This window comes from Eulemur rufifrons, chromosome 7 (genome assembly GCF_041146395.1).
Source record: "Eulemur rufifrons isolate Redbay chromosome 7, OSU_ERuf_1, whole genome shotgun sequence".
In the NCBI taxonomy this organism is placed as follows: domain Eukaryota; kingdom Metazoa; phylum Chordata; class Mammalia; order Primates; family Lemuridae; genus Eulemur; species Eulemur rufifrons.
In genome coordinates, this window is record NC_090989.1 from 152,018,766 (window position 1) to 152,159,538 (window position 140,773).

The following is a 140,773-nucleotide window of genomic DNA, read 5'->3' on the forward strand; positions in this document are numbered from 1 at the left end:
TTGTGGGCAAAGCAGGGAAACTGTGAGTAAGAACTGAGGTTGGACAGAGAGCACTGACCGCCCAGCCTTCTTGGACTTCAACAAATAAAAACAGCAACTGCTCCGGTTTGACACTCCTTTCAAGCCTGCCGCTCCCCTCTGCACAGCCTTTTCTAAGCCTGTCGCTTTTGCTCAATAAACTTGCCACAGTCACTGGGTTGTGTGCGTGTCCTGAAATTCCTTTCTGAGACATTAGCAAGAACCTTTACACCAGTGACACTTGTACAAAATAGGTTCTCTTTTCTTTCTTTCTTTCTTTCTTTCTTTCTTTTTTAATAGTAGAGACGGGGGACTCACTCTTTTTATTTTTAATTTTTTTTTTTCGTTTGTTTGTTTGAGACAGTCTCACTCTGTTGCTCAGGCTAGAGTGCTGTGGTATCAGCCTAGCTCACAGCAACCTCAAACACCTGGGCTCAAGCAATCCTTCTGCCTCAGCCTCCTGAGTAGCTGGGACTACAGGCATGTGCCACCATGCCCGGCTAATTTTTTCTGTATATATTTTCAGTTGTCCATATAATTTCTTTCTATTTTTAGTAGTCTCGCTCTTGCTCAGGCTTGTCTCGAACTCCTGACCTCAAGCAATCCTCCTGTCTCGGCCTCCCAGACTGCTAGGATTATAGGTGTGAGCCACTGCCCCTAGCTCAAAATAGGTTCTCAACAAATGTCATATTTTATTCTCTTTCTACCTGTATATTTAGTACAGAGGGTTTAAAAACATTTTGGGGGCAGAAATAGAAATTTTTTTAAAAAAACAAAAGTATTGTTTGAGAGCATTGAAAGAAAGCTTCTCATTTGCATGGAAATAATTCATAGCCACACTATGGGTGAGGCGAGGACAAGGTTTTCCAAACTTGGGCATCCCCATATCACCTCAGTGATTTGGGCCACATCATCTGTACTTACTTTTTGTTGTTTTTATTTTTATTCTTTGTAGCATAATAAGGTATCAAGCAATGTAGTTAATTTTTTTCTTTATATCAATTCGCTTTTTATTGTGGTAAAATAATACATAACAAAATGTACCATTTTAATCATTTATTACATTTCAGCAGCATTAAATACATTTACATTGTTGTGCAACCATCATTCCTATCTATTTTGAAAACTTTTACACGATCCTAAAGGGAAACACTGTGCCCAATAAACATAAACTACCCATTCACCCTCTCCCCAGCTCCTGGCAACCTCTCTTCTACTTTCTGTCTCTGGATTTGACTATTCCAGATACCACAAATAAGTGGAGTCATACAATATTTGTCCTCTTGTGTCTGGCTTATCTCACTTAGCATAATGTCTCCAAGTCTCATCCATCTTGAAGCATGTGCCAAACCATTTTTTAAGACCGAATATACTCCATTGTATGTATGTACTGGATTTTGTTATCCATTCATCCATTGATAGATATACGAGTTCTGTCAGCCTTTTGACTACAGTGGATCATGCTGCTGTGAACATTGGGCTATGAATAGCTGTTTGAGTCCCTTGTTTCAATTCTCTTATGTATGTACTCAGAGTGGAATTGCTGGATCATACGGTAATACTATGTATTAATTTTGCAAGGAGCCACCATACTGTTTTCCAGGGCAGCTTCACCATTTTACGATCCCACCAGCAATGCACACAGGTTCCCATTTCTTCACACCCTTGCCAATGCTTACTTTCTGTTTTGTGTTTTTCACACCATCCTATGGGCATGCAGTGGTATCTCATTATGGTTTAGATTTGTATTTCCCTAATGATTAGTGATGAGAATCTTTTCACATGCCTCAGGGCTAGCAACTCATTTTTTAAAATGCTTATCACTTGTCCAAAGCAATAGCATTTGTGAAGCCCAGGATAATATACACAAGTCTTGAAATTAAAAAATAATGTTCACCTGTAAGCCATCTAAAATCATGAACCAGAGGTACATTTTGAGAAATGGTGCTCTAGGGATACACGAGACTCTAGATTCTACCCTCAAAAGGTTCACAGGCTTCTCAAAACCCTGGTCCCATATGGGACCAATAAAGACATGCCTGGGTCCACACTCTGGAGTGGAAAGCATTCTGCTCTTTGACCCCATCATTCTTGGGGGTGGACTTGCCCTGGCTCATTCAAAACCCTGTTGCTGGCTTAAAGGCTTGGCACCTGGGAATGGTTTACTGCATTAGGGCTCAGCCTCAACCTTGGAATATTACACCACCTTTAAAACATCTTTGGAAAGAATTTTTAATGACATGGTGAAATGCTTAAGATACAATGTCAGGTGTTAAAGGCAGAATACAGTACAGTCCGAGCTGGAATTCTTATAAGGTAGGAAACATAAAAATATTAAAGTGCTCATTTCTGAGTAGAGGAATTATGTAATTTTAACTCGTTTTTTCTGAACTATCTACAATAGCATATACTTTATAATTGAGAAGTGAAGATTTTTGTAAAGAAAGGCAAGATTTATTTTGTATCTGTGAGATTACAAATAATCCTAGTGAAGTTCATGGATGCTTATATGGGAAAAGGAGTAACTGGGAACAACTATGAAATGAAGGGAAAAGAAAACCTTCAAGATGAGTAGCTAGATGTAGAATAGATGTTTCAGTTTCAGTGAAAATTGTGACAGGGTTATACTATGATGACATTAGTAAATAGAAAATCCAAGGGAAACCCGACACCATGGTAAAAAGGGTTGCTTTGGAAGTGTCTGAGGTGAGGTTCGCGGCTGACTGGACACTGTGGACAGCTCTGTGGAACAACACTGCAGGCAAGGGGGAAGTGTCTGCAACGTGGCAGACACCTCACCTGCAATGCTGGGGTGGGCGGTGGCATGGGGAGCTCTGGGTGGCCCTTCTGAGTTGTCCCCAAGTGAGGCAAGGAGCCGGGCCCTGGTACTCCCACACCAGCAAGTCATTGAGCACAAGCTGCCCGGGGAGGGGGTGTGGCCTTAGGCAAGTGCACTGGCTTGAGAGGAGGATGGTTCACAGCCTCAGAGCCAACACCCCTGGTCTCTGGGGGGATCCGGGTGTCTGTCACCCCTGTTGATCCCACTTCCTCCAGGGTTCTGACTGGTCGATTTTCCCTGGTAAGCTTCCTAAGAGGAGGATTTATGGGACAGACTGCAGTCCCCTCTGTTGCAGCTGATCTCAGAGCACAGCTGACAACTGATATTCATCTTCCTCCTCTGCCCATTCCACATCCCCTCACCTGGGCTAGTGTCTCTGCTGCTTTATGTGGCTTACCTGGGGGGCGGGGGTGACGAGACGCTCATCCCTGGGGGTCTGTGCCCCCATCACCACGCCCCTCTCAGGTTGTGGCTGCAGTATTTGTCCATTGACCTTCAAACTGGGCAGGGAGCACAAAAAGATGCCCCAGTGGGTCAACTGGGCTGAACCTTTAAACCCCTGCAGCAACCAGTCATTAGGGCCTATCTCTGGGGAGGAAGCATCTCCTTGGCCTAGGCGGCTTCCTTGGGCCAAGGGCAATTGCCATGGAGACCAGCCCCCTCCCCCATCATCCCCCAGGGAGTCGTCCTGGCCAGTGGGCCCCACGGCCACTGCCTTCTCACACCCACACTGCCCAGCTCCTCCTGCTTCAACAATGATGAATCCTTGGCTGCTCTGCTCAGCTCCAGTGGTCCACAGTTACTTACCCTCCTACCCTACAGTTGACCCTTGAACAACACAGGGGTTAGGGGCCCGACCCTGCACGTAGTCAAAAGTCCACTTATAACTTTTGATGCCCCCAAAACTTAACTACCAATAGCCTTCTGTTGACCAGAAGCCTCGCCGATAACAGTCAATTAACACATATTTTGTATCTTGTGTGTATCATATACTGGATTCTCACAATAAAGTAAGCTAGAGAAAAGGAAATGTTATTAAGAAAATCATAAGGGGCCAGGCGCGGTGGCTCACGCCTGTAATCCTAGCACTCTGGGAGGCCGAGGCAGGTGGATCGTTCAAGGTCAGGAGTTCGAGACCAGCCTGAGCAAGAGCGAGACCCCGTCTCTACTAAAAATAGAAAGAAATTACATGGACAACTAAAAATATATATATAGAAAAATTAGCCGGGCATAGTGGCGCATGCCTGTAGTCCCAGCTACTCGGGAGGCTGAGGCAGGAGGATCGCTTGAGTCCAGGAGTTTGAGGTTGCTGTGAGCTAGGCTGACGCCACAGCACTCACTCTAGTCTGGGCAACAAAGTGAGACTATGTCTCAAAAAAAAAAAAAAAAGAAAATCATAAGGAAGAGAAAATAAATTTACTGCTCATTAAGTGGAAGTGGATCTTTACATGCCTACTGCATTATTTTTCTGCTTCCCTGCTTTTTTTAAAGTTATAAAAGTAATTTGTGTCTGCCCAAAACTATGTGAAGTAAAGTGTGAGGCCGAGTGTGAGGCCCCACGTTGGGAGGCTTCCCTGGGGCTGGCGGACACCACCTCGCTGCCACAGATGCTGCGGCAGGACAGTCGGAGGAAGGCGGGAGAAACCAGACAGTGACGCTCCTGCTTCAGCGAGGTTCAAGCTTGGTTTGTTGGTTTGTTCCTGCACCACAGGGGCCTCTGCAGCTCTGCAGGTTGGCAGTTTCCAGAGCTGGGTTGAACCCCCTCCCCAGGCCTGAGTCTCCCCCAATCCAATCCCCAAACATGGCCCCAGATGGCCGGCATGGACTCCATATTGGGTGGCCCCCGCCCATTCTCTGCATGGGGTGCTGGGAGGGTGCAGGGAGGGACGCAGAGGCAGCAGGGCTCTGTGAAGCTGAGCACGTGGAGTGTGCGGCATGTCAGCTTTAAACACATCCTCCCCACGCTGAAGCTCTCCCGACCTATCTAATCAGGCCACATAAAGCTAATCCCATCACCACAGTGACCAGACAGAAAATCCTTCCATCCCTGGGGGAGGGAGAACAGGTACCTCCCCGACCTGGAGTCTGTGAATCTCTGGGTACCATGGCTGGGGACACTATTTGTGAACCTGCCACCATCTTCGCAGATTTACAAAACAGACATGAAAAACACACTGGGTAACTTTCTCTCCCCATCTCATTGTCTTATTTGTTTGGGAAATGCTTTTCTTCCTGAACTTAAAAGGTAGTAGCTGGAAGAAGCCCAAGGGCTTTAGAAGTGACAGCTCAGTCTCACTTCATTTACAATGACAGCAGCACAAAGTCTTGGAGACAAAACTGCCCAGATACTATGAAGAAAGAGAAATAAATTTTCTTTGATCTTTGTACGTTTTCTCAACTTTGGACTCTGAAATGATGCTGATTCATTCATCCAATCTACACTTCAAGTGGCTTCCAAGTGCCTGCACGTTGCTGGCATTTATGGGTGTGCAAGTGGAAAGCCCTAAATCTTCTTGAGGGGCCTTAGAAATCTGCCAGGAGAACAAGGGGGGTCCAGGTCACCCCCTCTCTGGGCAATAGGAGGCCTCCTGGGCCTGGGCCATCTCAAGGACCACCCACTTTCCACTCATTCAACACCCACCGAGCCCCTTCTCATGGAGCTGACCAGTAGTCATTTCGCCTGCTCAACCCAGAACATGTAGAAGCACATTTTTCAGAGCAATAGTTATGTAGCACAAAGATAGGATTTTTTTTTTTTTTTTTTTTTTTTTTTTGAGACAGAATTTCACTCTGTCGCCCTGGCTGGAGTGCGGTGGTGTCAGCCTAGCTCACAGCAACCTCAAACTCCTGGGCCCAAGCGATCCTCCTACCTCAGCCTTCTGAGTAGCTGGGACTATACGTGCGTGCCACCACGCCCGGTTATTTTTTTCTATTTTTAGTAGAGATGGGGTCTTGCTCTTGTTCAGGCTGGTCTCAAACTCCTGAGCTCAAGTGATCCTCCCGCCTCGGCCTCCGAGAGTGCTAGGATTACAGAAGTGAGCCACTCTGCCGGGCCCAAGATAGAATTTAAATGTAACACAGAGACATAAACGCCTCTGGCTAGGGACGAGGATCCCGTGTCAGCTGCATCATGGTTTCCAGGAAAAGGCAACCTTCAGCATGTAATTTGAATATGATGTTTGGGTGGTTTCCCTGCTTCCCACAAAATAATGCCAGTGTGCTCTTGGCAGTCTCATTCCAATGTTTGCTCTCTTCTCACAGACAATCCCACAGTTTTTAATGAACACACATAGGAAAAGTGGTATTATGACATCTGGTACCATTGTGCATACAGAAACTCTCCAAGTATGTATGTTGTTGCCCGAATCCAAAGAACTCAGTAAAGTCATGTGGCACCAGTTTTGCCTAAAGACCCCTTGTCTCCAGAATACATATATAAAAACACAAAGTTAAGACAGGCCGTCATGCTTGACTATAATGAAGCAATTTTTCCATGTTGGGTCTTCTACAGAAAAACATTTTATAAGTAGTTAGTTGTCTCTTATGTTTCTTTTATCCTTCTATTCACTTCTTTTAATAGATATATGTTTGGGTACAACAGACCATATGCTAATATATTGTTACTGCAGAAAAACTAATTTGCCAATGCAAGACCTGGGACTGTCTTTAACCATATTTATGGAGAATGGTAACATTAATTTTCACAGGACATTGTTGGACAATTACAGGAATCTGCAAAAATAGTAATTAGCTGAGATCAGTTACCTACTGTGAAACAAAAATTATGTGAAACTCATACTATTAGTGCACCAATTGTCCCACAGCTATTGAGATTTTATTAGTAATGACTTAAACAATTATTGATTTATTGCAATTGATTCATTACCATTAAATTAATGACTTAAATCAGTACTAATGATTTTATTAATGATTGGATCAACATTGTGGTGATTTAAATTGGAACAGAAATTCAACCTTAAAGCACCTCATTAGGAGTGAATTAATAAAATGTGGTATATGTATATCACGGAGTTCTACTCAGCCACAAAAAACAATGGTGATATAGCACCTCTTGTATTATCCTGGATAGAGCTGGAACCAATTCTACTAAGTGAAGTATCCGAAGAATGAAAAAACAAGCACCACATGTACTCACCATCAAATTGGTTTTAACCGATCAACACTTAAGTGCACATATAGCAATAGCATTCACTGGGTGTCGGGCAGGTGGGAGGGGGAGGAGAGGATGGGTGTATACACACATAATGAGTGCGGTGCGCACTGTCTGGGGGATGGACACACTTGAAGCTCTGACTCAGGTGGGGCAAGGGCAATATACATAACCTAAACATTTGTACCCCCTTAATATGCTGAAATAAAAAAGAAAAAAATAAATTTAGCTATATAACTTAAAAAAAAAACCTCACTAACCTGTATAACATCATTGTAGGTAAAAAGAGAGGGTTTTTTTCAGGTATTAGAAAAAAGAATGGAAAGACCATTCCTTACCCAATGTAGTGTAGCAATTAAGAGCTTGGGCTACAGAGCCCAAATGCCCACTGTGTGACCTTGGGCAAATTACTTACCCTCTCTGTGTCCCTGAAGGCTGATGTGAAGACCAGATGTGAGTTAATTGATTTAAAGAGTGAGAATGGTGCTTTACCCTATAATATTAATACATGTCTTATAAGCATCATTGTCTCTGAGCCGTGTGAGGATTTAAGGAAGCTATGGGCCCTCTTTCCAGAAAGAAATGCATATGTGAACGTACAGACAAGGGCGTGTGTACTCTCAGAGGGTTCATGGGTCCCTTGAAACCCATTCATGGTTCGTGGACCCTGGGTTAAGAACCCTCCCTGAAACCATTGTGTGTTCAAGCTGGAGATGACCTTAAAACCTCTCACTTCAAAGATAAACTTAGAATAATAGGAGGATTTAGAATGATAAGTGAGTTTCCAAGGCCACAAGCCCCAACAGAGCCCACTCTTATCTTGGCCTCTGGACTCTCCCAGCCCCCAGGCTGTCCCCCAGGAACACCTTGATCCTCAGGAGATAAAAGGCCTTAATGACACCCTGAAGGGCCTTAACTGACAGGCAGGGAATTGGGCCCCAGCACGTGCAGCCAGGAGGAGACTATAGCGAATGGTCATGGTAGAACATGGAAGCCCTCACGTCTGACTGCTGGCATTCCCGTCGTCCAGCAGCAGCCCTGGCTCTGTGCCATGGTCACTCACAGACCACTGGCTGCACACCAGACCCAGGACAACAGCCCAGGACATGACCTGAACACGTGTTTGCTCACCCACCCCTGGGTAGAGGAACGGAGGAGGAGTCCCATCCCGCTGCCCCTTCAGCCCGACCCCTTCTCCATGAAGGCAGCCTCGGAGCTGGCCGGAGAGCTGCCCTGTGGCCACTTCCGCCCTTCCCGAGCTGTATCTCTTTGAAGCCTGAGGACATGCCTGGGCAGACATGACTGGACTCAGCAGCCTCACCCTGAATGTCTGGAAGGACCCCAGCAAGTCCCTTGCCCAGAATAGTCTCCCCACCAGTACCACTGCTGGAGAATCTTCCCTGCTCTCATTTTTCTTCAGAGAATGACGTGGAAGACCGGTGAAAATGCTAGTGTGATCCAGGGCGGCTTACTAACTGGTGTCCACCTCGCCAGCCAAGCAGGAACTGCTTATCTGAAAGTAATGGAATATGGATCAGATTTATAAAGGAGTTAGAAAATGTCAAGTCAAGGGACACAGGAGCCCAGGCCATGTCAATTTCACAACTCTTATCCTTTGCAACAGCACCATTTTAAATGAGGTCCTTGAAGATACATTGCCAGAGGGACAGGCTCCAATGCCTCCTTGTTGGTGCATCACAAAGGGGTCCAGTGTGCCCAGACCACCCGAAGGCATGCAAAGCCTTGGAGCAAGACTTCTGGCAGAGTTAGCACAGGATGCTCCTCAGAGAAGGTCCACTTCCTGGCACTGTACCAGGTGGGGTCTGTGGTCGGCCAGGGGACATGGGGCTTGTGGGTCATCAATTCTGCCTGCCTCTGCCCAGGTCGCCCAGCTCCCACGGCCTGCTCACCTGCAGGCCTCCTCCTTCACTCCGGTCACGCACGCCATCTATAGCAGGAGCAGCATTGTTTGGGGAACGCGCCATGTTTGTCTCATGTCTTCTGTTATATTTGTTGCACTGCTTGTCGCTTTTCTTAATCCTCCTTGATAACGCATTAAATTAGATAATGTAATTGAAAGCCCTTTGTAAACTAAAAAGTGTCCTACAAAATCTATATTAAATTTTTATGGTTGCAGGACCCCCAGTCATGACTCAGGGCTCTTAACCTCTCCACTAGGTCAAGAGGACCCTGGAAGTTGGGAGTCAAGCCTGGTAAAGGGCTTGCTGAGAGAAGACGGAGGGAGACGAAAGATGCTCCACTGCTTCCTACTTAACAGTCTGCTGTGACCCTAGCAGAGGGGGCTGAGTGTGTCCAAGATTAAAGCTGCCCAGAGACGCCCAAGTAAGAGGCACAGCCCCTCCGTGGGCTACGCCTGTAACTTCCAGACTTCCCTTGCATTTGGCCTAGCCATCCAGAGACCTCTTTATTTATGGGACCATCTTTTACAAAAAAAAAAAAAAAAGAGAGAGAGAGAGGTATTATGATCTTCAAGGGCAGCATCCTTAAGGGATAATAGGTTCAATATTTGCAGTCAGATCTGTCCTCAAAATATTGGGTGGAAAGGTTACCACACCTTTTTAAACTTGGTCGTGTGTACCTCCTGTGTGTACTCAGTGATGTGGTATTGGAGGCTGTACACTCATGAGGGTTTCTCGTCTGCCAGTCAGTCCTGGGCCACTTCATAATTGAGGTTAAACACTTGCCCTGCAATTCACAGCTAATGAAGCTGAGCTGTCAGGAGTCACAAGGAGTAAATTGGGTTCCAGAACCCACAGTAGTAGACTCCAAGCCCTAACTCTCTATTGAACAAACCCCAACTGCCCCATTTTAGTTGGTCATTTATTTGGTCATCTGTTTTTTAATTGACCACAGTGGCTAATAGTTGTTTTCTATTTAAGTATCAAAGATTTAACTTTGAATTCTCTACTTCTTCCCTATTAAATGATGATCAGACATGTTGACATGTTTTAGTCACGTGGATCACACTACACAATGTTACTCATGTTTTATGTGGATATTTACAAGTTATATTTAACGTGCCTAATATATGGGCCAATGTCAACCAGATGCAAACGTAGCAGCTTCCAGAGCACCTGCATGTTTTGAGATCAGACAGGTTTGAGGCCCAGCTCTGCCATTTACAGCTATGGGATCATGTGCGTGTTATTCAGTCTTTCTTGCCTCAGTTTTTATGTCTAAAACAGGAAAGATAACCTCACATGAGGATTTTCAGTGAGGACCACAATATAACATAAAATGCTTCATAATATAACATATATATTAGTTTCATCTTCCAGTTTTCTCCTTCTTGGAGAAAATTAGTCTCCTATGCTTAAATTTAAACATTCTATCTTTTTACTATTTTTACACTCCTTCTGACCATGAAGTGACAGGACAACTAATACGTCATGTGAAATGCACTTCAGGGGATCCTGAAGGGGGTGGAGCTCGCCCTGTGGGGCTTACATAAGAAAGACCATCATGACGTTAACGGGAAGCCCCACCACGTCACCAGCCCTAGGAAGGCCTTTCCTGGCCCCGTCAGCCTAGCCCGGAAAAGCAGCCAAGTAAAGGATGTAAACACCATGTGACCCACATAGATACTCCAGGTGTCACAAAACCGACATTACTAAAAGGTTGGGATCAGTTGAAGAAATGTTTTTGTTGCCCCCGCCCCCACTCCCGCTGATTTTTGCCTTACGGACCTTGAACTTGCCTGTAAAAGGTCTAAACACTGTTGAGGGGCAGCCTTTGCATCTCAGCAGTGAATGAACGCGTCTTCCCCTGACAAGGGGCTTCTCAGAGCCCCAAAGGACAGAGACAGCCCTTCCTGGGGGCTCTGCCATACCTGCAGGTGTGTTTCCTGCCATCCTTTTCTGACCAGTGACTCATACCTTCCACTTCCGCTCACTCCCTACGCTCAGGACAGCAGCCCCCTTCTTTATAAATGGGTTGTCTCTCAAAGTCTCACTTGTGAGTCTGTCAGTGGACCAGGTTCCCACTTTCCTGGAGCCAAATCAGCTCTTGATAGTTAGGATTCCTGGTTCGCAGGCCTGTTTGCAGGCTGGGTTTTCCTTGGCCAGACAGGTGGAGGGTTTTTTAACTTGGGCTGTTACCTTCCACAGGACAGCCCTCTTTTCATGCTATTTATTCCATTCTCTCCTAACCCCTCCCACCACCACTTCTAATAAGTCAGCTCTCAGGGCAAAGAACATGCTGCGCTGAACGTAATGTCTCAAAATCCAACTGGGCCTTGGCCACCCCTGGAATTTTCTTCCATCATTTGGGGACAGCCCATGGTCAAAAACTGAAGCAGCATAGATCCCCTATTTCCAAGAAAAGAGAAAGAAGAAAGGCCCTGTGAGATGACAAAGTAATAGTTATAGAAGCGATGTCTCCATCTACCAAGATCTCCTCTGGGACAGGAGCTGTGGCGGGGAGCAGGGGACAGTGGGGAAGGTAGCTTTATATTCCGAATGCTCTGCCTGGTGCACGTTTCATGAGACTTCTCCTCACCTGTGGCCCCTGCTTCTCTGCTGTCCTCCAAGGACTGCTTCAGCCATACAGCTCTTGCTCCTGCCCTACTTGGCCAGACAGAGCCCAAAAAGAAAGTCAGTGGAGCCCTCAACCCAGAAAATGCCCCATGTCCACCTTATTGGGCTTTCTCAGGAGTAAATGTGACTAGAAACCCACCAAGCAGCACTAGGCTCTGCAGCAGCCCCAAGGCTCACTTCAGAAAGCCCCAGACCCAGGTGCTGAGAGGGCTTAGAGGCTATGGCGCCTCCACCGTGCAGGCATGCCCAGAACCAGGTCTTGGCTTGTCAATACCTTTCCCTTCTAAAAGGAGCCAGGGCTCCTTGGAGAAGTGACTGATTCCAGGGCTGCGACGGGGAGAGTACAAGATGAGACTGGAGCATCTTGTGCCAAAAGTGAAAAAGAGCTCAAAGGATGATGGAGACACATCAAAGGGACACCGAAGACAGCTTGAAGGGGTTTCTATTGGCCAAATCTGGGACACATTGAGAATCAAAATTAAAAATGATAATGGATTATAATCCATTGAATAAAATAATGATTTATGAGTCCATACTGATAATAAAATAGATATTTAGGTAAATAGATCAGCAGGCTCATAGTTGAGAAGAAGAAACTCTTTTCTACTGTAGGATGTCAACTAATAAATATAGAAGGAAAAATGGTGTTAGAAAATTACATTTGCAACCGTCATAAAAATTGTTGCAGGCAAGAATTATCAGTGTATGCTAAAACTAGAGGCTGAAGGTTTAATGAGCAGCAAGATATTTGCATAATCTCACAGCATCTCCCTACAAAGTACTTACTCATTTTAAAGGGAAAAATAGTAACTTTAGAGTGGAGAAAACTGGCAGTACCACATTAATCAAGTGATAAAGGTTGACACCACTAATATTGGAATAAATGGCCATGTTGTGCTTCCTGCTAGGATACCACAGCAGGAAACAACACCATTTCTGTCGCACTCATGCCAGAATCCACAAACTGAATCTAATGATGGTGAACTATCAAGAAAAACTAAATTGAGAGACATTCTACAAAAGACTGGTCTGTGTCTTCAAAAATCAGTGTCGTGAAAGGCAAAAAGAAAAAAAAAGTGGGGGTGGTGCTGAGGAATTGTTCTAGGTTAAAAGTGGCTAAAGAGACACAAGTGAATGTAGTGTGTGATATGGGATTGGATGCCAGGAAAAAAATTTGCTATAAGTTGTACTGAGAAAATCTGTAAAACATTTGTATATTAGGTAATAACTGTTAAATTTCCTAATTTTGATCAATGTATGGTGGTTATACAAGGTAATGTCCTTAGGAAATACACAGTGAAGTATTTAGGGGGTAAAAGGGCATAATGTTTGCAACTTACCTTCAAATAGTTCAAAAATGAAATAGATGGATAGGTAGATGAGATACACACACACACACACACACACACACACAAACAGAAGTAGGAAATGCTACAGTAAATCTTGGTGAAAGGTATGGGAATTCTTTGTACTATTCTTACAAGTTTTCTGTTAAATGTGAAATTATTTTAAAATAAGAAGTTTTTTGAAAAGCAAAGCAAAACATGATAAATGAAAAGAAAGATGCTACATTGCATATATGCAAGGTAGGGATGTAAAATGGCATCGCCATTCTGGAACATAGTTTGGCAGTTTCCTCAAACACTAACATGTGCTTACCATATGACCCAGCAACCAAGCTCTTGAGTGTTGATCACAAAGAAGTGAAAACTTATGTTTACACCAAAGCCTGTACACAAATGTTCACAGTAGCTTTATTGGTAATAGCTCCAAACTGGAAACAACCAAAACATCCTTCAGCAGGTGACTGGTTAAGCAAACTGGTGTGCTGACACCATGGAATACTACTCAGCAATAACAAGCAAAAAACTATTGATACACACAACAGTTTTGATGGATCACCAGGAAATGATGCTGAGTGCAAAAAGCCAACCTCAAAAAATCACATATTGTGTGATTCCATCTATATAACACTCTTGAAATGACAAAATCATGAGAACAGATTAGTGGTTTCCAGAGCATGTGGGGAGTTGGAACAAGGGAAGTGGCTGTGACTATACAAGGGCCATCAGAGGGATCCTTGTGATGGAACAGGTCTGTGTCTTGACTGTAGTGGTGATACACAAATATACATATATGATAAAATTGCATAGAGCTACACACGCACACACACACATTGCAGGTGAGACTGGGAAAACCTGAAGAAACCCTGTGATAGTACCAACGTCAGTTTCCTGGTTTTGATATGGTGCTGTAGTTATGCAAGGGCTTAGCACTGGGGGAAACTGGGTGGATGGTGCACAGGACCTCCCTGTACATTTTTTGCAACTTCCTGTGAATCTATAATTATTCCAAAATAAAAAGTTGAAACCAAAAAAAGAAAGAAAGAAAAGAAACAAGCCCAAGACATGGCGTGCGTGTGCTGCTCTGCTATGACCACTAGTGACCCTGCTCCCAAGAGACATCCTGTAGGGAGGCTAGCCTGCACGCTGTTGTCTCTTTTTTATTTTGCCTGATAACCCCTGTCTTAGCCCATTGTGTGTTGCTGTAAAGGAATGCCTGAGGCTGGGTAATTTATAATGAAAAGAGGTTTATTTGGCTTACAGTTCTGCAGGCTGTGCAAGAAGCATGGCCTCAGCATCTGCTTCTGGTGAGGGCCTCAGGCTGCTTCCACTCATGGTGGACAGCAAAGGGGAGCATGTGCAGAGATCACCGGGCAAGAGAGGAAGCATTAGAGAGAGAGAGGGAAGGTGCTAGACTCTTTTTAACAACCAGCTTTCATGGGAATTCACGGAGTGGGAACTCACTCCCCCATCCAGGGAGGGCATCAATCTATTCACGAGGGATCTTCCCCCATGACCCAAACACCTCCCATTAGGCCCCACCTGCAACATTGGGGATCAGATTTCAATATGAGATTGGAGGGGTCAAATATCTAAACTTTAGCAACCTCCAAAACATTTTATGTAGCCTTAACCCCCTTCTTTATGTATCTCATCAGTAGGGAACGGAGAGTGGAAGTACAAGGGAGAGACACACAGAAGTCTGGGTGTGGCATTTAAGCAACGAGTCAACTCTACGTCCTGGAGCTTACACTGGATTAAGGGCTTTGAAGTCATTCGTGCCACTGGATTCACAAACCAACTTGCCACTTACTATTAACAAGATCTAAAATAAGGTGCTCACCCTTTTGTGCTTTAGTTTTCTCATCCATGAAATGATATCATAATAGTACCCACATCATAGGATTGCTGCGTGTGAGTGTGTATAGCTTAGAACAGTACCAGACACCTAGAATGAGTTAATGAATGTTAGTTGTTATTTATAATACTAATAAAAACAATTGCTTAATATTATTATGTCTCTTTACAGGTTTTATCATTCTTATTTTACAACGAAGAAGCTGAGACTTAGCAAAACTAATTAACTAGCATGAGTCACCTAGTGACAGGACAAAGTTCTTGCCCTTTCCAATATGCCTATTTGAGTAAGGGTGTATAGAAACCCTACCAGAACAAGGAGAGGGAAAAAGCTCAGAAAGCAGAGAAAAGGAAAAAGAATAGATTCTATTCCAGGAGGAAAATATGCACAGTTGACCCATGAAAAATGAAAGGGTTAGGGTGCCCATGGCCCACGCAGTTGAAAGTCCACATACAAATTTTGAGTCACCCCAAACTTAACTATGAATAGATTCCCGTTGACTGCAAACCTTACTGATAACATAAACAGTTGATAAACACATATTCATATGTTATATATGTATTATATGCTGTATTTTACAATAAGGAAGCTAGAGAAAAGAAATGTTAAGAAAATCATAAGGAAGAAAAAATAAATTTACTATTTATTAAGTGAAAGTGGATCATCTTCACAATAAGTAGGAGGAGGAGGAGGAGGAGGAGGAGGAGGAGGAAGGGGAGGAGTTGGTTGGTCTTGCTCTTTTAGGGGTGGCAGAGGCAGAAGACAATCCACCTGTAAGTGGACCTGTGCAGTTTAAACACATGCTGTTCAAGTGCCAACTGTAAAAGAACATCTCAGCTGACTTAAACCATAAAGGAAAATAATTTTCACCCTTAACATGAATTTCTAAGGCTGGGAGCATCTGGGATTGGTGAATTCAGCGGCTCAGCAATGTCATCAGTAACGTGGGTCTTTCTGTCTTTCTATTATGCCAATTTTAGTGATGGTTTAGCTGCTGTTATGGTCCCAACACTACTACACCATTTCAAGGGTCATAGGAAGACACAACAAAATCCAAGGGAAAAGACTACTCCCAACATGTATTTTTTAAGAAAAGGAAATCTCAACCGGGATCCCCACCCCAGGAGATGCCATCTTTCAGCACATGGACTAGAGTTGTGTTATGTGCCCAGGGACTGTCACGAATGGCTCAGAGAAGCACGCAGCTGGGTGGAGACGGGGGGTGGGGGTTACCCAAGCAAAACTGAGGTTTGGTTACAAGGGAGAAATGGACATGGCGCTTGGGTTGTAGTCAATATCCTTCTGTCACCAAGGAAATCACCCTTCTCCTTTGACACTCCCTTATCAACAGGCAAAGTAACAGTTTCAGGACTAAGCAACAACACAAATCGTACAAGGTTCAGCCAGAGCAGACCTTGTTTTTGACAATCATATTTGATATATGTATGTATCAGTCAAAGAGTCTAGGTCATGATGCCATAATAAGGCAACACCCACATTTCTGAAACAACTGCAGCAGTTTATTATTTTGTTTCAAAAACCTCCCCTGGTTGCAGGCAACTTTCCAGGGCCGTCAAGGTCTCACTCAACATCCCAGGCTTACACAGTCTTGCAGCATCTCCATCTCAACCTGAGGCTTCAGGGTGCACAGCGTAGGAACATGGAAAAACCTCACACCAGCTCGTAAGTGCTTTGGCCTGGAAGCGGCACGTGTTACCCCATATCCCAGCACTTTGCTAGAACTAGTCCCATGGCTCTGGTCAGCTGCAGGGAAGCCTGGTAATGCAGTCATCCGTGCATCCAGAAAACAAAGGAGAGCCAGAAAACAGAGGAGAGCCAGAAACATCCACGAGTAGTAGTAATAAAGTCAACTGCAGCTCCAGTCCAGGAAGCAAGCCAGGACGGGGCCCCTGCTCCAGATGAGCTGAGGCACCACAGAAGAAACCTTGACACAGCCAGGACCAGGCTGGAGCAAAGAGCCCGTGCACTTTCTTTATCACAGCTCTCTCCTCTGGCAGGACCTTTGTCATTCAGTAGTAGTAGCTTGGTTTCCAGTGGGGAATAGCTTGAGCTAATCAGAACAATTTGAAATTAACCCATACAGTGAAAAATGCCAAACTGCACAAATCGAAACCACAAACATAAGTGGAAGCATGTTAACTTGGCAAATCGTTGGGCCAGGCCCCTCCTAAGCTGTGACATTTGTTAAATACAATTTTGAGTGTTTCCTAACCTATAGTGTGAACAACACTGATTCAGAGCAGAAAGACCTTGTCCTAAACATCTCTCCCCTCGTCCCCACGCAGCCGTAAACCCTGAACTGTAAGTGAGCACCTTGGGAACAGGGCCAAGTGAGTGACTTTGGCTAGGGAGGCACAGAATCAGCTACACTCACCACACCCACCCCCAAAGAGAAATTTTATTCTGTCTCTAGAGTCTTCTTAAACTTCTCAGAGAAAGTCCGTAGCTAACATGGATTAAGGGCACACCCTCGTCAGTAAGACACTTGGCTGCATTGCACTTGGCAGTCACTGGTCTGTTTGAGAAGACCCTTGCAGGGATCTATCCATTAAATAAAGTATAAACACAGAATTAAAATTTGGAAACTCAAAAGGTTGTTGATTTCAAATTCTGCTGAACTGGGAAACTTGTAAACGGTTGTCCTTTAAAGTAAACAAATTATAAGGCAATAACATTCCTGCTAGTGGATTGGGTAGGCTTTTTCAGATCACTTGTGAGCCCAAGGGGAGCAGCAACACTTAATTTTATAAGCTTTTTCTTGGAGTACTTGCTAATGGATTCAATAAAATTTGAGGAATCTAATGTAACCACAAAGGCTTTTCCAGCATTTAGCGTGCCAATGAAAAAACAAAAGCAAAAACAGCCCAATCTTTCAAGATCATCTTCCACCTATTAAATATTCAGTCTCACTGTGGATTTTCTAACAAGGAAATGGGTATTTAAACGTGCAGTAGAAATAGAAATATTTTACTACCATTTTTATCCTATCTTCTCTGTGTATAACATCTGTCAGCAGGAAAACACTAAAAGGAAAATGAATATTTTTTGCCTTTAAATATATTAATACTTCAGTGATATCAGCTACAGCCCCCACACTCACCCCCAAAGAGAAATTTTATTCTGTCTCTAGAGTCTTCTTAAACTTCTCAGAGAAAGTCCATAGCTAACGTGGACTAAGGGCACACCCTCGTTGTCAGTAAGACACTTGGCTGCAGTGCACGTGGCAATCGTTGGTCTGACTGAGAAGACCCTTGCAGGAGTCTATCCATTAAATAAAGCGTTGCCCTTAGCATCAACACTGCGAGTTGTGTAACCTAAGTCATAACCAGGCTCGTTGGTGGCAAAGCAGGGTTTGACGACGACCTGGACTGGCTGTTCTCAGACAAGGGTCCATTCCTGAAGTTTAATGTAAGAATACACCGTGCCCCTTGAAATGCCATAAAGGGCACTATCAGCTGAGAAGCCCTTCTTGGTTTGATGCCTTTTACTGGAAAACAGTCACTGTTTCTGACCCCTCTGGGGGAGGACTGAGCAGATTGCAAAATGTCGTCACCCAGCTCTACCCATGGATTAGCGGCTCCAAAGAGCTACATGCCTCTCTAAGTCATCCTGTAAGGTGACCCCAAAGTGTGACTTGTCACACCATCCCAGGCTCCTTCATCCCCTGAGGAGTCGAGGGGAGCTTTGCCCCGTGCACCGAGGATTCATGTTCACAGATAATCCAGAGCATGTTCTAAACATTAACTCTGTTTCCAGCCAAGTCATGGCCCCTGCAGGACCTGCCAGAGCAGAAGCTCACCAGCCCCCGGGGTGGGCATGGGAGCAGGGAAGGGCACTATTTTCACCAGGAACAAGGCCACCATGTCCCTGGAATGAGATCTCTATAATTCTGCTACTAATTTGGTGCCTGTAACCTTGACAGGCTAAGGCATTTCTGTAACTCCTCCACTCCGCATATAAAAGATTGAGGCTCTGAGGTTTCAGGACCAGGCTGTGGCCTTTGTGAACCCCAGACCTGAGGAAACAAGCGCTGCAACACTTGCCTTCCTTTACACCACACCAAGACAGCAGCAGACTCATCTCAACGGTAAAGGATGTTGAACCTGAGTGTGCCTGGGGTGGAGGTTTAGCTTACACTTCTGGGGGGAAGGGAAGTCATCTTTCCCTCTGAGCCCGCTTGCTTGCACCTGCTTGGGAATGACTTAGGAATCATAATGGGGCTTTTCCATACACACTTACTATGATATAATCATGCATTCAAAACAAGTCAAACTCCATGAGAAAGCCAGAAATCAGCATCCAGTGTTCACTTTACAAGGCTCTAATAAGACGAAATACAGTGAAGAAAAAATAGCACATATTGGCTGAGAGATGCTGAAACACCAAAGGGACAGACGCCCTCCAGGAAGGTTCAGATAGAGACGTTTTCCAGCACAGTGGGCTTCTCAGAAGACCAACACTTAAGAGGACGCGCCTTAGTGTCGGTCTCCGTGATTTTGAAGCAGTGCTTCTTAAACTGTAATGTGCAAGGATCATCTGGGGATCAGGTTAAAATGCAGATTTTGGTCTTGATAAATTCTGCATTTGACCAACTCCTAGGTGCGGCCAGTGCTGCTGGTGCCTGGGACAATGGGGTAGCAGGGCTCAGTGGTGTTTCAGTGACAGTAAACACTCTTTGAGACTTTTCAATGCCTGAATCTCATCAAATCAGCAAAATGTCAAAATACATTTTACTAAAAATGTTATCCATTCTGTTTTTTAAATTTTTATTTTTATATTAACACACAGTGAAAAAATAATTCTTTTGTGCCTGCTCAGTTCTGTGAATTTTAACACACATACAGCTTCATGTAACCACCACCACAATCAGGATACAGAGCAATTCTATCGCACCCCCCACCCCCAAATTCCCTTGTGCTATGCCTTTGCGGTCATACCCTCCCCCATCTCCAACTCCAGGCAGTCATTATAGTTTTGTCTTTTCAAGAATGTCATATAAATGGAATCACAGAGAATATATAAGCCTTTTGAGATCGGCTTCTTCCATGCAGCATGATGCCTTTGAGATTCATCCAAGTTATTGCGTGTGTGGACAGTTTGTTCCTTTTAACTGCTGCGCAGTATTCCGTCCTATGGATGTTTGACAGATTTTTTTCCATTCACCCATTGAAGGACAGATTTTTATCCATTCACCCATCTTTGGCAATCACTAATCGAGCTGCGTAGAGATGTGCAGGTCTTTGCTTGAACATAAGTTTACATTTCTCTCTGCTAAATACCTAGGAGTGGAATTGCTGTGTCAAATGGTGGGTATACATTTAACATTATAAGAAAGTGCCAAACTGTTTTCCAGAATAATACCTGTGCCATTTTGCATTCCTTCCACCAATGTATGAAAGTTTCAGTTGCTCCACACCCATCCTCTCTAGCACCTGTCAATATTTTTTGTTTTGGCCTTTTTTATAGGAATGTAGTGATATTGCTACATGGTTTTAATTTGCACTTCCCTAATGGCTAATGATGTTCAACATCTTTTGATGTATTTTATTTGATATCTGTGTATCCTCTTTGGTGAAGTGTCTATTTAAATGCTTCGCCCATCTTTCAATTAGATTGTTTGTTTTCTTACTGATGAGTTTTGAGAGTTCTTTATACATTCTGGATGAAAGTCCTTTGTCATATATGTGATTTGCAAATTTTTTCCCTTCACTTTGTACCTTATCTTTTCATTCCCTTAACAGTGTCTTTTGCAGAGCATAAGTTTTTAATTTTGATCAAGGCCAATTTAGTAATTGCTCTCTTTCCATTTCACTTGAAGAGTGTTTGCTTTACTTCTTGGAGCATTTTTACAATAGCTGTTTTAGCTCCGTTAGATTATCACATCTGTGTGATTTCTGCTGGCATCTGTTGATTTTCTTTCCTCGTGCTAGTTGAGATTTTTCTGGTTCTTTGCTGAGTAATTGTGAGTTTTAGCCTGGACATTTTGAATATTATGTTCTTACACTTTCGGTCTTATCTCCGTCCTTTGGAGAATATTGATTTGTTTGTTTGTTTTAGCAGACAATCCATGTGGTTGGGTTCAGGCCTCAAGTTCCAGCCAGCCTTCTGTGAGTTGTGGTTTCAAAGTCAGTTGCCTTTGGAATTCTTCGCAGTGCCATAGGCCCCGTGGGCCTGCCCCTTAACTGGAAAAGTCTGGTGTGCTGGCTGGGATCACAGCCACGCATGCGCGGCTCGGAGGCAGCCGCCCCCAGGCGCTCTGGCACAACCTTCGAGGGGTCTCTTTCCTGAGGTCCGCCCACCTCCGAGGTATCCCTGGTACTTTGCAATTCTCTGGGCTCCCCTTTTTCAGTCCTTTGGCCAGGAACGTGGGACTTTAGTTACCCAGTTCCGCAGTGCACTCTCTGCAACTGCACTCACGTCTGGGCCAAGTACCAAGGAGACCGAGAGAGAAAATAAGCCGGCAAGGGTCAGCTCCACCCTGTTAGGGCCAGCGCCCTCCCTCAGAGGGCAAGACTTTCTGCCCTCAGGGTCTCGAGTCTCTGCAGATCAGGCTGCCATTCAGTTCTGTCCACGCCTCCCTCCCCTTGGAGGTTCCTGGAGAGTCAAGTGTTTTCCCCTATTCTCTGAGCATTAGGAGCCCCTTTCTCCCTAGACTCAGAGGATTCCTTGGAGCTCTATCTGCCCGTGTTCCCACTTACCGGTTTCTGGTTGCCTTGAGCCTACACTGGGGATACCAGAGTAAAAGTGGAAAATTTAGCGCCAACCAATGGCAACTGGAATTCCGGTTTTCTCCTCCAAGCTACCTGCTACTGTTTACTTCGCGGAGACTTCAAACAGCTCACCTTCCGTCCTGAGCTGCGCTCTTTGGAGGGACAGGTTAGCGCTCCCTCCATCTTACCTGGAACTGGAGCCCTCCTGTTCTGTTTCAAGCCTTGATCATAAAGAAAAATTTTGAAAGTCATTAAACATGCTTTTTGCAATGTGAAAAATAATCACAGAATAGTTGCTTTTATGAGGTATTGGGTATGCAAGAAGTATACGGGTATTATGCACAATCGGCCGGTATGTAATGAGCCGCTCTAGCCAAGAGTCATAAGAACGATCAGTATAAGCCAAAACTCTTTTCTATAAAAACAACTCTCAGATTTCTCCACTTGGGTTTAATACTCTGCGCAACCCGAGACTTGGGAAATTAAATTGTTGGCACGGTGTCAGGGCTCCGGAGGGACAATGCTCCTGTGTTTCAGTGGGCGCGCTGACCGCTAGGGGGCTCCCGGGGCAGCACCGGGGCCTCACGGATGGCAAAAGGGCAACAGATTTTGCTCTACTGAATGGATGTCTTCACGTCACTTCACGCTGTGGCTCTCTTTAAACATTAATTAACTTTGTGAAGCAAAATTCATAACTGTCATTGAGGTTATTGTGGCTTTTCCAAGTTGGCGGTGATTGACTGGAAGCCGTGGTCCTAATTCTCTCAAACAGCAGATTGGGTGGTGTTTTTGGCTGAGGTGATGCAGAAGACTGGAGCTATTTATTTATCAAGGACAATCCCCTGTGTTTCCTAAGGACTTTCCAGGTGTTGATAATCTCACCATGCTTCTGCAAGGAGAAGCTGTTGTCCTCACTTCAGATGCCAGGAAACCAAAACATAAGTACTCACAGAAACACGGTACCTATGAAGGAATGTGCTTTACCTGTGAAGGAATGCGCTTTACCTGTGAAGGAATGTGCTTTACCTGTGAAGGAATGCGCGAAAGGATAAGTCACTACCAGGGTCCCCCAGCAGGTTAGAGCCAGGGAACTGGGATGAATTTTTAGTCGAAAGACAAGAGAAGAAACTTTCCCGCTACGTTTATTGAGGTATAACTTATGTATGCTACAGTTCCCCCATTTTGAATGTAGAGTCCGATAAGTTTTAGCAATTGTACACTGCTTTATAGTCACCACTATAACAAGATACAGAACATTTCTGTTACCATAAAAAGTGCACCATGTCCCTTTGCTGTCAGTCTCCTCCCCACCCCGACCTCACAAAAGCCCCAATTTGCTTCTGTGGCTCTGGCTCCGCAGGGCTGTCATCAGCACAGCCGCTCACGCTGCATGTCCCTTCCCTTAGGAAACACCCCAAGCCCCAGAGGTCAGGGGACTCTCCTTGTGCCCCCATTCCAGCGCCTGTTACATGAAGTGCCCATGACGAGTCTGTACTCACCTCACTCTCTGTTTCACCTGGAGTCACCTCTGGAGGGACCCTGTCTTATCCCATCGTCAACCCTTAGAAGTGAAGAGGGACAGATACCCTTAATTCCCTCTTTCTGCCTTATCTTTAGATTTTCCTAAAAGTGTATTTCTGAAGTTGTCATTAATTTTGTTTTGTTGAGGCCACAAAATTGGTGACAGCAGCTGCTACAATTCTGCTCCTAGTGAGGACAATCACTAAAATAAGATAGTCTGTCTAAAAGTGAAATACATTTTTAAAAAATGTTGTACTTGTTTTCAGTATTGTGTCTCCGGCATCTTCCAGCAAAACAGCTGGTTAGTCTGTAAAATAACATGGTGAAGATGGAGGTGGACGTGGACGTCGATCTTCAGCCGAGAGGGAACTCGGCTATTCCTTGGCAAACATGTATCTTCCTTCTTACACGTGGGACCCTCCCAGTGAGTGGTGCAGTGAGGCCCCTGTGATGGATCAGAGGGGAATGGACGTAGGACAAAAGCTCTTACTGAATGCTCCCCTGGGCAGGTCCTATGTGGGACGCTGTTTCACTGTTTGGCCTAAGAAGGGACCCCTTCCTGATCTAAGCGTTCTTAAATGGTGGCCAACAGACCAGGGGCAGAGATAAATGAATCTCAGTCACATTCCCAAGAAGCCAAACACTTAATGTTATGTAAACAAAGGAGATTACACTTATTTGGGGTTGTCGATGACATTCAATTAGCTTGGGCTGGTGATGTCCCTGTGTCAGATGGCAGCCAGAAAATCAGAGGCCAGGACCAAGCTCATCATTATATTTATTCAGAACATTATAAATTGCCAAACACTTCCACATTTTGATCGAATTTGATCTTCAGAGAATTTATAATGATGAGGAAATAGAGGCTGTGAGAATGTATGTGACAAACAGAAGGTACGTCAGGGGCGTGGAAACACAGGTCTGGAGTCAACGTCTGTCTTCAGGCATATCTCCTCCTCCCGCCCCACTGTCCCCATCCCTCTATGAGAGAGCTGTGGCCCGGACCTTCATGCTGAGTTCCAGGCACACGTGTCAGGTGCCCCTTCAGTGCTCCCCCTGGGTGTCGGCACCCAGGCAACTCAAACCCCATCCTTCTGGCGCTACTCAAGGTCACTCCCCCCCAGCCCTCCACAGCCCCCCACAGCCGGCACAGCCAGGGGAGTCTCCACCGGCACCCCCTCTCCTTCACTTCCCACATGGATTATGGAGAGAGACCTCCAGATCCCTTGGGAGCCCAACCCACTCTTGGTCATCTCACCCCTCCCACCCTGGTCACAGCTTCTCCCTGGGCTCCTCCCCTGCACCCACCCTTCCCCCTCCCGTCTCATCCCCCAGGACATCTTGTAGAATGCAGGTCTGGACGCACCACTCCCCCACTGACAGCCCTTCCTGGGATGAGGTCCGATCTCTCTTTGGGGGAAGCCAAGCCAACTCCCCCAGGCTCACGTGTCCCGACACCCCTCTGCAGGGCCCCACCCACAGACAGGAGCATCTGCAGTCTCTGCTTGGCCCACTCAGGTCTGGGAGCTGAGCAGAGTTTCTTCATGGAAAAAAGTGGGCATTCGGAATGTCACATGTCAAATGACAAGTGTCATTCCACGCACACACACATGCATGTACCTCAAAGCAGCTTGCTCTGGGTGTGTCAGGCACTGGAACCATTTTCTATGACAAGCTCCTTTAGTAAAGAGCTCGGAAACTTTCAGAAGTATGAAGCCTGCTCTTGCCAGTTATTGTTGGGGGACCGCAGGCAAGTTCTGGAACTCCTCAGAAGTCTCAGCTATAAAATGACGAAGGTAACGCCCATCTCATGCAGATGTTGTGATAACTGAATGCACGGAGGTGGACAAAATGCCTGGCGCACATTCCCTGCTGAGAAAATGTTGAGAAACGATTCTTCTGTGAGGAGGAAGGAAGGGCAGAGGCGTTTGCCAGGTGCCTGGCTGTGGGCAGCGTGCTCAGGCACTGAGCGCTCCAGGTGGGCCACTTCTGGGTGCACATCTCTGTGTCCTGAGGACCAGCAGCAGGTCCTGGGGCCACGCGTGCCCTCCCATGCACACAGGTTCTGTGGCTGGACAGGGTCCCCTCCTGTCACAGCAGGGTCTTGATCCAAACAGATGGCTGTACCCTGCAGAGTCCGAGGGGTGGTGTTTTACAGGGGATCGGCTGCTCTTTTCTTTTCCAGGGGATGAACAATCAGTACGCCCGCCGGGAGGTCTTCTGCCGGAACACCTGTCACGAGCTCAAGCGCTTCTGGGAAAGGGAAATTGGCAAACAGACTTGCTACCGAGAGTCGGAGGAGCATCGTCTGGGAAGAAGTGCGCTGAGGAGGTATGTAGCTGTTTGTCTGCTCTTAAAATTAACTAATTTTTTAAAAATAGGCCGGGCGCGGTGGCTCACGCCTGTAATCCTAGCACTCTGGGAGGCCGAGGTGGGCGGATCGTTTGAGCTCAGGAGTTCGAGACCAGCCTGAGCAAGAGCGAGACCCCATCTCTACTAAAAATAGAAAGAAATTATATGGACAGCTAAAAATATATATCGAAAAAATTAGCCGGGCATAGTGGCGCATGCCTGTAGTCCCAGCTACTCGGGAGGCTGAGACAGGAGGATCACCTGAGCTCAGGAGTTTGAGGTTGCTGTGAGCTAGGCTGACGCCACGGCACTCACTCTAGCCTGGGCAACAGAGTGAGACTCTGTCTCAAAAAAAAAATAGGTGTCATTTTTTAGGGCAGTTTTAGGTTCATAGCAAAATTGAGCAGAAGGTACAAAGAGTTCCCATTTGCCCTCTGCCCCCACACATACACAACTGCCCACTGCCAACATCTGCACCACAGCGGTACATTTGTGACAATCTGTGAACCTTCAATGACACATCATTATCACCGGGTTTATTTTGTAAAAGCAAATTTGATTTCCCCAGAAGAATGCCAGATGGATAGCTTAGAGCAACAGTCCCCAACCTTCTTGGCAACAGGGGCGGGACCAGGGCAGGAGGATGGTTTCAGGATGATTCAAGCGCATTACATTTATTGTGCAGTCAAACCTCTCTGCTAATGATAATCTGTATTTGCAGCCACTCCCCAGCGCATCACCACCTCAGCTCCACCTCTGATCATCAGGCATTAGATTCTCATAAGAAGCACCCAACCTAGATCCCTTGCAGAGTTTACAGTAAGGTTCGGCTCCTATGAGAATCTAATGCCACCACTGATCTGCCCGGAGGCGGAGCTCAGGCAGTGATGTGAGTGATGGGGAGCGGCTGTAAACACAGATGCAGCTTGGCTCACCCACCGCTCACCTCCTGCTGTGCCACCCAATTCCTAACAGGCCACGGACTGGTATTAGTCCACAGCCTGGGGAATGGGGACCGCAGTCTTACAGGGTGTAATTATTTTAACATTCTATACTCACAGTCCGTTAATTCTTATCGTTATAAACTGAAAAAAAATCTCTTCTTTCTTTCACCATATAGCCTTTCTAGCACACAAGGGTTACCCTAAATGGGGGGAACAAATGTGCCTGCGAAAAGCAATCAAGCAAAGGAGACAGTGACCAGTTCTCAGTGCTCGTTTGGGTGAAGACACAGGATGCCCCGCGTGGTCCCTGGGGGAGGCTGGCAGGGATCTCTCCCTCTGTCGTGCGTCCTTGTTCTTGCTGAGTGAGTCCAAACAGTGGAGAGCAGTTACTCCCGTGTGCAGAGGAGGGTCACCGTCACCGTGGAAACGGCGCCAGCTGACTACCCTCATACACACGCTGTGGGAAGCCACCACGGGTGGCAGTGAGGGACAGCCTGTCTGGGTTTTCTCTCCCCTCCAAAGGAGCAGCTCAGCTGGCTGGCTGTTTGCTGAGGCCACAGCTTGTGTGTGGTAAGGGACAGTGTGTGCTGACCAGAGAGCAGGGCCCATGACTCATGGCTGCTGGGCTGAGAACATGCCCTAATTCACAGTGTTAAAATCACTGTTCCCTTCCCCAACCCCCTCCTGAGCTCTGGAGCAGAACCCAGCATCTTCCACTTATAGGGACCTGCTCAGCCCTCTTCCCAGCCACTGTCCTACCCGCTGAAGTGTAGCGTTAGGGCGTCACATCTGGGCGTTCCCAGAGAAGTTGAGTTGAGTGGTCAGTCATTTCTTTGATCCCCACCGTCTTCCTTGCCCCAGGCCAGGCCACTCAGAGTCCTGTACCCTGTGTGTCCTCCAGGGAATTTGCAAAAGGCCTCATGTGGAGTGCAACTGGCTGAGGAAGAGGCAGAGACAGAGGCTCCCAGAGAGGCACAAGCCAAGGGGTGAACAAAATAGGCTCTGAACCAAATTGTGCCGTTTGTTAAAACATTTATATATACATATATACAGTGTCTATCTATGCATATAACAAAAGCCTGCAAGGAAATAGACTTTCTGGTTGCTGGGATGGCAGAAGACCCTAACTTATTTATCCTCCTCTCCCTCTTCTGATTTGAACCGAGTTGCCCAGCTCCAGGGGGCCTCCACTCTGGTCACCACTCTAGGTTGTCCCTTCACAAAGTGGAAAAGATGGCCCCAGATCGCGACGCTGTTAGGAGGCTTGAAAATGAAAATGTACCTAAAGCACCCAGTGAGGGGCCTGGCCCAAGGTCAGGGCTCAGGAATAGCAGCTCCCCTCCCTCCTCTCCTCTCCCGTGTAATCCGGGATCTGATACAGTAGCAGCAAAGTAGCAAAGGAAGACATCTCTTGGAGGAGAAAAACAAGACTAAGAGGCAGTGGCAAGAGTGGACAGGGGCGAGAATGAGCTCAGAGCCACGCTGAGGAGCAGACCCCTGCTGCAGCCGGGCTGTGTGGTCCACCCCTCTGGGTCTCTGGGGTGAGCTCCCAGATCTCCCTGGGCCACAGTCTCCTCGTCGTTATTTTTATCATAGAGAAACAGACACTAAGAGAAGTAAGAGAGGTGTTGCAGAGTCACTTGTCCTTTGAGCGTGGGCAGAAGGAGTGTGCCCTTCCTCTTCTTTCATTGCAGATGAAGCATCTCAGCTGCCGATATGCACAGGGGTGTGCACAAAGTTCTCCCGTTTTGGAATCGGTCAGGGAGCCGACACAAATGCTGCCATCTCTCATCTGCCCATTGCAGCGTCTGAGTGCTCCTTTCTGTGGTCCCACGGGGCTCCCGGCTTCAGCTGATTCACTTGGCCCCTTGGGGCGCAGCTGCTTGTAGAGCTGGTGCGAGGCGTGTTGGCACACTGCAGTTGCCAGCCCATGCCCCAGGTCTGGCTGCCCTGTCCCCCATGACATCTTTCAGGGAAAGGAGAGTCAGGCAAAATGGAGAGAATGGAGAAGAGCATTCTAGGGGGAAGAAATGACATGTGCACATGGCCTGAGGCAAGAGAAGAGCTTGTCACATTTGTGGAACAGAGAAATAGCCATTTTTACATATTTCTTCTGTATTCTCCAAAGTGCCTAGTGCAGTGCTGAGCATACACTAGTTGCTCGTGACTGGCTCTATCTATTCAGGACCGTGGACTGGGCTCACTCTGAGCCAGGACTCTCCTCATTCCCTGCCAGGCTGGGTTATCTCCTCTGCCCCCACCCCAGCAACCCTCCTCCCTCAACAGACCCCTTCTCCCATGCCGGCCCTTGGGTCCCCTTGTCCTTTGGCCTCTGGCTGGGTTCTGTCGACAGGTGGTGAGAGGACCGGAGGATAAATCCACTTGTGTCTTCCCCGCACCCTCCCTGCTCGGGGTCCTGTTCTAGCAGTGACTTCAGTCCTCCTGGACTATAGCTCATGCCAGCGGCACCTCCTCCATTACTGCAGGCTCCAAACACAAATGAAAGCGGACAGACAGAAATAAACTACCGTTGTTTGGCGACGTCTAATGAAAGTAAATTGGATCTAAGCAAGGATCATCAGTGTCTGCTAACATCAAAAAAAAAAAAAAAAAAAAAGAGATACAGCCAGACAGATATGATGGCCATCCATCCTCTCACCCGTGAAGTAGTCTTTCCAAAGGAAAATGAACCTGAATCTAATCAAGCCTCTAGTTTTACCCTCCCATTAACAGAACATACAGGCGACAGAGGAATAGGTTAACACACAGGAATACAGTCAGCAAAATCCAGACTGCACAAGCTCTCAGAAGGATCGGGTTTCCAACAAATTGCAAGGGAAGGGGAAAGATGAGGGAGAACTTAAGGATTTAAAGAAATTTAAAAGATACAGCAACAAACAAAAATGTATGTGCTTTATTTGGATTCTGTTTCAACCAAACTGTTAAAAACTACAAGACAATCAGGGCATTGTGACCTGACTGAGTATTTGATGAGATCAAGTACCTCCGCTTAATTTTTTAAGGGTGATGATGGCAAGGTAGTTTCTTTTTAAAAAAAGTTCTTATCTTTTAAAGATAAAATAGCTAAATCTAGTTATTCCGTTTAAAATGTAGGGGCAGGGTGATGTGGGAAACAAGATTAGCCACGAGTTGCTGAAGCTGGGGGTGGGTAGGTGGGGGTTCTAATCTTCTATAATAAAGGTTATTTTAGAAATTTTATCTTGAAAAAAAAGAGCACTATTTTCCTTCCTCCTCAACACCTCTTCATAATCCACGTAGTCCCATTAATTTTCTCTGTATATATTTTGAGGCTCTTAGCTGCATACATGTTGAAAAGTGTAATATTTTTTCATGGTGAAGTGAAACTTTTATCATTAGGCAGTGACTTTCTTTATCCCTTTGTTTGAAAGTCTTTTTATTTGGCTATTAATATAACCATACAAACTTTGTTTTTATTAATATTTGCCTTATATATCTTTTTTCCCTCTTCTAATTTTCAACTTATCTTTGTCCTGATCATTTAGGTGTGTCTTTTCTAAACAGCACATAGTTGGATTAGATGTTTTTCCAATCAGACATAATTTAGTCATTAATTGCTGAGTTTAGTCTTTTTACATTTATTATAATATAATTGACTTGTTTCTACCATCTTAGTTACTTAAAGTGTGCTATTTCCCCTTTACTCTGTTCTTTTTTATTCTTTTCTTATTTTTTGAATTGATATCCATACCCCCTTAATGAGACAGGAACTATTCATATTTCACTAGTTTCTTCTTTTCTCTTCATCATTGCCTTCTTCTTACTTTCTTCGGGTTCATTCTTTTGCAGTAAAGTTCCCAATTTTGATCAAGTCTAATTTATCAAAAAAATTTTTTATGAATTTTGCTTTAGGTATTATATATAAGAAATCTTTGCCTATTTCAGGGTTGCAAAGATTATCTTCTATGTTTTATTTCTAGCAGTCTTATGGTTTTAAGTTTTATATTTACATTAATAATTAATTTTGACTTAATCCTCTAATAAAATGTGAGGTATGGATTATCCAGTGGTCCCAGCACCATCTGTTGAAAAGACTGTCCTTTCTCCACTGTATCACCTTTGCACTTTTGTTGAAAATCAATTACTCATACATGTGTAGGTCTGTTTGGGGGCTCTCTTTCTGTTCCTTTGATTTATTTGACCATTGGCACCAACGACACACTGTTTTGGTTGCTTAGCTTTATAATAATTCTTGAAGTCAGGTAGTGTAAGTCTTACAACCTTTTCTTCTTTTTCCAGGTTGTTTTGATTATTCTATTAATAGGTCCTTTGCATTTCCATATGAATTTTGGAATCAGCTTGCTGATTTCTATTATTTAAGAAAGCATACCGGGTTTGAACAGAATTGAATCTATTGATCAATTTGAGGACAGTTGGCATTCTAGAGTCTCTGATATATGAACACAATATATTTCTCCCTTTGTTTAGGTCTACTTTAATTTCTTTCAACAATGGTTTGCAGTTTTCAGTATACAGGTCACATATATCTTTTGTCAGATTTATCCCTATTTCATATTTTTGATGTCATTATAATTGATTTTTTAAATTTTAATTTCTGATGTTTCTTGAATTTATGGGTTATTGAGAATTGTGTCATTTAGTTTCAAAATATTTAGGAGGTATTCTATATAGCTTTCTGTTATTGATTCTAACTTAATTATTATAGTCAGAGAATATACTTTGTATAAATTCAATCCCTTTAAATGTATTGAGACTTGTTTTATAGCCCAGAGTATTTTCTATCTTGGTAAATATTCCATGTACATTTGAAAAGAATGTGTGTTCTGCTGCTGTTGTTGGGGGTAATGTTCTATAAATGTCAATTTTGTCAAGTTGGTTGATAATGTTGTTCAAGTGTTTTATATCCTTATTGATTTTTTGCATACTTATTTCTTGATTATTGAAAGATGGGTATTGAAATATCTGACTATAATTGCAGATTTGTCTATTTCTCCTTGCCATTCTATCACGTTTTGATTCATGATTTTGAAGCTCTGTTATTAGGTTCATAAATGTTTAAGATTGTTATATCCTCCTGATGAATTGATCCCTTTATTACAAAATGACCCTATTTTTCTTTGGTAAAATTTTTTACTATGAAATCTACTTTGTTTGATATTAATATAATCACTCCAGCTTTCTTTGAATACGGCTAACATGGAATTTTTTTATCCTTTTACTTTTAAACTATTTGTGTCTTCATATTTAAAGTGGATTTCTTGTAGGCAGCATATATTTTTATGCTGCCTTTTTAAATCCAATTTTACAGTCTTTGCATTTTAATTAGATTGTTTACACACCATTAATATTGATTGGTATGATTTGGTTTAATTCTACCATCTTGCTATTGGTCTCCTGTTTCTCTCATCTGTTCTTTATTTCCTTTCTCTTTTTTTAATTAATTTATTTTTCTGAGTCTGTTGCATGGGCTAGAGTGCAGTGGCACCATCATAGCTCACTGCCTCACTGCAAAATCAAATTCCTGGGCTCAAGTGATCCTCCTGCCTCAGCCTCCCAAAGTGCTAGGATTACAGGGATGAGCCACCACATTCAGGCTCCTTTCTCTTTTTCTGCCTTCTTTTGGATCAACTGAGTATTTTTTATGATTCTATTTTGTCTCCTGTGTTGGCTTTTTAAATATACCTCTTTGTGTTATTTTAGTTATTGCTTTAGGATTTATAGTATACATCCTTAAATTATCACAGTCCACCTTCAGGTGATATTTTGTCATTTCCTGTGTAGTGTAAGAACCTTACCATGGTAAAATTCCCATTTCTCCTGGCCTTTGTGTTATGGGACAAAATACAGTTTTACTTCCACATATGTTATAAATGCCACAATACGCCACTAAGAGCTTTGCTCTCAATAGTTGATTATTTTTTAAAGAGATTTAAATAGTAAGAAAACAATTATTAATATACACTCCTGTAGTTGCTTCTCAGGTGCTCTTCATTCCATTGTGTAGGTCCAGATTTCCTTCTTGTGTCATTTCCTTCTGCTCGAAGGATTTCCTTTAACGTGTCACGTAGAGACAGTCTGATGGTGATGATTTCTTTCAGTTTTTGTATGTCTAAAAAATCTTCATTTGATCTGTTTTTTCTTTTTTTATTTCAAAATTTTAAGGGGGTATAGATGTTTTTGTTCCATGGATAGCTTTTATAATGCTTAAGTCAGGGCTATTGATGTGCCCATCACCTGAATAGTATTTATTGTACCTGTTAGGTAGGTTTTTACCCGTCCCCACCTCCCACCTCCACATCCCACCTTCTTAATTTCCAGTGACTTTTACTTCTCTCTGTGCTCAACAATTAGTTCCAAATTATTAGAGAGTACATGTGGTGTTAGTTTTTCCATTCTTGAGCTACTTCACTTAGAATAATTGTCTCCAGTTCCATCCAAATTGCTGCAAAAAACATTGACTTATTTCTTTTTGTGCTGAGTAGTACTCCATGGTACGCATATACCACATTTTGCTAATCCACTCATGTATGATGGGCACTTAGGTTGATTCCACATCTTTGCCATTGTGAATTGTGCTGCAGTAAACATTCGAGTGCAGGTGTCTTTTTGATAAAATGACTTTTTTTCACCTCTGTTTTTGAAAGACAGTTTTGGTGTATAAAGAATTCTTGATTTACAGGTTTATTCTCCGTGACTTTAAAGATAATTCACTTTCAGAGGAAAATTCAGAGGACTAAGATTAGAATAGTTTTAACAGACCTGGCAGTCTGTTCACTCTCACTTATATAAATGAATAAATAAATAAATATAATATATGTATTTAAACTTATAAGTCCTCTGCCTATTTTTTAAATCCTGAACACACACACACACACACACACACACCCCTTCAGGGAAAAAAACAAGAAAAGGAAGGAAGCGTCCCTGAAGCAGCAGCCATGGAGATGAATGCTCCATCTGTATGTGCTTTGTGTCTATTTTCAGGCTCCGAGAAGAATGGAAGCAGAGGCTAGAAACAAAGCTGAGGCTGCGGAACAATCCAGATGACACTGAAAAGCGGGCAAATGTTGGCTGAGAGCTTCCTGCTTCGTTGACACAAGAGGATGCAAAACGCTGAGGTCACGCTGCTAGGAGAAGTCAATGCAAATCCCTGAGTCCCCTTGCTGTCCCAGACTGATCTCACACTATTGTTTCCCCTGCAAGTCCTTCCCCAGTGCTTGATGGGAGTCCTCTCTGCATGGGAGCCAGGTTATCATCTCAAATGTCTCTAAAGACAAGTATATTTTGTATCAAAGCTCCATGCAGCATACTTTATTTCCATATAATTATCTTCTGATTTCGAAATTCAAATATTTTAATTTCTAAGCAAACTGGGGGATTCCTGATCTTGATGGTCATACTTTAAATATTGCACTGTAGTTTTGCCACGCCATTTTACCTAGGAAACATAGTTTTATGTAATCTTTTCTCTTGTTTTCCTATTATGAGAAGAGAAATACACCTATCTGCAGAAATAAAACTATTGTAGTCATTAAAATCAGATATGAAAATAAATTGATCTAGTATTCTTTTTTCGTCATATAAATTTAATTGGCTTTTTAAAAAACATGTTTGCCAAGAGCAGTAATATCAGGATAATTTGAATAAAACTTGTCTTGCCATGACTGTGCATGTGCTGTTCATTTTATTGCTATATTTTTGGGCTCCACATGTTTGCACTAGTCAGCTCTCTGTCAGCCCAGCCAAAGCATATCTGGCCACCCCAACAGAGTGTTTAGCACACAGATTCTGGACTTTGAAATGTCACAGTCACTCCCTCGCCATCTCTCAGCACCAGGGGTTTGTGCTTCTGAGAGTGCAAACTGTAACTGGGCTGGGGCAACAATTTCTAACAACGGGAAGGGAGTTTTTTATAAGTTAAAAAAAATTTTGTTTTTTACTTTTAAATTTTTTTGTTAAACACTGAGACACACACACATTAGCTTAGGCCTACACAGAGTCAGGATCACCAATATCACTGCCTGGGCATTGTAGAACACTATCTCCCTAGAACACGCTTTAGATAGTATGGAAATTGACATCTCAGGGCCTGTATGGCCTTCTAGATGGGGATAGAGACTTGGCAGAAATCTTGGCTGGTTCCACACTGATCTCCATGGCGAAGTATATGAGCCATCAGGGTCAGCTCAGACGATGAACTTGTGGCCAAAGAGGTGGTGGGAGGGAAGATGAGGTTTTGGATTTGGAAAGCCCACTTCCATGGGGAAAAGTTTGATTACTGGTGTGCTGACAAGTGAAATGGTTTATGACTATCCTGTCCCTGAGAATTAAAAAGGGCGTCTGCTGGGAGCAGTGGTTCACACCTGTAATCCCAGTTACTCGGGAGGCCGAGGCTGGAGGATCACTTGAGGCCAGAAGTTCAAGACCAGCCTGAGCAACATAGCAATAACTTGTCTCTACAAAAATAAATAAATAAAATAAAAATAGAATAGAAAGAAAAATAAAATAAAAAGAGTGTCTATCCTTTGAAATACTTAAGCACTGCTGACTTCTTGGGGCTCTATCCTGCTTCAGGCCAAATCTGCATTAAAGAGATTTTTACTGATATGTTGGGTTACAAATGTTTTAGGTGCTTTCTTGTAAAATACATATATACAAATAGAATGAAATTACTCTTTAAGGACTGATACATAAAGTCAAATTTTTGTGTTTACCTATGTGGATGCAACTCATCATTTTTAAAGCTCCGGTAGTTTTCTCTTCTAGGAAAAACAAGTTCTGTGGAATCTGGTAGACGCAAAACATAGGGTTAGTTTGTTCAAGGTCTAAACAGAGACCTGGAGGGTGAGTGAGACCTTGAAGCCCTGCCCTCAGTCTGCTCTGCCTCACCGGCGCAGTGACCTCTCAGAGAGATGAATAGTCCTCGCTGCTGCTCCTCGGAAACCTGGTCTCCCCGGAGATGAGCAGACACTGCTTCCTTTTCTCTGATCTGTGGAAGGCTCACCAGGTTAGAGCCCCTGGTGGGTGTGGGGCCAGCTTTGGGGGAGCCTGAGAAATGCAATGGGAGCAGGCTATGGGAGGGAGTTTTGGCAGCAAGGTCAGGCTTGGGGAAAGGGCAGGGCCATAGGGGCAGGAAGACCCAGGACCCACCTCAGGGGCCCCCGAGGCAGAACATCAGCTGCCTTGGCATCTGGTGCAGCCCTAGGGATGGGAACAAGGGTCATATGTTGAGAGACACAAAACATATCTGTTGGGTGAATGAATGGAGTGTTTGCATATAGCACAAGCACATTGTTTTGTGAGAAACTTTTAAATAATAACCCCATTCAAAGCAGGGCTGAGAGGACTAAATAGATGCTGCTCAAGGCTATTTCCTGTCACTTTTAGCAGAGAGCTGGCTTAGCTTTCTGAGTTAGTCAACATAGAACACACTGATAGCAGTTGCTAAGCCATCAGCTAAGCCTCAGGGACATCTCTTCTTACAAGGCCACTTCCTAGCCAGGAAGCTGTCAGTATTTCATAATTGCACAAATGTTTCCATTTGGTCCAAAGAATGAGGGACTTTACAGTGGGGTGGTGCTTCTGGAACTTTTCCACGATGTGCCCAGTCTAGCCGTGGCAGGCCTAAGCCTAACTATGGGGTGTGCTTCTCTGCTCACAGTTTCCCCCAGTAAACATAATTTCACCTGATGTCCTGTGGTGTCTTTAGTGACAGGTGGTCCGAGCCCCGTGTTCTTGACAGTGGCTTCATTCGGGCGCTCCCAGACCCAGAAGGCTGACTTGGAAGATGGTTCCCAAGTGCACAGGGGACGCGAGACAAGCAGAGGGAAGGGTGTAAAGCAGGCAGGGAGCAAACTGAGGGACAGGGGGAGAGACAGCACAGCTTTCTGGGAAGACTCTTGCACGGGGCTTAGAAGCATTCACTCTTGAACATGGCTGTTTCTATCAGGAACCAGTCAGGAAGAAGGAGGAGGAGGGGGAGGAGGAGGAAGAGAGGGAGGGGGCGAGGGGGGCAGTGCAGCAGAGCACATGTATCAATCCTACAGAGGTCTGGTTACAAAGGTGCTGGAATAGCTGAGACGCCAGGAGGGACGTGAGGCATCCATCCTCTGTCTCCTTATTCTCAAATGGAATATTCCTGCATCCTGCATTCCTGTTCTTTTACCCATCTCTCTCTCATACTATATATCCCATTTTTCTTAATAATTTGCTATAATATGGAGAGGGCAGGTTTTGCGTATCTATGTATTTGTGCACACCAAGTGTGTGATTTGAAACCCTTCCCTTACGAAGGCAGTAGGATCTGAGGGTTAAATGATGAGGATCCTGTTATTGGGCCTAGTGGGAGGTGAGGAAGGGTATTCTTGTCTGTCACATATATTCGCACGCCAGGCAGAGTGGCAAAGGGCAAACGCGTCACCAGCCCAAAGCACAACCTGAAAGGCCAAATGTTTGCTCTGTGTCTCCAAAGTAAGTGGCTAGGACAGATGGCTGTGCCCAAAAGGACACAATTCTTCCTATAGGATGTTCTCAGCCAAACCCTAGAACATAGATGCGTTCATTTATATAAAATAGAATCCTACTCTACCTGTTTTTGTCATCAAGCAATTTATCCTAAGCAAATGCCCATTTAATGTACAAATACATTATCATGTTAATGACCTCAAGATAGTATAAATCAGTGAACTATGATTTATTGACCAGTACTCAAGTATAGAAATGTAACTCTAAATATTCATAGTATGAACGAGCATCCTTGTCTATTTTCCTTTGCATGTTTCTCTAATGAAAAATCATTCCTAGAACGCAAATGCTAGGCCAAAGCATCTGGACATCATTAGAGGTTTTGAAACTATTGAAAAGTGCCCAGCAAAAGTGAACCAATTTGCCTTTCCAGAGCCCTACATGAGGTGGGTGTACAGTCCACGCGCATTTCCAGAGCTGTGTGTTAGCATTATTTGTAACCTTAGTAAATGTGATAAGTGAACAGTTATACTGGATGGTTCAAATGTTGATTTCCTTACATAACTGTAACAATGCCCCCATTTCCTTTGTCATCCACTTTTATACACACTATTGTCATTGCTTGTAGTGCTCATTTGTCTCCTTTCCTATGGTGAAAATTTTTGCCTTTGAGATATGATAGCTTTCTAAAATACTAATTACATTCATATTTTATCTGTAATATTGTCAAAAATGTTTCCTAATGATTTTTCAATTTTAATTTAATTCATGAGAATTTTGCTCTGAAATTATCTCTTTTTATGTTGTCAAATCTTTAATTTTGTCATTCTTTTACTTATATTTTCTGAGTTTGATGTCATGACTCCAACACTCTAGGTTTACAGAAATATTTATTGATATATTTTAATATCTTTTGTTGTAGTTTTGTTATGTTGAATGCATTAATATTTTGAGGTTACTTTGGGAATGTACAATATACAAATAATAAGTTGAATTTTAATTGCCAAATAATTAACTAGCATCAACTTGTGAATTAACCATTCTTTTCTTATTGCATCAAAATCCCACACATTACCATATCACACCAAGAATATAATAAAATACTCTCAGATATTTTTCTAGACTTTATATTTCATTTCAACAATGTATCTCTCTCTTTAATGCTGGTAAATGCCATTTTATTTTACCTTATTAATTATTGTAATTCATGCACTTACCCAGATAAGTCCCTTCATAGTCCATGTTTACAATAATTACCCAGCTATTTTAGCACATTTGTTCTCTCATGTTTACTTTTTATTTACTTTAGTTTGATGTAAAAAAAGGACCTAGCAACAATTTGCTTGGAAATTCCTTGTATGTTATAATTGGTCTTAGATAAACCAGACATCTTTATCACATGTAATCTTCACGTCCAATAAAGTGGATTGTATTTCCAAGTTTTTGAGGCTTCTTTTATATTCATCAATAAAAATGAGAAATTTCCATCATATATATCCTGCACATTTTGTTACATTTACTTCCAAGACATTTCAGATACTTTGCTAATGTATCTGCATAATTAAGTAGTTATTTAATAGGAAACAGCTAACTGAACTCTGTGATTAGTTCTAATAATTTTTCTCATATTTTACCTTTGTGTCTATAACAATAATATTTACTTTCTCCATTACTTTCTTTTTATTCTGTCATGCTATCCCAGGTTAAAATGGTGTTAAACAACTAGAATGAAAATAGATTTATTTCATTCCTTGTTCTGATGGATTTCCTCTTGTTCAGTGGTTCTTAAACTTTTTCAGCTCTAACTTCCTTCTGAGAATAGTAAGCTGGACTGGCTTTTTATAGTATCTGAATATAAACAGAGGAATTTTTATCACATAAAAGTGAATAAAAATCTGTGTCCCTTGTCCAATATTTATCTAAGGGCAGGGAAAGGACTGCTACACAGAGAGAACTTAATGGGGGTGGAGAAAAATAGAAGTTATTTCAGTTTTACATAAATGAGTTCATTGTATTCAATAAATTAGCTTCTTGTTTCATAATAAAACAGTCAGTGTTGCCAAATGGCCAAGATTATAATTCCTGTAGAAAGACAACTTGACTTTAGCTCCATGACTGCAAGCTAACCGTCTAAGTCAATTCATGATTTGTATGGGGATAGTATTAATCCCCAAGGGGCAGGATATTGTGACGATGAAATTAAATGAGACAATTCTCATAAAGCCCTAAATTCAATTCCTGGCACTTAGTAAGCTCTTAATGAAGCCTTGTTATTGCTGCTGTCGTCACTCTCATTAGTAGCATCATCATCACAGTAACAGAATTAGAACATGTGCATCTCTCAATAAAGTCTGGGGCATTTTATATTGTACAAGAATTAGCTGAAATTTGTCTATAAAATCATGTGGAGCTAAGATTTAAAATTTAGTTTCTTGAAAACCCCCTTGATTTCTTCAGTGGCTACTAAATTTTTTATTTATTTTTATTTTTTACATTTTTTTCTTTTCTTTTATTTATTTATTTAATTAATTAATTTATTTATTTTAAGACAGAGTCTCACTCTGCTGCCCAGGCTAGAGTGCCGTGGCGTCTGCCTAGCTAACAGAAACCTCAAACTCCTGGGCTCAAGCAATCCTACTGCCTCAGCCTCCTGAATAGCTGAGACTACAGGCATGCACCACCATGCCCGGCTAATTTTTTCTCTCTATATATATTTTTAGCTGTCCAAATCATTTCTTTCTATTTTTAGTAGAGACGGGGTCTCGCTCTTGCTCAGGCTGGTCTCGAACTCCTGACCTCGAACGATCCTCCCGCCTCGGCCTCCCAGAGTGCTAGGATTACAGGCGTGAGCCACCGTGCCCAGCCTAAATTTTTTAATTATCTTCTTTGTCCATGGGTTGCTAGCCTTTCTAATTGAATAGTGAAATTACCGTCGTTATTAATTCATGGCTTTCCCACTGAATTTGACTCTTTAGCATTAGCTTTTTCTCTTTGGCATACTCACACCAACCTCTTGTCAATATTTCAGCTGTTTCACAAACTAAAGATCAATTTTAGCAATTTTAAAAAGCAATTTAGGATGCTTTGACATACTGAGATTTAAAGGCCCATCATTAAGTCAAACCCGAGAGTGGACCACTAGATGCTGTGCTTCCTTCCTGTGGTAGGAGATGCACGATTTCCCAGCATTCCCAGACCATGGGACACCAAAAACCTTCACTGAAGTGGCAGGTCTCTGAATACCCATAGGGTTTATCCTTCACACTCTAGAACGAATGTGTCTTAACAAGGTGTCCAGCACACGAGCCCTCTTTTGTTTGTTCTGTCTGATCAGCATGATGTCATCACTGTAATGAATTTAATGAGATGCTCAGTGGGATGCCTGGACAATCCAGATCTCTTCACACTATATCATGACAAAATGCAGAAGAGTGAACATAGCTGTGAGGCAAAATCACAAGTGAATATTATTGTCTTGTCTACATAAATGCAAACTGTTTTTTGATGCTTTTTATAATTGGAATGAAAAAGAATAAATTTGCCAAATTAATAACCATATATACCACAGACATGAAGTAATCTGCTCTAGCAATGGTTTCACAGCTGTGATCAGAGCTACTAGTTGATTGAGTTTGTAGTAGTCCAAGTCTTCAAGATTCATTCAGTTTCTGCAGGGTCCAGACTGGTGAATCAAACGGAGATAAGATAGGGAATACCATCCAGCAATCCTTGAGGTCTTTAGTGGTGGCACCAGTTGGTGTTGACTTAAGGATGCAATTTTTTCTTATTTTCTATCTTAGCTGGGGCTACAGTTTTAGAGGTTTCCATTCGGCCTTTCCCACGATGATAGCTCTTACCCCACAGGCCAAGCACCTGATGTGGTAATTATTCCAACTGTAAAGTAGACCAATTCCAATTATATCCTCATGAACTGTAGAAATGACCACTGGCTGGGTCTCCAGAACTGATAGACCTACAATAAACTGGACTTCATTTACCAAAGCCAGGACTTCATTTCTTACCTAGACCTCATAAGTCTCCACTCTATCAGAAAGACCATAATGATACTTTGAGTCTTTGGGTGTTAATGTCAACTGAGACTCTGTGTTCAGTAGCCCCCAAGATGTCTGGAGACTCCCTTTTCTTCTGGAGCCACCCATGGCTATATGTCCCTTTGAGAAAAACTGGGGCAATCACGTGCTTGCTGCAGTATACATGATCCTTCCTCTAGGGATTCAGCCACCTCTTCAGTCTATGGGATCTGGATCTGAAAATTAGCTATTTTTTCATGCCTCTAAAAACTTCCCTAGTCATGAATTTGGCCTATCCCCTGGGATCTTTTCCAGAGTGGTAAATCTCCTGTTTCAAGATAGTTCTTCCAAGTCAATGAATTCTTTCTTATTCAGTCTACATTCCAAGCTTCCTGATCAAGCACACTCAAAATCCAATATCAACGATAATCCCCTGGTGCCAGCCAGTGCATGCTAACTAATTCTTTCAACTACTTAGTGTATAATTTCTTTCCTCCCTTATCAAAGACCCACTACATCTCCAGTCAGGTTATTCTAGGATTTAACACTAGTCATTGGACTGACAACCAGGAGAGAAAGTAGAATAGATAAATAGGAAGACACCTATTGTCTTGTTGGGAAGATCTTTATAATCTTCCCACATAAGGGGAAGTGGGAAGTGCTACCTCTTACTAGCACCACCTCTGCAAGCTCTAACTGTTCGGGCACAGGGGTGGGATGGGGCAGGTAGCCTTCAGGACTAGCATCCTCAAGGTACATTCATCCAGGTACAACCATTCCATATTTCAAAGTCCCAGGATTTCCTAGCCAAAGTCCTGATCTTACCATAAGAGAGCTGCTTTTGCAGTCAAACATTTCTAGATATCTACGGCTCTAAACTATCAGATTCCTGGTCTGCCACTTAACTGTGTCTGGTGTTCCACTGCAGGAGATAAGGCCTCTTTGTCAGCTGCTAAACATGTCCCCTAACTCTGACATTAAGCCTTTAACTGCGGGTGAAACTGCTGCTGAATGGCACTTGGTTTCTCATTATCCCTGTATGCGGTATCAACACAACACAGCGGTAACTAAACAATGCCTGTCTTTGTAGGCATTTTTCCCCATATACATCAACCTGAAAGACTCCCTTTAGTATTTCTTGTAAGGCAAGTCTACTAGCAATGTACTCTCTCAGTCCTTTTTTTTTTTTTTTTTTTTTTTTGAGACAGAGTCTCGGTCTGTCACCTTGGCTAGAGGGCAGTGGCATTATCATAACTCCATGCAACCTCAACCTCCTGAGCTCAAGCGATCCTCCTGCCTCAGCCTCCTAAGTAGCTGAGATGACAGGCTCTCGCCACTGCACCTGGCTAATTTTTCTATTTTTAGTAGAGATGTGGTCTTGCTCTTGCTTAGACTGGTCTTGAACTCCTGACTCAAGCGACCCTCCTGCCTTGGCCTCCTAGAGTGCTACGATTATAGGCATGAACCATCATGTACAGCCTCTCAGCTTTTGTTTATCTGGAAATATCTTAATTTCGCCTTCATTTTTGAAAGATAGTTTTGCCAGATATAGAATTCTTGACTCATAGGGCTTTTTTGCCTTTTAATCCTTTAAATATGTCATCCCACTACCTTCTGGTTGCCATGGTTTCTGATGAGAAATTCACTGTTAATCTCATTGAGGATCTCTTGTGTGCAACAAGTCACTTGTCTCTTACTGCTTTCAACATTCTCTCTTTGGCTTTGGCTTTAGTCAGTTTGATTATACTGTATCTCAGCATGGATCTCTTTGAGTGTACATGACTTGGAGTTCATTGAGCATCATGGATTTGTAAATTTATGTCTTTCATCGTATTTAGGAAATTTTGATCAATTATTTTTTCAAATATTCTTCCTTCCCCTTTCTTTCTTTTCTTTCTGGGACTCTCATAATGTATATGTTGGCATGCTTGATTGTGTCCCATGAGTCCTTTAGGCTCTGCTCATTTTTCTTCATTATTTTTTCTTTTTGCTTCTCAAACTGGATAATTTCATTTGTCTCATATTCAAGATCACTGATTCTTTCTTCTACCTCCTCAAATCTGCTGTTGAAACCCTCCAGCAAATTTTTCAATTCAGCTATTGCACTTTTCAGCTCCAGAATTTGTATTTGGTTTCTTTTTATTATTTCTGTCTTTTTAGTGATATTCTTTATTTGCTCATATACCATCTCCTGGTTTTCTTTAGCACTTTGAGCATATTTAAGACAATTGATTTAAAGCCCAATGTTTGGTCTTCCTCAGGGACAGGTTCTATTTCTTTTTTTTCCTGTAAATGGACCACACTTTCCTGCTCTTTGTGTGCCTTGTAATTTTTTGTCAAAAACTGAGCATTTTGAATATTATAAGGTAGCAACTCTGAAAATCATGTTCTCCCCATCCCCAGAGCTTCATGGTGTTGATGGACGAGGGCTGTGTCATCTGTTTGTTTAGTTACTTTGCCAAACTAGTTTTTAAGGACTGGATTTCTTGTCATGTGTGATCACTGAAATCTCTGTTTCATTATCTCAGTAGTCAGCCATTGACTTAATACAGATTTCCTTAAATGCCTGGAGCCAAGACACTTATAAAAATCTCTCTCAGTCTTTGCAGAATGGCTTTGAGATGGGCCAGTCCTTCAACGGTAAGCCAGGATTCTTACAACGCTGCCTTTGTCTCCATCTTCTGCTTACATAGAGGCCAAAGGTGTGATTTAGGAGTTAGTATCCTCTCAGGTCTTTCCTAGGCATGCATCTGACCCTGGTCATGCTCATTCCACCCTGGATTCCCCAGCACACTGGATAATCCTTCAAACCTCTGATCACCCAAGAACCTTCCCTGTGAAGCTCCTCCTTGCAAGACTCTACAGTCTACCTCTCTTTGCCCCATGTGCCACTCCCTGTCCTATGGATAATACATGTCTGTGGGTAATATGTGTCTTTAAATGCTTTTGGCAGACAGATACCTGGAAAGCCTGCCTGAGGGGAGTAAAACAAAGGTCAGCCTCTGTATGAATCCCTCAGGAAACTGCCAGATAAGTCAAAATCACAACCACAGTTTGTTAACAAGATCTGTATGGCCACCCACTCCAGAGCCAGGAGGCTGCAGCAGGAATGTGCGCCACTATTTCCATGGCTGCTGCTGAGCTGGGGGGTGGGAAATAGCTGGCACTTAAGTAAAAATGCCACAACACTCTGTGACAAAAATTCAGCAGCTTCTTTCTTCGTGAAGCACTCTTCTGGGTGTTGTAAGTTTTTGATTAGGCTCCAGAGTTCAGAAAAGTTGGTACTGACAATTTTTGCCAGCTTAATAGTTGCTGCAATGAACAGACCAATTCTTGGAGCTCCCTATTCCACCATTTTCATGTCATTTCCCTCACATATTTCAAATTCCTGAGCCATCACAGTGTTCCGTTCCACCAGGACGTCCTGTCCAATCACCACCAGTGAAATCTTTAGCAGTTGGGCTGCTACCTTTTCCCAGGCATTACCTGTGCCCCTCTTACCACTGCGAATGGCATCCTCCCTGCCTACCAGAGGGTGAGTGTGCCAGTCCCAAATCCCCACCTTACTATCTGCTTTCTAGACATTAATTGGGGCCCACCAAGAAGCAGACGTTAAGGTGGGATTAAACACAAACAAAATTTTGGGAGGCAAAGGAGGAGAAGAAGGTGGTTTTAGATCACATGGGACCACATCGGACCACAATGAAAATCTAAAACCCATGGGACAGGAGAGAGGAGGAAAGAAACTGCTTTTTCTGCAGCACAGTTGCAAGAAGCATTCACTCAGAGCAATGGGAAGTCCTCAAGCCACAGTCACCCACTGCATGAGTCCTGTGTCACCAGCATGGGCCTGGCTTACCACCCCTGCCAAGCCCATTGATCACCTGGAAGCAGCCCACATGAAGCATGACCTCAGTAGGACTGGAGGGGTGGATTCAGGGGGCCAGCAGTGACAATACCATGCCTACAGCCAGAGATGCCTCCCTGGGACCATCTGACAGACAGATGGAAACTGACTTTTTTCACTCAGAAGAAGATCAAAAGGACCACATGTAATCTCAATGTGACAGGAAAGCAAGAGCCATTTTTTGAGTAGTAAAAATAATTCAGTGGAGAACAATGTGAAATTTACATCATAAACATCCAAATTTCCATTGCCAGGGGAAAACCCACAATGGATATTCAGCATTTTTAATTAAAACAAGAAGAATAGGATGAAGAAGATGTTTTTCCATTCCACATTTTATTTTTCATCAACCTTCTAAAAGACCTCCGTAAAGCAAGTTTTTAGAAGCATAATTTTCAGAAATGCCTGAGGCTTAATTCATCTAGTTTGTGCCTTCATCCCAAAGCTCAACACTTTACTTCTCTGTACTTCAAAAACTATCCACCAGACCAAGCCAGCTGTGCAATTTAGTTGTCATCAGCCTCATAGACCTACTGGCAACTGTAACTATTGTTTATGGTGACACCAGCTCACTAAAAAGCCTTGGTTTTGCTAGAAATGTAGTTTTAACCACGAGGAAGGTGTGGATCACAACCTCACAGTGGGGTTTCACCAGCGATGGGAAACCAACCTGACTTGACGCTTTCTATAGGAGTTTTGCTTTTTCATACAAGAAACATGAAATTCCTTGTTTCAAACAATTTCTATAAACAGTTAACTTTTTAAATTACCCAGATGATATTTTCCTTAGTAAAATAAGGAGCAGTTTTTAAAAAATTATATATTTTCTGAATATGACTGTGAAAATTGGGGGGAATGCCCACCAAATGCTTCTGTGGAGTTTATGCCTCTGAATGTTCTTGACATGACCGCGTCTGACTCCAGTAACTTTGTGCACAGTGCTGTATGTGCTACAGCCCACACCACCCATGAGACCCCGTGCACAGTGAGAGAAATGGAGTTCACAGTTAATGCAGAAAGTCTGATGTTTCTCCCCTGCCAGGGAAAGTTTTTTCTAAATTGTTTGACTTCCGTGTTTGCCTTGTTGGCCAGAGAGCCTGCAGTTTATTAAATGACATGGTGATTTCTAATACTTTTTCAGAGCTTAAAAGGAGATCAGATGAAAGGGATGGATTTCCTTTTTTCATAGTTAAAGGAGAATCCGCACTTGTTTCACTTTTTAGATGGCCTCTAGAACTATGCCAACGTGGCAGCCATGAGCCACATGCAGCTCCCTAAATTTAAGTTTAAATTAAATAAAAAGTTGAGCTCCTGTGTCACACTTGCCATATTTCAAGTGCTCAGTAGCCAAAGGTAGCTATTGGCTGGCACTGTGGACAGCACAGATATAGGACATTTCCGTCTTCGCAGACAGTTCTGCTGGACAGTGTGGTTCTAGAACATGAGTGACCTCAACATGAACACTTTAGGTGGAAACGTTTGTCAAATACAAGATGTCTCTGTGTGAAAAACTATTCTGAAGACAGAGTCGAAGGCCATCTCTGCAGCACACAGCGTCCTCACGACTGGCCAGCACTGCGCTCTTCAGGGCAGAATGTTTCTGACCTCACCCGTGAGGTCTTTAGTGACTGAGTTGGAGGTATAAGTTCTTTAAGCTTCTCGTTTGTGCAAGACGTTCCTTTTAGTAGTTTCCAAAATGTATCTCCATTAATCCTATACCATATTAGGAGGTAGTTCTCATTCTCATTTGACTGTTAAACCATCTGACTCTGCTAGAATTTGTGTCAACTATGGAAGTTGCAGACCGAGGTCAATAGTTAGCCTTAATTTTAATCTTGATGTTTATGATACAAACTGCCTGCCTAGGGTGCCTAGGGTTACTGGTGCTAAATAATGAAGATGCAACTGACATTTAAATGAACATTTATATAAATATGAATATGTGTGTGTATATGAACATGTAAGGTTTTAGTTGATTATTTCAGACATGACATTTTCCCTCTGCCCCCTCCCCACAAATTGTGGCACAATGTAAATACAAATTTCTTTTCTACATTTAGGACTGAGGGAAGCAGTGATTTTCCATGGCTCTAGAGAGTAAAATACTCAAAACTGGGAACGAGTCTTGGGTTTTTGTTCTCTAAGTAGATTGACTTTCCATTACACTCTGTCTCGTTCAGCTTCATCCGTACGTGAGGAGCAGCCACTTTAGCAATAGTGTCGGTCAGCAGGTTCACTCAGATGAGACAAAAAAAATCCGATATGCTAAACTACATGAACTTTCCTGCGAGACGGTCATAGCCAGTGGAAGTGGGACAGCTTGTCATCCCCTCCCCAGACTCCACGTGGCCAAGACTCTATCAGTCAGGAGGAGCTGATAGAGTGGGCAGTCGGGTGTGCTGAGGTTAGACACTGATTTCAGAGCTGGCCGGACACCTCGGATTACCAGAGCAGAGCTTTATGATAAGAATCAATACATCCACCTTTATTACATTCAAAGATCTATATGTACTAATTTAATAACACAACTGCCCAGTTCTATAAATTTCCTACTGCATATTGCATGCCAAGTGGCTAGAGAAAGGATAGATTTGCCCAAATATGTGTTTTATGAGTTTAATATAAGGGGACCAGGAGTTCCTATTGAAGAAACAGATTGATTTCTTAAACAAAACTGTATAAATGACAAGAACCCTGCAAAAAATGCTGTGTTCGCTGAAGGTTAGAGAATTTAGCATGATGAATGAGCCATTCATTACAGAATTCAATCCTGCCAGCATATTTTATCCTTTTTAGTAAAATATCTGACAACAATAGGGCCATTTGTCCTTCACTCAGCCCTGAGATTTATGATTATTGTGAATGCCCCCATTTCTTAGACATTTACTATATAAATGATATTGAGATAGGGACCCAGCAGGCCCTGCTCCATCAGGAGTCGTAAGTCCCAAACCGTGGTCTCTGATCAAACGGGAGGTGGTAGAGAAGACAAACCAGCTAGGACTAAGATGGCCACAAAAAAATGACCTCAAGTTTCCCTCACTGTGTATTATACCCTGCTTATAATGTATTAGCATACTAAAAGAAACTCCCACCGGCACCATGACAGTTTACAAATGCCATGGCAACTCCCAGAAGTTACCCTATATGGTTTAAAAAGAGGAGGAACCCTCAGTAAATCTAACAAAACATGTACAAGATCTATATGAGAAAAACTATAAAAGTCTAATAAGATGAGGTGCAGTGGCTCATGCCTGCAATCCTAGCATTTTGGGAGGCCAAGGTGGGAGGATTGTTTGAGGCCAAGAGTTTGAGACCAGCCTGAGTGGGAGCGAGACCTTTGCTTAGTAAAATTAGCCAGGCGTGTTGGCATGTGCCTATAGTCCCAGTTACTAGGGAGGCCGAGGCAGGAGGATCACTTGAGCCCAGAAGTCTGAGGTTACAGTGAGCTATGATGATGCCACTGCACTCTAGCCTGGGTGACAGAGAAAAACTCTGTCTCAAAAAAAATGTCTAATGAAAGAAATAGAAGAACCAAACAAATGGACAGGTATTTATTCCATGTTTATGGATAGGAAGACTCAGTATGTGGGTCTTAGGACCGACAGATGTGCTGAAGGGACAGAGGTGGGGACGGACAGGGAGGAATCACAATCTCCCAGGATCGCAAGGCGCACTCTCTGGGTCTGATCAGGGGTGAAGAGAAGCCTAATTCTGAAGGTGCAATGGGAGGGATGTCAGAGCTCTGTTTGGGAACAGGGAGTGGAGAATGGGCTATGGCTCCTCAAGACACCCTGGGGACCTTGCACATCTTCACAGAGGCCACGTAGGCAAGGCTTGACTGCAGTGCGACCTGTGTCTTGGCTGAACGTCCTACAACTCATCCTGGAGTGAGGGGAAACAAGCCTGGTGAGCAGCCGCTTTCTCATCCCTCTTCCTAGTTTCAGTTGGGGGCCGGACTTTCCAACACACACACATGCCCACACCCACACCCACACACACATCACACACACACACACACACACACCCCACTCACAACACACACCACACACACGCCACTTAGGCTACAGCTGCAGGCTACAGAATTGCTTGGCTGTCAGCTGGATGCAGCCCCGCACTGGCTGAGCCACCCACTGCTGGTGCTGCCTGTCATCCGGCCCCTCTGGTTCAGTGTCAGACTGTGGGACCAGGGTCTCAGGAGGTGACATGCTCACCTTGCTTCTGCTGTCTTTGTAAATAATTCACGTGGGCTCACTGCTGCGTTACTGGCTGCACCTATGGAAGTGTACCAAGTCTACCAGCCGCTACAGTAGTGTAGCCACCACGCTGTCACTTGGGGACTGCTTCACTGCTTAACAAATTGGCCCCCCTGCGGGCCAGTAAGGTTGCAGTGCCTTTCTGAGGAACAGACAGAAGAGGCCCACAGCCGGCCAAGCAGAGGGATGTGAAAGACTCCCCAGGAACCCCTAGGCAGGCTGTCACCCAAGGGTGCCCCATGCTACCTACTGTGGGGGCTGAGTAGCAAGAGGCAGAATTGAAGCCAGCCACTGAATGCTGCCACCCCTGACGTCCAGAGAGGTCTTGGGCTCAGAGGGATTTTTTCTTAAAGCAGCTGAGGGCAGAACAGAGCGGGAGGCTGGGTCAGGGCCCAGGAAGGAGAGAGCAGCTCTGCACTTCAGCCCACTCTGTGACTCCTAAAGTCAGGCAGCCGCAGCCCTCCACTGTAAGGGATGCCCCCAACGGAGAAGGCCTCAGTGGCAGTGGGACAAGTGCACAGCTGGGAGGACCCCAGGCTCCCCAGCCCAGCCACAGGGAGCAGTAAAGCAGTGTGGAATACAGGGAGGGCCGGTGGGGGATCCCGGCCCAGCCAGAGCAGGCAGAGACCGAGTGCCTCAGGAAGCATCCAGCGGGCTGTGCAGACCGCCCTCCCACTCGGGCCAGGTGACCCACAGTGATGCCACTGGAGCCCGTCACGGAAGGACGCTGGCGCCCTGCAAAGGCACCCCCTGGAGTTCTGAGTGCAGCAACCGCCCACAGACACCGGCCAGCACACCCCACTGGCGTGGCAATTACTGCCGGGAACTGGCATAGGTGGGCACTGAGAGACTAGCTCCCGCCTGGGGTCTGCCCCGGGCATCCCCAGGAAGGGATGGGTCTGGAGGGAAGACTCCAATAAAGTGGGCACTGCCAGCGCATATTTTTCATCAAATGACAATGGGACATCCAGGGAATAGGCCAGGCATCAGTGGCCTCACCCACTGCAGGAAAAGGCGGCCAGTCTCCCCCAGGTGCAGCTATGCCAGACGCGGGGTCAGCGGCAGCACCTCGGGCACCTGTGGACTTCAGGATAGCCAGGTCCTCAGGTCACCAGGGCCTCATTCACAGGCAGATCAGCTAAGTTAAAGCGCCCACACAAAAAACTTTTCAAACTGTGTGTGAAGAAAAAGTCCGCTCCATGGGCAGAGGTGCAGACTGTGTGCTTTTCCTAGAAACTGTCCCCCGCTACATTTTCACTGACTGGTAGCCAGTCGCCAGTGGGCTGGCAATGTGGTCTGGCACCTGACGAGGGGACAACTGGATGTCAAGCCCCAGCCCCTGCAGGGACAAACATTATGGCAGCAGACTGCACAGGCCCACGCCCTCTGTTCATGACCGGGATGCCCACGGCAATGAACATCAGTGTGACTGACAAGCCGATCCACATGGCCCAGGTAAGGACCAAAGCCACCTGGGTACGTAATCACACAGGGCATGGCAATCTACCTACAGCTCAAGGCCGGGTCCAGATGGAAGCCTAGTGAGGCCAGCACACAGGCCAAGCCAGCCCGCAAACATGCTGACTCCACAGCTGGGGACACGGGCCCTCCAGGGCGCACAGTCCGGCACACTGGACCTGGCCCGTCCTGGCAAACAGACTCTACAGACCCCTCCCCTCCTCCCAGGGGTGCCACTGGGCACTGACTACAGCAGATGGCTTTGTGGGGATGACACAACAACTTGTTTGCAGAGGAGTGTGGGCCACACCACTTAAGGACTCCTAAGTGTACTGCCACATATTTGAACTCCCGGAACACACCCGGTCAGACGACGGTGCCGCCTTCATAGTTAAGAGTGCCAGCCGTGGGCAGCTATCCGAGGCATTTGTGGGACATTTCTTCCCCCCATCCCCCACAGGCAGTAGGTGCCATTAAAAGATGAAATGGATTAAAATTTAAAAACAAAAAAACCTGAAAAAAGAAGGGGTCTCTAATTGTGGCAATTCTCCAGAAAAGTACCACTCATTTAAACAAAATGCTTAATGACAAGTCAGGGACGGCAAACGAGAAAGGCCCACACTAGCTGTGCCAGACCCTCCCCGCATGGCCAGGCTGTCTCCCTTTTCCCTCCCTCCTCCATGCCCACCTTCGGGAAACCAGGCTACGGGGACCTTGGGGCAGCAGGCAGAGCTGGGGCGTGGGAGTCACCAACCTGGTGCTTCTCTTAACTCCCGGCTGCACTTGCTGGGTCCGGGTAGGAGTGGATATTGATAATAACGATCACAAATGTGACAACTCCTAAGAGTCCTGCTGGTGTGGCCCACACGTTAGGATGGTACGTAGTAATCACCTGCTATGACATGGGGCCGCTGGGTCTCTGCCCAGGCTGGTCTCAAACTCCTGGGTCAGGGATCCTCCCACCTCAGCCTCCCGAGTAACTGGGACTAGAGGAAAAGCCACCACGCCCAGGCAGGGGCGAGGATCTTGAAGAGGAGAGCAACTCCACGGGTGGGGAAGGAATGTCTTAGACCTCAGGAGGGCAGATTTGGGGCCTGGACCATTAGCGCCTTGTGGCTCTCACCTGCAGGACCCCTGGCCCAGCCTGTCGTCTCAGAATGCAGGGGTCACCTTGTCCCAGACAATCACCACTGCCCTCACAGGAGACCTTCAACTGAGGACCGTTGCGTTTGGAGGTGGAACAGCCCCCGCCAGAGCAAAAGGACAAGGTTAATTTCTAGACATGCTGAGATCTCCCTCAGCTTTGTCTTGTTATTGCTGGCACCCTGTGCTCTTCCTCTGCTGCCAAAAAAAAAATTTAAAAACTCCAAACAAAACAAACACTCTCTTATGTGCTTTTCTCAGACCATAGCTACTGCTCATCTGGTCACTGCACCTGCCAGCCCCCACCTGACCCCGAGGAATGGACCATACTGCCCCCACCCCACCTCTTCCCCCCGCCCCCCGCCCCGTGGACCTGGGGGCCAGGCCTCAGCCAGGGCACACGTGAAGACTTACTGGTCTGAAGGCAACTTCTGTGTGGGTGTGGGGGACAGGGACAGGCGGCCAGACACCTGGGCTCCAGGCTCAGCACCCAGGTGGCACCTGGGCTCTGGAGTGAGACCGTGCAGGTCCGGTGTCCACCAAGCTACTCAGCCCACTGCTGATCCAAGGGAAGAACCCGTGCTCCTCCTTCCCCCCAGGGCCTCGGCTTCCCGGGTTGTGATCCCTGGGGCTTCAGTCAGGAAATGGAGATAAGGGGTCCATAGGGCTCGGCCCAAGCCTGGCACCCTCTTCAAAGTGTCCAGACCCGGGCTGCACCTCTTGGCTGCCTTTCACAGCACAGGATGCTCCTGATGGCGGAACAGTGGTGCCAGTGCATCTCTTTACAGACCCAGTTAGGGGAAGAACTTGGCCAAGGTCACAGAGAGCCCAAGGTCACAGAGGGACCAAGGCCCTGGCAGCCTGGCCCCCGTTCCAGGTTCTTGCCCACAGGAAGAGTAAATGCCAGGTTATGTGTCTGTACAACCCTTGACAAAGCCACCCAGGAGAGCCCCGACCTAATGTGAACTCGATCGCACTCTCACCCTCACTCTAATTCCACGCCTAACCCCTAAATCTAACCTGCCCCTGTCTCTGACCTTAACCCTAATCCCTAACTCTATCCCTCACACTGACTTTGACCCAAACTCTAACCTTTCCCTTCCCCGGTGCCCACGGGAGGGCAGCCCCTGCCCCGGCAACCCCTGTGCTCAGCTGTCCCTCTGGGAGAACCCACGGCTGGGGCCACGGGCCTCCTTAGGGCCTGCTCAGCGAGCGTGTCCTGCATTCAGGCAGTGGTGCGAAGGGCCTCTCCAGCAGCCTCTGGTCACACTCTGGCCCCAGCACCCCCACCCCTTCCAGCCCTCTCTGGCACCGCAGTGCGCAAGGGGCCACACACAGCAGGTGGCCTGGCTGTGCACTGGCTCCAGCACCCTCGGGTTATCTGAGTAAACAGAGGCATGGTCAGCACTCGGCTCCCTCTGGACGTCTGCCAGCTCCCACTGCGGATGAGCTGCGGACCCAGTCTCTCCCAGCCTCCCTTCTCCCTGCCTGGCAAGTGCAGGTAGTCTGTTAGCGCCTTTTCTGGGAGAGGAGAGCCAGCCCTTCTCTGGCTGCGTTCCAGATGGTGCCCCAGACAGGGGACAAGGCTGGCACCAGGGCCCCAGTGAGGCTCGCTGACAGGGAGGGCGGCAGTCCCTCCAGGGGACTTCATGTGGCCACCTGTGCCCTGGTCCCTTTCAGGACAGTATCTCCATGAACCATGAGTGGGACAGCAGCTGTGACGTGGCCACCACGTGGCATTTCTGCAGCTGGAGCTCAATGCGGGGCAGCAGAGCGGCGCATGGAGGTGTCCTGTTAGACTCGTATCACGTGCCACGTGTGGACAGGACCCTGGTCTGGGAGGCCAGGCCTGAGCCTCTGGTGCTCAGACAACGCTGATGCCCTGGAGCTAGGCAGAGAGCGTGCCCATCTTTTCTTCTCCTCTCCTAAGGCTTCGGCGTCAGCTTCCTTTCTGCTCCTGGCTCGAGCTTGGCCAGGCCTCCATTTCCCTGCGGCCCCCGTCTGTCCCGGCCACACCTGAGGGGCTGTTTGCACGGAGGCTTCCCCAGTCTCAGATGCGGACCTGCCCAGGGGTTCTGCCCTCCACAGTCTGACCTGTCCCGCATCAAGCCATGCTTCTGCCCTCGTGTCCCACTGCTGTGGCACACGGCTCCGGTGAGGGAGGGCTGCATGCCTGGGGGACGGAGGGGAGGCAGGCGCCCACAGGTCATTCACCAGGAACAGGGTGGGGTCTGGGAAGGGGCCTGGGAAGGGGCTGAAGGGAGGGCACGAGGGCTTCATGTGAGCTGGGCCTGCACGGACGGGTCAGCCTGGGTCCTAGGGGATGGAGGGCATTTCTGGGGGCAGAGCAGTGAGCCAGGGGAACAGATGGGTCTGGCTGGAGAGGGGACGTAGCAGGCGCAGGGGAAACAAGGTGCAGAGTGGTGTGAGAGACTACACACGGGCCAGGGCCGCAGCCAGGGCCAGGGCGGCCCCCAGAGTGACAGCCTGGGACTCAGCCCTAAGCTGTCAGAAATCACCTGGAGGCTGTATTTGAGCAGCGTCTCCCTTGGCTTCTCTCTTCTCTGCTCCAGGTGACTGTGAAGTCCTGTCTGGGATCTGCCATGGAGGATTTTACCACTTCCTCGAGATCATCGCTGAGAGGAGAATCCCTGCCCTGGAGACGGAGGTGGGAGCTGGGAAGGTGGAGGGCAGCGAGGGCTGGGCCTGGGACCTGCTGGGGTGCTCTTGTCATTGGTGGGATCACCAGGGCCCCGGTGTCCCTGCCTGCCAACGCCAATGTCCAGAGAGAGGACACCGGTGTGCTCTCGGGGCAGCCCAAGGGGTTCCTGCAGCAGCTGGGAGGGGATGTCGCTGGGCGTGGACAGGCCTGCCTGCAGGTGACCTGTCTCCATCAGCTGCCCTGAGGCCCCAGTTGGCTGCAGCTGTCCCTTCTGTCAGTGAAGCGCTCACCGTAGCTGTCAATCTCCTCACACTCTGACGCCAAGGACCCCTGACTGCCGTGCGGGTTTTGTTGTAAGGATCTGACACAGCCCCGGCTGCCCTGGGACTCACCCAGGACCCTTTTAAAACATTGCAGCCCCCACAGCCCTGTCCAGAGGCTCCAGTCGGTCGGTGTTGAGAGGGTGGGCGGCAGGGTCTTGTTAAATCTGAACTCCAGCAAGGGCTCGCTGAGCCCAGAGGAAGCCAGGAAGTGTGCTGGGGTCTCTGCAGCACTGCCTGGGCCCAGGGCTGCCTGTGAAGTGGGTGGTCAGGCTGTCCTCCCTTGTCAAGGGACAAGAACCAGCTGGTAACAGTTGGACGGGATAGCAAGCTGCCGCAGTGCAGGTAAGTGTGAATACTCATGGCACCCTGGTCATCCTCCCTCTTCTTCAGTTCCTCCCCCTTCCAGGGACCTTCCTAGGGACACCACAGGCTCCTGGCAGAACCAGAGCTGAGGCCATTCATTCAGGCTGAGCCAGAGAAAGGCTCTCCCTGCTTCCTCAGGGACGGGAGGCACCTTTCTTGGAGCCTCCCTCGGCCCTTCGCCCACAGGTTGGCGGTGGTACTTGGTGTGCAGGAGGCAGCCCTGCAGCCGGGAGCAGAGTCGGACCTGCTAGAACACAGGGCCTGGCAGCCGGAGCGGAGCGAGCCCAGCAGCCGGCCCAGCCTGTTCTCCCGGGGCGCTCCCTGCACTGATCCACCCTCTCCCCAGGCTTCACCCCGGATCCCTTTGGGACCCAGCCCCACCGCCCATGGCTACGCATCTCCTGTTAGGGCAGGGGACATCCTGCAGGTCACTCGGCCCAGGCCCCTCGTTGTGGAGAAGAGAAACTGAGGCCCAGCAGGGTTGGAGCTGGCCTAAGACCCAGCCCTTGTATCTCTTGGGCCCATGCTAGAACCACTATTTAAAGTCTTCCCTCCCAAAGGTGCCCTGCAGGGTCCTAAGCCCAAGGTGCTTATTGGTCCAGATTTAGGAAGGCCTCGGGTACCTCTGCTGTCCTCCCCCAGGCAGGCCCACAGAGGTCACCAGTGTGTCCTCATGGCCACTTGGAGCCTGCTGGCAGTGAGGGTTTACTCTGCCACCCCCAGCTTGCTCCAGCCCTGCCACTTACGCTGTGGATAAGTGGACTGCAGCTGGTGGAGCCCAAGCCCACCCTGTTGACTACACACCCGGTGAGGGTTAGGGCCTGCCAGAGGTCACCCAGCAGGCTGGGGTGGAGCAGGGGCTCTCCTGCCTCAGCCTGGGGCAGAGCTAGGAAGGAGGCAGGTCCCCAGGAGGCCATTCTCATGGGAAAAGGGCCCGTTAAACAGACTGGTCACTAGCGGTTCGGAGCCTTCTGACCAGGAGTGAAGAAACAGGTAAGAGACCAACAGTGACTTGGGAATTTCAGTTACAGCCCAACAGACTACAGTCAGACTTCCAAAGGACTCCGGAATTCAGCAGCGTGGATGGAAGGTCCTCTACAGACCACCCACTGCACCATTTTACAGATGGCAACACTGAGGCCCAGAGGGCTCAACAACTTGGGAGCAAGGCCCAGGCTAAGAGAAGCCTAGGGCTCCTCACCCCCAGACTGTGATCTGCCACAGGTTAAGGGGGTCATCGGAGACTGGCCTAGTGGCCAAGGGAAAACCACCAGCTCCAGGGGCATGCCCGACACCCCTCACCCTCACCCCAGTCAGGGCAGCAGCAGATCTCCCAGTGCGAAACAAAATGCCCCTCTCCTCCGGGGCCCGTCCTGCCCTTTGCCTTGGGCGATGAGGGACAGGCTGGGCGGTGCTTGGTCCCAGGTGAGGTGCACAGCGGCCCCTCTCAGCCCAGCACTCTGTCCAGGAGAGGCCAAGCTACCAGAGCTCCCTGGAGTCCCAGTGGCCGGGAAAGCGGTGCAGCCTCATGTCTTCCTTCTGGATGTGCTCGTAACAGGACTGGCGGGAGAGAGGCGAGGCTGCGGCCAGCTGGCCTAGCTGCTCCCAGACACATGCACGGGATCTAAGGCCCAACAGGCGGGCGCACCCCCCTCCCCGGTGGTGTCTCCAGCTCAGCCCTCAGCCACAGTCTGAAAGGGAGATGGGGCCTTCCCTCTCCCACTGTGCTCGGGGATGCAGCCCGCGGCAGTCATGACCCCAGGGTCCCCAGGGCTGGGAGCAGGACCCCTACTCAAGCCCTTTTAACAAGGGCAGGACCAGGGGCGCTGTGAAAACCCTTCCCATGGAGACGCATGTGAGCAGTGAATTTCAGCTCATCCCCACAGTGGTGTCCAGGGAAGGAAGGGGTCTACCCCGTGGCCTACAGCCTCTGTCCCTCACCTCCAGGGCTGTGAGCAGGAAGTCATACAGGCCTCCTGTGTGGATGGGGTCCATCATGTCACGGATCAGGTGGATCTCGGCTCCCAGGTGCTGGATTCTGGAGAACAACCCCTCACCAAGAGAGCAAGGGAGAGGAGCGGGGTGTCACAGACAGGCGCCATGCAGCCGGGGGAGGAGCCCTGACCCAGACGGCTAGACACCTGGTGTGTGGCCCTGGCTCTGCCTCTGGCACCTACAGGACCCTGGCTAGGACCCTCCCCTTTCTGGGCCTCAGGTCCCCCTCTGTACTGAGAAAAGCTGCATCCGTAAACCCTGATGTTCAGAGACTCAGAGAGTGTCTTGGTTGGGGGCACGGCAGGGTGGGCACGGATCCTGCTGCAACCCGTCCCCAGCTCCTGGCCTGGCCGGGCTCACCGGGCACGTGACACCACGTAGATGAGCAGAGGCAGCAGGTCATCCATGGGCAGCTTGTGCTCCCGGCCCAGCACCCGCGACACAGTGGCCTCAATTTCCCCGTATGTCCTCTCCAGCACCTCCAGCTTCTCCCGGGGGTCCACCGTGGTCCTGCAGCGAGTAGCTGGCTCCAGGTCGAGGCCCTCGGGCTCAGTCCCAACTGGGAGCCCCCGACCCTCCCCAAGGCGTGGACTCACATGATCTTCTGCAAGCACTCGGTGGCTGACAGGAAGCACTTGTCCCTGACCAGGGAGTACCTCTGCGTGGTGGGGGTGGCTGGATGAGGCTCTGACACCGGCTTCTTCCCAGGGCCTGAGCAGGCCCTGAGCCTCTGGCCACCCACCCTTCCCCACCGCTGGCTTCAGCACAGCCCTGCCTGGAGGGCTGAGCGACCCAGGGCAAGCCGCAGCTCCACTGTGGGCCTCAGTTCATACAATTGTAAAATGGGGTAAGTAGTTTCCGGGAAGTTGGGAGGATCGAAAAGGAGAAAGAAGATAATAATCATAACAGGCAATGGCCACTGGGAGCCACGCAGTTCTGAGTGCCCACATCAGTGGCTCCCAGGCCCAGGGGCTTGCTGAAGCCCGGGCTCCTGGTCCACCCCTCGAGTTTCTGACTCAGCAGGCGGGTCCAAGAATCTGCTCTCCTAACAGGTTCCCGGTGACCCCGATGCTTCTGCTCTGGCAAGCACATTTTGAGAACAACCGCCTCGTGTGCCCACTTCACCCTCGCAACGATCCTGTGAGGTAGTCCCAGTGCTGGCTCCCTTTTACAGTTGGGGAAACTGAGGCACAGAGCACAAGTATCTTGCCCATGGTCACACAGCCAGTGACGGGCAGAGCCTGTGTTGAGCCTGGTCACTGTGGGCCGGCAGCCGCACCCTCACCCACACAGGGAGGTCAGAACAACACAGGACACCGCCCCCTTCTCTGCCCCTCCCCCGCTCCTCTGAAGCCCCCACCCAGCGACTGATTGATCTGAGGATCACTCAGGGTTTGGGCCTCCCTCTTACCTGATTGGTCGTCAGCGTGAGGTCCTTGAGGGGCCACAGGTGCCTGTAATTGAAAAAGTGAGCCAGGAGGCTTTGCCAGGACAAAGGGGTAGGGTCTGAGGTCAGAGGGCAAATTCAAGGTGCCACTGCATCCCCCAGCAGGGCTGAACACAGGAAAGGGGAAGGAAATGAGCCTGAGGCAAGGGGAGAGCAGAGGGGAGGGCTCCTAGAGAAGGCAGCGCTCTGGGCCCCGCACTTGGGTGGGAGAGGAGGGTGAGGGCGGCCCTGCTGGCCAGAGGCCTGCACGGGTAAGATCGTGGTGGCCGGGCAGACGGTGAGAGCTGAGAGGTCTGGACTTTGCTCCCAAGGCCTTGGAGGGCCCGCGCAGGGCGGTGAGCAGGAAGAATGAAGCCCTTGTGGGACTGAGAAAGAGCGCAGTGGCAGGGACTGTGGAGACAGCGGAGCCTGAGGCCCGTGCGGAGGAAGGGGCACGGAGGGGAGGGAGGGCCTCTGGGCTAGTGACTGGTCAGATGCAGGAAACATTCGCTGAGATGGCAGGGATGGGAGGAAGCACTGTCCCTGTGTGACAAAGGAGACCTCGGCATGGGAGGGGAGAGAGTGCCCACGCCCTCCCTTGGGGACGGGGTCACTCACAGCATCAATGGATCAATGGGTGCTGAGGAGAAAGGGTGTTTGGGGGACTGGCGCTAGAAGGGAGGCCCTGGGGTATGGTAAACACCTGCCTGATCTCCAGAGCAGCCCTCAGTTTCCCCCAGGGACCTCCCCTCCGCACTCTCAGTTCAAGTACTCAGAGCAGGTGACCTTGCCTTAGTGGGGGATATTGAGGCAGGCCTGGTCAAGAACAGCCAGCATTCGGGGTGGACTCAAGACCCAAGCCAGGCCGGTGCGGGGCTCTGGGCGCTCTGCTGGAGAAAGTGCCAGCTCCCTGTGGGGACTGAGCTGGGAGGGTATAAGCCTCGAGGGGCTGATGCCATGTTTGTCACCACAAGGGGGAGCCAGAGAAAGACCAACAGAGAGAGAAAGGGAAGGCACCTCCCATTTGTCATCCGGTTGAGCACCTAGATCCAGCCACACCTGAACGCATAACTCTAGAACTTCACGGTATGTGAGTCAACGAACTCTACCTCCCTTGTGTGCTGAAGACAGTCTTGTACGGAGTGTGTATTGTCTGCCACGCTAGAGCCCTGGCTGACATGCCATGGGGGGAAGGCTTACTTCTGCACCTCCAGGAACTCCAGCAGCTTGGTGTCAGGGAAGAGGCTCAGACTGGTGATGCCCTGGCTGTAGAGGCTGTCCTCCCGCTCGTGAAGCAGCAGGTAGAGCGTGAAGAGCTCTGAGTAGAAGCTGGGCAGCACGAGGGGCAGCACCAATCCGTGTACACGGAGGTCTCTGAGGGAGACACGGGGACGGGGGCAGGGTCACTGCTGGGGCCGCCCCTCAAAGAGCCCATAGAGCTCCTAGTCCCACAACAACCAGTGTCCCAGCCTCCAGCCTCCCCGTCCCTAGAAAACCCTTTCCAAGCCTGTTCTCATCTCATTCAATTGATAGCCGTGGCTGCCTCATTCCCGCATTTGACTTTGAGACCTAATGTGGCAGATGGGGTAGGACTGCGATCCCATCAGATTGAAAGGAAATCCCAGGGCCCCGGATGGACAAGCAACTTGCAGCAAAGCTCTGGACAGCCATTCCGGGCTAGTCCAGTTCTGCCTCCTGGTTTGCTGTGCTTCCTAGGACTCCAGGGAAAGTTCTCCCTAACATCTAACCCCATTGCAATGCAACGCAATGACAGAAAGGCCTCTCTGGTCAGGAACTTCTCCAGGCCTGGAATCTGAAGGCAAATTGTAAGCTTTGCTCCAGATACTGGGGAAGACAGATTTAATGACCCACCTAACTCCAGTATGACCTCAGGCTCATCCTCCCTCACCCCCAGGCCTCGATTTCCCTATCTGTATGCAGAGGAAGGAGGGTCCTCGGGAGCTGCTCGCCCTCTGCACACTGAAAGATGAGGTTGGGATCACATGTTTAGAACAAAGATGCATTTAATACATTGTAGCAGTGCCCTCTTCCTGGTTGCTCATAGGACAGAGGTCATGGGTCATTCTGATCCACAAATGATCAATGAACAATGCTTGTTCAATAGTGTGAATGCCCAACACTTTCCCCAGAAGTACCCCTTTCCCCTGAGGGAGGACCCAGAAGCAGAACCCGTAGAGGTGTGGGCCAGTCACCTTGTCTCTGCGTCTTCCTCCTCCTCCTCCTCCTCCTCCTCCTCATCCAGGGCCTGGCCCTTATGCTGTAAGGCAACACGCAGCAGACCCCTGCAAAGCCGTGAGAGAGGAATGGTGTGGCTGCCTCCTCCCACAGAACCAGAGCTCCACCTCTCAGTCACCACAGACGACAGCAGGTAGCCTCTGACTCTCAGGGCCGTGGCACGGGGCCCCTCAAACCACAGCAGCTAGAAGGCCGGAGCTACAGGAGGTCAGCTGGAGAATCCTGGAACCCCAGCGACATGAGGAACTACAGCATCTTAGGCTTCTATTTGTAATGTTTGATGGGGAGAGGGGGTCTGAGTCGAGGCTCAGGCTCAGTCTACAGTGGGGTTAGGTGCTGCTGGGGCCTGGTTGGGGCTTGGACTGTGGCTGAGGGCTGCAGCTGGGCCCTTGCTATCACCCCCCACCCTCTGACCCCTTTGCTCCCCAGCTGCTCACCGACCAACCCTCTGGTTCTTCGTTGAGTCAGACATGAGGCAGAGGCACCAATCCTACCAGGATGCCAGGCAGAGCTGACGCTTGGAAAGGGCAGCACCGCCCCACCTGAAGTCCCAGGTCAGTGACTGTTCCCATGTGCCACCGAGCTCACCTGTAGGTGGCCCAGAGTTCCTGGGCGTGCTGCTTCACCTCCTCCTGGGCCAGGCCCTGCAGGTGCTTGTTGGCCCCAACTCCCGCGTACGTAGCCTGGAAGGTCAGCATCAGCCTCTGCAGCAGCTTCCCCAGGGGGTGCAGCGAGTTGCTCAGAGCCTGGGCCGGTGCGTAGACAGCAAAGAGGTACTCAACCCCAGGGTCTGGAGCACAGCATGCCCAGCAAAGACCCCCAAGACTGCTCCCATTTCACAGATGGGAACACTGAGGCCCTCTGAGGACAAGGGGCCCACAGGCCTGTCCCCTCCAGTCGGCCCCTGCTATGAGAAATGGGAAGCCTTCCCCACCGTCACCCCCCTCGGCCGCCCCCCCCCAGGGCCCTCACCTTCCTGAGGTACTGCTGCAGGGCCTTGGGCTCCCGGTGCTGCAGCAGCTCCTCCAGGCTGTCCTTGATTCTGCCCGCACTGTCCTCGGGCTGGGTCCTGGGGCACCACACACAGCGTCCCTCACCCACGCTAGACCCAGGCCCGTCTCCCCACTCTGACCTGTGGGTGCACACACACCCACACACACCCGGGCCTCACCTGTCGCAGCACAGGTAATCCTGGGACTTGCGTAGCTCCCTCGAGCTCTGCACGTGGAAGCCCAGCAGGGCCTCCTGCAGGTCCCCAGGGCAGCCAGCAGACACAAAGTCCCGGAAGGGGCCATAGACTCCTTGCCAACGGTTCTCCACGGGGAAGGCGCCCAGCCCCAGCTGCCTGCAGTGGAGGAGGGGGTGATGGGGGCAAGGAGAGAGATGAAGCTGTGGTGGGCAGGACCCTGTCTAGGCCCTTGGAGGGGTGGGGGTACCAGCCTGGCCCAGGTTCAGGCCCCAGGAACGGTGGATGGATCAGAGCATGCAAATGGGGCTGACCTCCATGGCTCCAGGAGAAAAAGGCAGAGAGAGGGACAGAGAGGATTTACCCTGCCATGGAGAAGAGAGACAGAGGCACGCGAAGTCCTGAAAAGATGGAGACAGAAGGTGGGCAGATCTGGAGAGCTGGAGGCCAAGTCCAGAGAGTGGGTCTTGGCCCAAGAGAGACTGGTGCCCAGAGTCTGGGATTCTCCTGCCATGATACCCCGCTCTGCCTGCCCCCATAGCCAGCTCCTTCCTGCGGTTGATCCCACTTTGGCCAACAGGCTGGGCCTGGCTGTATGTCAGGACACTGTCTGGACTGTGTGTACATCAGTGTACGTCTGGACACTGTCTAATGAACCCTGCCCTCCCAAGTCATGCTCGTAGGTTACCCTACACCTGCACCCCACCTGGGCTAGGGCCTGCCCCTAGGGATTGCTGTCCACTCCCAAATCCTGCTGCCTGGGACCACTCCCCATTAGAACTACCACCCACAGAGATTCCTTCTGTGCAACAGCAAGTCTTTCTCAACAGATATGGCAAGAGTCACCACCTGAACTATAGTTTTCCAAGGAAGAACTCTGTCCTCATGGGAAAAGAAATCTATCCCCCTCTCACATACCCTTTGATAGCAAAAGCGATGCCACTTAGCAAGTTTCCTTCTTCACCTTGGCTGCCAGCAAACTCAGGGCCAGGCTAATGCTAAATCACAATCCTTGTAGGGCCTATCTGCACATCCCTTTCTTTTAAGATCAATTCATGCTTTTATTTTCTATTTTTTTCTTGTATGTTTGGTTTGTAAACTGTCTTGTACCCTTTCTAGAAAAACAAAAAAAGCAGGGTCTAAGCAAAGCCTACAAATAATATTTTTCTCCGGTTTAGTGGTATAGGGAGTTACCTCCATGTAGCCCTTGAGTCCAAGAGTCTCTGACTGGAGGGTTATGTGCCTTGGGCTCTCTGAACTCTCTGAGGTGCTAAGAGGAGGTATAGACAGGCCCCTCTGATGAGCCCTGAGTCCTTGGGGTGGAAACAAAGATACACCCCCAGACAAGCTCCAAAACGTCCAGGCAGATGGACCAGGTTCTTACCTCTTGCAGATGCTGCTCAGGTCCGGTGGGAGGGCAGACGTGTCCAGCACACCCTGTGTGTGCAGTCCTCTCCCTGCCCCACTGCCAAACGAGCCCTCCAGGGTGAAGCCATTGGGGAAGGTGACCTTGCCCTGGAGCCAGGAGAGGGAGGCAGGGATGTCTGTCTGTCCAGCTGCCCTTCCATCCAATCACGACAGGCCTCATGCCTATCTATGTGGGCCAGAGAGGATGGGTGGGCTTCCCACCATCCGTTCAATGTTCCCCACCCCAAGGGCTCATAAGAGGTGGGCACACCCCACCCCCACCAACAGCTATGCCCGCCTGTCAGGGGCTCACCTCTGAGGCAGGAGAGGGGAAAGAGGGGGAAAGGACACGCAGGGAAGAGTGGGGAGAGCCACCGCTGCGGGGCTGGGCTGGGGGTAAGGCCAGAGGCAGGCAGAGGCCTGGGGAGGGCAACTCCTCGCTGCATGGGGCTGTCCCATTCGCAGCACCTCAGCTCCCCATCCAGTCACTATGAAACCAAAACAGCCCTCACACTTCCAAAGGCCCCAGCAGGACACTGAAAAACGGTGACTCCAGGGACAGCTGCCCAAGGCACTGGCGGTGGAGGAGGGAGGGCATTCTGAACTAGGGGGGTTCAGCCGGGAGACCACCAGTACCCTTCGGACGCAGGGAAAGTCCACTGGGCTGGTCCCCTCTCAGCTTGCTCCAGAATCCATCACAGGTCCGTGGCAGGGAGCAGTCGCTGTGCCCAGCCTTGGAGGTGATGGAGGTGGGAGAGGCCCTCCCCTACCTGCCACCCTCTGCCTGCACCGCCTACAGAAGATTACAGACCCCAGCCAAGCCTTTGGCAGGGTGTGGAGTGGGGTCTCAGTGGCCCTTACCTTCCCCATGAGGGTCAGGTCCTTGGTGAAGGTGCCCTCGTACAGCGAGTCGTCCTCAGAGAGAAGGATGCCTGGGCCCTTGGGAAGGAAGCCGGGGAGGGTAGGAACTGTGGGTAAGAAAGCATCAGGAAACCGGGGGTGGGGAGAGGACGGCAAAAGAGGGAAGGTGGATACTGATCCATGGGGAGAAGGGTCCTGAGCCCTGTCACACCCCCAGGGCTGTATCTAAGTGGGACCCTAGTCCTTGGCCTATGCAACACCAGCCCCATGGACCTCATCCCTGGGTGTCCCTAAACAACACCCCAGACCTGGCTCCGCACCCCCAGCAGCCTCTTCAGGAAGCCCCACAAGCTCAGGAGGTGCCGGGCTTTTCCTGAACCGTCCCTGCTTCCTGCTTGGCCCTGGCCCTGGGGACGGTGGAGCAGATCAGGTTCCCTTGCCACGTTGGCTGCCAGGAAGCTCAGAGCCAAATGGGATACAATTTGTGTTCAACTTATTTCTGAATCTATTTTGTGTGCTTATTCTTGCCTTTTCTTCCTCTTCCCTCGTAGGCCTCCTTCAATCTCTTCCAGAACAAAGCAGAGTGTAAACAAACAAATCGTAGTAAGGGTCACAGCCATCAGGCCAGAGCCCCATGAGCACCAAGCGCTGGCGGGCGTGGTGAGGTGAAAGGGGAGGGCTCTGGGGGGGCCTCTGCTCTGCCACTCCATAGGCGTGACACTGGGCAGCTTCTCTGGCCCCTCTGAGCCTCTCATTTGTCATCTGTACGCTACGAATGATAATGACATCAACCAGCAGGGCCCTGGGAGGATCCTATGAGATCCTGGCAAGAGGCTTAGCAGAGCCAGGCATCGAGGTAGGGGTCCACGAATGTCGGTCACTGAGGCTACTGGCAGCATTACCACGCGTGGCATTCTTGTTATTTCACTGAGTCTGGAATAAGAACTATTAACCTGATTTGCTGATGGGAAAACCGAGGCTGGGTGGGCATGGATTTGGCCAAGGCCAGGGTGGGTGACAGAGCTGGGGTCCTGCCCACGTTCCAGCTCCCTCCGGCACCCAGGAACACAGCCCCCTTCTTCATCTACCCCTGAATAGCCTCACAGCTTCAGGGCCCCCAGAGCAGACGGGGTGCAGGGAGAGGGGTAGCTTGGGACGCACACAGGTTTCCCCACTCACCACCATCTTGTCTGCATGGAAGGTGCCCTGGTAGCAGACGCCCGCCTGGGTGACCACGACCCCCGGGCCATGGCGCTGGTCCGCCTGCCACATGCCAATATAGCGCTCGCCCCTGGGGCAAGAGGGGTGTGGCCAGAGCGGGATCAGAATCATTCCCATGCACCTTCTGGGTGCTCTGCTGCCATGGGGTTGGTGTGGGGATAGGAGCAGGGACATCACTGAATCCACTCAACTCAGACACAGGGCAGGTGAGGTCAGGACCCCCAAGAGGAACAGAGGGTGGAGGAGGGAGGGAGGCTGCCTGGAGAGGCCATCCTGGGAGGCTGCCCAGTGGACACACTCCTGTGTGTACAAAGCCATGCGGGCAGGAGCATATGACAGATATGTGGGGACATTCGGGGGTCCAGAAAGGCTGGCGGGGTGCACGGCAAGGCTGTGAAGGCCAGGCCAAAGACCTGGGGCTCTGTCCCATGGCCTGGAGAGCCTGACAGAGCTGCAGTCCTTAGATGGCAGCAGATCAGGGGTCAGAAACTCCTCTCCGACACCATGAGGAGGGGGCCGGGGACGGGGTGTGGCCCTGCAGTCAGGCAGCTCAGGGCTCCCTCATTCCGAGCCTCAGCAACAACCCAGCAGGCAGAGAGGAAGGGAGGGACTCAAGAGAGACCCTGTGAGGACAAGCAGGAGCCTGTGCCCTGAGTCAATCTGGTCTATGAGGGTCCTCCTGGCCCCTGATGCTGGGGGTGGTGGCTGAGGAGCACTCACCTGTCACTGTCATCCTGGATGCCATAGCCGCTCCGCTGGCCCTTCTCCCAGTGGCCCGTGTACCTGAAGGGTTGGGTGGCCTGCGGGGCGCTCTCAAAGACCCCAAAGCCATGCCGCAGGCCCTCCTGGAAGTAGCCCTTATACACCTCTTCAGTGCCGTATCTGGGGAGAGTCACAAAGAGCTGGCCCAGCCTCACAGAGTTCTGCCCAGAGGACGTGCCATCCCCCGCCGCCTCCCACCCCCACCTCCCGCCAGCTGAGGGTCACTTACGAGGGTCACTTACTCACAGATGCCATAGCCACTCATTCTGCCCTCCCTCCAGTGGCACTTGTAACAGTCGAACCTGTCCTCGGAGGCCTGGGGCAGCAGGCGGATGCCAAAGCTGACAGCGCAGTAGGGCAGGTGGGGACTCAGTACCAGGGCCACCTCCCTGTGCACCCCTCACCTGAGACACCTGTCACATCCCCTCCCTGCCACCCAGGAGTGTCCCTGCCCCCAGCGAGCTTTCCAGACCATAGGGAGAGTCTCAAAGGTACTCAGATCTCTCTTCTACCAAGGGCCCCCTCAGGACACCTCTCTCTCCGCCTGCCCCTGTGCACCGGGAGCACCTTCTGGCCCCGTGCCACTCCCTCCGTGACCTGGAGCTGGGACCAACCTGCTATTCAGGGCCTCAGGTCCCCTTTTGTACAGTGAGGGAGGCTGGACCAGATGGCCTCTAAGTCCTGCCTGAGGTTTGGGAATTTAGGATGGGGCCAGACTGGTGACAGCAGCAGGGAGGAAAGCGCTCCCCTGCCCCCCACACATGCCAGCCTCAGCCCCGGGCAGCCTTACCCATGCTCCAGGCCCTGGTGGAAATCCCCCACGTGATTCTGCCCGTCCGGCCACTTCAGGGTTCCCCTGGAACACAGTCAAGGTCCAGGGCCTCAGGCCCACCACACTCATCCCTCAACAGCCTCAGCTGCAGACTTTCTCAGTCCTCCCTTCCCCCTTAGACTGGACTCTTTGTCCCCAACCAGCCTTTTTGCCTGAGCGCTAAGGCCCCCAAAGAAAGCCCTGTTAGCCCTTCTCTGTTCCTGGCACAATTGCGCCAATAGCCTCATGGGATACACTCACCATATTCTATAAGGAAAGCCCAGGAAACATCTAGGTTCCCTTTTCCCCTTGACCAACAGGAAGCTCAGAGCTAAACTTCATACTCAAGTTAAATGCTAGTCAGTGGGGTTTCTAGCATTCTCCTCCCATCTTCTGATATGGCATTGTTTTTTTTTCTGTCTTTTTTTCCATAAGCCTCTTTAAGCCCTTTCTGGAAGTAGGCAGGGCATTAGAAACTAACGGATGTGCTTGCGAGTCCCTCCTGCTCTCTGGGCTTCAGTGTTCCCAGCTGTAGCATGGGGGGAAGGGTTTTCCGCTTGTGGCTGAGGCCAGGCCCACCCTATCACCTACCCTGAGGCCCTGGGCAAGTCATGCCAGACACGGTGCCGTGGTGTCTGCACCTATGACATGGGTAAAAAACACTCCCTAGAAGGTTCTTGTGAGGACGGATAGAGAAAGAATGTGTGCGAACCATTCGCCACCACCAGACAAGGCGGGAAGATTCTTCTTCCACCCTCCTAAGAATGGAATGGCGCGACTGCAGGCCCCGCAGGCCCGTCACCTGATGGCTACCCCTTGCTCTCTAGGTGTCACCACCAAGACGATATTTGACACAGACCTACTCTGGGCCAGGCCCTGTCCAAGAGGACTTAAGAGAGACTCTGAGGGACAAAGAGAATCAGCCACTGACAGTAACAGCCCTGAAGGAATGAGGTCCACGCGGTGCCATCTGCCCCTCAGACCCCCGGGGGAGCCCCGCCTTGCCGGCCCAGAGCTCCAGTCACTCACTTGCCGTGGGGCCTGCCCCGGCACCACTCGCCCTCGTAGGTGGCCTGGCAGAACCGGCCCTCCGAACGGAAGGTGTGAGCGGCACAGCGGCAGGCAGGGGGCTCAGAGGGCTCCAGGCCCGTCCCCAGCAGGGGGAAATCCTTCTTCCCACGCAGGGCCTGGCATACGGCCCGGGCCACCTTCCACTGCCAGACTGCCTGGTGGGGACAGGGAAACATAGGACAAGTCACCACTGCTGGAGGCCTCCCCTTCAAGAAGCCTCCTGGGGCAGCTCCAGGTGCCACCCCCTCCTTTACCCCCAGCCCGCTCTGTCACTTGGGAGAACATCCGACTGCTCCTCGCTGCTCCTAGGGCCCCCACGCAGGCTGAGATCCCTGTCTGCCGTTTCAGGGTCTGCCCAGAGGAGCCGAACAAGACCACAGGGCAGGCATCAGCACAGGCCCCAATTCTGGCTTCAGAGAGAAAAATACTCTGTTCTCTTTGGCATTCTGGTGCCCGACCCCAGGCTGACCCCTGACTTCTTCTGACTCTGGCCCCAGAGGCCTGCCAGCCCCTCGCCAGGGCAGTGCTGCGCACTTCTACTCTGCTGTCCCCTGTCCCCCGAACCCACTCCCCCAATTCACAGCTCACCCACACTCACATGGCCCTGGGGGTCCTTGGCACGAAAGGAGAACTCTTCTTCAGGTGTAACGAGGTGAAATGTACACCTAAACAAATGGAGGTGGTGAGTAGGCCCTAGCTCTGTCCAGGAGGGTGTGGGAGAGGGCCTGAGTCGGAGCCCTGGGGTGTGGGCAGGTGCCATGGGGGTGCATGGAGGGAAGGCCCAGGGTGTCAGCAGAGGGGGTCGCTCACCCGTCCTGCCCAGGATCCACCCACACCAGCTTCAGATCAAAGGTGTGGACATTGTGGCCCTGGAAGAAGATGGACACAGGCGTCATCCAGAACCCAGACCAGAGGCTCAGCTGCCCTCTGGCCCATGCTTTCCCCAAGCACCATCCTGGTGGCCCTGAGACTGCTCTGTCTGGTGTTCCCAGTACAGAGTCCCTCACCACTCTGGCCTGATTCTCATCCTAGGGGCAGCTTCCCCATGTCCTTTCCACCCCAGAGCCTGGCCAGGGACCCAGGACCAGCCTCTGGTCCCCTGTGGCCACAAGAGTGGTCTTCGGGAAATGCAGCTCAGATCCTGTCCCCCCGCTACTGGAAACCTCTCTAAGGCTCTCATGCCCTGGGGGCTGGGACCACTGCTGAGCCTAACATTGGAGACCCCACAGACCACTCCAGGCTCGTGTGTTCCTAGCTCTCACCCTCTCCAGCCACTCCACACTGCACCTTCTGGGTTTACCACAAATTCTCTCACTCTGGACTTCTGCTCATGCTGTTCCCTCTACCTGGAACGCCGTCCTGCTCTGAGAGCCAGACAGAAGGTCGCTTCCTCTGGGAAGATGTTGGCCTAGGCAGGCCAAGTGCTGCTCCATGGCCAGAGGAGGAGGAGGCGTGAGGCCCAGACACAGGCCAGAGACAAGAGAGGGCTCAATAGAGACAACAGCATGTGCAAAGGTCCAGAGGTGGGAAAGGACACTAGCACATTAAGGGACAGTATCTCGTAAGTGTACCTGGAGCACAGTGTGAAGTCGGGAGTGGAGGGAACTCAAACTAAATCGGAACCAACCCCAAACCGGGCTTCAGGAGACATGGACACGTAGCATCCCTCCCGGGCCTCAGCCTCCCTGTCTGCAAGGGGCTTTCAGGCCAACATTCTAAGGGGCAGAGAGGACAGCGCTGTGGACCTCACAAGGGCAACAGGAGTTCGGGGGGGCTCAGCACAGTCAAGAGGCTCTGGCCGAGTAACAGTTCCCAGCCCCCAGGTCTGCCTCCCTCCTGACGTCTGTACTGCTCCTATGGGCACTTCCCCCGGGGGCCTTCTCGTCCGCCTCCCTAGTCACCACAGGCCACCCCAACTTCCCTTCTGGGGTTCCTCTGTTATCTGAGCACAAAGGAACTAAGAGTTGTCGGGAACCTGACGTAGGTCAAACTCTCTCACGGTGCTCCCCACTTTCCAGATGAGGAAACCAAGGTGAAGACATCTGACCAAGGACAGCGGCTGGGAGGGCTGAAGCCAGGATGCACCTTGGCCGCCTTTCCCCTCAGCCCACGCCGTTTGGGGACGGCTCCATTGACGGCCCCACCCCAACACTCTCCTTTCTGTCCCCACCCACCTCCCCAAGCCCAAGTCCTCAGTCCCAGCAGGTTGTTCCTTTCCTGCTCCTTTTTCAACCAGACCCCAGAACCCTGCTGTGGCCCCAAGACCCCAGGTCAGCCCCACCCCAACCTGCAGCAGGACGAGGGCATCATCAAAGAGCAACACGCGCTCAGCCCGCAGCGGGGTGACCGTCACGGGTACGTCCTGGCTGTCTTGCAAGAGTCGGCGAGCAGGGGTGCAGAGCACATCCTGGTGGGGCAAGGAGGGAGGCGCAAGGCTCAGGCACCCCTGTGCTAGAAGCTGCCAGCCACTCTGCTTCCTCTCCCTCCACCCCAGACTCCTCCCAGAGGCCTCCTCCAATAGACCCAGCTTGACCCCCAGGTCAGTGACAGGCACTGGGGCTCCAAGATATGGGGGTCATTTCTGGCCTTTCCCTGTGGGGTGGCACTTCTCTCTAGAGGCTTCACTGTGTCCTCTCCCACACCCCACCCCCGTGCCGTGGCCCCAGCCATGCCCCCTCAACCCTCATCCGGGGTCCTGCAATCCCTGCCTCCCTTGTCTCTTCTACCTGTTCTAATTCTTCACACTGGCCGAAGCCTGTCACACCCTCATAGGGCACAGAGGACTCCCTCCCTGCAAGGGCAGTGCATGCCATGGTAGGCAGTGATGCAGGGGTGTGACTGGTGACATCCCCAGGGGGAGAGTCAGTTCTGCTGGGGAAGAAGACTGCTTCTTCCCCAGAGCCAGTCAGGGCCTGGCCCAGGAGGGCTCAGCAGATGGATGAGGGTGTCTAGACAGAAGGCCCTTGCAGCCACCAGCCCCCTTCCAGATGGGGAAACCAAGGCATGGAGAACACAGAAAGCAGCTGAAGCCACCCAGCAGCCCCATGCCCAACGTGGAACCACTTTCTGACTGCCCCACACTCACCCTCTGCCGGCTGCTCAGAGTGTGCCAGAGGGCCTGTGTGGCCACCGCCTGGTCCAACGCCTGCCTCATAAAGGACTGCAGGTTCCCAAAGAGGGTGGCCGCGTTCACCACCAGCTCCCGGGCAGGGTGGCGCTGCAGGGGGACAGGGCAGCCAGTGACGGTGGGCAGAACTTTCCTCCACCCTGGGATGGTTGCCCTGGCTCTGTCCTGGCCCCAGCTGGTCAGGAGGCCTGAATCTAGACCAGCTCCTCTTCTCTTGTAGGGGAGAGGGTATGAAGGTGATTCCAGAGGAGTCTGGACCATTCCATGACTCCCCAAGCTGGGCCCTGGGGCCCTGTGTCCTCACACCCAGTAGACAGTTCTACATCTGCTCTCTGGTCTCTGCTGGCTCCACCGGGGCAGGCTCATGTACCTCAGACACCCCAGGGCAGGGCCTGACCAACTAAGATTCCCCAGGGCAGGACCATGTCCTCTCGACACCCCAGGGCAGGGCTGTGACCCCCTCAAGCCCCACAGGCACGGCCAGGTCCTTCTTGAACTAGGGTTCCTGAGTACCAGCTGGGCCCCCTGAGCCTGGGCCTATGTCCCCCTTCCCTCACTTCCCCACAGGCTGCTGTCCCTGTGCCCACCTCCGGGACGGTGTCCGCGAGGCTCAGCAGGAGGAGCACATACTGCTGCACGTGGTGGGTGAGCGGCTGGCGGAGGGCCTGGATCAGCGCTGTGCCCACCGAGCCCTTTGAGCCCACGCCCGACAGGAGCTGCCGCAGCGCCTTCAGCTGGCCCCGCCAGAACTCACTGTGCGTAGGGAGGGCCACACACCCCTTCACCCTCCTTCCTCCGCTCACACCCACCGCCATGGCCTCCCTGCCCCGGCCCCAGGGCCAGCCCCAGCCCCGGAACTTCTACCCTGTCAGACCAACGACTCAGGATGGGAGCTGCCCTTGCCGGAGGTTTAGTAGCACTATCTCAGAGTTTGAAGGGACCGTGGATGACAACCAACCAGCCTGACTGGGAATGCCCCTCCTGCCCTGCCCCAGGCCTGGCAGTGGCTGTCTGGATCTGCTCCTGGCCTCACCAGGCCTTCCTCCCTCTCTTCCAGTGTGGATCAGCGTAGACTTCTTAGAGCCAGGAGTCCTCCAGGATGCATCATAGGCTGTGACACCTGCTGCTGTGGGGATGGGGCTTCCCTGCCCTTGTCCAGACACCCCCACCCAGCCAGGGGCCCACTGAGGCAGCCCCACGCTCACCTCCTCCTCTTTGCTGCCTTCTGAAAGGCCTGCACCACTATGCAGCTCGTGTAGGACTCAATGTACCTGCAGGCAGCACAGGGGACACCTGCAAGCCCAGCCCCAGCGCCAGACCCAAGTCCCTGGCCTCTAGGGTCCCCAGATCTCACCCACTAAGCAGTTACAGCCCAGAGAGCCCAGACAGTGGCCTGACGCTGAGTACTGGTGACCTCAAGGCCTGACCAGACAAGACAGTTCTAACTTACAGTCTTTCTCCCCTGGGAGGCCCCAACGCTCAGGTCTGGAGTGTCTGAGCTTGCTGCCAGGCTAACACCCAAGCCCAGGTGAGGCTAAACTCAGGGGAGTCCCACTCCAGGTGAGCACCAACCTCGGGCTGAACCCAAACCTTTGCCTAAGCCCTGACCCAGGTGAGCCTTCAGGCCAGGCGACACTCTGAATCCAAGGCCAGGCCCCAGCCCCGCCTCGGTGGTCTTACTCTATGTAGACCTGCAGGACGTGGTCAGCACCTCGCAGCAGCAGCAGGGATTCCAGGCCAGTGGAGTCGGGGTGACGCAGCCTCTCCCGCAGCGAGTGCAGGCTTTCCTCCGTCACCTCCCAGAGCTGCTGGGAGCTCCTGTGCAGCTGCTGTAGGAGCCGCAGGCACTCTCTACTCTGGGGCTCCGAAGGCTCTCGGGCTGGGGCGGGAGCACAGCCACACTGTGAGTGGGGGACATGGCCACTCCATCCCCCAGGGAGCACAGCAGTCCCGTGTGTTCATACGAGGGCCAGCAGAACCCCATAGCCCTGTGGCTGCAGCGGGGTCCCGCATCCCTGGGGACAGGGTTGGTGTGCCCTAGAGCCCAGCAGGGGAAGAGCAGGCTGGAGCAGTGGCCAGCACCCCTGAGGAGTACACAGGCACACGCCCACCTCCTCACAAACAGGGATAACCCAGTAACCTCAGGCAACTGAGCGCACACACTGATCCCCCTCTGTCTCTGGCTTTCCCGCCCTCCACTCCTCAGATCCAGGATGTGGAGTCCACAGGGTCACACCGTCAGTCCTCTGCCATTTCTCACATGCACAGAGTCCCCCAGAGGAAGAGACCTGTCCAAGGGCACTCCACAGGTGAGACTCAAGTGGGAAGTAAAACCTAGGTCCCCCGCCTTCTAGTCGGGCTTTTCCCAGCACCCCCAGGTGGCCAGGGTGGGAGTGAGAGGAGAATTCAGGCCGAGGGCTGTCTCCAGGCCCGTGCCCTGGGAGAGGGGAATTTCATCTCTGTGCAGAGCCAGGTTTGGGCGACAGTGCAGGTTCATGGCCTGGCCCCTCAGGGTCCCTTTAAGAAAGGAGCAGCCAGCAGCTGGAGGCCAGGGCCCCAGTTCCACCAGGAGATGCTGATACCAAGCGTCACCCTCCCGTTTAAGGGTGACTAAAGCTGTGGCTCATACGGTCCAGCAAGGTAGGACTCCTGTCCCTAGGATCATTCCTATGTCCCCGCCCTCCCCGCTGGAGGGCCTAGACTCACTCACCTGCAGACAGCAGGGGCTGGAGAACAAGGCTGTTGACACGGGCGAGGGTGGCTGAGAAGACTTCCTCTAGCCGCAGCAGGGCTGCCTCCTCAGGGCTGCACATGGCCAGGGTGCCCCACTCAGGGCTTCCTAGGGGGACATAGGTCATGGTCAGATAGCACTGGCAGGAGCAGGGTCAGTGCCCATCCTCTCAGGCTGGGTGCCCACCCATATCAGAACTGAGCAGTGGACACAGGTCACCTCAAAGGGGAGTTCCTGGACTGGCCACTGACTCCTGCCCTGGCCTACCTGGGCCAAATTGAGGGGGGCCTGAAAGAGTGGGAGAGAGGGCTCAGAACTTCCAAGGGAAGCAACTCTTTTTACCCAAAAGGGTAGATGCTCTTCAAGCCCAGTTCTGGCCTGCTCATTCCCCTGCTCAAACACCCACCATGGATCCCAAGTGCCCATATCTAGTGGCGCTCTGACCTTAGCCCCCTTTTTATTGAGTCTCTGCTCAGGGACTCTGCAGTCTCTGGTAACAGGGACATGCTGTCAGAAGAGCCCAGCCTTGTCTCTGAGACCATGGCTCAGGGCTCCCTTTACCCAACAAGACTGAGTAGGCAAGAAGAGGTCTGGGGCTATGGAGGGAGTCTGGAGGCTTCCTGCCAGAGCCATGAAGGATAGGCAAGAATGAAGAGGAAGGGGGACATGGCATGCAGGAGGGGGAACCGTGAGATCGAAGGCTCATAGGTATGAGCCCAGCCTCTGAGGGTAGCCCACCAAGCACACCCTAACTGGCCAACAGAGGAGCTAGACTTTGCCTGAGTCGACCATGGAGAGTCATGGAGGATGTCAGAGCGAGGTAATGGTGGGGTCCAAAGTCAGATCTGGGGAAAAGAACTTGGTAGCAGTTGCAGAGGAGATGGTGCCGGGCAGTGAGAGAGGAGTCAGTGTGGATGGGAGCCTGGAACCCCCCCAACCAGGCTGAGCCTGCTGGATGAGACCCACTCAAGAGGTGGGGGCTGCTGGGGTGGACAGGTGGGCTTGAGCCCTGGGATTTCCTGCCCTGGAGTGAGGGACCTCCCAATCAGGCAGGGATCACCTGTGAATGCAGTATCCTGCCTGGAGGGGCCTGGGCTCAAGCCCACCACCCAACCCCAGCCAGGCAGTAGCCTCTACTCAGTCAAAGCCCTCCCACCAGACTCTGGGGCTGTCACTTAGCAAAGGAGTTCATCTGAGGGCGGAGAGTTGCAAGGTGCCTCTCCCTGGTCTGACACTCTGAGGCTTTGGAGTTAGCCAACCTGGGTGAGGCAGGGGACATAATCAGGACAGCCTATGATGGGCAAGTGACATAGGCAGACCCAAAAGGGCAAACAGGAAGGGGTCTCAGCCCTCCCATACCCACCCCAAAGATGCCATGGAGCATCCCAGGCCCCTGGCAGAGCCTACAACTCCCAGGGAATTGGCTCTGGAGCAGAGTTAGGCAGGCGCTTCAGAATTCTGGCCAAGGGCCCGGGCCCAGGCATTCCTGCCCCACCTTTCCTGCCGCTGCTGCTTCGTGAGGGTGAGGCTGCTGGAGGGAGAGGCAGGAAAGAGAAGCCGCTGGACGCCCAGCTGCAGCCATCTTCTCTCTCTGCTGGCCCCTGCAGCAGCCCCAGGCCCCCCGGGACACAGAGGCTCCAGGTCAGCTCAGGCAGACCAGGAGAGAATAGCAAAGGGATTAGGGGTGTGGAAAGTGTGGTCTGGGCCTACCTAACCCTCACCCATGTCTCCAGAAACTGATAGAATGGAAAGACCCTTTGGGGTGACATTTCCATCTCAGCTGGAAGTCAACTGGAGTCTGAGCTGAGAGGCGAGGACACCCAGGGTTGGTTGAGTGGGTGGGGAGGAGGATGAGGCCAGGATGAGAGGTGCAGACTGGAAACCACATCAGGGCAAATTAGAAAGACACTGCCATCAGTAACTCACTGCTGGGAGGCCTTGAACACCAGCATCCCCCACACTCACCTGGGGACCAGGCATCCCTACCCCAGCCAGTGCCAAACCCTAGACGGAGCGCTCTGTCCCTAGAAAGAGCCTCAGGCTTCTTCCCCCTCTCCCTCCCTGCCCAGTGTGTCCCCAGGACCCATGGCCCATGCCTCAGCTGCTCCCCCAGGAGAGGCTTCTGACCCCCTACCCGGCTGTTCAGCCCTGGCCATGCCCCAGCTTACCCACAGCCCTGCTCCTCTCTGGGCCTCAGTCACCCTGCTATGAAATCAGGGTACCACCAGATCAGAGCTTTTCAAACTATTTTAGTTGTTCCTCCAAAGGACAAACTGACAGAGGGGAGCTTCTCTGGGTGCGAGGACCTCAGACTCCCCTATCCACAAAAGCAGCCTGGGACCACTGGGCGTTGGTCGCAAACACTAACTCTAGGGGCCTTTCCACATCTGTGTCCCCAAAAGGATCCCTAAGCCTGGTAAACTGAGTCACTTTGCCCAGAGGAAAGAGCAGAAGTTAAGCATGGCTGGTGAGGCTGTGGGTGGGGGGAAGGCTGCAGCTGGGGTGGGTAGTCTGGTCTGGTGGCCCCTAGGAGCCCTGCTCCCAGGCTAGGGAGTTTTGGGCTTCATGCTGGAAGTGACAAGGAGAGTGTAAGTGCAAGGCTGAGGCCAGGCATGAAAGTGCATGAGTGTGCACGGTTGCAGGGAAGGAGGAAGACGTGCTAAACCTTACAGTAATACTCCCCTCCCCAACCCCAATCCCACCCCCATCCCACTCCCCTTGGGTCATGGGCATGGCCTCCTCACCCACTCCCTCCCTCCAGTTCAAAGGCTCCTCAGTGGGGAAAATGAGGACAGGGAAGAATGGGAGGGCCCAGAGACACTATCTGTAGAGCATGTGCAAGGCTCGGACCCAGGCCTCTGGCTCCCAGCCCGGCCAGGCTTACCTGAACTAGGTGGCTCAGAGAGATTGGGCTACTCACCTGAGGCACAGGGCGAGTTTCTGGCAGGGCCCAGCCCCACAGCTGTCCCCAGGCAGCCCTGATACTCACCATGGGGTAGGGCAGGGTGAGGACAGAACTGGCCAGTCCCAGCGTGCCCAGGTGAGTCAGCTACTGTCCCTGTGGTGATCTAACCAGTAGCCAGACCCACTCTCTCTTCTGCATTCCTAGCCTCTGTCCACACTAAGTCCCTCCCAGGCAGGGTCACTGGAGCCTCCCCTGCCCTCTCCCAGGCCTGGCCCCTCAGGCCCCTCAGCCGCACCCTATCATGGCACTCACTCTGGTATTTCCTGGTCTGGACAGGCAAGGAAGCTCTGCTTGCTGTGGAGGCTTTTCCCTGGACTGCCCTGGAGGCCCCTTAATCAACTGACATGTCCAGTGGTGGACAGTGGGTAGAGGGACTGCCCAAGGGACGGGGAGCTGAACTGTCGCACCTGATGCCTCAGTCTCCTCCTCCCCCCACACCCTTCCTCTGCCCCTCCATGACTCCAAGCTCCTTGCCCTACGGGCCCCCAACCCCTCTCCAGTCGCACACGTCCCAGCTTCCCTTCCTCTCCCTGCCCAGGCACGTTCAGTCACTGGAGTTTCCCGAACACTCGATCCCGGTGCAGCCGCCAGGCATTTGCCTGTGCTGTTCCCATGCGGGCAACGCCAGCTTCCCAGCTTCCGCCCCAACCAGCCGGCGTCACCTCCTCCTGGCAGTCTCTCCTCCTGGGTGAGCCCTGGGCCCGCGGCTCAGGCCAGGTCCCTGAGCACTGCGCGCTCGTGCCCGGGGTGCCGGCCCTGCGCTGCCCCTAAACCCGAGCGGGGTGACCACGGGGCAGGGACGACGACGCAAAGAACCTCGCAGGGACCGAGGAGTCTTCTGACAAACTCAGTCGGCCCGGGTGTGAGTGCCACCGGGGACCGAAGAGTGGTGGAGGGACCGCGACGCGGTGGCCCGAAGGAGTGCGGCGGCAAGAGCCCCCACCTAGACCAGGAGAGCTTGGAGCGCAGGGCCCCGCCCACAGACGCGCGACCTCTGTCGCGCCCTTACCTGTGAGGTGCGGGCTCCCAGCGCTCGGAGTGCCCGCGCGGCTCCTCAGGCCACCGCCCCGCCCCCGCCGGCCCCTATGCCCGCCCCGTCCCGCCCCGTCCGGGGGCCCCGCCTCGGGTGTCGCTCAGGGGTGGCGGCCCGCCGGGGGAGGGGGCGGCGCGCGGCGTCCGCCTGCCCCGTTCCCCGAGGTCTCTCCCGAGTTCTCCTTCTGGCGTCCTCGGGGCTCGGGAGGCTCCTGGGGCCCAGCGCGGGACTGAGATGGGGAAGGTGGGGCTCGGCCCCTCCGCCCCACCCACACTCCCACGCCCGCACCCCCGCTCGCCTCTCCCGCCTCGCTTCCCCTGCAGGCTCCGAGGGCGGAGGGGCAGAGTCCCGGAGGCAGCCTCGGCTTACTCGTCCTGGAGGATGCCCGCTGCTACTGACGCTCTGCGGGCCTAGGGTGCAGCCCGGTGACCTGCACGGTCCGCTCTGAGTCACAGAGGCCGGCCCAAGCGGAGCGCTGTGTGGGTTCGTCAAACAGAGGGGTAAACTGAGGCGGCCCTGCAGCCCCCTGGGCTGGGCGCCCACAGTACCACGCCGCTCCGTAGGCGTGACCTTGAGAAAGTCCCTGTGCCCCCATTCCCGGGTCTCCACATGGCCTGTAGAGCGTGAAGCCGGCCCGTACTCTTCCGCGCCAAGGCCTGTGACCTTGGCAAGGTGGCCGAAGTTTAGTCCCAGACTGACCTCCCGGGAGGGGGAGGGACCATAGTTCAAACTGTAACAAAGAAGCCAGCTGTATGCAGCCTGCAGCCGGGCCGGCACCCATCCACTGACCAGCCTCACTAAGCGCTTCTGCCCCTTTAGGCTGTGGAAGAGCAGAAAGGGCGGCCCAGCAGCCTCCACTCAGGTCTGAGGCAGAGGGAGGTAGCCCCTGTCCTGCCAGGCGGGAGAGAGACCCCCGGCTGAGGTGATGGGGGCCTGGGACCTGCCAACCTCAACCCCCTGCAACCTGGGTTGTCTGTTGCCAGGTGGGAGCTTGAGGTCTGCCCGCTGCCCCTTACCCCCAGGCTTGAGGGTTTTCAACCCTGCACCTCTCCCCTGTGTGAGCGCAGGCCCCCAGTGACCTCACCCTCTTGCCCCACATTGCTCCGCTCCCAGGTCCTCACCCTGAAGAACCCTGCCCCCCCCCTTCTCTGTCCCTCCCCACACTGCCGAGGCCCCTGCCCTAGCTCTGGCCTCCCCCTTTCCAGCCCTGGAGGGCTCCCATCGGCTAAAGGCCCTGCTCCTCTGGCCCCTGCCTGTCAGAGGTATTGCTGGGGGTAGGGAGTGAGCGGCCTGCATCAAAGGAGGCAGGACTTGGTGTCAGCCCTGGCTCCTGACGTCTCCCTCTGGCCCTCTGGGAGAGCCTCCCCACACCCTCCACCCTCAGGCTGGGGACAATGACCCCCCAGCCCCGTTCACAGCCCTGATGGCCTGTCTGCAGGGACACTTGTAGACCTCGTGAGTCTACAGCACAGCCAACCAGAGCCACTGTCTCAATAGGTGGAATGGAACTGAGGCTTCAAGTTCTAAATAGGCCCCAAGGTCTTCCCTGTGGGGATCCTGTGTGCCTGTAGGGCAGTGGGAGATAGCAGAACATTCTGGAAAGAGGTGTGGGCCTTGCGCTGCCTTCCTCTTGCCACGTGAGCATGGGTAATGGGTGGCCTATCTGTGCCTTAGTGCTCATGCTGGTGGAATGGTCTTTCCTGTACCTCTTTCACGCTATGTGAGACTCTGGGAGGAGGGGCATGGTGGGTTTGAGGGGCTCCTTCAAGAACGAGCAGGGTTTTAGTGGATCTGTGGGTCCCCGGAACATGGGTATGGGCAGGCAGGGGTCCCTGGAGCTTGGGAGGGAGGGCAAGGGCTGGAGAGTGGCCCTGGCCTGAGGAAGAGTGCACTTGTGACAAACAGGGGCAGGCAGGGCAGGGCCCTGAGCAGGACACATCTGGACTTGTGCTAAGTGTCCCTGGGCCAGCCCCTCTCCTCTCTGGGGCTCAGTTTCAGCATCTGCACATGTACGGAGGGGAGGCCGTGCTGCCTGGCTCCAGCAGGAAGGGAAGGGCTCCCTCTGCTTCCTCCCCAGAGCCCAGGGTTCCTCCCCAGAGCCCAGACTTCCTGTTCAGCCACATCTAGGGGAACTGGGCGGCTGACTGAGCCCCGGGCGGGGGACCAGTCTTCCCCCACTCACTGGGAGACCTCACAGGATTGCGAGCCCAGTTTTACTATCTGCCAAGTGGGGTAAGACTTGCTCAGCCTCTTTTTCAACTCATCTGTGGCTTGAGGCAAGGTAGGGCCTCTGCACCTGCCCTCAGTCCCCTGAAACACAGCCAAGGGCCCCTTCCCAGTCCCACCACAGATGTGTACACACCTATCTGACCACTCCCACACCCACTCCACACACACACAATCCCACAGTCAGGGAATGTGGTGGTGTGTACCCACACCTGTGCCACATGGACCCATCTACTATGGGACTCTTTGGCAGGGCTTCCGTGTTGCACAACTCTATTGGTGGCCCGTTCATGGGCACACATGTACAGATCATGTGCCATCCACAGGGACACAGACTTACATACTGCTCCAGAGAACACGCTCATCTATGTCAATGGTGCTTGTGCTGCTGGAGACACCGAGACTCGCACCCAGACACACACAAAGCCACGTGCAGAATGCACACGCACTCCATTTACGCCACTGCCTTAGCACACAAGCACATGCTCATGCACAGAGCTATTTTGGGCAGGGCCTGGGGCCAACAGGGTCAGGGACAGCCAGTTCCCAGCAGGCCCCAGCCTGTCCAGCTCCCACCCCCACCTCAGGCTGAGTCCCTAATGCCCTGGATCTCAGCCTAGCTTTGTGCCTGGCAGATCCCCACTCCTTACCCCCAGCTTTCCCAGAGCTAAACCTTGAGCCTCAGGGTTTCAGGCTCTAGGAGGGAGCTGTCCATAGGGTCCCCTGGCCACTGGCCACTGCCTTGCCCATAGCTTCCAATCCAGGGCCCCTGGAGGTTGGACTGGCCGTAGTCCCTACAGGAAACCCACAGGAGCTAAAAATAGTACAGGAGGGACAAGCAGGGTTCTGCAGGCCAGCATTCATGCCACCATGCATCCAGTGGACACTGTCTTCCAGGGAGCCAGGCTGGGGAGCCGGTGGGTCCTGAGCTGCCCCACCACAGACCTGTACGCCCTTCACGGGGCTATGTGAGACTCTGGGAGGAGCGATGTGGCCAACTGCAGGTGAGGTGCAGGGGCATGTGGAGGCCTCCTAAGATGCAGAAACAGTACTGGACAGTGGGCAGTGCCCTGGGTTACAGGCAGAAGGCTGAGTTGGAAGCCCCATTTCCTGTGTGACCTTAGGCAGTGCACAACCCCTCTCTGGGCTTCGAGTCCTCATGAGTAAACAGAGGAGAGGAAAAGTCACACTAAATGCCAAAAAACTCTCAAAGATGGAAAAGACCTTAGCTTTCAGTTTGTTCGTCTCAACATGCTGTCTAGTTTTGGAGAAGTGGGAACACCCCAAATGTTCAACAAGAGGGCAGTGATTGAACATGGTATTGTTAGGTTTTTATACAGTGTAATATCTTGCAGCCTATAACAACAACGACAACAATAATCATCCCGACTAGCATTTAATGAAGGCTTGTAATGTGCAAGGGTATGACACTGTGCTATATCTATTTGATAGATGAGGGATTGAAGCTCAGAGAGGTTAAGTAGCCTGCCTGAGGGTTCACAGCCGCCAGTATAATCATGTCCCAGAAGTCTTAGTGTAGTTTTAAGCTTTAGTAACTTCACAAGTTATGAAGTATAAAGCTACAAATTTATAAGAAACATAATTTGAAGTTTAATTATTTAAATTTTCTTGATGCTCATTTAGTTTTGTGAATTTTGAATGACTTTTAAATTCTTTTCAGTCAACGTTTGCCCTCTTCAGGTGGCAAAAAAGGAAATTTAAATGAACTTTCAAGTGGTATTTCTTATAAATTTGTAGCTTTATACTTCTGAGGCTATTAAGGCTTAAAACAGCACTAAGACTTTCAGGACAACCTGTTATTTTAAGTCTGAGTCAGTTTGACTTCAAAGCCTGTGTGGTAACATTTGACATGGACGGGGGAGCTGGGAGGGGTGAATTGATGGTGCTTGTTTTGGGTGAAAAGCTGTGGATACAAAGGCATATGGGAAATGGTATACGGTGAGATCTCAGCTGTGTTTAAGAGTCTGCAAAGTAGAACCCACATAGAGCAGTGACCATCTCAGGGGACAATGGAGACACACCTGACTGTATTTCCCTTCAGATTTCTTCTCTAGGCTTTCCCTACCTCTTGATGGATGGAAAAGACGATGAACTTTACAGGAAATAATGACCCCCCCTCTCCTGGGCTGAGCAGAAAGTGAGAGCCCTGTGAGCAGCAGAGGGCTGCTTGTCCCACTCAGACGAGCCAGTGCCCCACATTCATGTCACCCTCACATCAGTCTGCTGGGAGACCTACCTTCCCCGTGCTATAGATCAAGGAACAAAGAGAGGAGTAATGGTTTGCCCAGCGCTCCTGGCAGGCTCTTTAATCTCCACCCTGTCCAGCCTCTCTGACCCCATGTCCTGAGGGTGACCTCCCTGGCTGGTCAGTGTGGCTTTGCCTAGCCTGGCCCATGACCGATGGCATGAGGAAGTGGAGGGTGGAGAGCTGCAGCAAGTGATTGGACTTTAGCGGAGTTTCTGTTTGCCTGGCCAGGACATGCCTGGGGAGGACAGGGTGACCCAGCCCACTCGGTCTCCAGACATTGCCACCCATCATCGAGGGTCTCCTCAATGGGTCCCCTAGGCCAGCCATCCTTTGCCAGGTGCTCTCCCATTTTCCTGCCTGCCCTGGCATCTCCAGGCCCTGATGCTTGCAGGTGTCCGCAGCTGGCCCACTGCTCCCACTGCAGCCCGCCTTGGTCCTTGTCCATCTATGGCACTCCCAGGCTGGAGCCTCACAAGGCTCTTGACACACTGGGTCCCCGGTTCTGAGAGCAGGCCTTGCCAAGGGGAGCCAGGCCCCCCCTAGCCTAGGCAGGTCTCCACTGGTGCTCCTGGTGATGAGAGTGCAGGGGTCCAACCCTTGGGCTGCTTCTCCTAGCACTCAGCAGGCGGGAGATAGATAGTGAAGCAAGGAAGGAAAGGAGGGAGGAGGGTGGGTGGGCCAGAGGAGAGTCCTCCCCTCCAGGCCTTGTACTCCTGGTCTCAAGTGTTCAGCTCCACCCCCAAGTCTCCACAGCTCCCCAGGACTTCTCTCCATCCCTGGGGTGTCAAGGCTCACCTGGGGGTCAGAACCAGAGTGCAGTGTGGGCCAACTTCAGTGTGGGGTTGGGGTCTTGGCTTAGACTGAAGCCAGAGTCAGCAGGGCTCAGGCTAGGGCAGGGGGTGAGGTAGCCAGCCTCAGAAAATTGTCCTCCAGCCCTCCCAGGGGCAGCCCATCTTCTCCTGTGGGGCAGAAGATGCTGGCTCCTTCAGGAACCTTCTGTAGCATTGGCAGCTGGTAGCTCTGACCATACCATCCCCTTCTCCCCATCCCCCTCTCCAGCTCTGGTGTCCAGGGTGACCAGAGCCGCCTCTGGGCAGGAAGCCAGGCCAGAAAGCCCAGGACATCCCTGAGCGCCTGTCACCATGGCAACCTGCCCGCTATGCCCCCCCATACCCAAGTCCACTACATTTCTCAAATTCAGCACGTCAGAGTGGGAAGGGCCTTCTAGATCAGCAGATTCCAGCCCCTCCCCTTGTCCCAGTTGGAGAAACTGAGTCCCGAGTGGGGAAGGGAGGGAGACCTGCTGATTAAGGACCCAACCCCAACCTGTCTTTCCTCCCACCCTCCCCCACCTCAGTGTCCCTGGGATGGGGGATGGGAAGGCTGGAGTCTGATCTCCCAGGAGGGGGCGGGCCCTCCACCCACAGAGATGGGGGCGGGCGGCACAGGAACCTGACACCGACGATGAATAAATGATGTCCCCTCTCGCTGCTGGCGGCCAGAGCTCCCCACCAAGCTCGCGACCGCCACCGCCACCGAGCACCGGCTGGCCAGGGGGCTGCACGGGGCGGCCCAGCCCGCCCGTCCATCACTCGGCTCCCGCGAGCAGGCGCAGCGTGCGGAAGATGGCAGGGCAGCGGCGAGGCGCGGGGCCCCTCTGGGCGCTGGGCGGCGCCGCGCTGGGGGTCTACCTCGCAGGGGTCGCCGGGCAGCTGGTGGAGGTGAGGCGGCGCGGAGAGGGTAGGGGTGGCTGTCTCTTTCTGTCCAGGAAGAGGAGTGGGGACGCGCCTTTCTGATCGGGAGCTGACATTATCCCTTCCTCTTGCCCTAGAAGACCCAGTGTAGTGGGGTGACACAGCCTTGGCCCAAGCGCTGCCAGGCTGTGGGGAGACTCAGCCCCCACTCTTGGGTCCCTGGTCTGAGGGGAGAGCACAGCCCCTGACTTCTGGAACATTAGCCTGATGGGAGAAATTCATCCTGATCTTGGGGATTCCCAGTCTGATTAGGGACACAGTCCTGCCCAGACTGATGGGGACATTCAGCCCCTATCCTCCAGTCTTTGGTGCCATTGTGGAGGGCAGGGGGTGCACAGCCCTTGGTTTCCTTGACCTCTAGTTGGATGGGAGAGATCTAGACCCTGAACTTAGGGTCTTCTGGAGGAAACAGCCTCTGCTCCAGAGGTCCTCCAGGGCTCCCTGTCTAATGGAGGAGACATGGCCTTGGGAAGGAGGTGAGGGCATTCCAAGTTGGAGGGTGGGAGCAGCAGGATGAGGAGACTCTTTACAGAGCAGCGTGTAGAGCATGGCTCCAGGAAGGGAAGGGCGGGCAGGGCAGGACCTAGGAACTGGGGTGTCTGACTTGTTCCTGGTGGTAATAGGGAGCTATAGAAGGTTTCTGAGCAGGGGTGAGTCATGATGAGTTCTGGTTTAGAAGAAGCTTCTGAGATAGCCCAGAAAGAGGTAAAGAAGATGGCTGAGGTGGTGGGACGGGCCTGGCTGGGGCCACGAAGGGCTGGGAGGGGAGAGGTGGGGGCCATATGCAGCCTCCCTGTCCCTTGTACCCCACTCCTGCTGAGCCTGGAAGGGGAGCCACAGAGGGAGAGGGCAGAGCAGATGTGGAATTCTGGAAGCCAAAAGGAGAAGGCCAGGGCCAGGGCCAGGGTCAGGGTGAAGTGGGGGATGGAGCCTGCCCAGGCAGGGGCAGAGCACAGGGAGCAGGAAACAGAAATGCAGGAGGCAGCCAGAGGCACCCAGGGAGACTCGAGGGGTAGGTGCTAGGGGACAGGGTGGGATAGGAAGGACAGAGCCGGGGAGGATATAGGGGGACACAGCCCTAAACTGGAGGGTCTGAGGGAGACAGAGGGACAGAGCCCTACACCCTAGTGTAGCCTGTCCCTCATGCTGCTGACCAGGGTGTGTGCCAGGAGGCTGGGCTGGAGTTAGGTGTCAGCTCCAGTGTCCCTGTAACGGGAGCCAAGCTGGCTTGAGCCCCATGGGGTGTACTTGCACCCCTCACTGGCTGCCCCAAGGCCTCAGGTGCAGAAACTGAGCCGGCCTGGGTGCAGTTAGAAGGCTGGGCGTGGGGATCAAGTCAGTTCTGAGCCAAGGACTCTCTGCCCCCAGCCCCAGGAACCCACCTCTCCCAGCTCACTGCATTTGGAGTCTGTCTGCCTGCCACCTGACTACAGCCTGAGCAAGGCCCTAGCCCTTCAGGAAGCCTTGGAGACATGGGCAGGGCTGGGGTCCAGGTCACCACCCACCCCGGCCCTACAGCCATCACAATTACCCTCTGAAGGAGGTGGGGGCCTCCAAGCTTCAGAATTCAGGCCCCAGTAGGGCCCACCATAAGGAGATGGCTGCTACCTGCCACCGTCCACCCCACACCCCTGTCAGGAATAGGAGTGGGCCCTGCTCCAGCCACATCAAGCCTGGAGCCAGAATGCGTAAGGAAGTGAGCACTCAGCTGCCTTGGCTCAGAATCTGAGAACTTTACTCCGGCCCTCAGAGTCTTCAGGTCATAAAACCTAGCCGGCCAACGCACCCTGATCTCAGGGATTCCCTTAGAATTCGGGAATTCTGCCACTGCCATGACCCTAATGCCATGACATGTGCCTGACCACATGCACATGTGCTCCAGCCACACTGTGCCCGACCCCACACCTGTTCTCCAACCCCTTGTGCATGTGTCTGACCCCCACACATACATCCAGGGGACGAAGCTGAGGACTGTGTTTTCTTGTCAATTTTCCCATCAGGTTGGGTATAAAGAGCTCCTGAGTGGCTCCTGGACCTACCCCACTCCAATTACAGACAGAGAAACTGAGGTCCAAAGGGAAGAAGGATCCCACCCTAGTTCACCTTGGTGAGAGGAAAAGGGCCGGGGAATCATGCACCAATCCCAGGCCCACAGATCCTCTGGTTACCTGGGACAGGTGGCTGACCCTCTGAGTGTCTCCAACCCATGCCAAAGCGCGGTGCTCATTAGATGAAGAAGCACCTGGCTCATGATAGGTGCCCAGTCCATGTGTACAGACTGGGGAGGAAAATGGGTGGACGGTGGAGCTATAGGTGGCCTCTCCTTCCCAGAGAGCTAGAAGGGACTCCTCATGCCTGTCCTTATTTAGTTAATTAAGGGCCAATGTCTTGCACAGATGCTCCAGGGTCCTCTCTCCCCCTGAGCACTGACCTCTGTCCTTGCCTCTGAGCCAAACTTAGTGACAGAGATAGGATCATAACCTTCTCTGGTCACAGACAGGTCTTGCTCAGATTCCATAGGGCAGGGCCCTATCCCCTAGATATCCAGGACAGGGCCACATCCCCTCAGACCTGGGACAGTGCTATGTCCCCTAGACACCCAGAGCAGAGCCATGTCCCCTCAGACCTAGGGCAGCACCACGTGCCCTAAACCCTGGGGCAGAGCCATGTTCTCTAGACACTGGGGCAGGGTCGTGTTGCCTCAGTCCCCCAGGGCAGGGTAATGTCCCGCGGGGAAAGTGGGAGGTGGTTGGTTGGCTGTGGTCTGCTCAGGCTTGCTGCAACCACACTTATACCTTTTGGCCTCCAGATGTCGCTACTGCATCGCAGACAATTTATTTATCTAGTCCTGTGAGCACTCTTACCTAGCCTACCAGTAGGGGGTCCTGCCAGGTGGCAGAGCTGTGGGGCCCTGACTCCCAGCTCCACCCTACACCCCCCACTGGGGAGGCAGCAGAGTGAAGCATCAGCACAGCACGGACCTCACTTTGTCTCTGGCCTTGGTCCTGAGACCCCATCAGCCTGAGTGGGGCCTAGAACTGGAGTGGGAGGTGTCCAAAGGACTATGAACCCAGCTGGGACAGGCTGTCCACGTTTGCTTCTCCAGGCCTTGGTTTCCCCAAGCATCAATCACCCTCCCACTTCAAGTCCCTGGCTCCGTGGTCTGGGTCTCTTCTCAGTTCTGCTCTAAATCTGGACCTTCCCAAGGTCTAGGGTGTTGGCAGTGAATGTCTAAGACAGATTTTAGGAGACTCTGAAGTGCTTGGGCTGGGCCTCTCTCGGCCGGTCTCAGCCTGCTGGCCTCTGCCGGGCTCACTCCCCTCTCTCCTGACCCACAGCCCAGCACGGCCCCGCCCAAGCCCAAGCCGCCCCCGCTGACCAAGGAGACGGTGGTGTTCTGGGACATGCGTCTGTGGCACGTGGTGGGCATCTTTTCGCTCTTCGTGTTGTCCATCAGTGAGTAGCTGCTCCCTCTGCCACACCGCAGTGGGAGCACAGCACCCCCTAACCAACCCCCCCAGCACCATCCCTGCAGGCTCAGAGCAGCAATTCCGGGCAGTGCAAGCAGGCCGGGCGCCCACAGCAGGCCTGCCATGGTTTCTGGCACCTCCTGATCCACACAAAGTCCCCAAGGAAGGCTGACAGACCAGTGGTGACCTGAAGTATTCTGCTGGCCTCAGAGAGGCAGCCACACATGGCAATTATGGTAATTACAGGGAGCTCCACTGAACCAGGACAAGGACAGAGATGTGTCACTTTTCCCATGGCTGGCCTCCTGATGCTTTTCCTGCAGTTGGTCAGCTGAAGGTCCCCACACCCAAGGGCCCCAGCAAGGCCACCCTCCACCAGAGGCTCCCCGGACACCCAGCATATGTGGCTCCCAGGCTTTGATCCCAGGCTTCGAATCCTGCCTCGTAAGACACCATTTTCCCAGAATGACTCACACTTGCCTCAATTAAAAGCAGGAGATCCACTCTTCTCCTGGGGTCTGGGAGCTTCTTGACGCAAAGTCACGGCAGAATCAGGCTTGGCCCGCTGCCCTTAGCCCTCCTTCTGGAATGGGGTCTGGAGTTGGGGAAGGGGGCAGAAAGGCACATGAAATGCGGCCAGGTGGGGAAGGCTGCCACGGCCCAAGGCAGGGTGTGACAGAGGTTCCCGCAGGCACAGGCGGGAATGGGGGGATGCGGGCAGCACAGGGAGAAGCAGCCCACTCCCCTGCAAAGGCGTCGTAGAAGAGGGTCCTCTAGCTGCAGACTGGTGGGAGGACCAGTGGGGTTGTGCCATTTGGGAAGGCTGGAAAGGCATTCCGGGCAGGGGGGAGGGTGTGAGCAGAGGCTGGGAGGAAGCACGGCCTCCACACAAGGTCTCAAACGAGCCTTACTGGACATTTACTGAGTGTCCCCCGGGTGGGGAGGCTAAAGCTGCACTGACGTCCTAGCTGGAGCTGTTCCAGGAGGAGGCCCCTGAAGGGCTGGGTGGCCCACAGAGGGCCCATCCAGATGTGAGGGGCTCGAAGGAAGACATGACATCTGATTTGCACGTGCTTCTCCTGGCACCAGAAGTGCCCTCCCAAGAGAAAATATCCGCCCTGCCCACCCTGCCCCCCACCTGAGCAGGAGGCACAAGGGGCTGTCTTCTGTTCCCAGCTGAGGCCAAGGACCAGTCAGGCATCTTAGTGGAGACCCCACAGACAGGTGCCTGCAACCTCAGCCCAGGTGTCCAGAGAGGGAGACAATCTACAGCCCCAAGAGGCAGGGATGGGGAGTCCTCTGCCCCACAGGAGCCACAGGAGCAGTCTAAGGAGAAGCTCTGGGGCACCCCAGGGACAGGGGCAAGGGTACTGTGGGGCCTCAAGACACACAACGGCCTCTCTCCTGCTCTGCTCGGCCCTAGATGGTGGAGGTGTCTGGGGCCACACAAGAAAGTTGCACAGTGTCAGACCCAGAGGCATTTGAACATCAACCAGACAGACCGTCCTCTAACCCTATTTCCTAGAAAGGGTACGGGTTAGTCCCACAGGCCCCTGACCAGCAGGTCAGCACTTGTCACCTTCCATGGCACAGCACCAGGCAGTGGGGATAACACAACCCTATCTCCTGGGGAGGAAACATCCTCCCTGCTTCCCAGTCTGCCTGGCCCTAGGGAGTACAGCTGTTAGCAGACCATCACCCCTAGAACTCTCAGGGAAGGGGTTGGGGCTGGATGGGGCACCTCTGGGGTTCTTGGGGACTTGTGTCCCAAGCCTATCCCTGGGCCCTGGGACTTGATCCAAAGCACTTTGTTTCTCCCCTTCTTTGAAGAAAAGCAACCGGGCCAGGCTGGGTGGGGAAGGCCTGGAGGAAGGGGCAGTGCCTGTGCCCTGCTCTGGCTGCCAACGGCTGCCCAGTGAGCTCCCTGTGAAGCCTCAGCTTCCCAGGGCCTGGGACCCGCCTGCATGCAGCCTGCGGGGGCATGGTCCCAAAGAGGTGCCTAGTGAGGTAGCTAGAAGAGGTGGCCCAAGCCGGGAGGGTCAGGGTGGAGGACCAACGTTGGGTCTCAGGTGTGTGCACAGGGGTCTGGAGAAGGCCAGGACCCAGCTCTTTGGATAAGAAAGGCCTGCTGTCTGCTCAGGTCTACCCCAAGAGAGTGGTGTACAGTCGGACCTACTGCTGGGGCCCGCGTGCAGCACCCCCTCCCAGTGTGTGCTTGGATGCTGTTGGCTCCCCAGTCCATTCATGCAGGAGTCCAGTCCTGTTCCAGCAGCAAGGGCTTTGAGACCACCCCATTCACCCAGTCATTTTTCTTTCTTTTGGTGAGTCTGGGTGAGACTCAGTGGGATCACTATATTTGGCTAAAGGGACACTGCCTTGGTTGCACAAAATGGCCCCAGGGGGTGCTCCAGCCCAGGCTACATAGATCTGATGCATCTTCCCCAGAATAGGCCTGGCTTGTCCTGCCTGGGCCAGCCTGCCCCCAGGAGTCTGCCAGGAAGTTATGTCTGGTCATCTGATTTATAATAGGAACCAGCTCCATCCCCTCCCCTGGGGCTAGGGCCAAGGTGGTCAGACTGTGGGGGCCTTAGAAAAATAAACTCAGTCCAGCCAGGTCCTGGAAGCCCTGACCTGCCCTGCCCATCACTGACAGGCCAGCTTCATGCCCCGGCCCAACTGGTGTGGGTGCAGCTGCCCTCGGCCGGAAAACCACTCCTGGAATAACTCCGTCTGAGATGAACACGCCACGGGTCTGTGCCCTCTCGCCAGCTCCCTCCCCAGCCCAGAGGAGTCCAGGCTTGTCCTGGGGAGGCTGGGGAGGACACAGCTATGTCCTTTGAAGTCTGAGGCAGCTCTGGCCCTGCTCTCAGGAGCCTGGGAGGAAAAACTAGCTTACACCAGAAGCACCCCAGAGGCCTACGTTGGACCGCAGGATGGCCTTTAGAGAGCTTGAATCACAGTGCAGCCCTCTGCCTTACCCTCCAGCAACTCTGAAGCTAGTCAGAAAGACCCTCAGGACCAGGACTGGCTACATAATTTACAGAGCCCGAGCAAAATCAAAGTACAAGACTCTTTGTTCAAAAGTTATTAAGAACTTGACAGCAGAGCATTAAACCAAGCACGGGCCCTTTAAGCACAGGGCCTTGTGCAACTGCATGAAGTCAGGCCTGCTCAGGAAAGCCACTGTAGCAGCCCTAGGGTCCCCAGGGGTTTTGTCAAGACACTGGGCCTCCTGCCAGTCTCTTGGGTGAGACGCTTATAGGTGGATGGAGGCAGGCCTGAAGTTTGGTTGCCATTCCTGGGGTGTCTGAGGCTGAGCCCCGGCCAAACCTGTCTTCCCTACAGTCATCACCCTGTGCTGTGTCTTCAACTGCCGCGTGCCACGGACCCGGAAGGAGATTGAAGCCCGGTACCTGCAGCGAAAGGCAGCCAAGATGTACACAGACAAGCTGGAGACTGTGCCACCCCTCAATGAGCTCACAGAAATCCCCGGAGGTGAGTAGGCCCTGGCCCCAGCACCAGCCACTGTCGGATCCTGCTGAGCCAGCCAGGTCCTCAGTCCTGCTGCCTGCAGTCTCCCTGCTCCTCCCCTTCGCCCCTCCTCCCCTCCACTATAAGGGAGTGACAGCAGGTTCAGGAGGGGGCCCAGCCCCTAACCCAGGAGACCAGAGCACAGAAACCGGAGAGAGTGATGCAAGGAGAACAATGAGCCTATTCTTCAGCAGGAGAGGTGTGGAAGGAAGAAGGAAGTAGAGGGCAGAATGTGGAAGGTTCTGGGGCCCTCGAGACCGCTGAGCCCCAGGACCTTGCCTCACCACTACCGCATGGCCTCTTTTCCCTACCCCACAGAGAATAAAAAGAAGAAGAAGGACAGCGTGGACACAGTGGCCATCAAGGTAGAGGAGGATGAGAAGAATGAGGCCAAGAAGAAGAAAGGAGAGAAATGAGGAGAGCATCCTGGAGGTGGCCACAGGAGCTGGCAGGCCCTGGAGCTTGAGATTGTACCAGGGTCCAGGCATCCTGGACTCTGAGCTCATATGCAGACCACAGAGGCTGTGGGCAGAGGGGCAGGGGGAGGCGCATGGCCACATCCTCACGGCCCATCAGGTGCAGGACAAGACCACACTGGGTGTCTGGCCTCCCAGCCGGGACTCCCATTCCTTTCACCCCATCCACATTGGCCCTTTCCTCAGCAAAGCTGGTCTTGGGCCCCTGTCCCTCTGCAGGTGCAGAGCGGCCTCACACTGCTCTCCCCACACAGACATGCCTCCACCCCACCTTTCTCGCCAGGGGCAGCAGGGGCTAGGAGTAGCAATGGGATATGGGCTTCCCTTCTGGCACGGATGGCTGAACTGCATGGGTCGGGGTGTGAGGCCACACCCAGACTGGCCGTGAGGAAGGAGAGAGGGTTTCTGGGGGAAGTTGTGGCAGCAGCAGGGACTCCAGCTGAGGCAGGTGTCAGCTCTGATTGTGAGGAGACTGCCCCAAGCCTGGCAGGAGTTCCAGCCCAAGGGAGTGAGCAGAGGTGGCCCTGGAAGCAGAAGCGCAGCCCTGTAGACACCAAGCTCAAGGCATTGGGACCCCCTCTTTTACATGTTGTGATGAAGCCGAGGCTGCTGGGAGGCCCACATGAGGCCCAGGGGCTCAGGCTCAAGGCTAGGGGGTTAGGGGTGGGCCAGAGGGAGCAGGGAAGAAAGCTGGGGCCTGGGCCCCCTCTTGGAAATCAGGGAATATTTGAGAAGCCAAGGGTGACCTTGGACTATTCTGGAGGCCCTTTCTATGTCCAGCTGTGGTAGGAAGTTTCATGGCCCCAGGGGATCAGGGCAGAGGGCACAACTGGCCTTCCACCAGCTGAATGTAACAGCACCCAGCTTCCTGGAAGCTTCCTCTTCTACCACTTCCCACTAGGGGCACTTGAAAGAAGCCTCTCTGCCCAGAAGACAAAGGCCCAAACACCACCTGGTGGAGGGGGGAGCTGCACAGAGATGCTCCCGGATGGCGCCAAACATCAGACTGAGGCCCTCAGACCTGGGCCTGGAGGCTGAGACACCAGAGGTTTCCGAGCCAGGGAGCCTGCTGCAAAAACAGCCCGCAGAGATTTGTAAATAAAGCCGAGTGCCTTCTCAGACCCAAGCGTAGAAAATTGCCTCCTGCGATGACCCCTTGGGGTGCTGTGTCCCTAGAGCATTTATGTGGACGGTGGTGCAGCAGTCGGTGACAGGTGGCTCAGGCCAGGCTGAGGTTCCCTCCCTGACTCTTCTCCACCTGAGTTAGGATGAGATAGAAGGGAAATGGTGGCCAAGAGGCTGAGGGGCAGCTGCAGCCCCCCGGTCCACCCAAGGCAGGCATGGCGGGGGGGGGGGGGTAAGCTGCCTGCTCTCCAGGTGCTGGGATGACAAGGTGGCTCTCAACGCTCTCCTACGCGGCCCCATGGCTCTCAATAGGACTTTGATTGCCTGAGCCCAGTGCTGGGGACACCGAAGAGTCAAACCTGCTCCTGACCTGGACCCGGATCATCACTACACAAGAAGGGGAGTGATTCAAGCTGACATGAGGAAAGCACATGACATGGGGTCTTAGGGGCAGTGGGAGGCAGAGACTGCAGAAGGCCCTGCCATGGAGGCTGAGTACTCTGCCACCAGATGGGAGCAGCTGGCTGCCCTCTGCCCTTGGGGGTCCAGCCTATGGGCTTCCCATATGTAGGGTTGACAAAGGTCATTCTACCAGACAGGCCAGAAGCCTGTGTGGCCAGGCAGCAGAAGTCCAGAGGGGCAGGGACCACTCCAGGTCACAGAGAGCGGCAGTTGGTGAAGACTGAGGGAAGTCCAGGCCTGGCTTCATCCGCCCTCCCTCTGCCATGGGGCCTCCATCAGCCCTTTATGGGCAGGCACACTGCTGATGGCAGGGTAATGTCTGATCCCAGTGGGCACCTGCCCCAGTCTCCAGGCAGGGGACAGGGCTAGAGGGTCAAAGTTCACTATGGCTCTTTGGGGCAATGAAAGGGTGTGTTCCAGCCTCTGGTCAGAAGGCAGCCAAGGTCAAGGACAGCCTGACTCCCTCCAAAGTATCACAGAAAGACCACACTCACCTTCCAGCCCAGACAGAGCTGCACCCTCACCCCAGCCTCAAGCCGTTTCCTGGCAGCCCCAGCTTTGGCCTGGGCAGTATGTTCTAGGCCCTCCATCATCTGACCCCTCCATCATCTGACCCCTTCCCACTGCAACCACCTTCTGCAGGAGCCACCCCAAATCTTTGGATGGAGGCAGATCCTGGGAACTTTGCACTTTTCAGTATAAACTGCCCAGAATTCCCCACCCCAGCCCCTCTGATTCACCTGTCTCCCACTAGAGCAGGCCCATAGAGTGAGGGGCCTCCAAGGCCCAGGAAGAAGGAGGCACAGGAAAGAGAAGTGTTTAATTGAGCAACTGGTCCCTGCCCTGCCTTGCAGGGCTATGAGAGCTACACCTGCAGCATCCTGGGCACAAGGGCAAGGGGTCCTGGTGAGGGAGGACACACCAGGGAAGGAGCACAGAGTGTCAGAGAGCAGCAAGGAGGCTGAGGGGCAGTGGTAGCGCCAGGAGCAGGGCCCTGGATGGGGCCAGCATGGCCAGGGGCTGCCCGTTGAGACGGTCCCAGATCCAGTTTTGGTAGGAGGAGATGTACAGGTAGATGGGCGGGGCCTGGCTCTTCTGGCAGCCTGCGCCCCAGCTGACCATTCCCACCAGGTACCACGTGCCCTCCATGGAGCAGACCAAAGGTTCCCCAGACACCTCCTGCAGGGAAGGGGGAGTAAAATGGGTCAGGGAGGCCAGGCGAGGCCTGAGGGAGGCGTGACCCAGTCAGGGACAAGTAGGCTGCCCTCACACAGGTCATCCACAGCCCCCCAGTGTCAACACAGGTGAGAGGTGCTCTGGACCCAGATCTTTCTCAAAGGGCTTCATCTCCCTTCTTTAGCACCCACCCTCCATCTCTCCCCACCCCCCACACCTCCAACCTCCATACCCACTCCTGACCCCTGCCTCTCTCATCCTATCCTCTACCCCATGCCCCTTGCCCATCTCTGATGATCCCCTCCCCACCATTCCCTGCCCCACCCTGCACCCCTCGGGTCCTGCTCCACACCCCTCCCCATCCTGGCCAGGTACCCTTGGAGGTGAGTGAGCCAGGAGGTGTGCTTACATAGCAGAACTCTTCCCTGCTGACGTCCTTTGCACAAATCATCTTGGAGTTGATGATCTGAACCAGGGAAGGGATTTTGGAGAAACTGTGGTAGAAGTTGTCACATTCCTTGCTGTTCAGGATGGTGACTTCTTTCTCCTGAATGGTCCGGAACTGGGGCCACACGCCTGTGGACAGGGCCCCGTTCAGGTGCCACCAGCCTCGTCCCCATCCTCTCTCCACTCTCCCCCACCTCCCCAGCCTCCTCTACTTGCCACACAGTGGCCATGGAGATCTGTCCCGGCACACACCCCATTCTAGCTGGTACCCCTCAAGGGCCCTTGATACAGAGACCCCATAGCAGGCTGCCCTCATGATCTGGCCTTGCTGGACCTGCTCTTGCTTCCTACAGAGCCCAACCCACCAAGTCCTCTTAGCATCCCCGCTACCCCCACCTCAGCATCTTGGCTTTGCCATTAAGGAATGCCTGCCAAGCCTCTCTCAGTCTAAATCCCTCCTGTTGGTCAAGCCCTCCCCCACTAAGCTTTCCCAGCCCCCTCCACAGATCCCAGGCACTGCTTCCTCTTCTCCCCTCCCCCACCAGTGTCTGTGTACCTGGCCCGAGCTCCTGGCAGATAGGAGATTTCAGGCTGTTCCTAGCCATTCCCCAGACAGGCCATGGCAGGGTTGACTAAGTCACCTGTACCTCCTTCCACATGAGCTAAAGCCCCTGTGGGCTGTTCTGGGGTAAGATGGTTCCCACAGGGAAGGGCATCTCACTTGTGGGTTAGGGACTCCCTGATGGGAGTGGGCATTCCTAGGCTCCGTCAGGAAATGAACCACTGGATGGGCCTGAAAGACTATGCCTGCTCTTAGAGCCTTGCTCCTAAATTGGGGTGAAGAGGGACTGAGGCCCACTGAGGGGAGAAGAGAACCATGAGCAGACCCCAAGTGATGCCTGACCTCCAGGTGCAGACTTCCCCTAGCCAGCCATGAGGGGTCTTCTGGGAGCATTCTCCAGACACAGAACCCCACTCCCCTCGCTTCCTACACTGCTTCGAGTTGTGGATGCCCTGGGCTTGTGTGTGGACTGCGAGATATTACTCTCTGCCCTCTCTGCCTTCGAGGGAGTTCTGTTTACATGCCCTGGCCTGGCTGAGGATTCGAGGGCAATCAGGGTCCTCTGAGGCCTGGATGGCTGTGATGTGTACACTGCTGAGACCCTCAAGAGAAAGGAGACCTCAGAGATGAGAGCCCAAGAGGAAGGTCCCGGAGGCAGCGGGCTCCCTGGGGAAGGTGCTCAGAAGCCCCTGTCATGGTGGCACCCTGGCCTGCACCCAGGTCCTCTCTCACACCACCCACCCTGGTCTGGGGAGGCTCTGACTCACCATCAGCCTTGGGAAGTCCCCAGCCTGTCACAGTGCAGACAGAATTGTCCTTCAGCACATAGTCCAAGCCAGGCAGGCAGATGGGCCAGACATAATTGTTGTACTGGAGCATCCGCTTGAGCTTGAGGAGGCCGATGTTGTTGTGCCGGCCAACCCAGGACCAGTACCGCCGCGCCCGGTACCTGCTGTTCACAATCACCTGGAGCACCGGGATGTCGGAGGTAGTCTGCGTCACCTGGTCAATCCACGGACTCCCCACCCTCACTGAATAGAAAACATCACGCCTAGGGGAACCAAGAGGGAGCCTGCAGTCAGCTCCAGGCAGCCCACCCCCGCCTCCAGCCCCTGCCGTCCTGCCCTCTGAGCAAATCCTGGCAGGCCACCCACCTGTTTCCAGCCTGCTGAGCCTACTCCTCACGACAGATGTGAACAGGGCCCTGCACTGTGTAGCCAGTCCTCACAGCCCTTCATTTTATGGAGGGGGAAACTGAGACCCAGAGAAGCCCAGTGACCTGCTCAGGGATGCACAGCTAGGAGGCAGAACTGGGATACGGACCCAGTTTGCTCTGATTCCAAACGCTGGACTCTCCTGGGCCCCGAGAGGGGCAGAGGCCCTGTGGAGTTGGCCATGGCCTTGTTCTCTGATTGCCATCCCTGGCATTCCCCTTGAAGTCTCTGTGTTGGCCCTTAGGCCTGGAACATGCTTCTCCACTGGTCAGCTCTCACAGCCAGCACAGACGTTACCCTCACGCCACCCCCTGGCCCCTGAACATCAGCATACCCATTCTTGTGTCCTCACACCGACCAAACTCCCTTGGGAGCATCTATCTTCTCCCCTACCGAGCTGAGAGGAATAGTCCATCCCCTCTCTGCCTCCAGTGCCCAGGCCAGGGCCTGGCTCAAAGGAGTATCAAAGACTGTTGATTGAAAAAAGGAGGGAATGAGGAAGTGGGACCAAAGGGGGTGGAAGGAAAGCACTAGGACCTTCCTCCTGCGGAGAGGAGGTGAGAGGCCAGACAAATGGCTTCTGAGCCTCCATTCCTTGTCTGTGGAATGAATGCACAAGACTGAGGGCCAGGAGAGGGGAGCACAGGGTGGGAACACTCAAAAGACTGGCCCCTGGGAAGGAATTTGCAGGACCCAGCCCCCACCTGCTTGGAGCCAGGGTGAGGTGGGGCTGGGATTGTAGGGTTCCAAGGAGGGCATAGCTGTGACAGCCGCTGACAGACCAGCTGGGCTGGGTAACTGGGCGTCTCCACCCACCCCACCTGGGCCCCAACTCACTGGATCAGGCAGTGGGCCACAGTCAGCACCCACCGGGAGGCAATGATGGTGCCTGCGCAGACATGTGTGCCGTTGGCCTGCACACTGACCATCCATGGCCACCGCCGAGCCATGGCCTCTGGGTACCTGAGGGTGGGGTCCGGCTCGTAGGAGAAGCCACAGGCTGAGGAGGAAGGTGAGAGCTTGATAAGGGATGGGCCCTTCCCTGTACCCCCACCCTTTCCACCTGACCTCCCACCTCTCCAGCCACTGGCCTGCACCCATCCAAGTGGTGCTCCTTTTCCACTTCTCACCACAGAATGATGCTGTCCACGTGTGGACTGGGGTCTCCAGTCTCAGGAGGGCCTCAGCACTGCCCAGGTATCTCCCTCCCTGTTCTCATAGCCTGGGCCCAAAAGCATCCCCAGCCGACCAGCCCGGTGTACCACTGGCCCCTTTGTCCTGCCCAGCATGCCCTCAGCTCCAGCCAAACCCTTCACAAATTAATCTGTGTTTCCTTCTGGTTCTATCCTCACTGTGCCCCCAGCTTCGGCCAAGGCAGACCCCTCTCCCTCCTCTGGGAACCCGCTCCTGTGATTCAGTGAGAGGAAAATGGACAACCCAACATAAAAATAGGCAGTATGTATGAACAGGCATATCTCACGAGGAACCCCCAGCAGCAAATGACCACAGAGCTGCCCAGCCCTGTCAGTCTTCAGGGAAATGCAGACTTGAATCACAATGAGGTTCTGCTCCGTACCACCTGCCTGGCAAAAACTAATGTCTCTGATCCCGCGTGCTGGTAAGGATTAGCACCCCAGAATCCACCGCTGGTGGGAGAGTCAATTGCTGCAGCCACCTTGGGAAGCAGTTTTTTAAATCGAAGATGCACATATCAACATCCCTGCAGTCCCGCTCCTAGGTGTTCTCCAAATGGATTAGTAGATAGAACAATCAACATAAGTGGGCCATGACAGGAAAGAGAATGTCAGAGTACTGCTAGGTCCTGTCTATGAGACTTTCTGTGGCAGTTAAATGGTATGCAGAGAGTCCCAGGATAAGTATTTCTTATGTGAGTCTCAGTTAAACATGCTTAAGCCACTACTCAAGAGAACATCTTACACACAGGCCCTGCACACACCACAGGAAGGTTCACACAGCCCAGTTCTGAAAGCCGTGCTGCAGAACCCCAAGGTGTCTGGCTGGGAGCCTGGGTCAGGGGCAGGCCGAGTCAGGGTCTGGAGCAGGAGAAGCCACTGGCCCCACAGCCAGCTCAGGGAGGCGGGAAATGCTGCCCATCCAAAGCTCCTCTGATTTTCCTGCCTCCTACCTTGTCCCAGAAGATCCATTCCTCCAGGCAGGACCAGGAACTGGCCCACAATAAGAGCTCAATAAACACTAGTAGAAGGAAGGCGTCTTTTACCCCCACTCTCCGCCCCTTCCTCCCCTGTCCCTTCTGCCGCTGGGATCAAAGGTCTTTAAGACTCCTCAGACATCGTCCTTGCCTCATGGAGTCCCCGGTACTCACAGTGGTGTAAGACGGGTTCAGAAACAGAGGACTGTGTCGGGACGGTGGTCGGGGAATCCTGGGCAAGGCGAGGCAGGTCTGAGGGACAGGTGGCCTTGGGAGAGCAAAGGACCCCGGGGTCGGCCGGGTCGGCTGCAGACAGCGCCCCCGGAGCTTGCTCTGAGCCTAAGCAACCTGCGGAAGGACACGAGCGGATGAGATGAGGCTGGCAAGGCTGAGTGGGGCAGTGGGGGCACGGGGCTTACCAGCGGGCCGCAGCAACAGCAGCAGCAGCAGCAACAAAAGGGCGCGGGCGTGGGTGGCGGCAGACGTCCGTGGGCCCTGCCCGCGGGCCCATATCCCGCACCAGGGCTCCATCCCACGGTAGCAGCGATTGCGCCTCTCCACCGCGCTCCTGTGCGCGTCCCCGACGGCGCCCCCCATTGGCCGCACGCCGCGGCCTCTGGCGCGGTTGGGTGTGGGCGCCCCCCAGGGGCCATCCTCCAGGGCGCTCCAGGTGTCCGCCCGCGAGGGCGCCCCTAGCGACCGGCCACCCTTTCGCCTTCCAAGCCCTAGTCTGGCCGGGCAGGCCGGCTGACCGCCCTGTTTCCAGCGACGTCCTCCCTCCTTGGCCCCTCCTCTACCTCCTCTGGGCCAAGCAGTTTCCTGGGGTCGCTCGACCTAACCTCGGTCAGTTCCTGGACTTCCCCACCCCTCTGCCAGTTGCCCTGGACTGGTTCATGCTGTCACCCTCCATCTCACGTACTGAGATGAAAACCAAACCCCTGGGACTCTCCAAGTGGCCCCCATCTTCCCTCCAGCCTGGTAACGACAGTGGGACTTTGCCCCAGCACTGAAATTAAGCAGATTAACATGGTTTAAGTAATGATTTGTAAAGACTGCATCATTTTAAGCTACTATGTGCCCCCCGCATCCATTCGGCAAATGTCCTTGCTTCACCGATTCGTCTGTGTACTGCTTAGGAAAGATGGCACCGGCGAAGGGACTGTCCACGGAGAAAGAGTGACGGTTACCACTAAGCCATTGTGGGAGCAGGAGGTCACTGCATGTTAGCATTTTGATGGTTCAATGCCACAGATAGATAATACATTTAAAAAGTAGTGTAGGAGAAACACCAGAGCTGTCTATTCCAGTCTCTGAAAAGACAGCACCACTCCCCTCTGGGGCCCCACGGGGCAGGGTGGCTGGCTGCTCTGAACCTCAGGCGTCCTGAGTCTGAGGGGTCCCCTTACTACCTCACACAGGGGACAGGGCTCCGTCCTCAGTCTGGCTGGCTTGGGCCAGCCTTCTTTGCTCTCTGGAGTCTGCGGAAAGTTGCTGACAACATCTCAGGAGCTAAGGTACAGTCCCCTCACACATTCACCATCCAAGCAAGCACTCTGCCCTATCCCCACACCACCCACCCCTGCCAGGGAGGCAGGAGGAACTGGTCAGATTCTGCAGACCCCTAGGGGAGGATAGGAAAGGTTGGGAGAAGACCGTGGGTTCTGAAACATGGTCCACAGCATGGGTCTGTGATCTGGCCATTGTGAGTTTCTTGGGAAAAAACCAACCCTTGCAGGAAGGCCTGAGGGATGTGTTCATCGGATACCCAGGGCTGTAGGCCCCTGAGGGATTGCTGGAGTGCTGGCATAACTAAGCTGGCATAACTAAGCAGGCATAACTAAATGTGCAACCCCACGTTTGGCAGAGGCTCAGAAAGGGAAACACCCTCCCAAGGTCACACAACAACCACAAGACAGACATGGGGTAAGACTACTAGGGAAGGCTCAGTTTGAGATAGCAGCCAGGATGGTGGGGGTAAGGGACATTCTGAAGGGCTCCGACCAAAGTCAAGAAGAAAGATGACGACATCAGTGGCTCAAAGTTCGAGAGAATCTTCATTGAACAACTGAAAACACAGTGGCCCTCCCCCAAGGTCACTCTGCTCTGCCATCCTGTGCAACCTGTGGTCTCTACTTCTGCTGAGGGCAGAGCAGAGAGGAGGGAAGCAGCCTCCGGGAGGGCTGGAAAACACCGCTCACAGAAGCCACAGGGAACCCAAGGAGACCAGCAGGATGTAGCCAGTGAGAAAGACTGGGCTCAGGAAGGCAGGGCCGGCCCTACTGAGGAACCTCATGTCAGCGACCTGAGTCCTGATCCAGTTGGTGAAGTAGGAGGTGCTGGTGTAGATGCCTGGGAACTGGTGCCTGCCGCAGCTAAAGCTCCAGCTCACCACTCCCATCTGAATCCACGTCTTGTTCACTTGGCAGACAAGGGAGCTGCCAGAGTTAGCCTGCAGAGGAGAGGAAGGGAGGGGATATGTAGCGTAAGCATGGCCTCAGGAGGCCTCCTCAGCCTGAGCCCTATCAGGCCCGTGCTGTCCCCGAGGACAAGCTCAGTGACGCATGTCTCTGCACTGGGGACCATGCTGGCCTCTCTCTTCATTCTCCTGCTAACTACTCTCCAACTGTAATTCCCTAGTCCCCTCCTCTGTCTTCTCCTCACATCTTGGTGGGTCTCCAAGGTGTTGCCCTTGGCCACCTTCTTTCATACAACCCTGCTTACAGAATGAGCTGTTTGAACTATAAACCAGCCGCCCTCTTTTTGTGCAGACATGGGTGCAGCATATGTAAGAATAATGTTTACAGTGACATATCAAAAGATCATAGCTGTTATTTCTGGTGATGATGGGTTTCTTATGATTTTTTAAAACTTTATATGCGTCTATTTTATTTTTATTTATTTATTTATTTATTTTGAGACAGAGTCTCGCTTTGTTGCCCAGGCTACAGTGAGTGCTGTGGCGTCAGCCTAGCTCACAGCAACCTCAGACTGCTGGGCTCAAGCGATCCTACTGCCTCAGCCTCCCGAGTAGCTGGGACTACAGGCATGCACCACCATGCCCGGCTAATTTTTTCTATATATATTTTAGTTGGCCAGATAATTTCTTTCTATTTTTAGTAGAGACGGGATCTCGCTGTTTGTCAGGCTGGTCTCAAACTCCTGACCTTGAGCAATCCACCCGCCTCAGCCTCCCAGAGTGCTAGGATTACAGGCGTGAGCCACCGCGCCTGGCTATATGCGTCTATAATGTTGGAAAATTTTATGTCAGGAAAATAACTCATTATATTTATTTTTTAAACATAATGCAAACCAAGATTTACAGGACATAATCTAATAAAAAGTACATAAGACCCTTGAAGAAAAAATTAATAAAACTGCGCCTGAGAACATAAAAGAAGACCTATATTAATGTACAGATATACCAATGTTCATAGGCAAGACAACTTAAAACAATGTAAAAATGTTAGTTCTCAGGTTCCTGCAGTATGGAAGACAAGATACTCAATCAACCTATTGCTAAAGATAACTAAAAATGTGGGATTTTAAAAAAAAATCATCATTTTAAATGCATGGGTGAGCTGACAAGAACTCTTAAAAATAACAGGCAGAGAAAGATTACTGGGAGAGGTATGAGGGCGTTTATGGCCAGGAGATTACCCCATTGCCAGCTCCCTGACCTCTTAGCAAGGCAGGGACACATCCCCTAGAAGAAGCAGAGAGGTTTACATCAAATAGATTCTTAAATTGAAACTTTTAATGGGACATGGTGTTTAATAACTGAAAGTGATTGAAAATGATGAACTCTGTGCAAAATGATGTTTGCGGGAGGAAGGAAGATTTGACATAGGGAATGTGGGGGCAATTGTTTGAAAGAATAAAACCATTTAATGTGACTATCTTAACAAATTGAGACTCCTCAATAAACAATTACAGGAGGGGATGTGGAGCACAATATAATCCATACAAATTAAAATACACACATAGCAACACTACATATTTTACAGTGATACAGACATCTTTAAGAACATGTATTAGAAAGATTTGAGTAGGTGTCTTTTGGGGGAGGGAAAATGGAAGATGAAGCTAGTGATAACTAAGCTGATGATGACGGTGTGAGGGCCCTTGCTTGAAGATATGATTGACTGGACTCTACAGTCCCGGAGAAACAGAGAGAGAACAGAGGAGAGAGAAAGGGATTGGGGGTGGAGAGAGAGAAACACAGAGAGAGAGAGAGAGAGAGAGATCCATTGTATGTAGACATTATCTTACCACAGCAAAATAAAACCAGAATTCAATAACAAAATGTGAACCATTCCACCAGTGGAAAAAAAAATTAACTTTCAAAAATGTTAAAGTAAAAACAGAATTAAAATCTACAATTAGAATAGAGAATGATAAGAACATCACATATTGCATGGGATGTGGGCACACAGGAGAGTCCTAGTCTACTTTTACTATCAAATAAGAGAGAATGAAAATAAATTATTCATTATTATCAATTGTTTATCAGTGCACATTCAGCTCAAGATGCTTGAAATTAATGAAGACAAAAGGGGATAATTTATGCATTAGAAAGGAGAAAAATCATAGACTTGAGAAATGAAATTAATAGCTTGTTCTTAAACAACAACAACAAAATAGATAAGCAACTTGTAAGTCTTACCAAGAAAAACAGCAAGAGAAGGAAAATGCAAAGACTTTTGATTTGAGTAAAGAAACTAGTACCACATTCAGGGAAAATACACTTTCTCAGAATCTCAAGACTGTTTACAGCTTCCTCTTTATTGATTTAAATTCTACATGAAATGAATAATTCCTAAGAAAATGCAAATCATTTAAAGTAATTTAAAGTTTGACAAAAGGCCTGACAAGTCCAATCACTATAGGCAAAACAACTTAAAATATTGCCCAAGAACTGGCCGGGCGCAGTGGCTCACGCCTGTAATCCTAGCACTCTGGGAGGCCGAGGTGGGTGGATCCTTTGAGCTCAGGAGTTCGAGACCAGCTTGAGCAAGAATGAGACCCCCGTCTCTGCTAAAAAAATAGAAAGAAATTAGCTGGACAGCTAAAAATATATATAGAAAAAATTAGACAAGCATGGTGGCACATGCCTGTAGTCCCAGCTACTCGGGAGGCTGAGGCAGAAGGATTGCTTAAGTCCAGGAGTTTGAGGTTGCTGTGAGCTAGGATGACGCCATGGCACTCTAGCCTGGGCAACAGAGTGAGACTCTGTCTCAAAAAAAAAAGAAAATTTATTGCCCAAGAACAACCACTCAAAGGAGACCAGGCCTACATGATTTCACAGGCAACTTCTTTCTGATGTTCAAGAAGGAGATAATTTGTTATTTCAAATGTTCCAGAACATGGAAAAATATTTTTCAAGTGAAGCATAGTCCTGGTACTATAATTTGACAAAGGGGGTGCCTTCCTCAATTCATCCTAAAGTGGAGCCCAGCCTCAGTGGAGGGCAAAAAAAAAAAAAAAAAAACATGGATTGTGCCACGTGGGACTATTTGTTCCCCAAGGCCAATACCTTTCCAGGGCCCAGTGTTATCCCATACCTGGCCCAGAGCCCAGCACACAATGTCTATTGGATGAATAAATAAATTAAAACATGTTCTAAAAAAAGATATTAGGAATCTGAATAAAACAGATGAATGAAATAAAAGTACAGTGACCATGGAGGAGTAATCCTGGAATGCAGGGTGCATGGACAAGAGGAATCTGTTCAGAGAACTAATTGAGCACACTGAGTTAGAGCATAGCATCATCTTGATAGCTGCATAAAACACATTTATAAAGCAGAAGATTCATTCCTGAAATACAATGTCATTGCAAAACAGAAGAGAATGGCTCTCTCCTCCACAGACTGTATGCCAAATTAGCACCATTGAAATGCTTCATGATGAAGAGTGAGAAGCGCTTCCATCGAGATCAGCAACAGGAGAAAGCATAGCTATGATTCCTGGCTTTTTTGAGGAGAGGGACCCAAAACAATGAAAAAAGAAAAAATAGAGGTGAAATCATTACTAATTGCAGCTCACATGAGTGTAGGCCTGGAAAACCTGAGAGTCAACTATAAACTTCTAGATATAATAAAAGAGTTCAATAAGCTGAACTCCCAGATGCTTTCAACAAGAGGATAAGTCTAGGGGATGGAAATGAAGAAAGTCAAATTGCAGGAAGTCCTGGACCTTCTAAGGAGGCTGTAGACATTGATTACCTCTATGTGATAATTCAATTTTAAATATGTATGTGAAAAATATAAGATGTATGTGAAAAATATAAAAATATAAGATGACCAGTAGCAGAATGAAATTTACATATTTAACTTCTAAACCACTAAAGGAGATAAGTAGAGTGAAGAAAAAAAATCAAACTAAAACATAAAGTGGGGGAACAAAAGAAACCCCAGTCTTCTTGGTAAGTGCATTAAAGGACAGTCTCTCAGATGTGTTGAGAAAAAATAGCTTACAGCTTTATGTTGTTTACAAGAGATGCAACCAAAACTAAATGACATAATGTCTCCTGGAAGACAGTAGTTTTTCTGCAATACGGTTCTGGACATCTGTAATTAGACAAGGAAAAGAAATAGGCATGTACATTGAAAAGAAGCCAAATTTATCATTATTTGCAGATGATATGTCTCTGGTCCTATGAAATTAAAGAAAATCAGCTAGAGCCAGAAAGCTTGCTTATTACAAAGTGAATACACAAAAATATATAATATAAACAGAAAATATAATGCAAGAAAATATACTGTTCACAATAAGAACATAATATACAACATCAAGGAATAGACTTTAAGAAATAGCATGCAGTAATCACATGGTGAAATCTACAAACTCCTGCTCTATGAACATAAAGAAATAGAGCAGAATAAAAGAGTCTGTTTTCCCTAAATCTATTAATTTCCACCGAAATTCCCATGTGGATTTCTTTTTGACAACATTATTGTAAGATTGTTCATTTAGAATGAGCATGGGAGAACAGCCAGGTAAAAGAAGAAGAATGAAGGAAGACGTCATGCTTCCTTTGCTACATGGAAAAAAGAATTATAAAGCTACAATGATTTAAAAAGAGTGTGGTGGCACAGGGAAGAGGCAGCATAGGGATGGGGCTGTAAATGACAGAAATACCCCAAAATAAGATGGGAATTTATAACACGATAAAAGGGGCATTTCTAATTCATAGCTACAAATATATAAGTATTCAACAAAAGATTTTTACATAATGGGCTACCCATCTGGAGAAAAATAAAGCTGCATTCTCTCTCTTGACCTTCCAGATGAATCAAAATTAAAAGGCTTAAAGAAAATCACTAGAACATGATGAGTAAGTAATTTTTTAATCTTAGGGTGGGAAAGGTATTTCCAAGAACATCCAAAAAACCCTAAAATCATCAAGAGAAATAATGATAAATGTGAGCACATAAAAATTTTACATAATTCTATGGGGAAAAATCCACACCGAAGAAAGGTAAATGATGGACAAACAAGTAAAATATTGTAAAGCATTTTACAAACTGTTAACACTTCCAGTACCCAAAGTGTTGGAGTAACTTCATTTCAAAATAATTTGAGACTTACAGAAAAGTTGCCAGTATAATATTTTTACCCAGATTCACTAAACTGTTAATGTTGTTTTACCATGCATATTTTTTTAAGACACAGGATCTCACTCTGTCACCCAGGCTGGAGTGCAGAGGTGCAGTCCTAGCTCACTGTAGCCTTGAACTCCTTGGCTCAAGCGACCTTCCTGCCTCGGCCTCCCAACAGCTAGGACTACAGGCATGAGCCACCATGCCTGGCTCCTGTATTTGTTTTGTAGTCTCTCTCTCCATCACACACACATATATATGTTTATGAACCATTTGAAATTAAGTTGAAAAATACATACTGCTCCTTTACCACTAATTACTACAGCATATAATGTCCAGAGTTTTTAGAAATCAATAAAAACAAAAGTAGTTTGATAGAAGAACATGAGCAAAAGACATGGAAAAGTGTAAATGGTATATTGAACAAAGCAAGCATTTTATTTGGACTCCCTTTGTCCCTTTAACATTTATTTAGAAGATGTGTTATTTCTCTGATCCTGGGCAAAGACTTGAGCAGAACCAGAACTTTTTGCTCACTGTGATCAATGTAATCACAGTCACTATAATTGCATCAAGAGTCACAAAAATATTTCAGTTCAGAAATCAGCAGATCCATTTCCATGTAATAATCACAGTGTTAGACTTGATCTAACATTGAAGGAAAACTAACAGGAAAACTCCCCACTGCCATCTGGGACTTTGGCAAGCAGGAAGCCTGGGAAGGGAGAGGAGAGGGCTACACTCTCCCCGTCCCGGCTTCCACTCCTCCTACCCCATCTTGCTACCCTGGTCTTCTGCACCTGCCAAGGTTAAAGCAGAAGAGTGAGGAAGAAAGGAGAACTGTCTTAACCCTCTCCGGGCCACTCATACTCTCTCACCCTGGAGGGCGTTTACAGCTGACTCTCTCTCTAGCTTCAGGGGCACAGGTCACTCTCTGACAGCACACTCTCTGAGCAATCCCACTGAAACCACTTGCAGTAGACTTGAACTGTGGGACAGGCGCCCCCCTACCCCCTTAAAGGGAGAAGGCTGAGCTCATAAGAGCGGTTCTCTCCAGAGAAATCCTCCTCACAAAATCACCTCCTGCTCTATTCTCTTTTTCCCTCTCTCTCTTTTTTTTTATTCTTTTTTCAGCATATTGTGGGGGTACAAAAGTTTAGGTTACGTATATTGCCCTTGCCCCCCCACCCCCCAAGTCAGAGCTTCATACGTGTCCAATTCCCTAGACAGTGCACATCGTACTCATCATGTATGTATACACCCATCCCCTCCGCCACCCACATCTGCCCGACACCGGATCAATGTTATTCCTAAATGTACTCTTAGGTGATGATCAGTGATGCTCTATCCTCTTGACCCTTTGATACACACATAGCGGAATACCAGTCACACGACTCTCTTTGAATTCTGATACTTTATGTATTTTGATATCTTTATTGAAACTTCCTATTTAATATCCTGTTACACAAGTAATTTACAGACATTACAACAAAAATAAGAACATTATAGTTTATCAAAACCACAGAAGTTAATAGATAATGCCTAATGTTGGTGATGATGCAGGAAAGGGCATTCATATACTGCTGGTGTTAGTATAAATGGATTAAATCTTTGGGGAGGCTAATTTGTCAATATCTATTAAAATCCAAAATGTATGTACAACTGATTTTATAATTATACTTCTAAAAATTTATTCTAGAGAAATGCTTGAACAAATGTGAAAAGATAAATGAACAAAGATTTTTACTCTGGTATAGTAAAAAACATACTGAAATGAGGTCAAATGTCTGTCACTAGGAGAATGGTTAAATAATTGTGTCATAGCCATATGAGAAAAGCATTATTCAGCAGTTAAGGAGAATGAAACATATTTATTTACACAGACATAGAAATGAGTCCAAGATATATTTTATATAACAGTCTTTTGTTAAAAATCAAAACCAGAAAAAAAAAAGCCCTAAGACTTATTCAGGGTTTTATATGTACAGAAAGAAGTGTAAGGGATATAAACTAAACAGTATAGAGTGGAAATTTCTAAGTAGTTCGATTACAGGGAGATCTCATTTTCTAATTTTTGCAAGCTATGTATTCCTTTCTTTTTCACAAAATGTGTGCATTTTCTTCCAAAATCAGAAAACATAATATTTTTAAATAAAGTAGTGACAATAGAATCACAACAGTAAAAATTAAGAGATGAATTCAAAGTTTAAATCAAAGGTGATTATACAACCTTAAATGCTTTAAACACGAAACAAAAAAGAGCAAATCTTTCTGCTCAAGAAAACATAAAAAGAAAACCAAATCAAGCCCAAGTGAGAGCAGATATATTAGTACAGATAGAAAATTATGAAATAAATGTTAAAAAATTTTGTTGCCACTGCACTCTAACCCGGGCGACAGAGCAAGACCCTGTCTTAAAACAAAAAATAAAAAAAAAAAACACATACCAGGCTACCAAACAAGTCTCAACATATTCCATATAACTGCTATCACTGTAGAACTCACTTTATGACTGTGGTATATGTATACCATGGAATATTACTCAGCTATAAGGAATGATGAAGATACGACATCTCTATGGTTCTCCTGGAGAGAGTTGGAACCCATTATATTAAGTGAAGTATCCCAAGAATGGAAAAACAAGCATCACATGTACTCACCAGAAAATTGGTTTCCCTGATCATCACCTAAATACAAATCTGGGAACGACACCAATTGGACATCAGACTGAGGTGGGGGGTGGGGGAGGGGATGGGGGTATGCCTACACAATGAGTGCATTGCGCACCGTTTGGGGAGTGGTAACACTTGAAGGTGCTGACTCGGGAAAGGGGGGGTGGGGAAAAAAATATGAAACTATTGTTTTTAACTTGCACTGTTCACTTAATAATTTATCATGAATATTTCCCATATTATGTCATATCATTGTACAAGAAATAATGTATACATTATGAGGACATACTGTATCTAACAAGATATACTGTTAGACTCTTTGATTCTGTAAAATTAAATTGAAAAAAAAAAAAGAACTCACTTTATGACTACAGGGAAACTGAATTGTAAATCAATAACAACAACAAAAATTTGCATGGGTCAAAATGAAATAAAAATGAAATTACATAAAATATTTAGAATTGGATGACAATAAAAATGCTACATATCAAAATTTATGGCATAAACCTAATATAATATTTATAGGGAAATTTGTAGCCTCAAATACTTGTATTAGAAAGGAAGATCAAAAACAAATTATCTAAGCATCCAACTCAAGAATTTAGCCCTCGTGTATGTAGAAGCTATGTGAGAGAGATGGTGACTGGCAGTGCAGGAAATGACTTTTACAATGAACGGCACTGGGACAATTGGTATCCACACGAGGAAATAAATAAAAATAGATTACTATCTTACAGCATTCACAAAATGAATGCCATGGGGATTCAAAATGTGAAAATTCAAAATTTCCAAACTTTCAGGAAAAAAAATATAAGTGAATATCTTTATGACCTTGGGAAAAGGAAGGATTTCTTAAATAAGACACAGAAACCAGAAAGGAAAACATGATATATTTGACTAAAATAAAATCTAAACTGCTGTTCAGCAAAGGACAATATAAACAAAATGAAAAGATAAATTGAAAACCTGGAAGAAGATATTTACAATTCACACAATGAACATAGAATTCGTATGCAGAATATTTAAAAATAAAAAGAACAAGGCAAACACTAGAAAAGTGTGCAAAGTATATGAATAAATGAGTCACAGAAGAGGAATCACAAATAATGAATTAACATATGAAAAGATGCACGACTGCACTAATAACTGAGGATATGCACCTTGCAACCACAATGGGGTCCTGTTTCTCATTCATCAGAATGGAAAACATTTTATCGTCTAATACCAAAAGCTGGCAAGAATATGGAGCGATGGCACTCTCACATAGAGCTGTTAGAATATAGATTAACTCGATCACTTTGGGAAACAGTTTAGCAATGACTATTAAAGATGAAGGTAAATATAGCCTACGACCCACCAGTTCCATGCAGGGTGCATCCTGTTGAGAAATTCTGGAACAGGTAAATAAGGAGATATATGTGAGAATATTTAGAGCAGCAGAGTTTGTGATATGAAAAAATTGGAAACACCCTCAATGTTTATAAACAAGAGAATGGACAAATCGTGGCACATTCACAAAAGAGAATATTACAGAGCTATGAATTAATGAATTAAAGCTGCATGTATCAATATGGATAAATCTCAAAAACAATGTTGAATAGAAAATGCAAGTGGCAGAAGCGTGCTTGCAGAATGCATGCCATTTATGCAAAACTGGTTCTGCTAGCACCTGGCCCAGATGCTGGCATGTGGCTGACATTTAGAAGTGTTAAATGACCTGAGAAGTACTACCATTATTACCATTGTGGTGGACAGGGACAAAGAATATTTCGCCCCTATTTTACGGTCTGGGAAACTGAAGCAAAGGGGAAGGAGCTTTTTGTTAAGATCTCCCAGTACCACGTGAAAAGGAAACCGTGACCCCTGAAAGCCCCCTCCTTGCCTCCAGACCACATGCTCCACACCTGACAGGTATCCGAGCCCCATTCTGCGCTGGCACACAGCACATCATTCCCAGTGAACTTTTCGTCCTTGGAGAAGAGGAATCGGTACCGCTGATTGCAGATTTCATTGTTTATGATCTTGACGGCCACTTCCTGAAGACTGTAGGGGGAACTTGGGGTCACTGAAAAGAGAGAGAGCCTGACTCATCATCCCCCCAACTTTTCAGCATATCTCTATCTCAGAGTTGTCCACATTCGCTAATGTGGGACGGAGGGCCACTTCCTGGGATAGCGATTTATAAAAGCCCCAACCCACAGCCTGACTTTCAAAAAATCCCCAGCTCATTAAAAAGACTAAGCGAAAGTCTTTCAAGGGGCGTGGAGCAATATGCACACACCAGATGAGGACAAGGAGAGATTTCTCCAATAATTCAGGTTCTATGAGAGTGAGGAGATGAGCACTGCTCCACAGCCACCGAAAAGGTGGCAAAACCCTAGAGTCCAGAGTTGTGGCACTCCCTGGAAAGCATGAACCCAAAAAGGCTCCCAGATTCTAGGACCCCAGGGTAGCACCAATAAGGGCCAGACCTCCGGGAATTAGCGGCGGCTCAAGGCCCCATGGCATTCATTTTGTGAATACTGTAAGATAGTAATCTATTTTTATTTATTTCCTCATGTGGATACCAATTGTCCCAGTGCCAACTGGTGAGAGTGATGGCTAGAGAGGCCTTCTCAATGCCTCAGTATCTCCTGAGGTCATGGCCCTCGCGCCACCTGCAGACGGGGAATCCCGTTAATAGCCAAGGATTAATTTACTGCCATGCTGCAGGGTGAGGGCTTGGCGTTGGATTTAACTTAGCTTTGGAAACTGAGGTCCATGCAGGCCACGTGTGTCTATACACTATGGTACTGTGTATACCTTTGTATCAAGAGGTCAGCAGAGTGCATGGCACACGTACGTGCTCAGGAAATGTTTGCTGACTGAGTGAATGAGTGAACAAATGAGCCCCTGATGGGGTTGTGTAACGAAGAGGCAGGTGTCTTGGAACCTTGGCCTGCCTTCACTCACCTTTTTTTCCTGTCTTTCCCCACCCGATCACCCAGCACATGTTTCCGATGTATGGCTTTAATCTGGTGTTGGGGAGACAGATAGGCTGGACCAGGGGGGACCAGAAGATGGCGTTCCTGAGCTTCAGGAGGGCAATGTCCCGGGAAATGTGATTGTTGAAATCCTCATGAATCACGATGCTAGTGAGCGGGAGCTGAGTGCCATTTTCTGGGAGGTACTGGACTCCCACCATCACGGAGTACTGTGCGGGGTCCTTGGATCTGCAGGGTCACAGGGAGGAGGCAGATTGCCAGCAGTAAGGCCATGAGTGGTTAGAGAGACAGGGGCTGAGCACAGGGCTACCCAGCCAGGTCCCCTACTCCCAAATCCCCAAATACACCAGGGCCCCTCGGGCTGGGAAGCGAAGTCCCTGGGCTGGGCTGGCCACCCTGACTGACCTCTCTAAGCAGTGCGCAGCTGTGAGGACCCACTGGCGATGGATGAGGGAGCCGCTGCAAATGTGCATGCCCAGAAACAGGATGCTCACCTGCCATGGCCACTTCCCTACCTCCACCATCTTCCCCTTCACCATCCTGCAGGATACGTTGGTGTGACCGCAGGCCAGGAACCAGGGCCCTGAGGAAAGAGGCTCTCAGGCAGCAAAGGACTGCCCTCCCACCCCCGTACACAGCAGAGTGTTGAGGCAGACAGAGCTGCCTGTCAGCCCTGTCACAAGCAGCCACTGCCATGCGCACATGTAGGGAGGGGCTTTTCCCACTTCCTTGAAACTGCAACCAGAGACCCAGAGGCAGCGGTGCCCCACATTATAAAAAGAGCCCCCAAACAATGGGGACCAGAGAGCCCTTCAGGGCTTTTTAAGAGCCATCACCCAAGGACTCATCCCTGCCCATACTTTACACAAACAGATGGCTGAGGGAGTGAAGAAGAGAATCATCAGCGAGTGAGCTCTCACCTCGGGTAGGTGACAGAGCACAAGTGGGCAGGGCTGTGTGTCTGTTGTGGCCAAAAGAAATGGACAGAGATGTTGCATTGTGCAACCCCAGACTCACCTTGATACTGGCCACAGCCCTGGGGCTGGGGTTTTTGTGATCACACAAGGAAGTGAGCAAAGATGCTTGTGCATTCCCTGGCAGCAGGGGTGGGAGGAGAAGAGGCTGTGCTAAACTGGATATGAGATGAGATTTTAAAACGGACCAGCCTGGATTGGCACTGGTGTTTAATAATTAAACATCATAAAGGATAAGAAAGGGAGAAAGATTCTACAGCAAGGATTGGAGACCAAGATTAAAGAAAAAATGAAAAGGTATCTTATCCTGCCTGCTATCAAGTTCGGGCTGGTCAAAAAACTGTTCCATGTGATCATGGACCTCCTCTTAGAGGTGAAGGTGGACATGAATTTACACCTTCACAGGCTGTCATGGTTACAGAAAGCGTTTCCCTGGGTAACATGGCTTGCAGTACCAAGCAGAGTGTCAGGAACCCGCATCAGCAGCCAAGGCTAGTCCTGGCCCCCCCAGGGTCTGTGGCAAGTGGCGGTAGTGGAGGGGATACAGGACCAAACAGGCAAGACTAGTATCTGTGGTGACCTGTGCATAGGAGCAGAGACATCTACCGGCCCTGGCTCATAGCAATCCCTCCGAGTGTCATGGAACGTTGACGTTTGGGCTCACTAATCCTGGATGTAAATGGCCAGTTCCCTTGCCACAGACTTCCATGGCTAGATGCGTTCACCCTGGACCAGTGGCCTTCCACAGGGATCACAGGCACCCCCGTTCTCCCACACTTCCACGGAGTGCTGCCTTGCCCTGCCCCTCACCTTCCTGTCCTCCTCCATGGCCCTTTCCGCTGCTGTCCTATTTTCTGTCTCCCCCAGAGGGAGCCACCTTTTCAGCCCTTCTCACTGTGGTGAGTATATGGCTACTTTTCTGTTTCTGATGACAGCCTGCCCCAGTCGAGACTGGTCCACACTGGGAGCAAGGAGAGGGCTCCCAGAGGCTTGCCCTTTCCTTCCTCACAAGCTGAGGGCCCGCGGAGCCTGCAGAAGAACTTCACCACGTTAAAAAGTGACAGCTCCGGGGACAGGGGTGTGCTTCACCTGGGCGATCCGTACTCTCAAGTGAGTTCCTCAGAACTCATGTCCAGGACAACGTCGACTCCAGTCTCCTTTCCCGAAACCTTATATGGGATTTGTAGGATTTGCCCCGGAGGTGCCAGCACCAAGCACAGCAGCCACATCTGGGGGGAGCCATGATAGATTAATTGGGGGTGCAAAGCATCACAGATCAACCTTGACCCAGGCACAGTGTCACCATTTCATACACAGTACTCAGGTTCAAATGGATTCCACTGCAGACCGCCTCCACCTCTTCTCGGAGTTCCGGAGTCAGAGCACTCCACTTACAAGCGGTACCCTGATGTCATTTCCCACACTCTCATGTGGTCACAGGGAGACATCTATTGGCCCCATGACCTCTGTCCCCATAATGTCATGGTCCCACAGCTGTCCCACATCATCATAGGCACAGAAGTCCTCTATGTGGAGCTGCACACATCCTCGCCGCTGCAAAACATCACAGATGCCTGAAGGCAGCACAGCACGGTTCAGAGTAGAACGACCCACTCACTCATCCGTTCATTCATTCACTCAGTCACTCATTCAAGGAGGCACTAGTCTGGGGGGGGGAGTCACACAGCGATGGGGGCCACATCCCCATTCACAGATGCCCCCCCCCCAGCATGTTCTCTGCCAAGCAGCAGAACAGGCAACTGAGTTGATGCTGCTACTACAAAATCACCTGTGGTAGTCAGTTGGGGTGGGAGCCTGAGACCCTCTGTTACTTGGGGTTCCAAACTTTTCACCCCCAAAGAATCTATTGAAAACTGGCATTGAGTCCTGGCTCCACCACTCACAAGCCAGTCACAAACCCTGGGCTTCCGAGTGTGAAACGGGGTCACCGGTAGAGCTCCCCTCACAGAGGGTTGAGACGTAACCCTGTCTCGACAGGGCCTGATAACAGAGGACACTCACATAGCGCTTGGCCATCCTCACAAGTCTGGTTCTCCTGTGACTGTGTCTCCCAAACAAGCTCATTCGTTACACGGATGTCAGCTTGTTCCTCCATTTTTAATAAGGTTCTTCCCTCATGTGTTCATGGTCACCCTGGAAATTGGAACTGCCCCGGCACCTTATGGGTCCCCAGTCTGCTGAGGATGTACCCATCAGGATCTGGACAAATGGAGGCCATCAGGCATGAGGACAGCTGACACAGGCACCGAGGCAAACAGTCCCCCTCCAGCCTCTGCCCCATGTCCCTGAAGCCCTACCTTCAACATACGGCTGATTGGCTATTCTGGCAGAAGGAACTGGAGATGTGAGAAGATCCCCTGACCCACATGCCATGGCAAGCAGATGACCAGTCCTCACGGCTCCTTATAACCGGAATGGGGGGGAGGGGGAGGGGCGTCTCCATTGCTTGAGGATTCTAGAACTCTTGGTTTGTTTATTCAGGACAGCAGGGAGTGGGCCTGTGCCCCAGGGCTGGGGACTTACCTGGCTGCGGCAGCAGCAAGACTCTAAGAAGGAGGCAGGATGGTCATGGCAAGGCCCTGCCAGGGCCTCGGGTGATGCTGCTGTCGGGAACCTCCCTGCAATAGGCCTCCTGGTGCCTGGCCTGAGACAGTGCCTTGTGGGCCCAGCTCTTAGCACTGCACCCAGTGCCCAGCCTTGGCCTTGATGGTGCCCCTGTGCCTAGTTCTGAGCCTGTGACAGCACCACATGTCCAGCTTGTGACAGTGCCTGGCGCCCATCCCAGGCTCCTTTGTGAAGCCCCTCTGATGGCCTCCTTGGAGGTGTGGAAAACAAGGCACTACAGGGGGATGACAAGTTCCTGTAGTGCGTGGCTGAGGTGGAACTGGAATTTTCCTTTTTCCCTCAGGGTGTGTATTTTCAAGAGAACGGCTCCTGGGTGGAGGGACTCCAGGCGTGTTTGGCCTGGGAAGGTGGCCTCCTGAGAGGAAGCAGCTTGTAGACTTGGTTCTTCATGAATCAGCAGGACGAATGACATCTTGGGACACCTCCCCACCACCCACTGAGGATCCCTCCTCCCAAAGAGCCCATGGTTCTCACACTGTCATGAAGACGGACCACTTCTGATGCAGCCCGTCGTCAGTGCTGTCAAGGATGTGGGGCGATGCTGGGGGAGATGAACTGGCTTGACCACTGTGGAAAGCCGCTGGGAATCATTCAGCAGAGCAGAAAGTGTGCCTACGCCACGAGCCACGGCGCCACTCCTGCATGTATGCCCGAGAAGCAGCATGCACGCGGCAGGAGACATGCGCAGGACTGTTCATAGCAGCGCTGTTGGGAAGAGCCGCAGCTGGACACTGCCACCCACGGTGGGACAGAGGCACAGAACCCTCCACAGCCATGAGAATGGACGATCTACGGCTCACATAGTTGAGTGGTGACGCTCAAAACCCTATTATGGGTGAAAGAAGTCAGATACAAAAGGCTACAGACTGTATGAAATTCAAAAACATGCAAAACAAATTAATTTTAGGGATATCATACAAAATCAAGGAAATTATTAATATTATCCCTATAATCAGATTCCCTAAGAAAGGGGGAGAGAGAAAGAGGAGAGAGAAACTCGAGAAGAAGAGAAACCCTATCTACTCTTCTGCCTTTGTAGAAAATAATGCTTTGGAGGGAAATAGTCAATCAATCAATAAAACAAAATAAGACAACTGAGTAAAGATCAAGCACATCTGTGATCACAACCAGTGTGAATGCACAAATTCTATTAAATACTTGTAAAAGATAAAAATTCTTACATTAAGTAAAAAAAAAAAAAAACCCCACTCAGATGCTACTTGTTAGAGACACCTAAAATAAAGTGACATAAAGAAGGTGAGAGGATAAAGGTGGGCAAAAACATATTCAGTATATGCAAGGAAAAGTAGCAAAGGCAATGTTCATCTCTGAAAATGATTCCAGACAAATGATTTAAACAGAACAAAAAAGTTATTTTATGCTGTAAAAAGACAAATTGCAATGATATGTAACATCATAAAATTCTGTCTATCAATAAAATAGCATCAAACATATCAAGCAAAATCCATCAGCAATACATAAGAAATTGAAAAACCTCACTTGTTGTGGCAGAGTCTCCTCCAACTCACTATGACTTTGAGGGATGAAATATCTATAAAAATCAACCGCATATTAGACTACTCAGAAAGCCACAATAACTTCCCTAAATGCTGAACTAGTGTGGGCCACATTTTTTTATCATGATGCAATTAAACAAGGATTTTAAACAATGATTTTCAACAAAATAAGCCAAATCATTTGGAAAGTTAAAAAATAAACCTTACCAAATTAATTTGAGGAAATAAATACACTCTATAAATTATTTAGAAAATACTAATAATCCGAGCAAAGCATTTTCTTTAAACTTCTTAGGCGTGTCCAAGGCAAATTCATAACCTTAAAGGCATTTATTATTGAATAACAAAAATGAAAATAAATGAATTATATACTCAAATCAAGAAACCATAAAAACATATAAAAATAAACAAGAGGAAAACCTGTAGCTAACAAGTACAAAACACAGAATTATACCTTAACCAATTAGAAGAACAGCCAGAATGAAGCATGAACCCTGTAATGGATCTTTGAAAAAAACAACTAATATTAAATAGGACAAAAGGCATATTTTATATTGACAGGGTGGAATCCACTAAGATGGAAGAGCAGGCATGAACCTTTTACTCCCAACAACACAGCTTTAAAACATATAAAGCAAAAATTGTTAAAACTGCAAGAAGTAGCCAAATAATTTTTGTGGCAAACCTCTAAGAAATCAACAGATTATGTAGCCATAAAATATTTGAGGTGTTGAAAGGATCTGAATAACACAGTCAACAAGCCTGATCCAATCAGTTGTAGCTCAAACTTGGTTCTGAAACACACTTTTGAATGCACATCAAACATTCACTGAGACTGACAAAATAGTGGGCCACAAATAAAACCTCAATAAATTCCAAAATACAGAAGTAATTAAATCCATATACAGTCATGTATCGCTTGGCAATGGGGACACATTCTGAGAAATGTGTTGTGGGTAATTTCATCATTGTGCAAACATCATAGAGTAGACTTACACAAACCTAGGTGGTATAAATATTTTTATTTACACATATTTTTTCATATAGAAAACCAAATGTCCCAGCACCATTACTGAATATCAGTCATTTCCCCTATTGGATCCGCAATGCTAATATCAAGTGCTACATGTCAGGTTTCTATATATCCTTCATTATAATCTCATGGGACCACTGTTGTACATGCAGTCTGTTGTTGACTGAAACATTATTATGCAGCACATGACTGTAGTGATATAGAGAAAAACAGGAGAATCCCCCGCTTCTTCCCAAACCTACCCATTGGGAAATTAAATAACATCCTTCTATATAACTCTTGTGTTAAATAGGAAATATAGTGTGAAATTATAAACAACGAAGAAATGAATGACAATGAAGCCGGTATATATAAAATTTTGTGAAATATGGCCAAAGTGGGACTCAGCGGAAAATTAATGGAATGAAGTGAAAATATTGGAAACCAAAGAAGTCTAAAATAATGAACTAAGCATACTAATCAAGAAGTTAGAAAAAAAAAACAATAAAATAAATCCCTAAAAGTAGAAGGTTGAAGTTATTAAAACTAAAAGAGCTTTAATGAAATAAACAGAAAGAAGCAGATTTGATCACTAAAACCAAAAGTTAGTTTGCACCATTTAGGAGTTCCCAAGTAACAGAAATTTCCACTCAAATAGGTTTATAATTCCCATCTCTTCTCTCTGCCTTCAGTAGTGGTGGCTTCAGCCTCAGTTGGTCCCCTTATTGAAGAATGGCTGCCAACAGCCCATCTCCTCCTGCTTCCTCATCTACATTCAGAAAGACAGTGCGTATGTCTTTTCTCTAACCATGCCTTATCTGTTTGGGACAGCCCAGGTCAGCACTCCACCGGGGGCAGGTGGCTGGTGTACTAGAACATGACTAGATCAAGCTGGGAGCTGAGAGAATGACAGCTTCCCCATGAAGGATATGGGCAGCCTGGCAGAGGTGTGGGCCCCTGACCAGGAACAGCAGTAATACAAAGGAAAGGAGAGGAGGGACACCATAGAGCTAACCACGTGGCTTTTTGAACATACCTATGAAGTAGATGGAACTTTGGACATTGTAATCTGTAATAATTAAGAAAAAAGCAGAGTACACACATGAACAGTATTAGAAATAGGAAAGAGAACATAGACTCAAATTTTATACATCAATTTGAAATTTCTAAGTCTAAGGTAAATTAAGTGATTTCCTAGGAAACTGTACTAGAATTAACTCAAAAAGAGGTGGAATATGTGACTAGGCCAGTAATTATAGACAAATTTTTTAAGTAGTCAAAGATTTATCCCTTAAAAAAAAATGCATCAGGCATCAGGCTCAGTGAGTTTTATGTGCACCATCTACCAAACCTAAGGAACAGACAATGCTGGTGTTATATAAATTGTTCTAGGGCTTAGGGAAATACTAGAAAGCTGTTCAACATGTTTTAAGATGCTACCATAGCAATGACACCAAACTTGAACAAAGGATAGAACAAAAAAAAGAAAAAGCTGTAGGCTAATTCCAACAGTGGGGCGGGCAAAAAAGTCTAAGCAAAATGTCAGCAAATCTACCATGTATTATAGAATTTACCTAGGAATACCATTGATCTAGTAATGTAATTCAGTATGTAAATAAATAAGAAAATCCACAGAATCATTTGAGTTGTTCACTTCTGCATCATCAGGGCCCAAAATAGTCCCTGGAGCAGAGAAGACTGTCAATAAATATCCGTGGAATGGAGGAAAGAATGAAGTCAGAATCAGCACATGTACTCCCACTGTTACTGCTACTATGTCACACCGTGCGGGATGGTGGTCTCGGGCAATGAGATCAGAAAAAGAAATAATAAGATGAAGCTGTCACCATTTTAAGTAGTTTGATTATGCAAAAATAAGCCAAAGGAATCAACTGAGAAACCACTGAATCAATAAGACAGTTTTGCAAGACAGCCAGGAATCAAGATCACTATTTTTTAAAAATCCATCAACAGCTGTACAATACCTAACATACAGAATTAGAAAAAAATGTAATGGGAAAAGATACCATTAACATAAACAAAATTTATAAAATACTTAGAAATAAACATAATATTTCCCCAGGCATCCATGAAAACACCTGGAAAGCTACTGAAAAGACACAGAAGAGCTGAGTGAATGGAGACATATACCACATCCCTGGTTAGGAACTCAACATTGTGGAAGTGACAGTTCTCCCCAAATTAATCAGTGTATTTAATTCCAATTCAAATACCAGTAGTGTTTTTAATGAAATTTGACAAACTAATTCTAAAGTTTACAAAGAAGACAATAGGCAATAATTTTTTTAAAGGAAAAGGAGAGCTTTTGCCACCACTTAACAAAATACAACAAAGCTGATTGAAACATCACAGCACTAACCCAGGGACCAGAAAAGCAGATCAGTGGGAAAATAATAGAGGGTTAAAACACATACCCATGAGTATATTGGGATTTCATTATTATAAATAGGGAAATTCAAATCAGCAGGAAAAGAGAGATGGACGCTACAAGAAATGGTGTCAATGAAATTGGCTCTCCAGTTAGAAATAGCGCCATACCTCACACCACACATAAAAAGAAATTTCAAGTGAATTAGACTTAAACAAACAACGTAAATTTAAAAAAAAAAATGGAAATACCAGCTTTTACAATCTGGAGATGGAGAAGGCCATTCTAAGAGAGGCACAAAACCCATAAATAAAGACTGACTGATATGATTCCATGATAATTTTAAAAGGCTTTATGGTAAAATTACCCATATTTCTAAAAGACAAGTGGCTTACTGAAGAAAATATTTGCAAAATAATTGACAAAGGCTAAGTATTCAGAAAAGATAAAGACCTTCCATAGAAAAAGATAAGGAATCCAATAGAAAAATAGGCAAAGTATATGAACAGAGGATTTACTAGAGCAAAAGTATATTTTTTTTCAATGAACACAGGAAAAAACATTTTTCCAATAAAGAAAATACAAATTAAAACAGCAATGATATAATTTTCTGCCATCAGATGGGCAAAAATTGAAAGGATCAATAACATCTATTTTTAGCAAAGAGGACACATTCATTCTCGTATACTGTAGGTCTGAATGTAAACTGGTTCAGCTTTGGAGGACAGGGGGTGAATTTGATAGTATTCCTCCAAAATTATTAAATTTGCATCTTCTTTGTCCATCTTCCCCTCAGTCTCTGTCCTAGGAAGACGGCCGTGGACATGCCGCCAAGCGTGCTCCCCTACACGTGTGGGAGCGTGTTCGTGGCAACACCGTGGCAATGCTCACAAGTCAGAAACAACCTAAAAACTAGTGGTGGCCGAATCACTGTTGTATCTGCACAGAACACAAGCAGTAATGTAAAATTACGCTCTAGGTACTGACATAGAAAGGTCCTCAGGTCATATGCTTTTTTAAAGTGTCGGTTATTAATACATATATAAGACCCCATTTATTTTAAAAATCATAAAGCTGTTGTTTAAGGATATTAATAATGATTACTTCTGGGGATGGGAGCAGGACTGGCAGTGGGATTAGATGAAAAAAGGGGAATCTTTATACATATTTCTGCATTTTGTTAGTAAATCACAAGACTGTATTTAGATATTACATATAATCATTTTTTTTTTTTTTTTTTTTTGAGACAGAGTCTCACTCTGTTGCCCAGGCTAGAGTGAGTGCTGTGGCGTCAGTCTAGCTCACAGCAACCTCAAACTCCTGGGCTCAAGCAATCCTCCTGCGTCAGCCTCCCAAGTAGCTGGGACTACAGACATGCACCACCACGCCCGGCTAATTTTTTCCATATATATTTTTAGTTGTCCATATAATTTCTTTCTATTTTTAGTAGAGACGGGGGTCTCATTCTTGCTCAGGCTGGTCTCGAACTCCTGAGCTCAAAGGATCCACCCTCCTCGGCCTTTCAGAGTGCTCGGATTACGGGCCGATAACCCTTTTTTTTTAAGATAAAAAAATGTAGAAAGAAATAGACCAAAATGAGAAGACTGGCTATCTCCGTGTGGTGGGACTCCAGAGGATGTTTTCTTTCTTTTGGCTTGACTGTGTTTCCTAATTTTCTACAACGAATATGCAATACTTTTATAATCAGGTTTGTTTTTTTTTAAAAAAAAAAAAAAAGGAAGGAGAAAGAATGAGGAAGGAGAAGAAGGAAGGAGGAGGGAGGAAGAGGAAGAAAGAAGGAGGAGGAGGAGGAGGAGGAGGAGGAGGAGGAGGAGGAGGAGAAAGCAAGCTAATTTTGCAGTTCCATCTGTGGGTCATTCCTACTGTCAGCCTACAAGCCTACAGGGCATGTTTCAACTGCTCCCTTACAGCATGCCCACTTTACAGATGCGGAAACTGAGGCCACAGGCCCAGGCCCTCTCCCTACGCCCTAGCACTAATGATACAGCGAAAACAATCAGCCTCCACTCTGGGGAGGCTCCTGGCAGACCTAATTCCAGGAAGCCCTGCCCTCCCTCCCACGCCCAATCCCCAGGGCTACCCCAGAGAACAGAAAAAAGAAAAGAGCCAGCTCAGGTTTGCACAAGTTTAATCCCTGCTATTCTGGTCCCAGATTCCAGGACCTTTCCAGGCCACACTTCCCTTCTCCTGGTCACTCAAAGCCTAGTCATCCATCACATTTCTCCCCACTGAGATGCCAAAGTGGAACCCAGTCTTGCAGGGGCCACTCTTTCGCCACCCTTACTCTTGTTGAATATGGACACATGACCTTGCTCAACCTCCATCCAGCCCCACTCAGCAGAGGCAGAGCAGGAAGACAAGGGGTGGGGATGTCAGGGGCCCACCCAGGAGTGCAGCAGCCTGCACAGGAATAGGAGCCAGGCAGAGGCGCAGGGACCTGCGAGGGCTCCATTGCTCATTTGCTTCTGGATCCATTTGGTGTATTTGGTGACGCGGGTGTACACGCCTGGATTCTGTGCTTTCTCGCAGGCCTTTTCCCAGGATAACACCCCAGCCAGAATCCATCTGTTCTCAACTTTGCAAGCCAACGGCCCCCCGGAATCCCCCTGGACAAAGAGAGCAGTGATGGAGGCTGTGGGTCCTGCTGGGCCCTAAGGGACCTAGAATGCCCACCCTCTGAGTTCTGCTTGGAAGAGTCATTCCTTGAGGTTCGCACTCCCAGGGGTCCTCCTTTGGCTCCTCTGTTGAGGACCCCGCTCCAGAGTAATGCCCAAAAATCAATGTCTCAGGAGAAGGCAGGAGAGAGCACAGCACTGCCTGGGGGTGGTAACACACAGGAAGGTCAGGCCAACCCCTCCCCAGGGAACTGCCCCCACCCGGCAGGAGATCTGCCAGAACCTCCCGGAAACTCACATTGCACAAGTTTTCTTCATAGTTGGTGGCACAGATCATGTTCCTCAGGACAAGGCGGATAACTCGGGGGAAGACGGACTTCCTGTGGTAGATCCGGTCACACTTCTTATTGTCCATGATAAACACCTCGGCCTCCTGCAGCTCTGTGGTCAGCACGGAGTCAGCTGTGGAGGAGCCCAGCGGGGTTAGCACTAACTCCTCACTGCACACAGCCCTGACCTCTGCCTCGTGCCTTGTCACCCTACCCTGGAGACTGCCAAGACACACCCTGTCACACCTGCAAGACCTCCTTCACCTGCCCCGCCCCCCTGCAGTGCAGACCTTGTCCAGCAAGCACCTCACCCTCTGCCACTCTGATTCGAGATCCCTTTCTTGGGAAGCTTCTGCTTCTGAACCAAGCAGGCCACAATCCAAGTTCCAGTGCAGCCCCTTACAAGTTGGGACTCCAACCACATGCTGCTTTCCTCCAGACTCTGAACTTTGTGTGCACTAGCTGTCCCCTCTGCCACCTGACTAACGCCCACTCCTCCTTCAGACATCTCGGGCAGTCCCTCTGCCCAGAGCTCATCACAGATCCCTCCCGGCTTGGCCTCAAGACCACCTGGCAAGGTCTTTGTCTCTTTCCTCCTCAGCATGTGCCCCTACCCATGCTCAGCTGTGACTTCCTTCCAGGCAGGGCATGAATTTCCAATGCCAAGGGCTGGGGGTGTGGCTGATGCTCAAAGTTTGTCAAGTGAATGAATGAGTGAGTGAGTGAATTGAATCCCCAACTCTGAGCTTCTAAACGAGGCAGGTGATCATGCCCAGCCCAGGCATTGCTAGGCCTGAATGAGGTGCCCATGTAAACAGTGACAATGGTTACCATACAAGGAGTGATCGATCCTAACACATTCGAAGAACCAGGGGCCAGAGGCAAAAAACACAAGCTTCCGGAGAGGCGCCATGAGGGGTCCAGCAGGAGAGGTCTCAGAAGGAAAGGAGTGTGCTCTCTGAGGTACCACACCCACCTCCCACCCACCCCACTCACCTGAAAACCTTTGTTTAACCTGGCTCCAGCCAGTCACCCAGCACTGCGTCCCAACCTTCAGGTTGAAGTTGGGCTCGGGGAGACAGATGGGCTGCACATAGTTGTTGAAGACGACGGGAGTGTGAAGGCGGAGAAGGGCGACATCACCTATGATGAAATTCCGGCCCCAGTACTTGGGGTGCATAATGATGTCCTTCACAGGGATCCTGAGGGCCCTGGTGAAGTTCATAGGCTGCAGCTTGGAGGTGCCAAGCATCACCCAGTACTCCTTGGTTCTGCAGGAGATAGAGAGCTCCACCTGGTAGATATCAGGTTCCCAAGCAAGAATATGTTCCTACCTCCCCTACAGCCCCTCTCCCTTCGTAGAAGTCCTGCCTGATTTGCTGTGTTTGCCCCATCTTGCCTGATCTATCCTAAGGGCCCTCAGGGTCAGAGGTCTGCCTGCCTCTTCATTCATCATTAAAGTTGATTCAAGGTGACCAGGTCTGTGTGTTGTATGTGCAGGTGCAGAGGTGTTGGTGTACGTGTATGTTCTCTTGTGCGTGGGGCTAAGGAGTGTGTTCTGAGTTTTCTTGTTGTTCAGCTTAGGATACACTCTTTGTGACTTGGGGCTCCTGCCCCAGCTCAGTCCCTGATCCCCCGGACATCCTGACCATGACTCTTCCCTACTCTGGATGCCCCTTTCCATGCTCTCCCAATCCCTCTCCTCCCCCATTGTTTCACAGAGAAAATGAGGAAGCTGTGCTGGGCCCGTTGTACCTCTGGGTCTCCAGGCCCTGGACACATGGTCCACACTCACCCTCGGATGCAGTGGGCAGCAGTCACCACCCAGCTGGGGTTAATGAGGGCCCCTCCGCACACGTGCTCATTCTCCATCCGGAGGCTCACTTCCCAGGGCCAATGGCGGGTCATGCCCGCATCCTCCAACCACCAGGGTGCACCACAAACTTCAGGCACAGTGACCACATAGAGGAGAATGAGAATGACTGAGACCAAGGCGCCCTCCAGGACCAATCTGCACAAAGCTATAAACTCGGGGGCTTGTTCCCATTTCAGAGAGGGGAGACTGAGGGTGAGAGATGGGCAGTGGCCTGCCCAAAGGCACTGAGCTAGACAGAAATGGACAATGACAGAGATAAAAAAGCATCAAGACAGAGACATAGAAACAGCACAGCGGGAGAGAGAGATACTGAGAGTCACAGGGAGCAATCAGTACAGAACATCAAAACAAAGGAGAAGCAGAGGAGTCCCAAGACAAGAAATGCATTTTCTTGTGTCTGGAGAGGCTCCTAGGCCACACTCCTGAAAAGCTATAACGCTTGCTGCATCTCTTAGATGCCAAAGGCCTCTGTCCCTACACTGCTCAGAATCAAGAAAAGTTTCTGCGTTCTATGTTAGAAGTTTTCACACTGCCCATTCAAGGTCCCAGTGTGATCCACAGAGGCCCCACACACACAGCTCACACACTCTTAGTGTGCACATAGTTCTGCCAATCGAGTCGTATGATTGGATGAATGTATGAATAAACACATTAAATAAAATAAAACATTAGCCAACATTATACTTTAAAAAAAACCAATGCACCATGATCATATAAGGATTGTTCCAGGGGTGCAGGGGTAGTCCCATATAGTGTAGTCTTCACATAAATTAGTTCTAACAATAAAGAGAGAAAGACCATGTGCTTTTCACCATAGACACAGAAAAAGGCATTTGAAAAATGCAACACATTATTTATGACTTAAAAAAAAAAAAAAACCTCTTACTTAAACTAGAAATGGAAAGGAAATCCTTAACTTTATAAAAGTTAGATATGCTGCAAACCTACAGCAAACATCATATAACATTAAAGAACAGGCAAAAAAGAATCTATCCCATCAGAGGCCAGGAATAAGGATCCTCTGTGAGGAGGAGAGCAGAGGAGGTAATGCAGAGAGCACAGGGGGCTTCTGGGTGTTGGTACTGTCCTACTTCTTCACCAGGTGGTGACTACACGGCTGTGTTCACTGCATGGTAATTCCTCGAGCTGGACCCTGAATGATAATTCCTCGAGCTGGACCTTCCTGTGTGCACTTTTGTGTGATACATGTAATACTTGAATAAAACAATTCACTTTGAAAATCAATAACATTTTTCTATCCCAGCACAACCAACTAGAAAATATACTCAAGATAAAATACATTGTCAGTGGCTAAAAATTATAAAGTACCTAGGAATTAACTTATCTAACATCACATGAGACTTCTGTGGTAAAAAATTCTAAACTATAAAAAAGGACACAGAAAATGATCAGCATAAAGGGAGAGACATTCTTGCTCTTAAAGAAAATAACTGAATATGTTAGATGTAATTTTTCCCAATATCAATAAATTCATTTTGCAAGTTAGAATTTTTAGGAATCCTGGTAAACTTACTCTAAAATTGAAATAGAAAAAAAATATGTCCACATATAGCTCAGTTTTTGCAAAAGTACAGCAAAGAAGGGCCACTTGTCCTAGCAGATATTAAAACAGACGCAACAGCCACAATAACAAAAACAGTGTGGTATTGTCGCAAGGACAGCAAATGGGCCAATGGAAAAAAATAGACAGCTTGAGATTGTTCCATGTATTACAGGAACTTGATGTAAACAAAGGAGCCACCATGATCAGTGGGGAAAAGAAGGACTATTGAGTAGATGGTGTTGGGAAACTGGCTCACTATAAAAGAAACAAGAAAAACAAAACTAGATTCCTTGCTAATAGCACTTGAAGACCTAAAGGTGAAAGGTAAAACTGTAAAGTTAACAACTATGTGACATAGAGTGGGAAAGGACTCCTTAAACAAAACCTCAAAACACAACCCATAAAGCATAGACTGATTAACTTCATTACATCAAAATCAAGGAGTTTTGACCCCAGGAGCAAGATTCACAGGCAGAGGACAGATTGGGAGGGAATATCTGCAATATCTAAAATCGATCCCAGACTTTTATTAGAAATATGCAAGGAACTCTAGGAAATCAACAAGAAAAAAGAAGAGACAATATTTAAAAGAGAAGGACAAGCAATTTATTAGAAGAGGAAACTCAAAAAGCCAAAAGGATATTGAGACAAGTTCAAACTCAGTAATGGCAAAAACGCAAATCAAATTAAGAAATCATTTTGTTTATCTATTAGATTGGCAAAAAATGTCAAAGCTGGATCATGCCAAAGGTTGGTAGGTCTGTGGCAATATATACACCTTCATACACTGCTGGAAGGAGTCTGGAGGGGTGGCCAAATTGGAATATGGGTAGTAGACAAAAGTATGGTACCAATGTAAACTTTTGAAACTGATAAGTACACTGTGGTTATGTAAGAGAATATTCTCAGAAAATATACACCAAAGTACTGTGCAATAAAGAGCCATGCTGTATGTTACCCTCAAATGATACTAAAAAAAAATGTGTATATGTGTTCCCTGTACTACTTATATTTTTGCAGTATTCTATAAATTTAAAATTATTTCCAAATAAAAAAATTTTCTTAATAGAGAATTAAAAGAGGAGGAAACAGAAACAGATCTAGAGTACCCATCATTTACGTAAATTGAAAATACATGCACACAAAACAGCGCTATGTATGTTAACCACAGCACACACAAACAGAAAGATCCACACTGAACACATAAGAAAGGCTGAGGGGTATGGGAGTGGGGCCTGGATACAAGCTGGGATAACTAACTATGTCAATCAGCCAAATAATCAGTCAGGTGGCATCCTGGCAGGACCTATGACAATGGAGGTTCACGAACTGAAGAACAGGAGTAATCCAATCCTCCATCCCTTTTCTAAGGGAAAAGACAGGAAACCGCAAAAGAGCCAGGCTCTGCAGACACCGCCACAGGGCCCTGGAGGCTCTATCTGCAACTGAAGAGTTTAGAGCTTGAAAGGTTTCTGTGTGGAAAAGGGACTGCATCAGCTTCCTAGACATGTTCCCTGATGGGATGCAACCTGGGATGAATTCAAAGAGGCTCAGCATTCCCAGGGGAGGCCCTGAAACTCTTTCCTCTGGACTGTTAGGTCTATATGTTCTGGCATCTACAGGCTGTTCTTTAGGAAGCGGGCCCCTTAGACTAAATTCCTGCTTCCTACAGACCCAGAAACACAATCTATGTGACTCCCTTCAGAACATACCCTCCCAGGAGCTGAAGCTTTTCCTGTAGAAGGGGCTCACCCTACCCACCTGGTTTGGTTTTGTCCTCTTTGTAACCTGGAAGAGAAAAGAGGGACAGAAATGAAGCTAGAGCTTATGACAATATGTCAGCAAAGATGTGCATTTTTTATTAACTAGTTCATTCATTCAATCACCCAAATATGTCCTAATCTTCCGCTCTGTTCCCAGCCTGGAGATGGAAGCTGGGGAGACAGAGAGGTGTCAAACAGAACCTGCCCTCAAGGAATAGAGTCCAGAAATAAATACACAACCACCTGTATAAGATCAGTACAGGGACAGGGCCACAGGTGTCAGGTGAGCCCAGAAGAAGCAGCGGACACAAAAGACTTCTGGGAAAAAGGGTTATCGTGCCAAGTCTTAAAGATGAGAAGGTAAAACAGAAAAGTGATAATGACATTCCTTGCAGAAGAAACATCATGATGCGTGCCAGAGATTCCAGAGGATGAAGGGCAAGTCCTGTGATGGCAAGAGCTGAGCCAGAGGAGGAGAGTCAGGGGCCAATCAGCCAGGGTGAGACCCTCTGGGAAGAGGGAGGCCAACAGAGGTGTGACAGGGTCAGGCTTGTATTGTGAAGGCAGCATCGAGAATAGACAGGAAGGTGACAAGACTGAGGGCAATGAGATTCCTTGGGAGCCTCTGCAGAACCAAGGCAAGAAATGAGGAGATCTGAATGAGGAAGTGGCTGTGAGAACAGACAGGGTGAGCTGGATGTGGGACTTAGGGACACGGGTGAGCCTATGATGACACTGCAGTTTCTAGTTTTGGAGAAGAGTGGCTGCCACCCACTGAGCTAGAAAACTGAGTAAGAGCAGTTAGTTTGTAGGAAAATGAGGGCCTCAGTTTTAGACACCAAGGGGCTGAGATGTTTCTAGGTCTTTCAGGTGGGGGATGTCCAGCAGGTGGCTGCACATCAAGACATGCTGTTTTAAGAGGCACCGTCACGTAAATGGCAGCTCAATGCCCAGTGAGTTCACGCGGAGCAGTGAAGACGGAGGAGCAGGAAACAGAGACAGCACCTTCCAGAACACCAGTGCAGCAGGGATGAGCAGAGCAGGGTGGCCTGGGGTGGACACAGGAGAGAGAGAGTCACTCGTGAGGTAAGGAAGAATCAGGAGACACAGAAAATGAAACAGGAGCAAGTGGTAGAAAGGTTGGGGACAGTAAGGACAGGGATATGCCAGGAAGAGACTAAGGGAAGGGAAGACTGTTGTTTTGGGAAGTGCAGCAGTGAACGGGAAAGAGATGGGGCCAGAAAGCCAGTGAAGAGAGAGAAGGAGGACAAAGGTCTGAGAGGACGATGGTGGGGGCCCAGTGCACGCAGAGCCAGGGCAGGTGAGCGGGCTGGCCCTGCCCTGCACAGGAAGCATATCTCTGTTTCCTGGAGAGGCAGGTGAGGGTGGTACAGATGTAGCCGGCTTTGGAGGGGTCCTTGGGGGTTGGGGAGAGTCAAGGAAGACAGTGCCTGAAAGCCCGTGTTTTCTGGGTGAATGAAGGGCTGCTAGCGAGGCACGCTCGGCTGGAATAGGGGCTCCGGAAGGAAGGTGAATTTTAGAGTATTCCTTTAGCAGATGGGGACCAGGAATTTGCCTGGGCCAAACCATATGCCCAAATGGGGTCTCCAGGGAGCCCAGGTCCCCGGGAAGATCAGAGCTCGAGGTGGAGGGGAGGAGTGTGAGACGCCTGGGGATGCTGCTGGAGAGGGCGGGCCGGGCAGTTGGGACATCAGGAGAGAAGGCAGAGGGTTCCTCTGTTCTGCTGGTCCCCAGGAGGCCTTGCAGGGCAGGTGTGGCCTGAGGGAGGAGGACTGAGAAGGCAGTTGTTTACAATCCCTGGAATCGCCCTGGCGAGATCCTGGGAGGGGGTAGTAGAGGAGAGGCGACCGTGGGGTGGGTAGGCAATAAAAGTCCCCACCGCACTCCGAGGCCAGGCCCCCGCCCCAATGCTGGGCAGGGAGCTGGAGGCGGAGCAGGCCGGGGTTCAGGGGGGAAGGGGAGCAGCAGAAGGGACGGACAGTGGCTGCGGAGGCGCCCACCTCACCCGAGCTCAGCGTTGGCGGGAGCAGCAGGAGCAGCAGCTGCAGCAGGATTCGGCAGCTCAGCACTGAGGGCCCAGCGAAGAGGCTGGACCGAGAGGCAGCCATGAGGCCGGGGGGGGGGGGGGGGGGGGGGGGGGGGGGCTGCCACCTGGCGGCTGCAGAGGCAACGCCCACGTGACCGTGCACGTGCCTGGCGCCGGGCCACATGCGCACCCCAGCACGTGAAGGCGCCAGGGCTTCTGAGGCACTGCCACACACTGGCGCATTTCTCGCACCTCCATTTCCTGCCTGTCCCTTGAGGACGACCTGGGGGCCCTCGGTCTGTGCTCCCTAGGTGATCGCCCCATGAAAGCACCCCCAAGGGCTCTTAAGTTTGTGACAGTACCCCTAGAACCTGACTGGTGGAGGCCCAGGGGACCACTGGACCACTGATGGCATCTTGTTGCCCAGCCTCTGACCACACCCTTGTTCCCCTGGGCCTGGTGCACTGGAGAGTTTCACAGTCACTTTTGATTTGGGAATCTGGAAAACCGTGGAAAGCAAAGAAAGGAAAAGAACAACGGTAAGGCTAGGGAATCCGGAAAGGTGTCATTGGGAAAGTCATATTTGAGCTGGACCAGAAATTAAAACAAGGAGTCTTGGGGGAGAACAGAGGAAGGAAAGGCATTCATCCTCATTCACAGACCACCAATGAGATCGTTGCAATTAAAATGCCCCACCCAGACCTACCCAACTGAAAATTCCCATAGTGGAACCGGTAATCTGCATTTTTAACAAGCCCTCAGGGGATCTGAAGCTGGTACAGCATGAGCAACAGGCCTAAGAGTGAGCCATGAGATGGAGAAAAGCTACCTGTTGACCAAGAACATCTGAATGGGATGTTCTAGAAAAAAGACATTAAATTTATTTTGTTAATTCTTGAATAATCATTGGTTTCTTAAAGCAGCTGGTGCTATGCTCATTAAGAGACCCAGTTTGATGTAAGCTCTCAGCCTCAGCCCCAGCAACAAGTAGGACTGGCACAGACTGTCCACTGAAGCCCACTGATACCTGGAGGTTAAACATGGACCCCTGGAAGGGAAAAGGGCAGGAGATTGGGAGGGTGTTGATCAGCAGCTAGACAAGGGACTCCAGGACACCAGGCCCTGTAATGAGGAAAAAGAATCTGTGTATAATATAGTGAATCTCTCTCACCCTCCTTGTGGGAGTGAGCAGCAAAGAAAAGCAGTGATGAGGAGGAATAGTTCTCATGCCCCAACTTCACTCTTACTCCCCGTACCAGTCTCTCTTGGTCCCCTAGCCCTAGCTGTAGGGACTGTTAACTTCAACTGCAGAGCTCCCTGCAGAGATGCTAATGACTCTAACAGGTATACAATGAGCAGGACCCACTGGCTAAAACTAAGACTCACCTCTGAGCAGGCAGGGTAGGCCTCACCTCTCCTTCTAGGTTTCAGTAAGAACCATAAATAGTATCCTTAGCTAAATGAGAAACCAGTTCTCTACAGAGTGTATTTTATGCAACCAAACACCCCAGGTGAGCAGAACTTCAGAACACACAGGAAACTCTCCAAACATTTATTCAGGTGACTTCTGAAAACTCCCCACTCTATAACTGCCTCAAAACAACATGGAGTGTCCCTGGATGTGGCCACTAGAGCACTGAGGAAGAGGGTGCCAAGAATGGGTCACCCCAAGAGCGCTTGTGTGGCAGAGGCTGTCCACTCACAGATGGATTCACCGTGGTGTGCAAGGGAGCTTCTCCCAGCCCCAGACGACTGAGCCAGAGGTGGAAGTCCTGGGCCTTGCACCTCTGCAGGGACCTGGCAACACCTCTTCACTCTCTCTGAGCAATCACCAAGCTGACTGGTTTCACAAAGTCTCAGGTGAGAGCCCTGAAACCAGGACCAGGTCTAATGCTTGTTTCACCGTTGCTGGTGTCTCTTTGGCAGATGTTCTCCGAGATGGCGATGAGTCATCACGCCCCACCTGGCAGGTTGTGGCCCCCTAGCTGGCATCGGTTCATCCCCTCCTTCCCACCAGGCAGAGCATAGCCCAGGTGTAGGGGTGGCCAAGGCAGGTGACCGGAGCACCAGGCAGGGACACTTTCCAGGCCCCAGTCTCCCTGCCATGCTCGCCTGTGTGGATCTCCAGAGGGCCAGTGGATCACAACTGGGATTTGAGGAAAGGGCACGGAGAAGGAGCAGGAGGTTGGTGAGAGGAGACGCCTAAGTCTGAGACTCAGAAACAGGAGGGGAGTGGGCTGGGGCCATCATGGTGTCACCAGGATGTCCAGAGGCTGCACCAGACACAGGAACAGAACGAGGAAGCCTTCTGAGTCCATGCAGGAAGCTTGACTCAGGCGACTAATAACCCAATCCTTATAGAAACTAACTTCCGTATAAACTGCAGGAATTCCTTTCAAACTGCAGCCGATGCCCCAGCTCACAATCCCCACCTGGATCCACGTGTCATTTAATTCACAGACCAGGGGCCCCCCAGAATCTCCCTGGAGAAAGAGAAAGAAACAATTGCAGAAATGGAACAGGACCCACGTCAGAGCAGGCACTGAGGAGACAGGGACACATGGTGCATCCCCTGGACCTCGGCCCTGGGTTTCTGTGAATGTGAGATTTGAGAATTGAACATCTTTAACAAAAAAAAAAATCGTGTTCCAAAAGCTGAATATAAATAAAGAAAATATACCTACTCTGAGATACTAATGAGTAAAGTATACCACCTGTCACACAGAAGAGGCTCAAAACACGGAATTACTATCATTAGTGTTACCCTGCCCCTCCCCAAGCTTTATAAGCTACTCTCTCCCGAAGGATCAGGTAAGGTGAGCCCAGGAGAGTGCCGGTGGCTTGTCCTCACCTCCCACTAATGTCACTAATGGTAAATGGAGGGGCAGGCCCTGTTGGCTGGGGATGATGAAACTTTGTTCAGACAACTGGAATGCCGAGGCAGCAAGGGGCCCAGGAACTGACCTGGCAGGCATCTTTTCCTTGGGCATTATAGCCACAGACCATCCCTTCTTTGACCAGTTGACCAACGCTTCCTTTCTTTGCCCTGAGTATCTCTGAACAGTTCTCATGACGAATAATGTTCAGCTCAGCCTCCTGAAGCTCAACTGGCACTTCTGTATCTGGATATACAGAAAAACAATTTTCAACTGAGTGGATCTGCATAAGTGGGACAGGAAGGAGTACCCCATACCCACTGTGGATCTCAGTACAGTGTATTCACACACAGATGCCCCCTTAGGCATTGGATATTGTCCCCATTTGACCCAGGAGAAAATGAAGCCCACAGTTGACATCGGGATAGGAGGATGTAAGATCCGAAGCAAGTCAGGAGAAATAAGAACAGATCAGGAGAGGGAAGGCAAGGCCTTACCACCCTGAGAAATCAAAACCAAGCATCTGTCACTCTAGGTATCAGTAGTAATAGTCACAGGGCATCCTGTGCATTTGTAAAGTATCTTTACTTTTTAGAACAGGATCACAGACTCTAAAATCCAGCCTCTCCCCAGGGATAGGAGGACCTGTACTTCACCGAGAGGCCTCTGCCCTCTTCTCACACACAGGAAGCTCCCTGTCTAGCAGGGCAGGTACTTCCCAGGAGGGACAGCTTACGTTGGCAGAGAGCTCATCACCCGAAAGCTAAAATCCACCCTAGAGAGAACCCACCATGCCCCCAGGTCCTGACAATCCGAGAGAAATTCATAACCAGTTGTTAAATTATTCCCCAGCAGCATCTTCTCCACCCTCCTCCCTTCCTTACACTATAAAATCTGCTTCCCTGTCCCTCCCTTTTGCTTGTAGGCCAACCTCAGGGCATCAGGCAGCCTACTTTCCGGTCTGAGTTTGTTGTAGTCTTGCTTCATAGTCTCACCTTTTTGGTTTAGTTTGCCCCATCCAGTCACCCAGCACTCTGTATCCGTTTTCACCATGAAAGTCTTTTCAGGGAGGCACACAGGCTGGATGTGTGTGGAGTAATTCACAGGGAAGGCGAGCAGAGCAAGGGCAATGTCATTGTGAAGGGTAAGGGAACTATAATATTGGTGGATAACAATGTCTTCAACTGGGACCGCAACTGCAGATGTGGAGTGATGCTTCACGTTTGTGTCTCCCATCTTCACGGTGTATTCCAGATGGCTGCAAGGAGATCCTCGAGGGTCTATACACTCCGCTCCCACACCTCCTAGGTGCTCCCCAGCCTGGCCCCACCTTCCTGTGCCAGCCATCAGCCACTTGCCTCCCTCCAAACCACATCCCCTCCAGGGACCCCGACCACATAGCCAGCAGTTCTCTGGCGGTCCCCAGACCAGCAGCAGCATCACCTGGGAACGTGTTAGAAATGCAAATCCTCAGGTCTCAGTCCAGACTGGAGAAAAGCTATGGGGCTGTCACTCCCTTTTTCAGATGAGGAAGAGGAAGCTCAGGGAGGGAACAGGTTGGCTCCGGGTCACACCTCCTGATCAGGGGCCCAATCCTGGAGCCCCAAACACTCACCCATATATGCAGTGGGCTGCAGTCATCACCCACCGGTTGGTGATCAGGGAGCCTCCGCAGATATGTTTATCATTGGTCTGCAGGCTCACCTGCCAGGGCCATTTCCTCTCCGGGGCAGGACTTCCACCAACTATCCTCATAGCCCTCTGGCCACACGCTGGAGCAGGTCAATGAAGGGAAGGAACTGGGAGTGAAGTTGCTGCTGCACTTCCACCAGCACCAGCTGATCCTCGGAGCCCTCAGAGCAAGGCCCGGCACACCCCCAGGGCATGTCTGTGTCTCCTGAGCCTCATCAGACAGTGGCTGTGTCCTCTCAGATCTCAAGGGCAGGCTAAGTGCACTCAGCACGCCCCTCCATCCCCCCAAGGATCGTGTCCCCCTGAGACCCTCCGCTCTAGGGCAGGGTCCCATCCCCCTCAGACCAGGACAGTTCTCTGTGGCAGGTAATGGCCCAGAAACATCACCTGAAGTAGATGTTCTGATCCATGCGGATGATTTTGTCTGTGGGATTGCCACAGCGTCCACATCGTCGTAAGAATCAGAGACACCTGGGGTAAATGCCACCAAATTAGGTGACACTGTGCTCCCCCTGGATTGGGGGGCAGCGGGGGACCCCGGAGCCTCTACAGGGGGTGGCTGCCGCCTGCCTGCTCCGAGGTCCTGGCCGCCGCCCCCTGACGGGAGACGCGAGAGTGAGAGCGGTGCCGGCCCTCCCTGCGCCCCCGCCCCACCCGCCTGGGCCTCGCCGAGCCCGGGCTGGAGGAGCAACAGCCAAGCCAGGAGGCCCAGGGAGCCGTCGCCCGGGAACGCCATGGGTACCGCTGGCAACCTCGGCCTTCTCGTGGCGCCCCTCGCGGCCGCTACCGCCCCTGCCCTGGTTTCTGGCGGGAACCTGGAGCTCCCGCGAGGGACGGGGCGGGGGGCGGCGGGAGGGGCGAGGGGGAGGGAGGGAGGAGAGCTGCGGGAGGCGACGGGGGCGCGGCCGGAGCTGGCGGAGTAGTCGGGGCGCCGGGCAGGTGGAGGCGTGACTCAAGAAGAGACTTCTCTCTTCGTGGCCCCGCGGACTCAAGCCCCTCCACCTCATTAAGGGGGCGCCTCTTTGGCAGTCCACGTCTCCTGGCCTAGGTCCCCAGCAACAGAGAGCAGCAGCCGCCTAGCCCTTTGCTCGAAGAGACGGATGCACAACTCCCTGCACCACCGCGGAGCTTCCGCAGGCTCGGGTTAGGCCAAGGCTCTCCCTGACTCTCCCTCCACGACTTGCTCACAATAAAAATTAAAACTCCTTAACATAAATGTTCCGCTTAACATTACTAACCACTGCGTTCGAGATGATGCTGCTACCTTTTTGAAAATCAACATCCACATGAAAAGATGTTCAACATCATTGGCCATTAGCAAAATTCAAATTAAAACCACAGGAGATACCATTACACACCTATCAGACTGGCTAACATAAAAAATAGTGACGACAACAACAAATGCTAACATGGATGCAGATATGGTGAGAATGTAAAATATTACAGCCACGCTGGAAAACAGATTGGCAGTTTCTTCTAAAACAAAATATGCAATTACCAAACAACCCAGTAATTACACCCCTAGGCGTTTATCCCAGAGAAATAAAAATTTGTGTTCACATACACAAACCTGTACCAATGTTTATAGTATCTTTATTCATGACAGCCTACGTCTGGAAACAACCTTGCAGTAGACAAAGTAATGGCCTCTGGAAGATGTGCACATTCTAATCCCTGGAACCTGTGAGCATGTGACCTTACATGCCAAACAGAATGTGATTAAATTAAGGATCTTGAGATGGGAGATCATTCTGGATTATCCTTGTACGCCCAATGTAATCACAAGCATCCCAGAGGGAGGAAGGAGAGCCAAAGTCAGAGAAAGAGATGTGATGTCAGACGCAGAGATCAGAGGGAGAGAGAGATTTGAAGATGCTGCACTGCTGGCTTTAAAGATGAAGGAAGGAGCCTCAGACTGCAACAGCCTCCAGAAACTGGAAACAGCCAAGAAACAGATTCTCCGCTGGATCCCTCAGAAGGAACACAGCAGGCCAACACCTTGATTTTAGGATGTCTGACCTCCAGAGCTGCAAGATAATAAATTTGGGTTGTTTTAATACACTACATTTGTGGTAAATTGTTATAGCTGTAATAGGAAATTAATATAAACCCGGATGTCCTTCAATGGGTAGATGATTAAACAAACTGTCGTACACCCCTACCACAGAACACTACTCAGCAAAAGAAAGAATGAACTATCAATACATGGAACAACTTGGATGATTCTCCTGGGAATTATGCTGAATGAAAAAAGCCAATCCCAAAAGGTTACATGCTGTATAGTTCCATTTTTGAAAAGGCAAAATTTTAGAAATGAAAAACAGATTAGTGGTTGCCCAGATTTAGGGAGGTAGCTGTGGTTTTGAAAGTGTAACACAAGGAATACTCTGGTAATAAAATTGTTTTGTGTCTTGACTATGGGATTAGATAGATATTTACACATGTGATGAAATTTTATAGAACTATACCTACACATTGACTTGTATATCCTCATAAATTCAGCACAAGTAAAACTGGAGAAATCTGAATAAGATAGATGGATTGTATCAGTGTTAATATCCTGGCTGTGATATGGTACTACAGTTTTTCAGGATGTTACCACAGGGGGGAATTGGATAAATGGTATAGGGGATCTCTCTGTACTATTTCTCACAAGTGCATGTGAATCTCCAGTTATCTCAAAATTTAAAAAAAAATTAAAAATCACACCAATTGTAAAATCTTAATAGTATAATTTTTTTTTTTTTTTGAGGCACAGTCTCTCTCTGTTCCCCAGGATAGAATGCCATGGCGTCAGCCTAACTCACAGCAACCTCAGACTCCTGGGTCCAAGCCATCCTTCTGCCTCAGCCTTCCTAGTAGCTGGGACTACAGGCATGTGCCACCATGCCCAACTAATTTTTTCTATATATTATTAGCTGTCCGGCTAATTTCTTTCTATTTTCAGTAGAGACAGGGAATAGTATAAAATTTTTATATGGTATTGTTATTGTCTAATCTTGGCCTCAGAATCTTGACTTTAAAAGCCAAGCAATGTATCTGCTATAAATATATAGCAATATATTCTTATAATAAAAGCAAGTTATTTTCATTGTGAAAAATAAGGAAAAAACAGATAAGCAAAAGAAGAGGAAAATCTATTATCTTCATAATTCGACACATATTTTTGGAGCCCATTTTTTCATATAACAAAATATTCTATTAAAAATATAATTCTTTAAAAATTACAAGCTAAAATATCAACATCAGAGCCCAATTTGTGATCTTTTCTAGTCGTGTTGAGGTGTACTGATCCAACTTTTGTTTATCTCAAAACTTATTAGAATACTCCTTTTGAAGTCATTCTAAATTCTTTCCTTGAAGGAGAAATATCCTTCTCTGCAGTCTGATCTCAATATCCAAATCCTAGATCTTAAGCCAAGTCCTGGCAACATATTTTACAATCTCTGCTGTTTTCCTCCTCTGAAGTTAATGAATTTAACCTAATTACAGCCATACTAAACAGCTGATCTGCTTTTTTTTTTTTTTAAAGCATCCAGAACAATGTGGGATGGTATGATATCATCACTTCATAGGTGGATGAATATATTTACCAATAATTGTAATACAGTGTGATAAGTATCTTGAATGAAAGATACGTTTTAGATATATTTTGAAAGTCAATTTTTCAGCAACTGTCAAATTTTAAAATATCCTCTAATCTAGTAATTCCCCTGCTGGCAATTTATCCTTTAAGAAAATATGCCAATTGGTCAGTGCGGTTGGCTCATGCCTGTAATCCTAGCACTCTGGGAGGCCGAGGCAGGAGGATTGCTTGAGGCCAGGAGTTGAAGACCAGCCTGAGCAAGAGCAAGACCCCACGTCACCACAAAAAATAGAAAAATTAGCCTGGTGTTGCGCACCTGTAGTCCCAGCTTCTCAGGAGGCTGAGGCAGGAGAATCACTTGAGCCCAGGAGTTTGAGGTAGCAGCTGATGACACCCAGGCAACAGAGGAAGACATTGTCTCATATTAAAAAAAAAAAAAAAAAAATCTTCATGACCATGAAGTAGAAAATTATTTCTTAAACAAAAGACAAGAAGCACTGACTATAAAGGAAAGATTAACAAATGTGACTACCATTAAATTAAGAGCTGCTGTTCATCCAAAGACACCATAAAAAATTGTGGAAAAATAAAAAGCCACATGGTGGGGGAAGATATTTGTAACGTATATAACCAACAAAAACTAGTATCCAGAATATAGAAAGAAGTCCCTAAAATCACTCGGAATGTGGCAGACACTTTGAAGGCACTACACAAAAGAGGAAATCAAATGGCTAATAAATGTGGCAAAGGAAGACTTAGCGATAAATGCATTTAGAAAACAAAAGAAGTTTCTTTGTAGAGTGCAAGAAAGTTGGACCTCAGAAGAATTGATTCATCGAACTTACCCAGTGAGTATTTTAATGGAAAACCCACAAAGTCACCAAGTTTACATTCATCTGCTCAAGCTAAGAGCACAGGGACTTTCCCACATGATCATGATATTCACAAAGGTCATAACGTATATTCAGACATCAGCAGAGTAAAATTAAGAGATAAACTCATTTTTGTTATGGAGTCCAAGTTTATAACAATATTGACAGTTCTATTACTTTGGGATCAGAACTCGATAGGATGCTCTTGTTACCTTCTGGGTTATTTCTGTAATCAATTTTTCCCCCTGACTACGCCATGGAAAAATGCTTAGGCATTAGAAGCAAGGCAAAATGTTAGTTTTTGCTTTTACAGTCCCTCCTTGTAGTGAAGTTCCTTCCATTAAGGCAAATTTGACCAAATGAATTACTTAGCAATTTTCTGATTCAGCATCAATTCAATATTTTGTGTTATTTAACCAGTTTATTTACATGGGAATAAAAAAAGTGATGTTTAATATGTAAAGACCTCTGTGGTAGACTGCAAAAGTGGCTACAATACTTTGCAGTTCCTCCTGTCAAGAGATGGAGCCAGTGGTATGAGCAGCGTCGTAACTTGGGCTATGTGATCTGGCAAAGCCCACGGTGCTGGAGTTTGCTATGGTGAATAAAATGCTGTAAAGTCTCTGGTATGTCCTAACTAGAGAGTCACAGTGTAGACCTCCACAGTTCGCAGCAAAGAAACTGCATACTATTTGAAAAGCAACTCCTGGCACACTATAGGACCCTAAAAGAAACTAAGTGCGAGACCATGGGACATTAAGTGGCTAAGAGACTAGAGCTTCGTATCATAAGGTGGGATATTCAGTCAGACTCGCCAAGTCATATACTCAATTGGACAAAACAGCAATCCATCACTCAAGGGAAGTGATACATTTGAGATTGGATCATGGCAGGTCTTGAAGACACAAGTAAGTTACACAAAGAGATGGACTAGGCCCCAATGTCACCTGTTTGTATTACATTGAAACTTCTCCCTCAGTTCACATCTATAGCCTTATAGGGAGTGTCTTATGACTCGGTGAAGGAAGAAAAACCTGGGCCTGGTTCAAAGATGGGCTCAAACT

General features: G+C 49.7%; 7 protein-coding genes across 7 annotated transcripts; 2 read left to right on the forward strand and 5 right to left on the reverse strand.

Moving 5' to 3' along the window:
- The first annotated feature begins 24,824 nt into the window (after window positions 1-24,824).
- On the forward strand, window positions 24,825-33,408 carry FAM240A (family with sequence similarity 240 member A). The gene is made up of 3 exons (XM_069472035.1): window positions 24,825-24,833; window positions 25,196-25,368; window positions 33,318-33,408. Exons 1-3 carry the CDS (start codon window positions 24,825-24,827, stop codon window positions 33,406-33,408), a joined length of 273 nt encoding a protein of 90 aa, XP_069328136.1.
- A 22,551-nt stretch (window positions 33,409-55,959) lies between these two features.
- On the reverse strand, window positions 55,960-77,811 carry ALS2CL (ALS2 C-terminal like). Its single transcript, XM_069475605.1, has 26 exons — window positions 77,769-77,811; window positions 73,774-73,902; window positions 72,744-72,942; window positions 72,269-72,334; window positions 71,651-71,816; window positions 71,022-71,153; window positions 70,224-70,343; window positions 68,747-68,805; window positions 68,535-68,601; window positions 67,895-68,091; window positions 66,845-66,910; window positions 66,297-66,395; window positions 66,013-66,174; window positions 65,251-65,362; window positions 64,072-64,149; window positions 63,188-63,318; window positions 61,789-61,962; window positions 61,590-61,686; window positions 61,206-61,363; window positions 60,575-60,664; window positions 59,562-59,735; window positions 58,347-58,389; window positions 57,532-57,593; window positions 57,296-57,445; window positions 56,882-56,978; window positions 55,960-56,500 (listed from the first exon to the last, which is right to left on the reverse strand). Exons 2-26 carry the CDS (start codon window positions 73,874-73,876, stop codon window positions 56,420-56,422), a joined length of 2,883 nt encoding a protein of 960 aa, XP_069331706.1. The 5' UTR covers window positions 73,877-73,902; window positions 77,769-77,811; the 3' UTR covers window positions 55,960-56,419.
- A 6,101-nt stretch (window positions 77,812-83,912) lies between these two features.
- Window positions 83,913-91,458, forward strand: TMIE (transmembrane inner ear). Its single transcript, XM_069473569.1, has 5 exons — window positions 83,913-84,008; window positions 87,380-87,497; window positions 90,857-91,010; window positions 91,251-91,260; window positions 91,363-91,458. The coding sequence occupies exons 1-5, from the start codon at window positions 83,913-83,915 to the stop codon at window positions 91,456-91,458; spliced, it is 474 nt and encodes a 157-aa protein (XP_069329670.1).
- Window positions 91,459-94,047: 2,589 nt separating this feature from the next.
- On the reverse strand, window positions 94,048-99,271 carry PRSS50 (serine protease 50). The gene is made up of 6 exons (XM_069472036.1): window positions 99,094-99,271; window positions 98,849-99,022; window positions 97,342-97,504; window positions 96,058-96,341; window positions 94,691-94,857; window positions 94,048-94,284 (listed from the first exon to the last, which is right to left on the reverse strand). The coding sequence occupies exons 1-6, from the start codon at window positions 99,269-99,271 to the stop codon at window positions 94,048-94,050; spliced, it is 1,203 nt and encodes a 400-aa protein (XP_069328137.1).
- Window positions 99,272-100,868: 1,597 nt separating this feature from the next.
- LOC138386859 (putative serine protease 46) lies at window positions 100,869-115,298 on the reverse strand. Its single transcript, XM_069473570.1, has 5 exons — window positions 115,223-115,298; window positions 112,336-112,513; window positions 111,899-112,158; window positions 110,851-111,011; window positions 100,869-101,123 (listed from the first exon to the last, which is right to left on the reverse strand). The coding sequence occupies exons 1-5, from the start codon at window positions 115,296-115,298 to the stop codon at window positions 100,869-100,871; spliced, it is 930 nt and encodes a 309-aa protein (XP_069329671.1).
- A 7,563-nt stretch (window positions 115,299-122,861) lies between these two features.
- Window positions 122,862-125,368, reverse strand: LOC138386860 (putative serine protease 45). The gene is made up of 4 exons (XM_069473571.1): window positions 125,229-125,368; window positions 124,430-124,704; window positions 123,403-123,566; window positions 122,862-123,095 (listed from the first exon to the last, which is right to left on the reverse strand). Exons 1-4 carry the CDS (start codon window positions 125,339-125,341, stop codon window positions 122,862-122,864), a joined length of 786 nt encoding a protein of 261 aa, XP_069329672.1. The 5' UTR covers window positions 125,342-125,368.
- Window positions 125,369-129,563: 4,195 nt separating this feature from the next.
- Window positions 129,564-135,987, reverse strand: LOC138385830 (serine protease 44-like). Its single transcript, XM_069472037.1, has 8 exons — window positions 135,723-135,987; window positions 135,175-135,331; window positions 134,555-134,817; window positions 133,648-133,799; window positions 132,942-133,166; window positions 131,688-131,731; window positions 130,537-130,745; window positions 129,564-129,685 (listed from the first exon to the last, which is right to left on the reverse strand). The coding sequence occupies exons 1-8, from the start codon at window positions 135,985-135,987 to the stop codon at window positions 129,564-129,566; spliced, it is 1,437 nt and encodes a 478-aa protein (XP_069328138.1).
- Window positions 135,988-140,773: the final 4,786 nt, after the last annotated feature.

Coding starts and splice junctions, on each gene's coding strand:
- FAM240A (XM_069472035.1), top strand. Junction 25,369..33,317: donor GGAAGAAGTGCGCTGAGGAG/GTATGTAGCTGT, acceptor GTCTATTTTCAG/GCTCCGAGAAGAATGGAAGC.
- ALS2CL (XM_069475605.1), bottom strand. CDS start 73,876: ATGTGCAGCCCTGAGGAGGCAGCCCTGCTGCGGCTAGAGGAAGTCTTC. Junction 70,344..71,021: donor CTCTGAGCAGCCGGCAGAGG/GTGAGTGTGGGG, acceptor TTGCCCCACCAG/GATGTGCTCTGCACCCCTGC. Junction 61,364..61,589: donor TGCAGCAGTACCTCAGGAAG/GTGAGGGCCCTG, acceptor GCACCGGCCCAG/GCTCTGAGCAACTCGCTGCA.
- TMIE (XM_069473569.1), top strand. CDS start 83,913: ATGGCAGGGCAGCGGCGAGGCGCGGGGCCCCTCTGGGCGCTGGGCGGC. Junction 84,009..87,379: donor TCGCCGGGCAGCTGGTGGAG/GTGAGGCGGCGC, acceptor CCTGACCCACAG/CCCAGCACGGCCCCGCCCAA. Junction 87,498..90,856: donor GCTCTTCGTGTTGTCCATCA/GTGAGTAGCTGC, acceptor TCTTCCCTACAG/TCATCACCCTGTGCTGTGTC.
- PRSS50 (XM_069472036.1), bottom strand. CDS start 99,271: ATGGGGGGCGCCGTCGGGGACGCGCACAGGAGCGCGGTGGAGAGGCGC. Junction 99,023..99,093: donor GCTGTTGCTGCGGCCCGCTG/GTAAGCCCCGTG, acceptor GTCCTTCCGCAG/GTTGCTTAGGCTCAGAGCAA. Junction 97,505..98,848: donor TGAACCCGTCTTACACCACT/GTGAGTACCGGG, acceptor CTTCCTCCTCAG/CCTGTGGCTTCTCCTACGAG.
- LOC138386859 (XM_069473570.1), bottom strand. CDS start 115,298: ATGGCATGTGGGTCAGGGGATCTTCTCACATCTCCAGTTCCTTCTGCC. Junction 112,514..115,222: donor CAATCAGCCGTATGTTGAAG/GTAGGGCTTCAG, acceptor CTCTTTCCTCAG/GGCCCTGGTTCCTGGCCTGC. Junction 112,159..112,335: donor GCTGCGCACTGCTTAGAGAG/GTCAGTCAGGGT, acceptor GTGACCCTGCAG/ATCCAAGGACCCCGCACAGT.
- LOC138386860 (XM_069473571.1), bottom strand. CDS start 125,341: ATGACCCGCCATTGGCCCTGGGAAGTGAGCCTCCGGATGGAGAATGAG. Junction 123,567..124,429: donor GGTTAAACAAAGGTTTTCAG/GTGAGTGGGGTG, acceptor GCTCCTCCACAG/CTGACTCCGTGCTGACCACA. Junction 123,096..123,402: donor ATGAAGAAAACTTGTGCAAT/GTGAGTTTCCGG, acceptor CTCTTTGTCCAG/GGGGATTCCGGGGGGCCGTT.
- LOC138385830 (XM_069472037.1), bottom strand. CDS start 135,987: ATGGCGTTCCCGGGCGACGGCTCCCTGGGCCTCCTGGCTTGGCTGTTG. Junction 133,800..134,554: donor GGGCAAACTAAACCAAAAAG/GTGAGACTATGA, acceptor ATCCAGATACAG/AAGTGCCAGTTGAGCTTCAG. Junction 133,167..133,647: donor AAGGAAAAGATGCCTGCCAG/GTCAGTTCCTGG, acceptor CTCTTTCTCCAG/GGAGATTCTGGGGGGCCCCT.